The sequence below is a fragment of the Atractosteus spatula genome, chromosome 9, assembly GCF_055471065.1.
Source record: "Atractosteus spatula isolate fAtrSpa1 chromosome 9, fAtrSpa1.hap1, whole genome shotgun sequence".
Classification (NCBI taxonomy): domain Eukaryota; kingdom Metazoa; phylum Chordata; class Actinopteri; order Semionotiformes; family Lepisosteidae; genus Atractosteus; species Atractosteus spatula.
Genome location: NC_142714.1, coordinates 36,893,916 through 37,020,553, shown reverse-complemented (window position 1 = coordinate 37,020,553; position 126,638 = coordinate 36,893,916). Strand labels below are relative to the sequence as shown.

General features: G+C 37.5%; 1 protein-coding gene and 1 long non-coding RNA gene across 4 annotated transcripts; one reads left to right on the top strand and one right to left on the bottom strand.

Moving 5' to 3' along the window:
• Positions 1-7,477: 7,477 nt before the first annotated feature.
• Positions 7,478-89,646, bottom strand: ammecr1 (AMMECR nuclear protein 1). 3 transcript variants are annotated; one of them, XM_088924985.1, is made up of 7 exons: positions 89,075-89,646; positions 53,203-53,313; positions 28,817-28,931; positions 23,484-23,574; positions 22,634-22,673; positions 19,148-19,244; positions 7,478-7,789 (listed from the first exon to the last, which is right to left on the bottom strand). In XM_088924985.1, exons 1-6 carry the CDS (start codon positions 89,512-89,514, stop codon positions 19,193-19,195), a joined length of 849 nt encoding a protein of 282 aa, XP_088781111.1. In that variant the 5' UTR covers positions 89,515-89,646; the 3' UTR covers positions 7,478-7,789; positions 19,148-19,192. The 3 variants fall into 3 exon arrangements, with proteins under 3 accessions (XP_088781111.1, XP_088781110.1, XP_088781112.1); XM_088924984.1 differs by lacking the exon at positions 22,634-22,673 and having other exon boundaries at positions 89,075-89,514; XM_088924986.1 differs by lacking the exons at positions 19,148-19,244; positions 22,634-22,673.
• A 137-nt stretch (positions 89,647-89,783) lies between these two features.
• On the top strand, positions 89,784-95,161 carry LOC148828517 (uncharacterized). Its single transcript, XR_016091535.1, has 2 exons — positions 89,784-89,933; positions 93,454-95,161. It is a non-coding gene; the product is annotated as an uncharacterized LOC148828517 (long non-coding RNA).
• Positions 95,162-126,638: the final 31,477 nt, after the last annotated feature.

Below are 126,638 nucleotides of genomic sequence, written 5' to 3'. Positions count from 1 at the left end.
TTTTCATGTCCCTGGGTAGTACCCTAGTCCTCCACAACTGTTGGAATTGTGTCAGTTTCTTACATATATAATTTCAGTAGAATTGATAACATACAATTAGATCCTGGAGATTCGTTAATCTTGTGCTTATAACACCTCTTACACTTCCACCTCTTGTATGCAAGTACTATTTAATATAGAACTTTGACCTTCAGTAGCCTCAATTCTTAGTTTCATTACTGAAATTATAGTGAAGTTATTCAAACATTATTGAGTTATAATTATATGTCCAATGGTCTGTACCATACTCCTTACACAGCACACTTCATGTTTTTTCTGAAGTCTGACCTCCACAGATTCTGAGACCACTGATTCTGCACCTGCTCCCACCCTACCATCCTTCCAGAACACTGGACAGCAAGTAACTGTCACAGCTGCTGCAATTCCAGTCATAATTTGGAGGGTCTTGATATGGAGGTCAAGAATGATTAAGAAATGTCAGTGAATTCTTGAAAATGTTGAATTTTCATCAATAACGATGGCAATTCATGGCAATGCCAAAGACAGCAAGGAACACAGTGGTGAAAACAGTTGCCAAGGAGATGTAGAAAAGGAAACATTTCAAACAAGAGAGCAAACTTTTAAAGGGAAGAGGTAGACTATTGTTCTGTGCAGTATGTAATGTTCCTCTAGATCATAAGAGAAATGCAAACTGTGTGCTTTGCATGAACATGAGGTTGCAAGGACCTAAATTTGTAGCTGTTAACTGTAAGGAGCAAAGAATAGATGCCATCATAGGACTGAGGTTTACCAACTTAAAGTGGCTCTTGACACTGCTAATATTAGCCTACATGTTCTAAACAACCCAGCTATAAAGAGTTGGCTGGCAAGTTCACTGAAATACAAGTGTCATACTTACAGTAAGTTGAATAATCTCCAAAAACTCTAACTAGTAAATGGTTATTTTAAACACTACAGTTGATTATATCAGTAGTCGAAGTTCTATTGTGTTGCTTAATGTGGTATTTGAACGTTTCTGTACTGACGTAGTAAAACCTACATTACCTGCATACTTTTTCCATCAAAATTGTTTTCTGCAACCTGTCCATAACGTTTACTAAAAATACCCATGACAGAAACACAATCAAAATCAGCTGCTAATGTAGTAGCTTCCATCTTATTGTAGGGATATTCAAAACAAAATGCATCAGACTCAATAACACAAGGCAAGGCGAAGAAAGAAAATGAGACCAGACAGCAGTTTTGTCCTTTTGAGTTTGATTTTTATTTTTTATTGGATAAATGATTTTAAAAGGTAATAACAATAGTGTTTAAAACTACAATATCATCGCCACAGCCATATCTCACATACCCACTTATAATCCATCTAGAGGAGATTTTCTCCATTTTTACCATTTTTTGGAACCTTACTATCATTTTAATTGCCCATTTCAAGTTTATCACACTAATAGCAATTAAATGTGGAAGGAAGGAGGATCTAGTTCTAAAGAAAGGGCCATTATCTTTTTTTTAAACTGTTTCTTTTAAAGTTTTTTTTTTCAAATTGCTAGGAAAAGGAAAAAACAAAACAAAAATTGGGGCCATAGAAGCTACACCAGGCAGCCCTAAAGCCTTCTATATCACTTCAGCATTATAGATCATTCTATTTGCTGGTGATATATTCCAACTAATTGTGTTTACATTTTAGAACATATAAAACCACTAAAATAATTTAGAAACTAGATCCAAAATATTTTGAAAAGAATTAACTTCAATATACAAAAAAGTCATTTTTCTTTTTATATTTTCTTTTTTTTTTACAAAAAGTTCCAAACACAAGTTTATTGTAGTTCTTATTTATTATTTTTTGTATAACTCTATCAGTGCGATTGTATACCAGTGCAGCTACTGGGTCCAGAGTAAAGAAAAAAGGCTTTTTTTTCTTCTTAAACAACAATAAAAATAAGGTTAAATGCATCTTCTTATATAAAGTATCACTGCTGGTCTTTAGGAAAAAACACATTAAGAAACCCATAAATCTAAGAGGCACGCTATGGGGTTTTCTTTAAAAAAAATAGAATAATGAAAAAAAAATGCAACCAGTTTCTCAATATCTGACACCTTATGAGGCATCAGACTTTAAAATGAAAATTCACTTAATTAAGGTTGCTAGCAAAAAACAGTTAGAAATCGTACAAAAAATAGCTTTAAAAACAAAACAAAAAACAAAAAAAGTTTAAACATTTATCCTGCAGGGTGTTTTTGGAAGGACAGGAAGGCAGGCTTTTTTTGTTTTAAAGAGCAGCATTTGAACATGGCTGGAGGCATCTTTGGTTCGGTCTAACACACAAAGGTAATGTATGCCTACATGCTCCAGACAAACTTAAAAGAAGGAAACAGAACAAGAAACTAAACTCTTGTATGCTTTGATTGGAACCCACAAACTTCTACTACCGTATACATTTTTACATATGGTAGATACATTTCTTGTATGTTTTATCCACATTGCATCAGTAATAACTTTTGGTAGGGCATTTTACACGACAATGGTGTTGCACAAAGTACAAAGAAATTAAAACAAATACATAGCTCTATACAACCTGTTCTGATCAACTTTTTTTTACTGAAATCAGATTCTATCATTTTAAAGACAGATCGTAAAATATAGATACTTGACCACTTGACAACCTGGACTTCTTAACACCATGTCAATAATCAACGGTATTCTTAAAGAATATAAGCCAATTATTAATGTTCAAAGAACACAGATCTTCAAATACCCACAAAAATGGGTCCCTCCAGCACAACGAGGAAGCTAGAGACCATGCTAGTAAACCAGTGCTCACAAAGTGCAATCTGAACTGGATCACTATGTTGCTTTTCCCCACGCGATCCTTCAAGTATGAAATTAACATATGCGGAAAACACAGAACGGAGCTAGCTCCTCAGCAGGAACAGGCAAACCAAAAATCTCATTCTTTCTTGTCAATATTCTAGTATTTGTAGGAACTGACAGTATTATGTCTAAGCAGCATCTGTTTGTACGTATGGCATCTCCCACAATATGATGTTTTGGTTTACCATTTCCTACAGAAATACTGTTTTGGGTCCTTCTGCACTTTTCTACATACGTTTTTGCATGGTATCTAGCTTTTAAATGCCACTGATCCTTAAACAAAAAGCTTCTGGGATAAACTTTAGAACTGGACAGATAAGAAAACTGAACCGGGCTTCAGTTTTAAATGAAAGGGCCAGCTTCACTTCAAACATCATGAGGTCCAAGAACTGAATCGATTTTCAAAGACCAGAAGATCGTATCTAAACAATGGTAACAGTTGTTGTAACAATAACGATACAGTACAGTTTTGTCTTCAGAAACTGGAATCAATTTGCTAAAGTGTACTAGTACTGGAAACAAATAAAGGTTTCAAAACACATTCATTTCTGAAAAGTGGGGAAACTTAGTGAGCAGATGGACAGTAACATATTTTTGCCACTGAAGTATCAATATGTGCCCACCAGTCACAATAAATTGATCACATTCACAATGACCTTAAAATATGTTCCAAAACTTAATGTACATAAACTCTCCCTTGACTTGTACACACAATAAATTCTCATACATTTTGGGAAAAAGTAAAAGTGATATTTTATATTAAATCACAGGAAAGCTAGACTTGTCGAAGGACAGAATAGTAGCGTTTCTGGTTTCTTCTAAAACGACATTTTGTGTTAGAGGAGGTTTTAGGTCTGCCCTTATGCGGGAGTCATAAAAACACGGGCGTTCCTCTGAACAACCAGAACAGTCTACAAAGGAGTTATTAAACAGCCCATGAAATGTTTTTTTTTTCCTGTCTGGAAAATCTTTAAAATATTTTTTATATTTTTATCAGTGTATTGTTAAACAGATTTACTGATCGGGGGGGGGGGGCGCATTTACACCATCATGAGTGTCACACGCCAGCTAAAGTGGAAAAAGCAATTAAAGATACTGTGATGCCATCCACAGAAAGGCAGGTTTATTGCACATCAAAGAGGGAGGGAATGATCTTGATGAATGTCATTAATTGTTCCTCCTCCTGTCAGTTTGCACCCAATGCGAGTGATGGAGATTGAGCTCTCTTTACTGTCAACACCACACTGAGCCCAGTGATGCCTGAGAGCTCTACTGACCTTGACTCCAAGTAGGTGCATTTCTAAAGCCATGTGAAACACATCGGTTTTGAGATCCAATGCACATCTTGTGAAACCAAATAAACTTAAATTAAAATTATGGGCTGACGCTTGCACATATTTAACATGAAGAAATACTGAACTGTCCCAACATACGTTTTTTGATGAATCTGCTAAACTGAGAACAGCTGCATTTTAATTGATGTCAAAAGCACACTGAAGCCCTTGAGAGCTGTAATGCATTGAGGGCATCACAGTATGTAAAATATTGCATCTTTTGCTTGTATACATTAATTTAGCACATACATTGTAAAGAAGACTTTAAGGAACAGGAAGGAAACACCTCAAAAATGATATATAAACATAAAAGACAACACAAAATGACTATCTTGTGAGAGATGCTCAAGTGTATGCATACAGTGGTTTCAGCATTTTCTGAACAATCTAAAGCCACTGCACACAAAAAAATAGGAAGCTGTCCTCAGACAACAGTCTGAGAAAAAAGTAACCTCTGTCAGTTCTCAAATCTGGTGATGCTTAAATCCAGGAATGAATGTGCCCCTTGATGCCGCTATGCATGAGAGACAATTAAAAGCTATGCCGTTTTCCCCAAGCCATGGAGGGGAGGATTTGCAGTCCTTGTCCTTTCAAACCTGCAGGATTTTATTTTATCGTTACACTGGTAAGAAACACCTGTAAAACAGATCTGCATATATCAAGGATTATATTTTGATATGATTTGATGAGTCCGCATGACCAGTCATGTGACCCCCCCAACATGAGGTCCATTAGCACCATAATTTTTAGTTCTATAATAATCTCTAGCAGTAGGATGAGCATGCCGAGGCAAAATAGATTTAAATTTTCATTCACATTTTATATATACATACACATATACAATGTAGATATATGCATATATATATGTAATGTCTTATTCAGTAATCTTGTAGACTTGGTTTTGCAGCAGAAAATACCCAGTTTGTGCTCTTTTTCAGAACAAACCAGAAAATACTTGCCTGGGTGCTCTTTAAACTTTATTCTTAAAATATTTTTTAATTGGATTTTAAACAGATCTGACTGATTTGAGGTTTTATTAACTTTATGCATTTAAATAGAGAGCCTACTTGAAGGCCTATGCTTTCATGTTCAAGAGCCCCAAGGCACTATTCTACTGGTTATTTATTAAATCATTCATTAAGGCAACACAACTGAAACAGGTTATTTTCTTAATTTTTGGGGAGCAGTAGGATCGCTGTGGATGGAATACCAAAAGTCCTTAACATTTAAAAAATTTCTCTCAGCAAAGGGGTGTATAAGCCATCTTAAAAGGACCACCGGTTTTAAGGCATGATTTTTTTTTAAAGCCATGAAGATAACGACTTGATTTCTAACCCTCAACCAGCAAAGTCTATAAACGATATTCCAGTTCTAGTTGAGCCTTAATTTGTAATTTTACTATGGCAAAAAAAAGCATGTTCAGGTTCAACATATAGCGAGCAGCAAAATGGACAGTGAACATGACAGGTTCAACCGCAAAGTAATTGTTCCCATTAGTAAACATTCTTTAGCCTTGATTTAAGAGACGGTTTTACAATCTATTACTCTTAAACATTAAGGTTCGGTCCACTTAGGAGACCTTATTCACCCCTTGTTTTCCCTTTCTCCTAACATCACTATCATAAGGACCTTAGCTCCTATATCATATACCACCAGAGTGCTACAACTTATTTTGCTTGCATGGCAGAAAAACAAAAATGCATGATCTTCCTTTTTCTGAAAGCACGACAGACTACATCTTACAAACTTGCAATATGCAGTGGATTTCTAAAAACATGATGGCTGACAAAAAGATGTTAGCACATTAACTACTCAGCAATGGAAAAAACAAATCAGCAGAGAATTTGGGTGATTGTTGTGGCATTCCGCAGAAATCAGTAACTATGAAGAGATGGTTCAAATCTAACAAATGTCGTGCACAAGTTGACAGTGGGTTATGTACCTGATCTTAGTTCCTCTTCAAATAAGGGTTAGCAATATCATTTAAGATCTGGTTTCCTTAGCAGCTGTTCATACCCAATGGATTACCGTATCAATTTTAAAGTTGTTGTGACCTCCAAGGCATACGACATAAAATCCTTGATACTCCAGTAAACGCACCATAAAAACAAAGCTTCTGCCTCACGTCTTTAAAAACTGAACCATTGATCACCCTTAAAAGAAGCATGCATTAGAAAAGAATATGGCTTTTAGTATATTTAAGTTTGTCCCTCTTTTTATACTCAATATCTCGCATTCATTTCCTTCCCTGCTAACTGCACTGCTGAATGATTAGGTGAAAGCCTATAAGGAAACACAGTGGTTATACAATCTTTCACAAGAACCATTACACAACAGGAGTGTTTCCTTTCCGATCGTCTCAGGCAACATTGGTATTCATGTACCCGATTGAAACAACTATGCTTTCTGAGAATAGTGCTATACAAAATATTAAGACACTATTCTTATCTGTCGAATGGAACACCTCTTGATCTGCGTGATGTACAAAAACTTGTGAGAACAAATGATCTTTTTTGAGAAAGAGGAACTCGAGAGATGCAAAATGTGTTTAGAAAAAGTTTTCATCTAACTATTCATGCGAGTTGACCTAGTTATTCTTAAAGTTTCAAAACGTAAGCACATAAAATGTAATTACTGCCTGGGGCATAAAGTTTTATAACAGATGTTATAGGACATTTTGACGATGTCCAAAACCTAATTTAATTTTCTCCTCTCATACTTTTGGCTTTAATTTGTAGTTAGCTTTCAATTTCTGAAACTGAAAGTCAAACACCGATAGATGACTGTGAATTAAAATAAAATTTACCTCAGGTCTAATTTAAACAAACTACAGTCTTGGCTTTCTGTAACAAGCTACCCTGAAAATGACATAGCCTGCTTTCCAACAGTTCAACTTCTACCAAAAACTCATTAAATTCTACACAGCAAATTAAAAAAAAATATTGACCTGTCTTTTGCCAACATCGCATGTAACGGACATCACTCAAGATACACCTTTATCTAAACAGAAATAAAAATCAAATTAAAGTAACGAAGAATCCTCTACATACGCATTTGCAATATTAAGCTTAGCATACACAAACTAAAAGCAAAAAACTTAAGCAACTTAACCCATTATATATTCAACACTTCCTTCCATCCACAGACACAATAACCTGATTAGGAATTTTATTTAAAAAAACAAGAAAACTATTACTTATTAAAAGGGATTATATATGCTGCAAAAACTCTAACTTATAAGAACGAAAAGGGTAGAAATGACATGGGGTTTTTCTTTTTTTTGTCATAGTCAAAAAAATGGTGTTGCCGCCCGTTGCCATGGCGTGGTCCATAGACTGACGCCATGGCAACGGAAACTATCATCATAAAATGGTACAGTAGTAGAGATAACTAGACCAGGAAGGGGCGGGTTCTCCTGGGAAGAGGTCCGCAGAGAGGTCCAGTGACTGGTCATGCGGCTCGGTGTCAGGAATAATGGTTGTATGGTGGGAGAGGGTGCCCGATGCCATTCTGGTAGTGATGGTGCTGGCGGTGGGCGATGTATTCCGCATAGCTCATTGTCATCTTTTCGCTACGATACCTGCAGAAGCAATTACAAGAGAGAAAAGAAAAGGACACTCATTTTCCGAGGCATAACTGCAGAGGAATGTTCTACTCTAAATCCTTAAAGAACTAAACGAGAACAAAAAAGAGATTCTCCCATCCCTCAGGGGAAAAGGCATGTTGAAGCTATCCACACAGTTAAGCTAGAAGGTGAATTTCATTTATTCAGCAGGAAAAGCTTTGCAAGTGCCTTTGAAGAGGAATAGAAAGAAATGTATTAATGCATCCATGCACCAAAGCATAGTGAAAAACAATTTTTCAATTAGCACTAATGTGGAAAACGAGGCTTGGGTCTAATCTTGGAAAAACATTTTTTTTTACAATACGTAACATCACACCTTATAAAACATATTTACTGTTGGCCAAGGTGATAGTTTACTATGGGCAGGATTATCCAGCCAACAACAGGAGGTTTAAGTTAGAGTTAAATGCCCCTTTCAGGAATTCAGGAAACACTGCAAATACAGTTCTTTAATAAAGGAAGTTTTATCTACTGCATACCTAGCAGATCTGTGCTCCTCAGTGTTCTCAAAGCTGTGCTAAGGAAAGCTTAATGTTGAAAAAATGGTGAATAAAAAAAAAGACTGGTCCCTTAAATTGATCAAAGCAGATGGAAGATCCTGTGGATTAGCTATATACCAGCCATCTGCATGTTTAAACACTGCCAGGGCATAAAGAGCTAATTAATTCTGTATACACTGAATTTCGTAAGGGTGAGCATTGAGAGAGTGGTGGGAGACACAGGTTGAAATGGATACAAATTCACTAAATAATCAGTGAACAGTGAATCTTTGGTGAATACTATATTAATTCAGTGACCTGATTCATTGAATAACTAATCACTGTAATACAGTTAACAAATTTGTTAACAAATCGACTTATTCACTTATAGAACTTTGTCTAGATAATGGTAGAGTGAACTAAGCCAGGAAGGAGAGCACACAAAACTGTATTTCATCTTAAGGTGGATAGAAACTTCACATACTCCCCTTACTCAATGTGTTCATGTATGAAAACAGAATAACTTGGCCCATGTTATCTGGTTTTTCAAACTTAAAACTTTGTTAGAACATCCTAGCATAAGGGACACTGAAAAATGTTACGTTGCATGTAAGCCAGAAATGCCCAAATATTTTTTTTGTAAACCTTTTCTTCTAAAAAGGTCAAGTAAAATAACTCTGAACACTAGGCACATACAGGAAATGTAAAAAAATGGAAACTTGGGTAAAAGAGGGGCACCAAGTCTATAGAAAGCAAGAGCTTCCATGCAAGTGTGGCTTATGCGTTAATGAAACTAATAACATCCCAGCCAGCTTAGTATCATGTATAAAAATGCTGGACATGCCTGGGTGTCTATAATTCTGACTAGCACGTCTCTAAGAGGAAGCCTCGGTGACTCGGAACGAAAGGTGATGGTTGATGTGTGTTTTGTGGGAGCTTCAGTATCCAAGACAGCTCCACATGCTGATGTTTCACAAGCAGCAGTGTCTAAGGTGATATCAGCACAAAACTCTCAGAAAGACATTAGCAAAAAAGAACAGTGGGCAGAAGCTCATACTCCAGGATTGTGACATTTGTGCACTAAGTCGAAGTGCAAGACAAATCACATTTTTAACCTGGCTAGACAGTTTTATCAAAAATGGCTGGCTGGGAAATTTAGGGAGTGGGATACTATAACCTGGCTGCAGTGCACAAACCTCTCATCGTACTGGGCAAAGTGTTTCCGAGTTCAGTGGTGCAATACACAGGCAATGGACTACTGAGCAGTGGAGAAAAATAAAAAAGAACTCCACAACCCTGAGTGCTGGGTTGCAATAATGGAAAGTTTCATGTATTACATAACGTTGTGGGCCACATTTTCTTGGTATGGTTTGGGTTCAACCATTCCCTTAAATGGAAAATAGAACCACCAAGTGATCATTTTCTCCCCATGTTACAGCATTACTTTCCTAATAAGAAAGGTGTATTCCAGGATGACACTTATGTTATCCATATATGTAAATAGCAAGACACAATTTTTAACCTCAGACAACCAGGCATAAGTTCACTAACTTTCTCATGATAGAATGGTGCCACATCCCTCCTACAGAATTCCATATGCTGGAAGACTATGTGACGTCAGATACTAGACTGTATTGGCTGATGTGGTGGCCCAACACATTATTTCATTGGTGTTTTAATTTTGTTGTCTACTAATTGTGTATTTGTGAAGGCAGTTCAATATATAAGGCTAACAAGCAGTCCCACTGTACTGCGCTTATTCAAGGGCAAATGTAAGTATAAGCAATTAAAGACCTTAACTAACTTCAATTTAATACGCATTTCCAGACCCATTATGCATGTGACCCCTTTTACACCAGCACATCAAATCCACTATAGCAGAAATGATGGCAAGCTCCAAGATAAAAACATGGACTGCCTGATATACTTGGCTATTGACAGTAAATTGTTGCTGGATAGGTGTTTTTATAAGAGACTGAAGAGATGGAAATCATAAAGTACCAGGTCAGGGGTCTGAGGTGGATGAAGTGTCACAGGATCCACGCACCTGCTCTTCTTTAACAAGCACTGCAAGAACCACAACCATTCAGCATGCTACTGTGCAGAATGCAGCAGAGAACATTTAACCTAGATATGTGAATTTCTGTGTTTTGGTAGCTTTAATGCTTAAGGACAACATTTTGTACTTAAATCAGGGAAATGCGGAGTCAAACAGCAAATTTAATGCATCTTTCCTAACAATGTCTTCAACTCGGCAAATATTCTCATTTGTAAGCAGCCAACCCCACACCTGCTCATCTTGTAAATCTTGCAGTAATCAAAGGCACTAGAACACAATCACACCCATTTATGTACCGAGTCCTGCAATCTCGAAAATAATTTGGTTTTATTACAGAACATCGGGACACTCTCAGGGACTTGTAATGTTTTCAGAGCCCTTTTTTAACTGCAGGGCTAATTCATTTTTTACCATGGAAAGTCTTAGTCCCTTATTTACTACAACGCCTACATAAATGGCACCACAAGTTTGTCACAATTTTCTTTTGAGTGGAAACAAATTACAGTGCAAGATGGAGTAGAATTAGCCTGCGATCCTCTTTGTAGTACTTCACATTTCTATCAAGTGTAATTGTATTTCTGTGTTCCCATACACCTATATATTATATATATCCCATACACCTATATATATTATTTTCAGCATTTATAAATAAGTCAAATACAATCAGCATTAAATGAAATGTTTAACCACAACAAATTCACAAATGTTTTAACCTGAAAAGGATAAAATCTATTTTGTATATTCAACATGGTGGATGAGTTGAAGAGGGGGTGAAAAGTCAGAGGCTAGTAGCATGTACTCACTGTTGGATTTTTGTAGTTCAAGTGCTTTAAATGCACAGTTTGAGCATTCAAGTTTCAATTAAAAATATTCTCTTTAAAAATAGTGTATGCTTTTTTTTAATTCAACAAAATGGGATATTATTGGCGGGGAGTAATAATTTTGCAAGGATCTGAATAAATTTCTTTTGATACAAAAGCCCTCCCTCAGTAAACTGAGGCACACTACAGATCCATCCATCCATCCATTTTCTGTGTCATGCAATTCAGGGTCATGGGGGATAGGGAGCCCATCTCAGCAAGCAATGGGCACAAAGTGGGGTACATACTTGACGGGAAGCCAGTTCACTGCAGGGCACACAAACGCAAACATACACACAGTCATACCAGGCGTAATTTTCCCAGAATCCAGTTCACCTGCCAATATATCTTTGGACTATGGGAGGAAACCAGAGCACCAAAAGGAAATCCATGACAACAGGAGAAGAACATACAAACTCTATGCAGATAGCATGCCAGGTCCGGAAATGAACCCAGGGCCCCATCGCTGTGAGGCAGCAATGCTAACCACTGTGCCACCATGCTGCCCTCCACTACAAATCTGTTGTATAAATAAGGAAGAAATATAGCTCACTGTACTTTCTTATTCGGGTCATTAGGGTCCAACTTAAATCTGCCATGCAAATAATATATACTTCAAAATGCACACATACAGATAACTTTCAAAAACACATAACAGAATAGGAATTCTATTAATTTATTTGATGACTGTAATAAGCATTTAAATGTATTGTTTGACTTTACAAACCTTAAGGGACAACCACTGTGAGCTGCAAGGCTGTGATTGAAAGTAACATGCTACTGCAGAACACTACTTACAGCAGTTAAAACATGGTACTTTCAGGCAGATCATACAAAAATACAGAGCCAGTTGCACTGCTGTGATATATCTGAAATGCAGTACAGCACACAGCAATGTAATGATAGGTGGGTCTATTTGTGAAAGTTTGAGTTAATCATCCAGAGAACATTAGGTCTTGTTTCACATGATGCTTATGCATCGGTATTTGCAGTTTACCTGGTACAACTGTAATGTTGAAAAATAAACCCATTTTTAGAGCATTTACAAACTGAAATGCAGGATGTATCAACTCAAACTTTTTCTTGGCAAGCTCTCTTCCTTTTCTGACCCCAATAACTGAGATAACTTTTTATATCCATATAAACATGTTTCAAAGTTGGCTGCAGATATTCTTGCTTTAAGTTTTAATCATTAAAAACGTATGCAAAACCTACAGGAGAGCATAAGCATTAATACTGACCCTAACATACACAGAAACAACACAAATTCAAGAGTGTTATCTGTAAGAGCAAAGGTAGTTAACAATACTCATCTGTCTGAGTCTATTAGAGGGACTGAATTTATATTACATCTATATTAACTCAGAAGTTTTCAAAATTAAAACGTTAAACTTAATTTTAAAAATTAAGCACATTAAGCAAATGAATTAAGCAGCTTTTAGCTTGTCTGCAGCAACAGCATGACTGACAGCAAACTAAAGTTGTAAATTGTCAGGCAAAGTGTACAAACCTTATAAAGTCAGAGTAAGTAATTTTATTATGGGGAACATTTGGAAAATAAAATATTTCAAGGTAAGCTTATCTTTATTACTTTTATTCATTGGAAAATAAATTAAAGTAACAAGTATTTTCATATAATAAATGGACTAACACTGGCTATATGGTAATGAATGCTATATGGTATCTTACCTAGTAGTATAAGTTTGCAAACCTCCTAACAAGTCTTCAAATTTGATCTGGATCCTAAATGTGTTGATGATTTATCATACAAGTTAACTGGAAAGAAACTAACGTACTTACCAACATTAAAAATGCAACAAATGAGCATTTTGCAGTTGAAGCATTTTTATTACTCCTCAGTTTTACAGTTGTATGCAAATGTTTGGGCACCCCTGGCCAAATTACGTTTTGTTGATTTTCTAAGTGAAAAGAAGTTAACACAACCTCTGCAGCGAACAAACTTAAACTTGACATATTTCTAAAAAAATTGTAATGCACAGTTACTATTTATTTGCTGAATTTAACAGATTGAAAAAAATAAAACAGTAAACGTGGCATGTGCAAAAGTTAAGGGACCCTATCAGTCAGTACTTACTAATATCCCCTCTCGACCCTGCGCTCTGACCCCAAGCTTCTCTCTCCCCGTCTGTGTGCCTGTGTGTCTCATGGAGAGCAAGTTGGGGTATGCGAAAAAAACATATTCCTAATGCATGAAATTGTATATGGCTAATAAAGTGATCTTATCTTATCTATGGCAGATATCACAGCCTCCAAAAGTTTCTTGTAGCCAGCTAACAGTCTTTCTATTCTTGCTTTTCTCACTCTCGTCTTGCATGCACTGCAACGTACCTTTGGTGATTGTAGCCAAATAGTTCAATTTTTATTTAATCAGACCACAGCACTTTGTTCCTCTGGCTTATCTAAGTGTTGTGTTGCATACTTCAGACAATGACTTTTGTGATTAGATTGCAGGTAAGGTTTACTTCTGAGAATTCTTCCATGATCATGTTTGTCCAAGCAATGCTGCACCACTACTCCCGTGCAGCTAAACCTTTCTGCAGGTCCCTTGCAGTGATATGGGGGCTTTGCTTTGCATTCCTGACCAGTGTATGAGCAGTTCTATTGGAGATTTTTCTTGGTCTTCCAGATCTTGTCTTGACTTGTCTAACAGTTCCCCTTAACTTCCATTTCTTAATCACATTTCGGACAGTGGAAATTGCAAGCAGGAAGCATTTTGATATCTTTATCTTTATAGCCTTGCCCTGCTTTGTAAAAGTCAATTATCTTTATTTTCTGATCCTCAGTCAGCTGCTTAGAAGAGCCCATGGTTGTTGAGTATAAGCACAACACCCTGAGAGGTTCAAAGAGTCAGATAATTTATTAAACTCTGGAATTATCATCACCTGACTTAGATTAAGGCCTAACGAGAGTGTATCAACTGAAAGGGAGCACAAACTTTTGCACATGCCACATTTACTGTTTTTTTTTCCAATCTGTTAAATTCAGCCAATAAATAGTAACTGTGCATTAAAATTTGCAGAAATATGTCAAGTTTAAGTTTGTTTGCTGCAGAGGCTGTTAGAAAATCAACAAAACGTAATTTGGCCAGGCGGGCCAAAACGTTTGCATACAACTGTATATATATCAATTTTCTACATATTTCACTTGAAAATAGGTGTTGAGTGGTGTTTGTACCCTAATATGCAAAGTGACGCATTTTCTGGGTAAGAAATTAGGAGTTAATAAGCATTTTATTTAACCCCTCAGCACAACCTCTTAGCCATTTTCATTTTTGTGTAACACTGTTGGTTCTCCTTTGATACCACTTCCTTTTGGTTTACTGTTTCATCATGACTGAAAGTAACACCGACCTCAAAGTGAATTACTTTCATTAGTCATATTTATGGTTTATAATTATGTTTTAATGTTTTAAAGCTTTGGATATAATTAGATTATCACCATTATACCAAAATCAATGTTTTGCTACATTTTAAAAACTGAATTTCACATCAAAAGACTATTTCCAAACATGTGACTATAAATGGACAGCTAATTACATTGTAAAAGTATCATACTATAAAACAACTCACCTTATTATGACAGAAAATTGTGTATTATATAGAGATGTACTTAATTTCTAAAAATAAAGGATAGTTATTTCAATGCATTTTTTCTTTAAACACAAAAGGCTAGTTTTACTAATATTAATTGAAAATATACCCATCATGGATGTATTGAGTTTTGCCTTTATAGCATTTATTTCAGTATCTAAAAATGTACTCTGAACTCTGCAGTAGAGATGGCACTTTGCACCAATAAGCAGGACTTATCAAGGTATGTGAGCTCTAGCAAATTTGAGTAAAAATTGGTCAAGGGAATCTGGGAGCTGATATCGCAGTTCTTCTGTACATTGCCTTCTTTGGTGGCAGCTAATTTTCAAATTTACACAACACTAACTTTTCAAGGCCTCCTTGAAAATGAAAAGGCACACACGTCCAAAGGCACAAAAAAGAATAGGCTGTTCCGCTACAAAGTGTATTTATAGGCATATTCATGAGGTGAGTCATTAAGATTATGTTTTAAATACTTCAACTGACTGAAATCTAATACTTCTGAAAACTTAAAAAGCCCCTTTTGCCCATAATGCCATCTTACTTGGTGGGTAAAGTGCCTTACGATTAGAAGTATTTTAATTTTCTGCTCATCATAGATTTTTATAGAGCTTCACTCCGAGGAAATCATAAAATAGTACCTGTCTTTACTTTAGTAAGAAGTTTGGAACAACGCCAAACATAAAATCTATGTGACAGTATAACAGGAGCAAACTTCATCTAAGACCAAGATAATTTAAGGGATCGCAGAAAATAAGGCTCTATAAATTGCATTCCACGGTGTGTGGATGCATTAGCCAGAGGAAAGAGCATTATTGATCAGACTAATCAACAATGCTGCCAGGCAGTTCACTGAATCAGCTGTCTGACAGGTAGGGCTCATAGATCATTTGATTAGTGATTAACCACCATAGTATTAATTAAAGTGACTAGATTGCGGACTTGAGGAATGTTCTACTTCCACTTTTGAGTTTATTAAATAAATGCTCAAATCATTTTATGTTTCCAGTACACTGGATATGCAGTATTTGCTACAGCATACAGCTCAGAATCTATGCAACAGATTTGTAATGAGCATGTTGTCTGCAGTGGGCTTCTCAGGAAGTCTACCGGTGACAAATGCAAGCCCAGGAAAGCAAGAGCAAATATGAAGTTTAGCATGGCTGAAAGACCGGTGCAGAGAAGGGATCCTTTAGGAACAGATGGGACCTGCACAGAAGGAGAGATTGTACTTGAACCAGAGGAGCACTGATGTATTGGGAAAGTGTAGGTGTAGAATAGCTGAGGAGCATTTAAACTAGGGAACTGAGGTGGGAAGGGAGCTTAAAACAGGCCAGTTCTGAAGGGATCAAAAAAGCCCTGGTCAAGTCCAAGAACAAATTCAGAACAAAACACGCATTCTTAAATGCTTACACTTTAATGCTAGAAGCATAAGAAATTAAATTCAAGAGCCTAAGACTATTGCACTGACTTGGAACTACAACATTACAGGAGGAAGTTAAACATGGTTAAGTGAGGATGAGGACAGAGAAAGAAATCAATGGGTACACACTTTTTGGGAAATAGACAGATGGTGGTGGTGTGGGGCTATACACTGTATATCAAACATCTAAGATCTAACCTACAAGCAACAGAACATGAGTTAGAGGGTACAAGCTCTTTGTAATCTATATGGGCTAAAAAGGGCTTACCAACAGGTGCAGCTATAGACTCATGCAGATCTGGATACAAATAGCTTACTGAATGATGAAATCAGGAAGGTATGTAGCAAAGTTGGTATTAGATTGCTAAGAGATCTCAATTTTCTACACATAAATTGGAATATTGTGATGGGGAATATACACACTAAGATTAATATGGCTGAAATGGTTAATGATTGCTTCTTAAATTAGTGTGTAAAAGCACCAAGTAGGCAAGGTGCTTCTACTGACAATCTTTTTAAACAACCAGGATATAACTGAGGTGATAGATGTAATAGAACAACAGGGAAATTGTGACCATAACAGGTAGCGTTTGAAGAACTTTAAACCTATAAAACAGAAGTCTAAATTAGGGGTTATAATTGCAGAAAAAGCAGACCATAAAGGAAGGAGGCAGACCTTACAAATAGTGAACTGGAAACAGGGAGATAGCAAGTCAACAGAAGAAAGATGGTTATACAGTAGGGTCTCAACATCTGAGAATCTGAGAATTGAACGTGCACGAATTCGCTGAAGTCGTTAACCTCAACTTTCAGCAGTGCAACAGACTAGGATCGTGAGACGAATGTGGCTAGTGAGTGAGCCTTCCCTACCACCACCCATGTACTCACTACTACATCATTATCCCAATGTGGTCTTGTTTTGATAATTTAACGAACGCTCCTGTTTGTGTCGGCAGTGTGGGGTATGACAGGCTGAAGATGACTTTACAGCTTTGTGACAGTTTTATTGCCCATTTCATTACAGTGCAGTGTGATAATCACGCAATAGGAGAAAGTGCAGGATGGACACAGAGGACAGATTCATGTTTATTTTCGCTGATTACTGTAAGTTTGTGATTACTGTTGCTTCTTTTAGTTGATCAAAGATAATTATATTAACTTGAAGCCAATGCATTAGCACTTTAATTACCATATAAAGAAGGACTACTTTTTTAACCATACATACTATACACTTCAAGTACATTATACTTGTTAAGTGTAAAGCAGTCCACATGTCACATGGGTCCTTCTGAGCTGCAGCAAGTTTGACATGAAAGGGATCTAGGTGTTTATGTAGATTCTTTTAGTCCTCATTAGGACAATGGGTGAAAGCAATAAGAAAGCAAACAGAATGTTTTGGTACACAGCAAAACAAGTGAAATTTAACTCCAGGAAAATCATTCTTAAGCTGTACAATGTACTAGTAAGACCTCATCTTTCCCTACGGGATTAATAAAGTATTATCTATCTTGAATACTGTGTTCAATTTTGCTCACCATGCTACAGAAAGATATTATAGCCTTAGAAAGCATTCAAAGAACAGCAACAATAATTATTCCTGTTATCATGGAACTGTTGTATACAGACTGGTGAAGGAGGCCAAGTCCCTTCAGTCTAGAACTTTAGAGACTAAGAGGTGATTTGATTCAATGTCTTAAATACTATGAGTTCAACCCACAGGATCAGAACTAGAAACTTGAGTGGAATTTGTTTTGGATACACAACAGGAAAAACTTTTTTACAAAGTGTGTGGGTGTCTGGATTAGGCTTCCCAGCCAGCTGGTTGAGGCCCAACCTCTTGGGTACAAAATTTCAGATTCAAGTGGCTACAATGTTATACTTAATATAACATTACTACAGTTGGTTAAGGTGATATGCAAGAATGATGCACTTTTTGGACATAAGATCACTGCTGCAGCTGGCATTTCACTTGCTCCTTGAGGTGTGATTAAGCAGAGTACCCTATTTTTGCTTCTTACTTAAGTATTTAGACTGGCTGATTCAGTGGTGAAATCAACAGCACCTGTGACTCCTGAAAGACTGTCCAATAGTAAATCTTAAGGTGTTAGAATGTGATGCGTAATTTAAAATGTTCATGTGGATATAAACTGAAAAGATTACAGGACAGTTAAAAACATGGCAGTCATAATTCCTCCAGTACTGAGCTCTTTGAAAAGCTTATCCTCTCTTCCTGAGAAACCCAGCAAAGGAGCTCCTCAGTTTGTTGTTAATGTGACAAGGCACTGTTGGACAACAGGCCATTCAACTGAAAACAGTCCCTTAATACTCAGAATATGGAACACAACCTCGATACAGGAGTTCTGGTCAATACCTACTTGGTGTGCTCTTTATACCTACCTTCCAACCTTCCATAAAGTAATTTCTATAGCCTGTGGTCTTCATACAAATAAAAATTCCATGCAGCTTGTTTCAATAGTGTTTGGAATAAAATCAATACTGACCAAGAAAAAACAATTGAGGTTCTAGTTTTTCAAATGACAAAACTCCCAGTGTTTAGAAATGCAGCTTTAACAATGTAACCATGTAAAGACACTTATTGTGAAAAATGAAGAAAAAATAATTCAATTTTCAATTGCTTAGGATAATTATCCTGACTAAATTAAAGAACTTCGGTGTTCTTAATTTATGAGGACAGTAGTCTTAGCAAGAGCTAATTTATAAAATTTGTTCTGAATCAAATGTATGCATATTCATTTTGGTACACACAGTACTGCTGGATTCCAATTGTTTTAATGGACATTTAATCAAAATCAATTAAAAATTGGGAATACAGCGGTAGCCTTCTGACTCCTCTACTCTGAATATCGATAGCTTTCCTTACCTGGTCAATTTAATGGTCTTCCTGAAGTCGTTAGTAATGGGAGCTTTATATCCTCCCTTTCTTAGTAAGGAATCTATGGTCTGAATGTGGTCCCATCCTAAAAAATAGAAACATTCATTACCATTAGTGACTTTTAACAGGCACAAATGTCATTCAATCCAAACACCACAGAACCTTTATGATATGATACTGCCTGTGGTGGTGTATGGGACTGGCTGTGGCCTGTAGCTGCTGTGGCAGCAAAGGTTGTGCTGCAACACTGAATGATGAGGCTGTGTTCTCCCAGCTTGACAACAATGTAAACTCTCCTCATTAGTGGAAGCAACCGTCTCATTCAGATTCTGGACAGGAAATATTTTAAACTGTTTAAAAAAGATATACCACGTTCCTTAACCCAGACTTCATCTGACAAAACAGCTTGCTTTAAACAACAAACGTGAACTCAGAGATTTGTGAACCAGAACAATATTTGAAGAAAATATTTCATCAGTGCCGGCCTTAATGAAATTAACAATTCCAGATGAACATTTTAATCTCTTTCTCAGTGCACCAGCTTCATGTCACATCAATTTCACTGTCTCAGACACAACAGGATTATCCATCCATTTTCTAATCGCTTTATCCAATACAGGGTCACAGGGGATCCGGAACCCATCCCGGCAAGCAACAGGTGCAAGGTGGGGTTCACCCTGAACGGGACACAAGTCACAACAGGATTATATATAACAAATTCAGGATATCAAAAAAAGAAGCTTATATTGGAAAAGAAACAGAAACAACAGTATTTTAAAACCTCTCCATTTACTTGTGATAATTGTTAATAAAATCAACTTCAGCATTTCTTCCTTCATACCAGCATGGCAAGGCTGAAGACACTGCACTTTATCTCTGAAACACTGTTAAAGCCATCTGCTATTTTCACACTGCCAATCCCACAGTGCCTACTGCAGTTACCAGAGCATCAGCAGGAGGAGTGATGCAACTCACATTAACAACGCGGCAAGGTTACAGGCAAAAATAGTAGAGTTTACTGCTGCATGGGAGGCAAAAGATACCCAAACCCCCACAATCCCCTCAGAACTTGGCCAACAGATGGCCACTACTAGTGGAATCCCAGTGACAGTGTAGCTTAACAATATCCAGAGAAAACTTTAAGAAGCTTTATTAACCAGTAACACTAATCTTAGAATCACATTAAGTAGTTAGCTGCAGACTCTTGAAAAGCTTCAGGTGGAGCTAAAATAAAAAATAAAATGAAATCTTAAAGAGAAATTGGAATTCAAATAGAAATTTACAATTTCAGGTTAATTACCAGCAACAGACAGCAGCAAAGAGGCACCACAGAATTACAGCAATTGATGAAATGGCTAGAAGATGAATGTTCGCAAGAACAGACTGGCTTTTGGATTATTGTGAATTGTGACAATCTGCAACTGACTGCAGTGCAAACGAGAAGTACATTATGTTCCGGCAATCATAAGGTGATTCAAAAATAACTCGGGAAGAACAAGGTATCAAGACAGCCAATCATAATTTTTTTTTTTATAAAAACAAGATTACAGTTGAAGGGAACAGGAGGAACTTCATATTTGAATTCTAAATGCATCAACAATAAAACAAGGTTTGAAGACCATAAAAAACTAGCATTGCAGAAACATGGCTTGTCAGGAGACTGAGCAAAAGAGGTAGGGAGGACCAGACCTAAATATAATAGTACAACATTTTTCTTTGGGAGCAACTTAATATTTTAAAATAAAACAGAAAAGAGGATGAGGATTAACATAAAAGAGATGAGGGACTGGTGGCTTTTGCACATAACCATCGTTCTAGTCGAGGTACAACCTAGAGCAAAAGTCTCAATGGTTTGAACAGAAAGTGATAATTGATAACATGGGGGATATTAATTTTCATATCCTCAACTGGCAAAGTCTGGGTGAGTTGTGAATTAAAGGTAAAGAAGTGCCCTTTTCTGCTCTGGAATAAAAGAAGACTGAAAGAAATATCTCCGTGTCAAAATGAAAAAAGAATATACTGTACACAACAGTCTCCCCTTTGAGAGAAACATGAATTTGAAATAGGGTCCATTGCTGAAATATTTATGTGAAACTGGTCCTTATTTCAGGCTTCACAAATTTCAGATAAAAAATAGTAAATTCAGTATTATGATTTACAGTGTCTTGCAAAAGTATTCAGACCCTTGACCAATTCTCTCATTTTACTGCATTACAAAGCCTACATTGAAAATTTGTTCTCTGTGACATTTTTATTTCTAAGCACTGAAACTCAAAATTAATTATTTTAATGTGACTGTTTTATGCTAGAAAATATTCTTAAGAAAAACAAAACACTGAAATATGTTGTTTGCATAAGTATTCAATCCCTGTGTTGCAGAAGGTCTAAGTTTACATAGGTTAAAAACAATTGCCCTAACAAGGACACAATTGCCTTACAATTGGCCTCTACCCGTGAATCATTAAAATAACTGCCACATTTTCTGGATAAAAACCCCACAGTTAAGGGATCATTATTCAGGTTGTGAATCTGAAGGACCGCTGTGAAAATGCTACAGAGCATTAAAAAGAAGTTAGAGATAAAGTAAAACAAATGTATAAATTAGGAAAGGGGTACAAAGTGTTTGAGTGCCCTAGTGGGCACTATTGGTTCAATTATCAGAAAGTGGAAACTACATCAAACCACCCAGACACTGCCTAGAAAAGGTCATCCCTCAAAACTCTCAGAGTGAACAAGAAGAAGACTTGTGAGAGAAGCCACAGAGAGTTCAGTAGCTGAGAGTGGAGTAAAGGTGCACCAGTCAGCCATATCAAGAGCTCAACATAACACTGGCCTATATGGGAGGGTGGCAAAATAGAAGCTATTACTAAAAAAGAACCATGTGAAAGCATGTCTGGAGTTTGCCAAAAAGCATGATAGTGACCGAGTTGCAATGTGGGAAACGATTTTGTGGTCAGATGAGACCAAGATAGAGCTTTTTAGCCAAAATTCAAAGCGATATGTGTGGCGCAAATCTAACACTGCCCACACCTAAAAAAACACCATGCCTACAGTACGTTGAAGTATGGTGGTGGTAGCATCATACTATGGGGCTGCTTTTCATCTGCAGGGACTGGGCATCTTGTTAAAATAGAAGGAAGAATGGATGGTGCAAAATACAGGGAAATACTGCAAGAGAACTGATTTCAGTGTGCTAAAAAACTGAAGCTTGGGAGAAAGTTCATCTTTCAGCAGGACAATGATCCCAAACACAAGGCCAAAGTAACACTGGAGTGGCTCAAGAACAAAAAGCTGAATGTCCTACAATGGCCCAGTCAAAGCCCTGATCTCAACCCAACTGAGAATCTGTGGCACTATTTGAAAATTGTGGTACACAAACATCATCCAACTAACCTGAACAACCTGGAGCAAATCTGCCTGGAAGAACGGGCCAAAATCACTCCTGAACAGTGTGCAAAGCTGGTACATACTTACCCCAAAAGACTTAAAGCTGTTATTGCTGCAAAAGGTGGCTCTACAATATATTAAAATGAGGGGATTGAATACTTATGCAAACAGCATATTTCAGTTAATTTTTCTTTATTTTCTAACATAAAACAATGTCACATTAATTTTGAGTTTCAGTGCTTTGGAATACAAATATCACAGAGAATACAATTCCAATGTAGAATTTGTAATTCAGTAAAATGAGAGAATTGGTCAAGGGTCTGAATACTTTTGCAAGGCACTGTATATCACATTGAAGTCTAGGATGTGGACTACTCTGAATGCAAATAATACACTTGGTGCTACAGTGATTGTCAAGAAATAGAAAGATAGTTCTCATCATTAATATCTATAATGTCAGAGAATGGTGAATGTTTCACAGCAACAGACTTGCATGTATAAACAATAGCTATGACAAGCTGTAATATGTAGAGTGTAATACTGAGCTGTAACTCAAAATATGCTTTAGATTCTATAATACAAAATATTACATTTACAGCAAGAAAGATTAAAGAGTGGGGTATTGCAGTTTTCTTTGAAAGTGTAAAGAATAACATGCAAATAACACTCCAGATCACTGGTCAAGCAGGTTTCTCTCAAATATTCAGAAATCAACTGGTTTTAGCAAGAAAATTCTTGCTGTAACCTCCTTTCCTATATAGAAAACTCGATACCTATCTATATTCTGCACATAAGGGGGGTTAACATTAAGTTATGTGCTTTACAATCTGCTCACCCCCAGCCTTATTCCTTTCACACAACATTTTCAAGTCAATTGTTATGATTCTTAAGGGGTAACTGAGAGAAAATGTGAAGTTAAAAAAGGAAAATCTCTGACCTTGCTCCTTTGCAACCTCTGGAAGGTAGGTGGCGGTGCGCTTTGATCCTTTTTCATTGAAAAATTCTATCCTAATTCCATGTACACCCACCTGCAAGAAGTGGGCAGCGTTTTAAATCAAAATTAAACTCACACGTTAAGCCTGTAAAATAAAATATTTGTATTAGAATCTACATTCCAGAAATAAGCCCTGTACAATGCACATTATAGTACAATTAAAAAAAAACTGTCGTCTTCTTATTTAATCACACATTCCTCCAGCAACAGCTGGATCATAAATGAAAAGATTGTCAGGGTCTTTTGAGAGAAACACAGCAGCATTAATGAGCCACATACAAAAGGTAACTTTTGCAATTTACTTAGTAGTGTAGTTAAAGAGACTGTGAGGTTTTTCCAGTAAATTTACACAGACAATTTCTTAACTTGAACTTTAAATGATGCTGGTTTCTAAGGATTCCTTCTGTGATCCTTTCAAAAGACGCTTACAAAAATGGCAGAACTGTAGTCACTTTTAACCATGACCAACTAATCAAATGCCAACAAAGGCTGACATAAAAAATGTACCCACCCTCATCACTATACTGAAAATTATAGCGTTCATTACTTTCTATTACATATCACTTTCAAAGAAACATTTTTGCTGTTTTCACATGTGAATAGTCAGTGTATAATACCCAAGAGAGTCTATTTGCATCCAAAGACTCTGTGTATAAAAAGTATAAATGTATAAATTGTATAAATGTGTAAATTGTATAAATTAATTCATTTGGTTCAGACAGACCTCCACCAAACATTAGCCAAACAGGATAATGGCCTCTATTTAGTGTAAATGTCAGCAGGTGGCATTTATAAGCACATGAACGTAAGTTCTGTCAGAACATTATCATAACGCTTTCCTTCCCACACACACATTATTAATTATAATAAGCTTTTGAAACCAGTCCCCACTTCAGGGCTGAGTAACTGCCATCAAGAATGTAAGCAAGGAAAAACTTAACACTGAATGGAGCCAAAGCAAGGAAAAATCTGGAAATGGCATTCTGGACAGTAAAGCATAAATTTATTTTTTTTCATAAGAGTGTCACTGTGAACAGATGTTAACACTGCCACAGTAATAACAGTAAACGTTTTATTCAACAAATGCTAAATGAAACATTCTAGTGCTGTTGAGCTGAGAGAGACAATATTGCTATAAGATACAACAAAACAAATTTAAGTCTAGCTAATTAAGCTAAATAATTATATTTTTTCTACCCAAGTACAGCAGAGGCACGAAGAAAGAAAATGCATATATTTTAGTCACATTTTTAGATCCCAAGGACCATTTTACAAATGCATCTATCTTAACCTGATTGTTTTGGGGTCTCACTGTAGGAGAGCAACTTAAAAGGGAGGATTCACAGGAAAGAATGCTACATCTGCAACTTCTATACCTCATGAAATAGGCAACTTGCTCAATCAGCTTATTAGCATGTCTCTGGAATATGAGTAGAAATCAATCAAAAAAACAATTTAAAAAACACACAAACTGAAGGGGCAAACATCACACAGAAGGACCTCTAGCCAGAACTGAACTCGGCACCCTAGAGCCCTAACCACCAACCCCCTTTATTCAGCCATTACATGGTGCTGACCAACAATTAAAAATATACATTTAGGCAACATAAACGCAATGTACATTTTGTTAAAATCAATGCACATTTTGTTAAAAACATGACTAATCTTGAAGGGAACACTAAGTAGTTAACGAAACTATAAACTCTCCTCATACAATCTAAGTTACAAAGAATATGTGATGTTACTTTCAGCCCCTGAGCTGAACTGCTACCTCAAATTGCTTCCAGTGGGCACATGAATAATAGAAACCTTCAGCCATGAGGAGCTTTAGTATAACTGCAATTTTTCACATCCTACCTCACAAAGCAATTCCTTAAGGTGGAGTATAAACAGGTTCAGCTTCCAAAAGTAGGGAAAACAAATGATGAAACTGTCAACTGCTAGTGTGATTTATTTTTTCAAAATACATTATTGATGCATTATAAGATACTGGTTAAATTTAGGTTGGTAAGGACACCCCTTGAAGGAAATTCAGAGAGCATACTTTACGGACATTTGCAGACCCTCATACATCACTGAAGTATATTGTTCTCTTTTGCTTTCTGAGAAGCTAGAACTGTGTGAAAACAACTGGTATGCCATCGAGCAGGCTACATTTGAATAAGATATAAAAACGGACAGTGGAACCAGTGACTCTGTCACAACCTGTTGTTGTGTTACAGTGGTAACTGCTATGAAATCTAAGATCTTGCAACCTATTATAATCGCCTGCCAAGGTGAGGTATGTCACATGTCTTTAAATACAATAAACAACTTTATCTTGACTTTTCAACGTAATTATCTGGAGTTATCATTGAAATTGTCATTATCATTAACCTTGTCATTCAAACAATACCGCAATACACAACTAGTGCCTGGATAGGAGCCAAACCTTGGCCCCTGAACCCCCAGAGAATTATTTCTCTCTTCCTTGTCTGATTGTCACACTATTACTGTGTCATACACTAAAATACTTTACATCCACTTATACTCATTTCCTTCTGACTGATTGTACTTTATAACCCCATCTGTGACACTCTGTTGTGAAAGGTGCTTCACAGATTAAAAATAAGAATGAATTTCCAGATTACCTCCTGTGATTATTTTTGATTATGAATAATTCCACTCTAATAGAAGAACATTTCTTTAATTAGTGATGCAGTGCACAGTTTCTGATGCGAGGCCAAGGATTTAGCTACTTGACAAGATGACCATTTTTAACAAACCACGCTAATTTTGTTGGCAGAAACCTGCTATTAGCCCATGCATGAAGCAGCAATATACTTTCTGCATTAAGTCCCAAATACTAGTTCCGTGCTCCGAGTCTAAAGTATGGTAAAATCAACTTGCTTGCATGTGCTATTGGTGCTACAACTCAAAACAATTTTATAAATGTGAACTATTGTTAGACGTTTTATGTGCATATCATTGTTTGAGACCTTTTTTGCTACAGGGTTAACAGCAATATCTCACTGTTGTCGAGATGCACTGTAGTTAGTAATAATAGAAGTACTATAAGTTAGTTCAAGTAGGCAGCTGCGTCAGCATGCATAGGCTGCAAAGGAACAAGTTAAAGGTTTATTCCATGCTGAAAAGAGAAGAAAGGAAACACAACATTTCGGCTGTGGAGCCTTCATCCTCTCCCCACACCCAAAGAAGGCTCCACAGCCAAAACGTTGTGTTCCCTTTCTTGTCTTTTAAAGGTTTATTCCATGCTGAAAAGAGAAGAAAGAAAACACAACGTTTCGGCTGTGGAGCCTTCTTTGGGTGTGGGAAGAGGAAGAACCTGCGAGTCAAGCTGCGAATGGAGAATGAAAATTTCTTTTTAAAAAGTTTCTGCAGACGTTGCATTATGTCACAGATGTGTCAACTTGGAAGAAGGGCTTAGGGCTTAATTCAGCATTTGGGACACGGCCATGATGAGCAGATTCTAAAATGGACAACTAAAGGGACACTAACAAACGACAACAAAAAAAATCATGAATGCTGAAGTCGAATCATTAGTTTTAACTGAATCTATTAATAATATTTGACTGCTCTGTCCTTTTCTTTTGCAATATTTGCAAAATAAACAATCATTAAAACTAGATAATAAACATTTGCATAGGAAGAGCTGGGCTACACAAATTAGTACATTTCAAATATTGTATTCATTCTAATCAACCCATTTTAAAAGGTGGGGTCAAATAGAAAAAGTATCAGCAGCCTGTACAGACATATGTGAATGTGTTTTGTGTATGACCCAAGAGTTTAAAGATTTTTTTTCCCCCAAAGACTGGAGATACTGACTGTAAGGACATATATGGTCAATTCCTAGAGTGTAAGACTAGCACAAATTGCTCACTGCTGCATCATTATGGAGCGTAATGGAGCATTCTTCAAACAATAATGCAAACTACAATAGATTTTGTGTATCACTTTTGACTTTGATTTCCACAAGATAATAATGAGATGTCATAAGTAGCTACACGTCCATGTACCTTGGAGCACAGAGTAACAGAGCTATTCTCTTTGTGTTGAGTGGCTTAAGTTAATAAAAAAGGTATTAGGTGATTCTGAGTTTTCAGTTTGATCTGTGACAAATCAGCATAGTCGGACAATTCTATCATAGAAGGAATGTGTTATAGTAAACAGGCGAACATCCTCCTACTCTTTATTCCATCATATATCCTTCACTTCTTGAGCGTTTTTACTGTAATCTCCCATTTTTAGTGTAAAAATGTTACTTCTCTTAATTTTCCTATGAGGTTTATATCTACGGTGTACACTACATTATTCAACCTTATTCAAAGTTATATTTTTAGTGCATTATATACTAATATTTGCTGAGTTTATTCTCCTCAGCTATACATTATTAATTTTATATGATTTTTCCTACCTTCCTACAGCAACTTTTTTTAAAGCGGTAATGTTGATTTTTGTCCATCCCAAATTGGGACACATGTAATTCTCCATAAGGACCTGAGGTGTGTGCTTGCACCCTGCTGCATTCATTTTTTCATACTTTACTTAACCAGGTAAGCAAACTGAGAACAAATTCTTATTTAGAATGAGGAGCTAAAGTTCCATTTATGCAGAAGGTCAAGTAGTGAAATTATGTGAGGGAAGAAACTGGCTCAAATGTTTAACAGCAGCTTCCCACACAGGATTTGAAATCAGAATCCTCTGGTCACGAGACTTAATAACATCAAAATGTGTGCTCTGTTCTTATTTAATCATAATAACCACAAATCCAAAAAAAAACCTGTGCTTGACCCCACCTTATCCTATGTTTAAAGGAGTAGCCTAACTCATTTGCATTTTCCTGTTATTTTGATTGCACAAAGTGTGCTGTCTGATTCTCTGCTGCTGTATCTGCTTTAATTGCAGCACTGTCTGCCATTCTAATTATCCCAGCAAAACGGCTCAGAAAGCTGATGCAGGGTGAAGAGGGGGGTATTGAAGTCCACTGTTCTCGGCACTGAGCATGGAGGGATGAGCACAGTAAAATTCCCCAACTTATTCCCCACAATCAAGTATAAGAAACCCTTTTACCTGTGGCTGTATTTTCTAGGATGGCATACAGAGGTGAATCGTATCAGAGAAGTACTGACAGCACACTTAAAGAGACAGGGAACACGAATTATCTTGACCAAAAACAAGAAAAGGCGGGTGAATTGAACTGCTCCATTAAATGTAGTGCTTTTATGAAGCTTGGTTTACTGATCTTTCTTCATAGCCTTCTGGTCTCCTCTTACCTCCCAGTCTAGGTAATCACCAACGTCTTCGAAGTTGGTGAGCAGAGACACTGAGCAGAATAGCCGCGGCAGCTCGTCCCTCGTCATCGGGGGAAAGCGGCTGTCTTTAAGGGCACTGTGGACACAGGGAGACAGAACAGCCTGTTCAGAAGCAAAGCTGGCGTGATGTGACCTGCATAGCCCATGAAGAACAGACTCCCGCCAGTTAAAGAAAGAAACGGAGCAGGAAACCCACAGGCCTGGAGGTAACATTCAGATATCTTCATCTTTCAAATGGACACAGAATTTGGTTACTTCTAAGTCTGTCTTCACTGGATAAAAATCTTTTCAATTAACATCAGCTATAATAATGAAAGGAAATGTGTTGTGCTTACAACATCCACTTCTTTTTTTTAAATTGCCTGCCACTTTTTCTGTTGTTGGGGCACACTATAATTAATCTTACTACTGCAGAGCTCCAAGTGGAGAAAGCACTTGTGTAATTGTTTCTGCCAGTCTGCTATCCTCGTGTTGTCAAATGCCTCCAGCACTATGAATTTATGAATCACCTCCGCTGGAGCTTTTTAATTTCCCATGTCAAAGCAAAGGAGAAGACAGGGATAGCAGCCTTTACATATGTCCCACAGTTTCAAACTTTTGTTGTTACTTTGTAAAACCGTGATAAAGGGACTCAACTGAAAGGCGACACAAAGGTGACTTCCCTTTGTACAGCATCTTGTTTTTAATTTCTGCCAAAGTACAATACAACAAAAGTCCATTTTTGTTTTGTGAAGTTTTCATTATTGATAATACATGAAAGCATCTATGGCTGGCGCTGTACCTCTTATAAATATTCTATTCGGTCAGAAATACAGAAGTCACATATTTAAGAGCTCTATGGAATGTCACAAAATAATCCCCACATTTCAATAAAGAAAGGGAACATGGAACTTTGTGATTTCGAGTTCTCTAGCACCCATGGCATGCCTGCCCTTTAAGAAGCAGTTTTATACATTGTCTTTAATTCCATATCTAATCCATAAACACCTTAAGATAAAGCATCCACCAATAGCTTTAATTCTCCTCCCTTTTGTCTGCACAAGCTCACATCCTGACAGCAACCTCCACCAGCAGTATGCTATTTTTACGCTTTTGCATTTTAATGTCAAATCCCCATGCCTCCTAGATTTACCATAATCCACAAGTGATTTGAAGCACGGATAAAAAGCACTGGGGGAATCCGTTTTTCCAGGATAGTCAAGAGCTGCTGCAAAAAGAAAAGCTGTGATCCCTGCAGTAATGCACTCAAGTGAACAGAGCTAAAAAGCATTTTCTCAATTTACGCATGTCAGCAACTAATACATATTGGCATTTCGAAAGCAGCCCTACACGTTTGCAGAGTGAGACGTAGCCCTCAATGTAAGCCACGTGACCCAATTAATCCTTCTTCACCCCACTGTGAAATAAAAATAAAAATAGAAGACCTTCTGGAATCACAATCACATATGTACAGTATGTTTAGCATCCAGAAACCCAGGCTTTCTTTAATAGCACTAATCTGTTTTACCAAGTCAGGACTTGTTGACCATTGTCAAAGACACAATTCTGAGTTTACTGCCAGGTTTTTCACAATTGTACAATAAGAAAAATGGGCACAATAATTTAAAGTAAGTTTAAGCAGTTATATCACAGCAAAAAAGTATCCATGGAGCTCATGTTGATGAGGATATAACACAGTAGGCAGATTCATTTTCTGTTTTATAGGCGTTTGTGTAAAGTGCCCTCGGGCCTGGTTTTAATTGCACAGCATAGCCCTGACCTTTTCCCTACACAAGCACAATGTTAACCCAGGCCAACAGCTTTGCTGCACTGCAGGGATAACTTCACCTGAACTCTCAGAGAATAGCGCTCCACATTACAGGCTTCCAAAACAGCCAGAGCCTGCTCTCAGAAAATGCAGGTTTCCAAAAACATTTAGCAGATAAAGGCCATTTTAAAAATAAATCTTATAGCACAATATACACTGATACGAAATATGAAATTTCATTTTACAGAAATCAGTATTCTAAGCTATAAACTGTATAAAACTGTGGGCAAGATATATAATTAGACTTACAAAACAATATATGCACAATATAACTAATAAAAATGCGAACATTTTAAATTCAAAACTCCAAATGTCTTTTTCACATGCTCACAGTGTGTAGCTCTCACAATGCTTGACTTGATAACGGAGTAAATGATGGCTGTTCTCTTTTTCCTTCAAAACACACAATGTAGAACCACTCGGTATTTTACACACTACAAGGTTCACAGTGTCTTACAGGCTCTGTGCTAAATGCAGGAACAATTGCTTGTTTCTACTGACAGTGCTACAGGCTTGCCTATGCTTGGGGAATTCTGGTCATACAGAGCTAAGGACAGTCCAGGGCTGATCACATGACTGCAGGGTTCAAGCAAGCACCTTTACCATTTGAATCACTCAAAAGCAGCATAAACACAAAACTGCCAAATAAAAAGTCATGTCATCATCTTCATCTCCTAGGTAAAACAGAAAATAGACCCAACTAAAAACATTCAAATTAAATTTAATTTTATCATCTCAACATAGAAATACTGCCCTTTTCACACATTTAAAGGTTCTGACAATAAGATACAATACATAGAGTAAAAAGAGTTTAAATGTAAAATGTTGTGTACTTATACCAGCCAACCTTGATTAATGTCAGCTACACCACACATTCCAACAACACATAAAAGCTTTTCTGGAGCAACCCCATCCTTTCTTATTGCTTTTTTCTCTGGAGCTACTTCTATGTATAATTCATCAGCCATGTTGAAAGCAGTGTTAACGCAGGCAACTATCATGTTTGCAGTGTGGTGTGCAGCACTAAGGCCTGCCTGCAGCTGCCCTGATTGCACCTGGGACATGGGTATTTTTCTTCTGTGAAGATTACAAATAAACAGCAGGCAAAATTGCACTGGAGGGCAAGCTTTGGTAAAATCCTAATGTTGACACTTTTAAATTTGTATAGAGCAGGGAAAATTGGAGCTCAAAAATGAACTTGGGTATGATATGCGGCAGTATCTGTTGCTTTATAATAAAGAAAACCCCCAAGATTTTGGATGGGACTTAATGAAGCACTCATGTCCCTCCACACCCCTCTCTGTGAGCACAAAGGAGCCTGAAGCCTTACAATTTCCAATACCTGTCCTATAAATTTTCAAGAAAAAAGTAACAAACCCTGAATTTCACCTATGGTATAACAGAAGTTTCACAATGGTAAAGGGTCACTGCTCTGAAGAGTTTCATCATTGTGAAGCTGCGCTAGTGCACATGCTATCAATGCAGAAAAGAAAAGAGGATCAGACAGGCCATTAGAAATCCAACAGCAGAGTGCACAGACACTTCCCACTCAGTCTGGCAGCCTCGGAAAATAGCTGAGAGTTTAAACGGGCAGGACCTTTCTGTTTGGGGAAAAAAATGTAAACTCAATAACAAAAATAAAATCCAGAAAAATTGAACGTTTGTGTGGAACAGATAATGCTGGACAGCCATAAATCATGATCAATCACTGCCAGCTACTGGTAAAATTTAAAGCTTAAATAATCAATTAAGCAGCAACTGACTGATTTTAAGACATGACCTGGCTTTGTCAGTGACTTGAAGCAGATGGAAATCTAAAAAGCTAGACACAGGGATGCTGCCTTCAGCAGAGGAGTTCAAGTGAGGAATGATTCTTTGCATGCTTCACATAATCGGGTTTTTTTTCCATTAGGGAGTTAGGAGAAACTTTAATACGTGTTGTGGCAGCCGATCTTTTAAAGCAGTCTACTTTATTCCCGATCTACTTTGAATTTACAAGGGTGTGTTGTCCTCAAAAGTGATCATATTACAGGTATTTGTTAGGAAAAACAATAACCGTCAGTTTCTTACAGCATGAGCAAAGTAAATGAATTTAATTTTCATTATAATTAGTTCAACGTGGTAAATGCGGTATGAGATTTCCTTTAGCAAAATCTCAAAATTAAACTGGAATGTACATACAAGTTCCTAAACTTCGTGCACGTTGATGGAAGTGGGGTCAATGGTCTGATAATCCTGAACCTTGATATGAGTAAAAGCTTCTTACATTAAACAACACCCCAAAGTACTAGTGTGTTCTGGCTCCTCTCAGTGACCTGTTTAATTGCAATACGCACAGAGGCAGAAGGTAGCTTCACTCGGAGGGGAGCTTTCTTAAGCGGCTGCTTGTGTTTCAGCAGTACAGCTGGAGCTGGACCAAGCTGCTTAAATTTTACAGATGAGGCTGCTGTCAGGGCAGACACAACACAGGCCCATTTAGTGATTAACAGGCCCCTCGCCATCCACATTGATATTGTGGTATGAAATTAAATCAAATACTACCCCCAGGGGAAACAAAAAGAAAAAAAAAGACTAAAAAAACAGTCTCAATCCGATTGAAATGTTGCAAATCAAATAAATCAGACTGACATGTTCATCTGAAAACAAACTGAAGCCAACCAATAATCATAAAAAAAACTCTTACTGGTTGATAGCTGTGACTGTACAATAACTCAATGAGGACACAGACACCACCCTTACCAGAGAGGAACAGACAATAACCTAGAGCTAAAGCTTTTCAGTAATTGATTTTAAATTATCTGACCTCATTTTTTTTGCCCCTTTCACCTAGCAACACATATTATATTAACAACATGTCTTTGATTACCCACACGTGTTTTTTTACATGGCAAATATAATTTCCAAGGACATTTAGTGCAAGAATTCTCCTGAACCTTAACAGTTTGTATCATACAGTAAGTATTTTTAGGGCATATTTTCATGTTTCATGTCAAACAAGACAAAATAATGATTGGAGGTTACATTTTTGATCGAAAGCCCAGTCAAATATGGAAACACTCAGAGGGTTATCATAACGGACCTTTTAGACCACATTTTATGGGGAGCATATGGAAGTATGAACTACATTGTACTTAGCAGTTATTTATGTTTGGCAAGGTTTATGTACAACAATGTACAGTACAGATGACTTGATCTACCAATGCAGCTTTAACAAATACTAACTTAATTTTGTGTGGTTATGAAGAAAACATATTGGAATGTAGTTAATGTTTGTCCCTTCCTGACGCAGTTGACTACAATATATTTAAACATATTAATGACTGAGGGTATAAAAGTTATTTTGTTGTAAAGTTTTACACTTATAAAATTAAAGAGGACTTAGATTAATGGAAAGGTAAGATGCACTTAGATTTTAAAGGAAAATAAATTTTAAAAGGAAGTGTTAATGTGAAGGTTATTTTAAGTTTTCCAAGCTTTCATGTGGAGCCATGATAGTTCAGACGGCAGGGGTGTCTAGTTCCTGACTGGAAGGTCCCGAGTTTAATCCCAGGTAGGGGCAAGTGATGTAGCTTGCTCTAATTCCTTTCAGACGGCTCCCAGGTCCACTCAGCCTGCTTTCCAAACGAGTACCGGGGGTTAATCCTTCTGGGGGGTAATAGGCCAGCTGGAGTGTGATGCTGACCACATCACCTCCACCTCCAGGTTCAGATGGTTAAGAAAAATGGTGGCCCTTGCCCCCCATTTCCCATGGGCCTTTGTGGGCCTGAAAAAGGGGACCTAACCTACCTGAGCTTTCACACCCCTGTTGCCTTACACTGAACATTTAAGTTAAATGACTCACATTGCTCAGTGGGGATTAAATCTTATTAGAAGTTACCCCTTATTAGCACAAGTTAATACACTGCATGTCACGTCAGTTTTAAAAATTACACAGTACATGCTGTATCTTGGTCTTATTTACTTATCTTCGTTATTTACCAATCTTAGTTATTTACATTCCGTTCCACTGAAGTGAAATATTTGACACTGCATATTTGACTGATAAGGATTTATTCCAATACAATAGAGCAAAACATACAGAAACCAGGCTTCTCACAAGCTTTTATCACAATGGAAACTCTCAAAAGGAGCATAATGCAAAAGCCACCATAAGCATTCGAGAATTGATCATTTGTAATGGCAAGCATATGAACAAGTAGCACTGAAAAACACCACCACCTGCTGGTAGACCAAGGAAGCTGTAAGCTGTGAAAATGTGGGAGCTACTGTACAGTACCATGCCAGGCGAAAAGGCAAGTTTCCAAAGTAGTGCTTCTAAAATAACATGTCGCTGCCCTTTAACAGGCACTGAACAGGGTGGGTACACATTCATACACCATGCCATGGATTGTTCCTCTGAAAATTAGGACAAAAAAGATTTACACATAGTCACTATACTGTTATTACATATGTAAATGTAGGAAAATGCACAGAGCTGAAGATACAACTTGCAGGTTTAGGTTAATCTCAGTGTGCATTGCAGAATTTGATTAGAACAGACAGAAGAATTACCAGACAGAAGAACTGGAACCTTGACCTGAATTACATCAATCAGGCACCTAATTCATAAGGATTCAAGTCTATTCCAAATGCAAAGCCAGCCAGGATAAGGATCGTATCTGAAGTGAAACAAAAGCAATTTTGTTCTTTAGTCACACAGGTTAGCTTTTTATACATGAAAGAAAATGAAATACTGTAAGCTAACATAAAGCAAAGCCTTTACTCTCACAATATTTTATTCAATTTTCAATGTTTTCTTCACTGCTTGGCCATTCAGTTTAAGGTAACATGTTCTACCAAAATGCACTGTTAATCAGGTGAAAATTAATTCTTTGTTCACTATTCAAGAAAAGCAAGCATTTAAAAAATAAAAAAATGAATAACATATGGTAGATAGTGAGGTGTAATATTTAATTGCAATTTGAATGTACAGAATAGTTCTATAGAAAACGGAAAACTGACCTTAACATGCGAACTGTAATAAAATAAATCCCAAAGGTTTCAGAGAAAAATGAAGCAACAAATAGCATATCAGTTAAATAGCCATGAATTCTAACAGATGTAGCATTTTCTGCAGTACAGAAATGAAAAAAAAATGTGGAAGTTCATTACTTATAAGGGACATCACATTGATAATCTTATCTACTGTTCTGTAATTAGCAATGAGCATTACACTCACACTATTACAGTGAGTTAGTCAAACCTCAATCTACTACTGACGTCAGAGAGTCTGCATTATAAAATATTTACTTATACAAACCAGATCTTTATTACAGTTTTTACATCCAGCAAACAAACCAGACCCAATCATTAGTCTTTTAGACCATTCAATTCACAAAGAAGGGATAGGAGATTATCTATACAGAAACACAAGAACATAAGGAGAAATCTAGTGTGAAATAAAAAAGCAAAACTTAGGTGTAGATATTCTACATTGTTCAAATATTACTTCTTGGGTCCCCATATAAAGTGGAAACCTCGAGTAAAATTCAAATGAAAATGCTACCAGATACAGCTTGTAACATACAGATTGGGTTATTGCCTAATAATAATAAAGGCATTATTGGCATGTTAGAAAACATTTCAAAAAGGAAACAGTACCAGTGTCAATCTTCGCAGTGCAGCCTTTGGAGCCTGAAAAGGTGGGTTCTGTATGTATCACAGCTTAAGTCACAGATTTATGCCTAGTGCTACTTCCACGGTCACACCACATTTGGGCAGTTGGGCAGATAACATCACAAACAATCTCGTAAGTTAAAAAATACAAGACACTACACCACATTTCTAAAAGTAATCACAGGTGTTACATCCTTCACTATTAAATAACTCGTTTTAACAAGAGGGAGGCGCACGCAGAAGTGCACTACAAATGAAGAGGTGAATAAAATCTGTAATTCAATGTAAAATATCTAAAAAATACATCAATACAGGATCTTGTCATGTTAGAATGCAAACAGCATTAATTTAGTAAAGATTGTTTTTTAATACAGTATTTTACAGCACAACATTCTATAGAGTGTATCATTAAAGCAGTTCATTTTCATGCACGCACACAGACGGCAAGCTGAGTTTATTTAACATTGTAACTAATAATCTATCAAACAGCATAACAATTAAAGTCTCAAATCAAATTCAAAACAAAACCATGTAATTACTTCCATATACTGTTTGAGTATTGGAATATATCACCATCCATAATAGGCTGGCACACCAGAGTTGGCACATGAGTATATTTTGCTTGGCACGTGCTACCCTTTTCGGAGGCTCTCAAACAGATGAAGCAATTTCTTACTTCTCCACTTGATCTGCTGCGTAGTTGAGCTGCTGGCATAGAATGGCAGCCACGCATCATTCTTTCATCCTGTGGGATGAAAAGCAGCTAGAGAAACGCAATGAATTATTAATCATATCTAGTATGTTTGGACCAGCTCACTTCTTATTTATATCGCACAGATGAGAATCTTAACAGTACTGACAAAGAAATGTAAAAAGTGTTAGTCTGAAATCACTAAATCCTATATATTTAAATTCCTATATATATCTCAGGAACAATAAAACCCTGATCTAACACCTAACAGGAGCAAATTATATTCTAATGTTTGTTTCCCATTAAAAGGGAAAACAATGAGGAAACTATGTAACGTACATACAACCTACAGTACAATTCACATATGCTGCAACATGCATACACTGCAACATACACCTATACTGCATCACAATCCCACAACCACAAATTAGCAGTATGAGGAAAACCCGCGAGATAACTGCACAGGTTTTCCTGTCTATCTGCATACCATTTTGATCTGGACTACGCCTCTGTGAATTTGGGGATAGCTCTGAACAGCCCGGCTTTCTATAATATACAGGGCACGCAATGGTATTACAAATGCTCCGACAACTGTCACTGAAAATTTCTACATAGTCTCAAAAGTGGAACACGTTTTATTCAGTAGCAATGCAAGAAGTGTGCGACCAACCGTCCGGGCAAGTGCAAGTTTTACATTTAATCATATTTCAGAAAATGTATTGTTTTACGACAAGCAGTTCTCTCTCCACGTTAAAATTACACAATGTGTACATTAAGGAGGTAAGAGTATATGCATAGACCTAAATAACGAAAACAGATTTGTTGGAAGTTGCTTACCTGCTTACCACTGCTAATCTTCAAAATGGAATAGGATGGGAGAAGATTATTATTCATAGGTTCTTACTGGGTGGTGCAGGGCCAGCTGTGCGTTTATATATATAAATAATATATGTTCAAATATACATTAGACCAGGCCCTGGCCCTGCATTTGCCAGCCTGGGACTGAAAAGGTGACCTAAACTTAGACCTAAAGTGATGCCTTCGTCGTCCTCAAACTATACTGTGTACAAAACTATATGAAACACCCACAGTGGAAAACTTTTAACAGCAGTAATACTCATGGAATGCCCTACAAATAGTTCTGTAGTTCACCTTTATTTTTTAATTATGATGGAACAGTCTAAGGTGGCAGTGGTTACCGTAGCAGGTGGGCTCTGAATACAACTGTGGACCTGGGCTGCTGTCTGGGTGGACTTTGTATGTTCTCCCCGTGTTCGTGTGGGTTTCCCCTGGGTGCTCTGGTTTCCACCCACAGTCCAAAGACACACTGGTGGGTTAATTGGCTTCTGGGAAAATCAGCCCTGGTGTGCGTCTGTGTGAGCTTCTGTAGTTTGCTGGGATAGGCTCCGGCTACCTTGTGACTCTGAATTGGAAGAAGCAGCTGAAAAATGGATGGATGGATGGATGGATAAAACAGTCTAATCCAGTATATAATTAAGAGATAATTCCCATTGGCCTGATGCAATGCAAGTATCGTCATACAAATTACACCGAACCAATCACTATGCAGCAAGCTAACAGAAAGCTTTTGCAACACCGATGGCAAAACATTCCATAACTTGCAGGTATCTTAGCACTGCCTGAAATAGGTGTAGTACCCAGTCTGTAGGATTAATTATGCAGTTTGGTCTCAGGATTTCAACAAATGATCCACATTAGTCTCAAGTCGTTTTGTACACAAAGGAAAGCAAAACCTATTTTCTGGAGAAAATAACTACAATTCGTATCATGAAACATTAAATGCTTTTATTGGAAAACTACATTCTGCTTTTACGAACCATTTGAAAAAAAATGACAATAGCTAACTTACATGGCCCTGTTATACCACTGATATACCTTTGCAGTGTCATTCTTTCTAGAAAAGATTTGTGTATTACAAAACTAATTTCTAAGTGAACCTCACCTGCCCCACTTGCTGCTTTAAATTTCTGCTTTCATCTCTTAACTCGAGACATTCAGTCAGTGCTGTTTTGTTCCATGGTTACTGCACAGATAACCATCTAATAATAAACAGGGTGCAGGGTTGCTGAAAACAATTTGTAATTGCTGTAAAGGAAATGTAGTATACAGTGCCTCACAGCTGTTCACATAACCTCCAAAAAGGACAGCACTGAGGTCATTCCAGGAAAAATCTGACATCACTGGATCTGAAGCTTGCTTGACCATTTCTCCGAGCTATTATGTACAGCACAATGAAGAAGACTGCAGTGGTGAATCTGTGATGGTCTACTTGATCACGGGACCTATCAGAAAACCTTTATAGTAATCAATATATTTGAAAAGTTGAGTTTTCTGAAGAGTATACAGTCAAGAAACAATAAAAAGCGATTCAGATACCAGAATTGCAATGAGCACTTAGTCTTGCCATGGAGCTTGCAGGAAAGGGGAATAATGTATCAAAATCAGTTCTTTTGTAATTATCAGCATAAGACTACACATCGGCAGTAAATGGCACTGTCACATTAAAAAGACTGCTTTCTTTAACGTGAAAAAGTGGATGGCAAAATGATTAATAAGGAGTAAATCTGAGCAGCAAGAAATGGCGTAGGAGTCTGAGGCAGAGAAAATCTAATCAAACAGGAAACACGATCATCTGCAAACTAAAACCTCCCATGTTCCCATTAGTGAAGTGTGGCGTCTTCTCCCTTGGTATCTTAGTATGTTTTTTTTTTAACAATTTCTTGTGCTCTCCCGTTTGGTAATTCTTAAAAGCAAAAATTGGATTCTGAACATCTGGATAGTCATGAATTCCACCACCAATCCCTCTTGAATCAAAGGAATGTTACTAAATTGGTTTATGAAATAGCTTTAGCTACTGACTGAACAATCTATTGACCAATTTCAGAAGGCAGCAGGTAGGAATTAATAGCGCAACAGCGTAGTTTTAATTGCAGTCACAAAGTGGAGGCTTAAACTGTGATAAGAACAAAAAATGTTATTCAATAGAATCATTAACCTGCAGCTTGGCACAAAGAAAACACGAAAAATATGACAAACTCATGATGCACTCACGACAAACTCACTGAAAAAACACTATAATGCATTCTGTAAAATCTTACATATTATATCATTAATGCTGTTTAGAACATTTCAAATTCTATTTAATAGACCCTCAAATTCGAACACCAGGTGTTCAATGGATTAATGGAGATCACCGATACTAACATTTTACCCTGTTACTGCGCTATATATGTGCAATATATGCACTTTTCAAAGTCACCTGTACAATCCACAGAGGAACCATCATGACAGATTGATACAACTCTCACTGATAACACGTTCACAGATCCCTGGCAAGACACTGGGCTGCTGCCACTACACTGCAAGCTGAGGATGCTCCCAGTACTGAGCATTCAAAAAAGAGAAACACATGCATAGTCAGACAATGGCATAGCCCAGACCAGACATGAACCAGCAACATTTGCTATAAATCTCTGAATGACTACCATCCTGGCTGAATTACTACGGAGCCAGCTTGGTATAAATTGTGTTTCAAGCCCTGTCAATGGGTTTGCATCTTGTCCTCCCTTTTTTACCTTGTAACAGTGAAAAGATCTTTTTCTCTCTCTGCCTGTCAGACAGAATGGCAAATGCAAGACTGCACTCGTTAAATTTCCAATGTCATTTCCCAACTGTCTGAAAGTCATGGAGTAAAGCAATTGTAACAGAAATATTGATGCTAGAAATCTAAATTTATAAGTATTCTGGTGATGCCACAAACTATTGACAATCCCATGATTCAAGCAATTTAGTACTTTCCCTGCTTCAGTGAGTCAAACGTAGTAGGTTCAATACGCAAAACCCATACGCTCTTAAGATTGTCATAGAATATTTATACAAGACAATGATTAAATCAAAGTCAAAATGTGCATTATTATGCATGTACAATACAAAATCAGGTTAAAAAAAACAGGTCATTTTAGGCTATCAAGCACAACTGGAGACCTGACAGCTTGACACAGACCTGATAGAATTTAAAGAAAACAAAAGGGTTGATGTACATCTGACAATGTGCTCAGGCTCATCACAAAAGAGTACAGGCAATCAAAAGACCTTCTGATTATCTAGCCCAGGAGTAAAGGAAGCCATATTAAACAAATGTGCGCTACCATGAGAGAACCAGAATTCTGCAGCCACTTCTTGAGCAGGAGAAAGTAGTCAATTGTTCACAGAGAGAGCAGAAAACTAAAAGGCTGATAAACTCGGTTGGATTCCTGCTGAAGGACAGCCTTGCGTCACAGCAGGATTCTCACTCCTCTGTCCTTGCTGCGCCAGGCTCCCTTAAAACAAGCAGCAAACCGGATGAGCACAATGGAGCTGACAGCTGCTGTTTGGAAAGAGGGCAGAAACTCCCTCCACATCACAGTGCATCGTCACTGATCCAATTCAGATGCTCCAGAGCTTCTCTGAGCTCCCCAGACCCAAAATGAACCACTTGAGTGCATGATGGTCCAGCTGGTGTGTTTTTCTGAAAGTGTGGAGCGTGGAATTAAAGTTAATGGCTTTGTAATTTGTAAATGTGCTAAGGAACAAATAAGCTTTAGGCAGTTGTTTACTGATTAAATAAAGAGGTGCGAAATTAAGTGAATAGGTAGCTTTTAATCAACTGAACAGGATGGAATCAAATAACTGAAAAAAAGTCTCTCTCAATAGCCACTCTCCTAACAAAAAGAGAAAAGAGACCAATGTTTTTAAAGGGAAACCCTAACACTACTGCAAGCCATACCTACTATAAGTCTTAATAAAGATCTCATTTAAGACACTAAGATTCCATCCATTAATCCATTATAATTTAAAATCCACTAGCTAAACACTGAGAAAATCATGTTCTAAAGCATAGGTTTAGGTAATTCAAGCACCTTTTATTAGATTTTTTTTATTTTTTCTATCATGTCTTTGGTTAAAAGCAATACTAAAATAATAAGGTTAACAGAACATGGGAAGTAAGAAGGAAGCTCCTCACCCTGATAGCATCACACATCTTAGATACATTTAGAGACAAAAATGAGGAACCCAGCACTGCACAGGTTAATTGACAATATCAAGAGACTATAAAAAATCAGCCACCAGATACGTTTTTCTGACAATCAGCTGTCCATGTCAAGGCCTGGCCTTCCATCCACGTAAAGGGTCACTCACAAGTTGGTTGCAGACATCGCAGAAGTGATAATGAAACCTTTAATTGGATTTTCTACTCATTTGCTTGCTTGTCTTTCCCCGACTTCTCCTTTTGCAGCAAATAAGCTGATTAAAGCTTAGCTAGATCCCCATCGGTTCTAGCACTTAAGCACAATATGCCTGGACAATGAACTACTGAAAGAAGTGCTCAAAGACTGACACCAACTTATTGGAAAAGTGCAGGAAGCCAAACTGAACCTGCATTCAACACCAAAGAACTTGTTTACCAAAAGCTTGAGGACAACTTTTCATGATTTTTTGCACGTTCTGTTTTAAACAGGTTTAAACTCAGAAGCTCAAGGGTGTGGGTGGCACGGTGATTTTCTAACCACTTTTTCTAACACGGGAAGAACATGCAAACTCCACCCAGACAGTCCCCAGGATTCAGAATTTACCCCCAAGGCCCCCTTATTTTTTCATTCATTATATCGCATTTTTTTTTGCAAAATAACCTACGCTAGCTTCTACATCTGTATATCAATGCTTATAGGTTTCTCTTTTCTGAGGCTTGAGTTTTGAATAGTTTACTGCAAAGAGCAGAATGCAGTGACGTTAACAGAAAGTCTATTAATTTCCAAACTGACATGAACCTAGGAGAATTAAATTAAACAAGGAAGTATTTTTAATTTCCTGAAGAATCAGGAAACCCATACACTAGTATTCTACTGATATTAGAATATAAAAACATACGAAAGGTCACAAAGGAGAGGTCTGGTTCTTGTTCATCTGGTTGGATTCTGAAATCATACAACCAGTCACATTGTTTACTAAAGGATCAACACAGTGTAAGCTCCACAAACATGGTAAGGAACTTTGCTCTAGAAACGCATGACTGTGTAAAGAAATACTTCCTGTTTCCTTCCTTGAATGTGCATAAACTTCATTTCTACTTGTATTCCCAGGTGTTTGTATTGTTGCTTTTCTGGACTAAATCCCCATGACTAATTTAATATTCCCATCTCCAGTATACAAACGATAATATTCTGTCAACATGTCCAAAAGACTGGGAATCAGTCTTGTTTCCAAAGCAATATCCTCCTTGTTGCATGGTGACCCAAACTGAATAGCATTCCAAATTATGCCTAACCAGTGTGTTGCTAGGAGACATGGCATACTTTTAGGCATCATTGCCAAATCAAAAAAGTTTCTAAAGACACACTCGACTGCAATACATGCATTCTAATAGAAAATAGTATAACCTCACTCTTAAATACTACTTAAGAAAAAAAAACATCACAAAGAACAAAAGAATATTTAGCTTTCTTTGCAATAAGCCCTTCTCAAAACTGATTTTCTTCAAATTTTTGTTTGAAGAAAATAAATGTATAGTCATGCACAAGTACCATACCAATTACTAACCTGTTACACTACGCAAGTTTTGATAAAGTTTCCAATGCAGTACTTTGAGAGACTTAGTAAATGGCAAACACAATTCAAATTAAATCTTCAATTACTAATCAACAGACTTCAGATCAGCTGACATACAAACTCTGCAGAACTATTTTCAGAACTGTGTGAACCTCAGAGTCCCTTATCTACTTCAAAAGACCAAAATATTTGCTTTATGAAAACACAGGCCCTTATCCAACAGAAAGGCCTGGAGGTTTTGGCCGAGAAGAAATTCCTCCTCATAGACTCAACTCTCTGCTCGTGACTGTAAGGAGCTTTCAAAATAAAGCACCCCTGAAAAACATCTGTAGGCACTATATTTAAGAGCATTACTCTCCCCTAAAAGCTTTAAATAGCATAGTCTCATGAGCTCAACTCCATGCAAACTAAGAATTAACATTGTTTTAAGTATAAAAATGGTTTGGTATGATATGAATGTTAAGAACAACGCTCACAAAATACAAAAAGTATAGCTATTTTTCATTCCATAACCAAATTGAGAAAACATGCCTTCTTCACATGTTATTCCCATAATTCCATTTGTGACAACATAAATACCAGAAATATTTAGGCAATTTGGTCAAAATAAAAATGTATACTGGAGAATAAATGAACAACAAAAGCAGTGCAGGCCATAAACTCAACCTAAGCCAATAGGTTTTATTAATAGAGATGACCAGTAATATTAAATTCATAATATTGTTTCTGAATGACAAAAAATGCCATCTGAAAAAAGAGCTTTACCAGTTTTCATACATGACCTACCCTGAAGCCTTGGTGTAGAATTATCCTAGCAACAGAGCCAGCCAATGGAAGGTGAGAGAAAGCCTGAACCTGGAGCCAATCAAAAGTGTCCTGTGTAGCAGCGTGTAACAGCTCCTGCTCCACTGAACAGGCAGTCACAATATTTTTTCCCCGTCCACCTGGCTTGAGCACACCCTCTTGAATATTTGATAAATGGGGCCCTGAAGAAGGAGCTTAAATCTTACATGACCTCAAATGACTAAATGTAAAAAGAAATGGGAGAGGCATACAGAACAAAGTCTGTTCAGATGATAATGCTAATATGTATTCAGATAATGCTTAAAACTAAAAACAACTAAAAACACCCCTATAAAAATAGCCAAGAAGTAACATTAATACTTCAAGCAGTTTGGCAAATGAAAAGAATATTTACTGTTTCAATTACTATTTGCATTCTCTCCTTGTATACATTTGGCATACTACCCACAAACACTTTTTTACCCACAAACCCATTTTAGGTAAGATTTTCAGGTTAACCAAAATTTAGCATTTTTGTACTCTTCTTAGGCCAATACCACTTCATCGTCAACATTAATTCTGTTTTCCACTTGTGGCCTTTGCACGATATTTCAGTTTCATTTGAAAAAACATGACATGTTGTACTTCTGCTTATTTGTAAAGAATGGGTTTCACAACACTGTCTCAGTGCGATTCACTTAACTTTGAATAAGTCTCCCATGGATTCTATCAGCCTTTCTTCATGCTCACTGGTCTGACTCTTGTTATATGAAGATTCACACTATAAATACACTTATTAGTGATTTGTCATAATGAAGCCAAATTAAATTTTGGCAGCACGATTTTGCCTTGTCATAAACTTAAAACTACTAACTCTTAATTTAGGGCTCTTAAACCTAAAGATCCCAAAACTATGAAACTGAAGAGGTGGTAAAGTTATAAATAATCTGACAGTATGTATACGTTTTAATGCCACAGACCGTACTAAAAAAAAACCTTAACCAAGAGAAAAACATCTGTTACTTCAAAAAAGGTCTGATGTATTATTGCACATTATTTTCACTTCTCTTATTGCACAGTAATAAAAATGCCCAAGGAATAAGGAACATTCCCAGAAGATAATGTGATGTGTTTAAATATGCTACTTTCAGGTTCCCACAGGAAAAAATACTCAGTGGAACCAATAGTTGATTAGACAGAACTGTGTCCCTAAGGAGACACAGGCCCTTTCATACTAGCAACACATACATAATTTCCACTTTTTGGTACATATTTTTTAATGCATCTTTTTAAAACATTATAAAAAACAACATACAACACTGCAAAAATAATCATACAAAAAAGGGGGAGGACAGAACAATACCTGAAGGTGAGAAAGCATCTATTTACACCCTCATAGTTTTTGCACTAGCAAAAGGTATTTCACTTCCTCACAACTGTGTTTCAATTAACTCTTGCATATTTTTTAAAGACAGTGGTACTATTCTGCTAAAGGCACCAACACTAACAAAGCTCAAAAAAGTTGTCAAACTGATCATATATGCAACCATTTAAGTTACAGTGCTGAGTCTACTAGTGAATTTTGTATTAGCAGATTAAATGAATTCACTACATCTTACATCTCCCAACTAAGGAACTCCCAACTTTATAAAAACACCTCTAAAATCCATGGTCACTGCTGACCACCTTCACACACTATTATGGAGTCCTGAATCACACAAAGCAAAGAATCTTACTGATGAATTCATTCATTTTAGATTCTGTTTCGGAGGTTTGGTTGTTTATAGCTTATATTTAAAATCAAATGTTAAACTTATTACTAAAATTTAGGATAACAAGAAATGTACTAAACTGATATCAGAAATACAACCAAAAACTTGGAAAAAACTGCAAGCATGTAAAATCCCAGTGTGAAGGGATGTCATGGAAAGAACAAAACTAGAATTATTCCTACCACTCTTAGAACTAAAACACTTTTTTAAACACCAGGATTAAACATTTAAGGAAAAAAATAGATGTCTGCCCTGTTTTCACACGCATTCATCTTTTTAGTACGTATATTATACCCTTGAAGGTTGGCGTTAATCTGCTAAACAGCAAGTAGAAGAGGTGCTGGCGTTAAGTGGGACATTTTGTCAAGCACCTGATCAACTAGTGAATGTGTATAGAGTATTGCATGCCATACTTATACATGTGAAGTGCAGCTCTGAGGCAAGGCTTGTAAGGAAACCTGCTCAGTGTCGTTAATCATTGCAGCGGTTCCAAGACGGTAGCTGGAATTTTGAAAACAAAATGGCGGTCAGACAGCCATTATGATCAAGCAGGAGTACCATTTCACCATTTGAGCACTGTCTTGTCACTAAAATGATAACTACCAAGTTAAGAGTTAATAGGCCAAGGAGTCCTTGAAAACAAGCAGATTGAGTAACATCTCACCAAGTATTTGCTGACCTGGTGTGGGCGGTAAAAATTATCACCACAGTGGGTGAACTGCAAATGAGAAGCAGGTTCTGATGTTCATCAAACCTGCTAAGTCTTATGTCAATCAGTCCAGTGGTTGCCAAGACAGTGGCCACTCTGTCTGATAAGGAAATGGCGGCCACCTGGTCATCTTGGTATACACAGAAAGAGCTGAATGTGTTAATGGTACTCCATCCAGTGAAATACTAACAATATTTGGAGCTAATGGAGCAAATAATGTTGAAAGAACGGATACCCTGTTTTCACAAACTATCCTTGGCTTGCAGTAGACTTCAGTTCCAGAAACTGTTCCACAACTTGAGTTTTACTTGATCAATATGCACATTTACCATTTAATATTTGGATGGTAATAGAGTCATATTCTATTCTCTGAATAAATCCAATTCTGCAAAAAATAAAACTCAAAATTATTTATGACTTAAACTGAACTAAAAACTCACAGATTAAATCTTATTTAATGAAACTCTACACAGCTTTGAGTAACAGTAGGTGAAACTGAAATTTTAATTTATGGTGGTTTGTCTTTTAAATTTTGCACACTTAGTATTCATGTTAAGTAACCCAGGGAGTGCCAGTATGTTCATCCTGGTGGTGCAAGTATCGACACTATAAAGTGTTGTATTATTTTGCCAAACATTTTTTAGCAGCCATGCTTTTGACAGGGTTTAAGGCATTCTTGGGGTTGGAAAATTATATTTCACAAAGTTTTAGGTTTTGATGCCTGCTTCCATTTAATCGGTGCAGCAGTTCATAAGAACCCAATTTAGGTTGATGTCACAAATTTAATGGCTTGTCTGTCCCAATACACTCGTCTTGTATGAAGCACCGAGCACAGTTGGCCTCTTAACTAAAGTCTACTTTTAAAAGTGGGAAGAAGATAAAATTTCCTTAGGATTGCAAAAAGGCCTCCAGTAACTGTCTGGAAGCCAAATAAAACCTAGTGTGTGAAAGTTGATTAGAGATCTGAACAATTCTAAACAAAACTCAACAGCATCTGTTGTTATTCATTTGCATACTAATAGGAAATACAAACCCTAGGCCAGTACATTACTGAATGATGTACATCTGATTCACATAATGCCATCTCTCTACTACTTTCTACAGTGATCCTAAACACTGGAGCTCCCCAAGGCTGCTGCCTCAGTCCTAGGCTGTACTACGTGTTCACCTATGACTGTACAGTTACTTACAGCAGCCGCCACATTATTAAGTTTGCAGATGATACCACAATTGTAGGGCTCATCAGAAAATAAGAAAATAAGAAAAAAAAGTCCTCATACAGAAGTGAGGGGGAGCATCTTATAAGATGATGCCTTGAAAACAATCTGGCCCTGAATGTCAACAAGACCAAAAGACTCATTGTGGACTTCAGGAGACCCAGAGGGAGTCACGCCTCTATCACCGTCGGTGGCACAGCAGTGGAAACTGTCAGCTGCTTCAGGTTCCTCGGCCTGCAGCTCTCCACCGACTTGGTCTCACAACACTGTAGCCCATCTGAAAAAGGCACAACAGAGCCTCCACTTTCTGTGGTGCTTAAAGAAATGCAGTATGGGGAAGCTGAACTATAGAAAAGTGTCCTCACCAGTGATATCATTGTGTGGTACAGCAATACAACCATGCATGACACACTACAAAGGGTTGCAGCAATGGCGCAGAAGATTATAGGATGAGATTTACCATCAGTCAGTGAGATTCACAGCATCCGCAATAAAGCCCAATCCATCATTCAGGATCCCCAACCATCCCGGCCACAAACTGTTCTCCCCTCTGTGCTCTGGCAAGTGGTACCGCACAGACCACTAGATTTAAGAACAGCTTCTATCCTACTGCAGTATGCATCCTCAGCAGCTAACTGCAATGCCTCAGACTCAATGCACATCTGTACTATGCACGTTTTGCATGGTCTACCAAATTTATTGTTCTGTTATTATTTCTGTTTGTAATGTACTGCCTATATTGGGTGGTGTTGTCTGTTGTACAGTGTCACCTCGGACTGTGTATGTCCTGAGAGATCAGTGCGAATAAGAATTCCAAAATACATGTACTGTACATGAGGCAAAAAACTCCTGTCCTCTTCTTCAGTCAAAACTCACGAGCACCTTTGACCCTTGCATTGAAAATCCCTTGTGCTGATAACGTTTCCATTGTCAGCGTGTTCCATGCAGACAGGTTTCTAACAGTCAGGGTTGGGTCTCAGCCACCCCCTCCCCCTCCCCCTCCCCAGTTCTGTGGAGTTCTGCAGTGTTGGGAGCAGGCCAGTTGGTGTTCCATATGCAGTACAGCCAGATGTAGCAAGCAAATCAACAGTTACATTTACATGCTGTCAAACGACTAGGGGGCACAGCAAAGAAAGTTCAAAATGCCTTGCATAAAACCATACTAAAGATGCATCATGACTCCTTTTGCTTATTCTCCCTTTACAAAACTAACTTTGCTTAAATCCAGAATTGCATTTTCCAGTGTCTGACTGTAATGCTCTAGCCTAAAAATAACATTTATACAAGGAAAGCTCAAAAAGAAAAGCACAAGACTCACAAGCTCCAACAGAACAGATGTCCAAAGTAATTTGTGAGTGAAAGGATGTTCTGCTAGAAGGCACATATTTAAAGCTGCCTGGGGTGTTTTTTAAATACACATATATAAAGGGAAAAAAATCAAGGCAGAGTTGGAATAGCCTTTGTTGGTCTCACTGCTATTGAACATGACAGTCTGATGAGTATTTAAAATGACAAAGAAGCAGCCTTCTGTTGACACAACACTCGCAGGCCCCATTTAATGTTATTCCAAGGCTTCCCTAAAAACATTAACACTGCAGCTGATCCAGAGAAAAATGAGAGAGAAAAATGTTCCTCATCAGGAGGAGCTGGGTGCCACAGATCTTCAACTCGGAATGACCTGGATTGTGTTATCATAAACCACAGATGGAATAAGGCAGGTAATGAATAGAGTTTATTTGGCATTTAGGTGTCTAGGGCTGTTAAAGGAAGAAAAACAAGTGTTAAAACTAATACCACAAATCTATAGAAGGATGACATTTTATTGAATGAAATAGGTACTACCAACCAAGGAAATTTAGATGACCTGAATGGTCTCTTCGCACTTCTTCTGTTCTTATCATCAGGGGTGTCAACTTCAGGTTTTATTGCTCTAATGACACGATCTGAGGAATCCATCCACCAATTACTGTATCTATTTTACCTGATACAGTGTTGCTGGGGAGATAGAGCCTATTTTGGCAAGCCATGCGCACAAAGCATGATATGCCCTGGATGGGATGCCAGTGCATCACAGGGCACATACAGACACAAACACACATACACCAGCACCAACTTCCCAGAAGCCAATTAACCTACCAGTATGTCTTTGGACTGTGTGAGAAAACTGAAGCACCTGGAGGAAACCCATATGAACAAGGGGAGAACATACAAACTCCATATAGATAGTACCCAAGGAATTGAAGCTCCAGCGTTTCGAGGTAGCAATCCTAATCACTGCACCACCATGGTGAGATATTCATGCAAAAATACAAGCTATAGAAATTGTTAAATTAAAACCTGGACATATTTTTCTTTGACAAAGTAAACTGTTAGGGGCCAATCAATTTGGTTGCTATCACAGGCATCACTAAAACCCCTCTAGTTGACTGTGCTGTAAGACAAATATTTAACATACTTCTGATTGAGTTGGCTCTGGGGCTTTTCAGTTACCTCAAAACGCACAGTCAGTTCTCTTCATTTGAATTATTTTTCATTATCAAGTCTCAGTTCTACTCTCTTAATTTGCACAGCTCCTATCCATTATCTGTTAATCATGACAGGATTATTTTGCTTTCCGATTTCAGTCTGCTAAGTGATACTAAATTATTTACACTGATGATGCATTTTTAAAACTACTGAACTCCCCTGAGTTTGCCTAGTACATTATAGAGTAAAAGCATAATCAAGGTTATATGGCAAATTTAGTTGTTTTGGTTAATTTTCTATTACAATTCTTGCTGCTTCAGGTGAAACAAGATCCAAAAACGCAACTCCCTCTATGGGAAAATTGCCATTAATGTAATGGTGATATTATTCAAAGAATTTTGTAGCTCATGCCTCAGTTGAATCTAGACTGGTCTACTGCAATGCTTTGTCTTCTGATCTTGGAAATCAAATCCTGTCATTGAATCAAGCCATGGCTTGTGAAGAAAGCAGCTGCTGGAGTCCACACAAGGAAAAGGGCACATTATTCCTGTGCTGGCGTAACTACATTGACATCCAGAGCTTTAAAGGTGGGGCACTGCCAAATTCACTGCTAGGCAAAATGGGGGCATGGACTATGAAATGTTTTTTACAGCATTGAAATCCAGTGAATTTGTTTGGTACATTTCATATTTTTATACAATTATGAGATTTCATTTTAAGAAAAGTTTAAACTAATACCCACCCCACCACGCACTATTTGGTTTTGGTATTATGCAGGAGGGAAATCTCAATCTATTTGTAAGGTAGAGATCTTAATTGTCTGCAAATGTCAATCAAAACAATCTGAATGTTCAAAACAGATCAGTTACAATTATACAATTATATTGATTACTACAGAGAACAATGTAAAAGAATTTGGAAGACGAATACTACATGTTGATCGTGATATACTTTTTCACAAATCCAAAATGTATCTTCTATGTGCCTGAAACATGACGAAGACGTTAGTTGGGTGCGGTCAGGTAATTCCATTGAACTTCAATGATGCAAACAGAACTATGCTTGGATACGGGTAAGATATTGTTAAGTGTGTAACAGCTGGAGCGTAAATATTTCCAGCTTCAAAGCAAAACGGGATGTTTGCTGAGATGTAGGGGGTTCAGATTCTGTGATCAAAGCAATAGCAAAGTTTACTTGGTTTACCTTAGCTAAATTCTGGATAAATAATTATCAATTAACAGTCCAGAAAGGCATCATAAAGACAGAAAATACAGATCACAAGAGAGGGAGACAGGAGAATAAAACTTAAAGCACATACCAGGTAATTGTTCTAGATCACCCAAGACCCAATTGGAGCAAAGCATTTGAATCTTGATAAGAGAACTTGCTATTCTGTACTTTTTAGGGAACTTGAGTTACTTGATTTCCTGAGTAAAGAATCCCTCGGTTAAAACAGCCTCTCCTGCTGAGCGGTTGCATTTTTAAAACAGGGAGATTTAAAAGATTTGACTATAGTTTGTGTTCTGTTTAGAAGGCGGTTTATCTTTTATAAGCATTGTGACTTAAATATTTGGTAACACTGGGATTTTTCTGGGTGGTTAGGACCTGAGGCCTCTGGAATGTCTTGTCTGTACATACTGTACATAGGAAAACTTGTGTTGTATGTTTATGTTAAGTATGTGTGTTATGTAGTATTTGTATTGTCACTGTTAATAAATATTTGTTCAACCAAGTATGCCTGAATTATTACTCTTTTCACCACAAATGTGCCAGAAAATAAAGAATCAATGTGCTTCTAACTCTATCAGCCACTCAGGTATATTATTGGAGAAATCCTTACAAGTTGGGGGTTATGCTTTTTTTTAGTTATTGACTAACCCGCTTGGTCAATTCCTGTTATTCGTCATTTGTAACAATATGATGGCAGAAACGATTCAACACATTTGTACCAGACTGCGTTTTGGAAATGAAGACTGTGATCTATTCAACACACATTTTTGAATACTGCTGTGTATTGATGACAATCAAACAGGAACTTAATGATGGACTTTTTTTCACTGGTCATCACAAGTTTTTTGCATTTATTCTTCAAAATTTAGGCTCATATTTTGTTACAACACCTTGAAATTTCAGACTCAAATGTCGTAAACCGTGAAATTCAGATGCTTTGAAATGCCGTGACTGTGAGATTTGTTTTTTCATGGTTGCAATTAGTGTTTACTACACCTCCTAAAAATTAAAACAAATACATTTGTTGAAAAGTGCTTCAAGCAGTTTAAGGACAAAGTGCAGACAGTTTATACCCTATCAGCCTACCATAAAACCTTAAATTCACATCCTTTGAAAAACTAATTTCAAAGTTAACATCAGGGAATAAAGGCATTTTAAAAGAGTTTCAAGTTTTCACACAGAATAGAAGATCCTTAAAAAAAGAAATATCAACCTCAGTTCCCTAAGACAGATGCCCAGATGTAACAGAACTATCTCCATAATCTAGGCTATACCATTTTCATTTATGCAGAAGGGAGTCTTGTTTCATTTTGATGCTTTAACAGAGACCAAATTGAGTAAAAATAAATAAATATACAAAATAAACAATTAAGTAAGACAAAGCTGAAAATTTATGTTCAAGACAACTCACCTGGTAAGAGTGTACTCCCTGAGTCCTGAATGCAGATTCATGGCAGAAAATGTACCTATACAACCCCTCAACCGCTTGTCCCGTCCAATTTTCCATGTGACGAACAGCGGGCTGTAAAAGAAAAAAAAGACATACGATCACTTCATAACTTTGGAAGTAGCTGGAAACAGTAAACTTATTGTGAGAGCACAGTCCCGGTAGAGACCACATTCCCCAGATTCCTCTGGGGGAATGAGTTGCTGTCCTGTCACCTGACCAGTTTCAGGAAGCCAACTGATCAGGTGACTGCTTAAAAATAGGAAGAGCATGGTTCCAAGGTCAGTTAATGGATATCTGCTGCCTGAAAGCCAGAGGGCAGGACAGCTCTGTGTGTTGTTTACAGGAGAAAGAAGAGCTGACCATAGACCAATGGGTTTGTGAGTTTCTGGGAAAAGAACTTGTGTGGCTTTTGTGATCATTTTGTGAAATATGAATAGTCTCAGAGAGACTAGGTTTGCTTGGAGGCTGATAAGCAGGGTAGCTGTTTGGCTATGACAGAAAAGATAAGAGCTCAGGCTTTTGTTTTGGTTTATTTGATTGTGCCATTTGGGATTTTGCCCTACACAATAAAAAGAAACAGGTGTTTTGAACCACACAGCTATGTTTTGGTGCGTTTCTTGGCCTAGACCTGCCTATTTTTAAAGATCCAATTATGATACGCCCAAGGGTATGTCACAATATGTAAATGCAAATGAGACATTAATAACATAATACACTAAATTTGCAACATTTCACATTTTTGCTTTCCCAATACAAATAAGAACGGGACAACAATTTCTTACTATCAATGTCACTCCACTAAAGCTACTGTTGTGTAAGCTTAAAAAAGTATAAGGCAATAATATGCTCATATGTGGATTTTTGCATAACATTCTCAGTAAAAGAAAACAGTATATTCGTTTAAGCACAAAGCAGATTCAAATAGATCTAGATGTCTGTTCCACTGCATGCACACATGAACGTAAACAAGGAAATTCCTTGCACAAACAAAACTAGGTTAAAAATAAGCTTACTAAAAAATGTAAAAGTTGGCAATACAATATATTCTAAAACTACAATAAATTACCAGCTTGATGTTTTGGGCTTAAAAATGATGCGTATATAGAAAAACAACCTCATTTTATTAGCTATTTAATTTCAGCTCTGGCCTTTAAAACATCACTAGTGTTAAAAAAAACATGTTATCAGTCACTCACTAACAGTACATTCTAATTTTGTATGAGAAATCTATTTCTATAAGTATCAACAGCTGAAACTTCTAGCTATTCTGCTCTAAAATCAGAATCTACATGTGGTAGTTTTTTTAGTTAATCACAAGGTGCAATGAAAATCCAAATACCTGTCAGAACTTTGAGTCGATTCTAGAGATTCACGGTATTATATATACACACAGGGTATACAACATCATGCCTGCTTTTTGCTTAGAACGGATGTTATATGCGGAGTGGGGCTTTATAAAGGCTCATCTTTAACACTCCCAAGAAAGATTCAGATTTTAATGACTAAATCTGTTCTGCAGTATGCAAACATGCACCTGGTTTTCTTGTTTCATACAGAAAACCTAAGGTTTTTCCATTTTACAAAAACTGAAATCTAAAACCTGTGCACATAAAAAGAGGAACCAAGATGCAACTAAGTGAAAAACAGTTCACGTGACTTTGGGCACAACTTAGCATTTCATTTTAATGTTGAATGCAGAAAAAAATTAAGTCTTTTGAATACAAAGGAAATGCAAGAGTTTTCATGGAAACAGTTTCAAGCTCTTGGCAATTCCACTTTTGTATTTGCACTCATTCTTATATTTTAAATGTTTGTATTAAAATCCTTATTATTAGTATAAAACTATTTATATAAACTACATTATAAAAATTAAAAGACCTAGTTAAACAGTCTCAAATATTCAACTAGGTGTGGTTGTAGGTTACCAACTTAGTGATTCAGCTTAAACAACCCGCTCGAAATCTGAAATTTGACCAAACCTGGCTTCAACAAAAAATCCCATTTAACTGAAATTAGGGGCAAAGGTTTTTTTTAGTTGTATGGTACAATCAGAATAAGGTTTACCAAGACTCCAGTGTAAATTCATATCAATTGTTTAGTGTCCCTATAAAAACAATTTTCTCAGTTTGTCACTTGAAATTGGTTAATGGCCTGAAAAGCTTTACAGACACCTGCAACATTGCTAGGGAGAGAAATCCATCAATCATGCAATTCAGTTGTTAATACAACACAAAACCCAATACAATCATCTATTTAGAATAAGACCTCTGATTTTCTCGTTTTACTGGATTTTGCAGAGGAGCATGAAGCATAAAATACACTATAACTATTTACAGTGGGTACTACAACTGACTCACCTGATTGGCTTAAAACACCTGCTTTTTCATTATGAGATGTCCATTTCATTAAAACTTATAGAAGTGTAAAAGTTAAATGCTCAAATTGGCAGTTTTTGCAGGAGGGCTATTGGCCAGTTTAACAGCAATAGACTGACACTCCTTTCCTCATTAACTGATCGGTAATTAGGCTTAATTACTTAATTAGGCTGCCATTCCACACTAGAGTTAAAAAAAAGAAACTATACAAAAACAACCAGACTTTTTTTCCAATTTAGAAATGATCTACTCACACAATTGCCCATTATGAAATGAATCATGTCTGACTAATCTTTTGTATTTAGTTGTACTAGTCAAAAATAAAAAAAACACTTTAAAAAGCTAATTTGAATGATTTGCTTTCAGCTTGGATTTTCATTGCTTTTTCTGTCTAGACTAGCTAACTCTGTGATATAGCATATTCCTATGAAACCTTTTAATCAAATCTGAAATCAATTTAAAAACATCATGCAAGATGTTCAAGTAAGTAAATCAAGTAAGAGTCTGGGTAATATACCTAGATGACAATACAAAAACTGAGAGTTGAATATATATAGAAAACAATCAGAACAATTTAGTATTTAGTTGTGGGTACAGTACAAGCATTTTAACTATCAGGAGTTCATGAATAAAAATAAGAATTTTCCGCACTATTATTTGCTGTTATTACTTGAAAGACAAACTTTCAAAAGTAATAAAAAACTTAATTATAAAGAGAAACAGGTCAGGATGGCCACAGTGCACAAGCTGTGGGCTTGAACAATCTTTCCAGTCACTTCTTGTGTAACGGCGATGTACCACATGATGCATGAAGTCACCTCAGTTTAATCTGAGCGGGAAAGAAATCTCTCCTAATCCAGCACAACTCCACAAGATTACACGGTGATGTGCTTGAGCTGCTCACACGTCTTTATTTATTTTTTATTTTAAAGACACTTTACTTGCAGAGAAAAAAGTCTAAAAAAGTGGAGACTGGTGTTGTTGCGTAAACAAGCATTACCAGTCAATCGTGCTATTGTCCTCTTCGTCTGTGGAACAAAGAAAGGCAAAAAGGGCTTCTGTTGCGACCAAGTGCCCCACATGAAACCTGTTTGCCTGCAAAGCAAATGACTCGTCATGATCTCATACTGGTCATTATGTGCTCAGTAGATATATTTGGATGTCATTGTCTTTAGTCATCTTGCATTGTTTAGTAACTGGAGCATACAGTGTACATTTCCAGTAGCATCCGAATTAAACCTCACAGTTATTTCTGTGGGGCAGAATGGTGGCACAATGGTTAACATTGCTGCCTCACAGCACCAGGGCCCTGGGTTCAATTACTGGGCTGCTGTCTGCGTGGGGTTTGTTTGTTCTCCTCATGTGTGTGTGTGGGTTTCCCCCAGCTACTCTGGTTTCCTCCCATAGTCCTAAGACTTGCTGGTGTGTTAACTGGCTTCTGAGAAAACTGGCCCTGGTGAAAGTATGTGCGTGTCTGCCTTGTGATGGACTGGCTTCCTGTCCAGGGTGTATCCCACCTTGCGCCCACAGCTTGCTGGGTTAGACTCTGGCTCCTCTTGCAAGCCCACAACTGGATAAGTGGTTTAAAAAATGGACAGGAATTATTTCTGTGGGCTAATGTCTCTGGGCTCAGCGCAATGAGCACATTTCAGAAATGGCATCGTCCCCTTTTGAAATAGACGCTGTAAAACTCTGCCGTGGCAGAGTGGTGTGGTGCTGTACACGTACAGAGCCTGAGACTGACCAGGATCAAATTCAAAGAGTGGCAGAGAGAGCAGCAGTATTGTTTAGTCTTGTAGAGTTGTAGGGTGTACTCCTACCTTGCATCCTTTACTTCTGGAATGGGCTAAACGTGGCTGTGACTCTTACCAGAAATAAGCATCTTACTGAAAATGGATGGAATTAGGCCTTTAACAAAAGTATTCTCCAGATGGAATGCTTTTTTGATGGTTTTACATCAGTGCCCTCCAGAATTACTGGCACCCTTGGTAAGGATGAGCAAAAAAGGCTATAAAAAGTGTCTTTGTTGTTTATCAGCTTGATCTTACACTGAAAATGAGAGAAATCTAACCTTTCAGTGAGGTAAAATGATTCCCCCAAAAAATCTTTATAACAAAAATAACATTTTTTCTCAAAAACACGTGTCACAATTATTGGCAGCCCTAGAAATTTCTATGAATAAATCAAACTTACATATATTCCCATTCATATTTGACCTTTTTTAAGCATGCCTGAGTCTTTAGGAACTCTTAAGTGGTCATCCGTGACTTCCTATTTCACTGGGGTATAAATATGAAGTGACACAGGCCAAACACCTTTAGTCATCCATCAACATGGGGAAGATCAGAGAATACACAAATGAAATGAGACAAAAGGTTGTTGACCTTCATAAATCAGGCAACGGCTATATAAAATAGCTTCACACCTGAAAATATCCATCTCCACTATTAGGGCAATAATTATGAAGTTTCAAACAACTGGTGCTGTGATGAACCTGCCTGGAAGAGGACGCAAGTGTATTTTGCCCCCACGCACAGTGAGGAGGATGGTTCGAGAGCAAAACTTCACAGTTGGACAACTGCAGGATTTGGCTGCATTCTGGGGTCACCAAGTCTCCAAAACTACAATTAGACACCACCTCCATGCCAACAAACTAATTGAAAGGCTTGCTAGAAGAAAGCCTCTGCTGTCGTCAAACCACAAACGTAAGCACCTGGAATTCGCTAAACATCACTGGAACTTTGATTGGAACAGGGTTCTATGGTCAGATGAGAAAAAATATAGCTTTTTGGCAACAAACACCAGAGGTAGGTTTGGTGTAAAAAGAATCAAGGTCATGCAGAAAATAACCTAATCCCCACTGTGATGTATAGTAGCGGATCTGTGATGTTGTGGGGCTGTTTTTCTTCCAAAGGCCCTGGGAATCTTGTTAGGATATTTGGCATCATGGACTTCATCAAATACCAGGAGATTTTAGATCAAAATCTATCTGCCTCAGCCAGGAACCTAAGACTGGGTCGTGGTTGGATCTTCCAGCAAGACAATGATCTAAAGCACACCTCCAAATCCAACAAAAATGGTTCACTGACCACAGAATCAAGCTTGTGCCCTGACCTAAACCCCATTGAAAACCTGTGGGGTGAGCTGAAAGGAGAGTCCACAAGCAAGGACCAAGGACTCTGAAGGATCTGGAGAGATTTTGTATGGAGGAATGTTCTCGGATCCCTTTATATGTGTTCTCCCACCTCCCACCTTATAATCCAGCATTATAAGAGAAGACTCAGTGCTGTTAACTTGGAAAAGGGAGGGTGCACAAAGTACTAAATGCAGGGGTGCCAATAATTGTAAATTATTTTTTTTCATTGAATAATTTTACCTCACCTAAAGGTTAGGTTTCTCTCATTTTTTCATAGCCTTTTTTTGCTCATCTTTACCAAGGGTGCCAGTAATTCTAGAGGGCACTGTAAGAGACACAGCATCTATATCTTCTTGCAGTGACAGTAACTGGTATGATATTTGCTTGTCTTATTATTATTTGCAATTCATATGCTAGGAAAGGAAACAGCTGAAGTACATTAAATAGCAGGTGAAGTTGTCAGGCTTAAGGGATCAGATTCACTGTGGCAGAAAGTGTAAGAGATAGCACATACCGTTCTTTCTGTAACAAAGGTAAAATACAGTACTAAACTACTGCTTAAAGTTTCCAAGAGAGGAGGCCAGTCACATTTTATGGGAGGAAAACATTTCACCCAACTGGAATGTACACTTATAAACATATATTTGTGTTTTAGGTTGGCTTTATGCTGCCTCAGGGCCACCTTTTCATTCTGGGAGTGTACACACTTAAGAAAAGCCTGAATTTTTTGGCTCAATTTTTTGACTCAGACCCAGGGATGATGACTGAAGGACCCAAGGCCAGCCTAATGGCAAAGCATTTAAAAAGCAGGCAAATAAAATCAGACAATAGACAGACAAAAGTCTAAGCAGCAGTACTATAATAGCAACAATGTTTCAATTAATAAAATGTCCATTTTATAGACAAGTCTATTACTTCTTTCAGTCATGTCATTGACTGAATATTTTAGTGGTGACATGATTATTTTTCTGAAAAGCATATTGAGCCTATGCCATTTATAAACTGTTGTGCAAACAGAATGTGTAAAATGGGCACAGATGTGAATTAATTCAAATTATCATATTTCCTGCTGGTGATGGGTCTGAATCTCAGATTGTAGAAAAAATAATTTCATCTGGAACGCAACAGATTTGAACAGGTTTGGGTATGTTTTGAGGGATATGAAAGTTTTAAAGAAAAAGGAAACCACAATTATCTTAACTGCCAAAGCATGTAAATAAAAGAGCTGTCTGGTTTAAGTAGTATTACTACTGCGACGATATGGAATAGAATATTATTCTCAAATGTCACAAGCTTCCATTTCTGAAAAGCAGTTTTATAAAAATTAGGTTGGCTTTTCAGTCACGATTTTTAAGGCCTTAGGCTGCTATAAATCTCACGTGTGAATGGAGGAGAGAGGCAGCAACAAAAAAGGCTGACCTACATTTGATTCGACTAAGGGCTGGGCCCTGGGCTGGCCTAATAAGTGTGAAAGGGACCCAAGTGTAACGATGAGAGAGCCACACAAAAAGATGACGCCAAGTTAATCATCCTCTTCCACTCCCTCTTCCACCATCAAGAAAATCCAGTTCATCTACAGGATGTACAGCTCTCCTAAGCGTATAACGCAAGCTGATTTACCCTCATCTCCAGTCAAAATGAAAGGATTTTCTTTACAAACTTACTATCAAATCTCAGTCAAAGAGGCGAAAAACTAGTGATCTGAGATGCTAATTTTATGATGAATAAAATGGGGTGAGATCATTTGGAAAAATAGGCACCAGTAGAAAAACTATCTTGACTAAACGCACTATCTTGTATTAGTAAACAGGGAATGAAGATAGTGTTAGTGAAGAAAGTGTTAACACCTTGCTGCAGTCAAAGACTATGTTCAATAAATGGGACTGAAGCTCTGCACTGTTTAATAAATGATATTTAGCACGGAAAAAGACTTTCACAGTGAAAGTAGGCAAAAATGTCTGGAAATTCCCTGCTGTCTTCACTATCTCAAGAATATTTGCCAGTTACCGCTTGCAAGTGTGAGTCACAAACACATGGCCCCTGACTCACAGGGAGATCTTCCATACAGTCTGCTGACCTGTTCTTCCATGCAGCTGCAAAAAGGAGTGGAAAGAGAACCCTGCTGAAGTCGATATTCATCATTAGCATTTCTAATCATATCCCTATGATATAGGCAAAGGAAAAAGAATTTAAATTAGTGGACGTACGAAGTAATCACTTTCAAGTCAATACTCATCATTAGCATATCTAATAATATCCCTATGATATAAGCAAAGGAAAAAGAAAATTTAAATTAGTGGACGTGAGTTGAAAGTGATAACTTTGTACGTCTACTTATTTAAATCTAAATATTGAATCCAGATCCCACTACAAGTGTTTACCAAGACTGTTTTCAAGGCATGGCCAAATAAAGCAAAACTGTAAGTTCTTTCAGTGCTTTTAGTATGCTTTTCAGGAAAGAACAATGGGTACACTGTTCTTTAAAACTCATTTTCAAAATTCAGTTAGCTTTCCTTGCTTGAATGATTGGAATGAGACTCCAATAGGTGATGTTGATATGACTATCTAAGCATCTACACTTGCAAAAGTCAATCTATGCAGCTTAAAAGCCTGTAAGTCTTTCAATGCCTTAATATGAACATCAATACACAAAGGGTTATTTCTGTAACAAAATTAGAAAATGCTCACATTTTTTGCTCATTCTGGAAGCCTTGAGGAGTGACAAAGACAGCTGAAGAATGGCATTATGTAGCTGCCAGCTGAGGTGAGAGAGATGGACATATGGGCTTTGCTGTTTTTATATAACCACAGGGGATGCCATTTTTAAACAGGGTTTGGCAAGCAACCATGTGTCTCAATCCTGTATCAGTATACGCTTCCAAACAAACCATAAGGATCAAAGGATGCCACCTCTTTCTTTCCAACAGAGTTATTCTGTGAGACCATCTGGAATGGAATTCCTAGACCTGCACCTACATGGACAGCTGAAAGCACGTACTGTTCGCCAGCCCAAAGTAACGCACACTGTAATGACATTCGTTACAACTCCCATCCCATTCCAGTGTTACTCCCTAATAGTTTGGTCTTTTAGGCATAAAAAAGGCAGGTAATTCTGTCAAACCTGTACTGTATAGGAGCAAATGCAGTTTGACTTATTAAAAGGCAGGCTAACATGGAAATTGAATGAACTGCTAATCTGGATCAATCTTAAAAGGCCTGCCATTAATAAATGCAGACCGGTCTTCTGCCAATGTAAGTCATACATACTACATTAAATACATTAAATGTATGTATTCTTAACATTATGTTGATTCTATGCATTTCATCATAGTTAAAATGATCCCACTGTTAACTCGTGTTTATTCACACCTTTTTTTGCCTGTGCTTTTACAATAATAATTAAAGAAAAAATTGCTAGCATGCTCCCCTGACAGCAATTTCAGACTATTATTAAAATTATTACCATCATTAGGTAATCCCCTCTGGAGAGAAACCTAGCATGAAAATCATCGTCTTCTACTTTAGGTGGCACTCAGTTAATATCATTCTTCTTAGTGAGCACCCTAAATAAACACTGCTTGCAATCAATAAAAAAGGCCAAGATACCACAGCATTATACATAGGATGAAAACGAACACTTTACATTAAATGTTAGCTTAGACAATCCCAATCAAGAATGTCAGCAAATCTGGAGTGCAATTCTCTCACCATAAGAAATTTGGGAAACATCTAAGAAAACCCAAGTAAGTGGACTACAACTTCCAACCCAATTCCCCAATAAGGTAAAACAGGACACTGTGCTATAGGAATTAATCCAATGGAATCAAAACAAGGTGCTGCTGACTCGCCCACTAAAGATCCCAGGGTTTTCATCAGAGACCATAACATCATAAGAGCACACAATGATCTCCAGTAGCAGATGAAGTGGGCCCTCTCTTATACGTGGAGTGCTTTGGTATGACCTGGGATGAAAAGCACAATAAAAAGGCAAATCATTTCATAAAATGTTTTGGCTTTACTGCCCTAGCACTCCTCAGAATTCTCATACAACGTCCTTGGGTGGCCTCAAACAACTTGCATATCACAGGACTGAAAATGGATTTCCTGTGACAATAAAGGAGGCTGTCGCATTAATCAGCACACCAGAAATGCAATCTCTAAACATTTCACTGCTTTCAACAGAATTTAAATACTTTCATGGTAGACTTTTCACTTGGCTTTTCTCTACAATGCCGTTTCATCTGTCTCGTTAAACATTTCACTTAAGAAAATCACATCACTACACCGAAAACACTTTAATGGAATGCTGAGAATTAATATAAAGTTCAGCCAAGGATATGTAATTTGAAACTACTGAAGGCATTTTTATTTCCAGAAGTTATCCATCAAATTTTCTAACCACTTACAGGGTCACAAGGGAGCCGGAGCCTAACCTGGCAAGCAATGGGCACAAGGCACGATACACCCTGGGCAGGATGGCAGTCCATCATATAGTACACACAAACACAGATACAAACATCCACAGACTCACACCAGCACCACACCAGACATACTGTTTTTTCCAGAAACCAGTATGTCTTTGGACTGTGCGATGAAACCAGAGCAACCAGAAAGAAAAACATGAGAATGAAGACATGCAAACTCCACACAGACAGTAACCCAGGAATTGAACCCAGGGTCCCAGTGCTGTGAGATAGTAACGCCAATCAGTGTGCCACTGTACCACCCCCAGGAGTTATCATGTTAGACTTTTTTCTTTCTGGAAAAAAACAGCAACAGTATTTCTCCTTCTTTCTAGACTTTTTATAACACCCTTTCAGAGCTCTGCTGGGTACATTTACAGTTAATAAAAAAACTGTTTCTCTTAATGTAATAATAATATACTTATAATAATCATAGTCTTGTTTGCGCATTATCTACCTATAGATTCACAAACATAAACAGAAGATTATCTGACAGAATGCCGCTATGATATGTGAAAGAACTTAATATTTTAGGATGTTTAAAATTTCACAGTAAAACTAATCCACATTTATACTGAACAGGCATTCATCATTGTACATTTATGCAATTATGTTTGTATCCAATTACAAATACCTTGGCTGCATTAAAAGGATAATTACTAAAAGCTAATGTGAGTGGTTGAAAATTAAACCAAACTGTGGCTGAAGAGCTCCCACAGTGCAGAGTACTCCTGGAACTCATTAATTCAGTGAGAACAGCCTTCTCCCCCTCGAAGAGCTCTGTGAATGAGCAGGTACACTGGACAGACTTCAGCAATGTTAGTCCAATCCAACAGCACATTACATGCTCAAAGAATCAAAGTTGGTGAATTACGTAAACATTAAAAAATAAAGGAACATTGACAATCACTGACTCCTATGGGCTGTGGGATGGACATTGGTTTCTATGAAGTGACAAGGTGAATAATTAAACATATAATGGTGATCTATGAGAGGAAACCAATTCAACCACTTATTGATAGATGCCAGAGCATAATCTTCAACAACATGGCTTGACTGTTTTAGACTCCCATAATCCTGTGGGAGCTCTTATCTCAAAAGAATTATTGTACATGTCAGGGAAAAACAAATTAGCTAAGATCCATGGCACAACTACATAAAACGCGTTTAGGTTACTTTAATCTCAATGATCAATTCAAAAGTAAGCTATCTGGATGCATTTATAACTTGCACACGATTCTGAGAAGGGTATGGTTACCATACAGATGGATAAAGCTATTATTGAAAAGTATACTTAAAGGCGATTGGTAATTTAGGGAAGACAATCAGAAAAATGTAAAAAAAAATGACAGTGTACAGTGTAAACAAAATCAAAAGGCAATGCTGCCTTGTTTCCAGCAGAAAAAAAAGGTGTCTTCATATCAGTGTTGCAATTCTTAAATGTGCTAAACTGTATTTGGAACTGTTGTTGTAACAGCTGTGACAGTACGTGTGACAGTCAAGTGTGATTTTACCTTTTATCAAAACTTTACTTTCAGAATAAGAGGTTTGATTTCAATATTTGGAATTACCACAAGTCCAGTAATTCAGTATATGTGCCAATCGTCCGTTTGTAAGGTATTAAAAGTATTAAGAGTCAGAGTTGTAAGATCCTTTAAACAGAAAACCTCTTCAGTTTGAAAGCAGCTGACAGTTAAAGCATTCATCTTCTACACATCGCTGAAAAGCAGGTCAGGTTTAGAAAATACCAGGTGTTGGCAGAAAACCACCTTGCTAAATGCACAGTTCTAAGGCAAAGAGGAAAATGTTTTTTGTGTGCAACTAAGACTATCTAGTATCAATGTTAATATAAGGATCACTAAGATACTTCGGCTATAACATGAATGACACCTTCAATTAAAATGGAAATCATAGAAAATGTGACCTTGTAATAAAGTGATAAAATAATTGCAAAATTTAAAAGCATTGCTAAAAAGGGGACAATGAACCTGAAGTGAAAGAGCACCACATAAACAATATTAATGGTTTCAATGTAATTTTGGGATAAAAAAGATTTTCAATTTCATTTATGCTTTGCTGTACAGTGTGTAAAATTAAACAGCTTTTTTACAATCAAACTGAACAAATTAATAAGTCTGCATTGTTTAGATTGCTGTTAATGACTAAACAAAGTAATCTACCTGAAATTATTTTACAACTAAAACATCTGCATCTCTCTTTTGAAAATTCCACTATGTCCAATTATTATATTGTTTTATCAGAGGTGAAAACTAGAAACTGCAATATAGAAAATGAAAACCATGAGTACAAAATAATACTAAGTAAAGCGGTTTTTCATTAATTTAAGAAATTATCAACATGTAATTAAGTGACGACGGACAGGACCTAATCCTATTAACTCAGAAGAAATTGTCAAGTCCTCCGAGTATGTCATTCAGAATCTCTCATCAGGTACATCATGAGGTACCCACTGCCTGATGATGTACCAATGTAATGAATTACAAAAGATGTAAACATTTTTAAACTGAATATTTTTAATCAAAATTAAATGATCAGTCTGCAAAATTTTAAAGGCAAAAAGTTACGTCACCAAAAAATTAAAAGAAAAATCTAAAAACTCAAATGCTAATTACTTTGGTATTCACTACGGCAAACCTAACTTAACTCACATGCACAGAAGGTAAGTCACAATTAATTGAATGGCTTCTGTCTGTATGTATGTGTAAATAGTGGTGCGCATGATTTCAGAATAAATACACTTAGGGTGAATTTAAGCAAAGATTCACCCATCAAGACAAAGAGGCTGTTGAAACAATTAACGGAAAAAGGAGTAGACTGACAAAGATCAGGAGAAGGGTATAAAATAATTCAAATACACTTAATATCCTTTTGAGCATGGTGAAATCAATCATTAAGACATGGAAGGTGAACTGTCCATTTTTTTGTGATCAAACTGGCCCACCAAACTGAGCAGCAGAGCAAAGGGGAAACTGGTTAGGGTTGTTACTGTAAGGTTAGCAGGGACTTTCAAAGAGCTCCAAGGCTGAAGGGCTCAGATGGGTAAAAATGGCCATGGGGCAACAATATCCCAGTCAAATACTAAAGCTTACCTCTATGGCAGGCCTATCTCAAATCCTACATGCAGTTTACAACAAAACACGTACATAATACTACAGAACCTTGCGTACCTTAGAAAAAGGTAATGTTGGAATTGTATGGTGTCAATCCAAAGTGTTACACCTGGTGCAAACCCAACACAACATCACACACACACAGACACACACACACAACACTAGACCTACTGTCAAGCATGGTAATAGCAGCATTATGTTATAGGGCTGTTTGTCATCATTGGGGAATAGGAATATTTTCAAGGACAAGGGAAAAATCAGATGGAGCTAAGTACAGGCAAGTCTGAGAGGAAATCCTGCTTCAGTTTACTAAAGACCTAAAGCTAAAAACAAACTTCACCTCACAGCAAGACAATGCCCCAGAATACAAGGCCAGAGCTACAATAATCATTAGCCAGAGCTCCAATTAGGACAATAAGAAAGCAATTGTCTCTAAGTGGCCCAGTCGCTATGGCTTGAATCCCATAGAACAGTGGTTCTCAAACTGTGGTACGCGTACCGGCAGTGGCACGCGGAGTGCCGCCAGGTGGTACGCCAAATGACCCTGGAACTGTGTCGTGTGCGCTGAAAAATCGGGACGGGTTTTCATATTTTGTATTTTGTATTTTAAACGTGTCGAATACGCAGCCTACGTACTGCGATACAGTGCGTGCTAATACTTCAGTGGACACAAGAGATACTCTGTAATTCTATACCACTCTATAGGAATGCGTGCTACGGATGCAAGTGACCAATTGTATTTTAAAAAAGCTACTGTATCTCCAGCAAATAGGGAGGAAGGAGAATGTGCGTGATTTTGGAAAAATGCCAAGTTGTAAACAGAGGAATGCATAGAAATACGTGCTACGAACGCTGGTAATCTTGTGAGCACAGGAAAGCGTGATAGATAACAGAAAAATATTTAAGAACTGTTCTAAGTTAATTTGAGAAAAATACACCGAGTGTCTCTGTGTTTCGCTCCCATGCGCATGAAATAAAAACTTTAAATAAATCCGGAAATAAAAACGGAAACGCGGAAAAATGCAAGCTTGCAGATTGCTAAAGCAGGTAAGCCACACTATTTTTGAAGAACCGTATTTCCCGTTGGCAAAAGAGCTGACACGTATTATGTGTGGAGAAAAAGCTGCTAAACAGCCCGACCTGCTGCCCCCTTCCCCCTGAAAGACACAGTCACTCATAGAATTATTGAAATGAAGGATTATATCAAAAGTACACTGATAGAGCGCGTCAAGATGAGCAGATGTTTTTCACTGCAATTAGATGAGTCTGTAGTCGATTTGGCCAATTTGCTCGTTTACGTTAGATACGAGTTTGAGGGTACGTCCCATGAGGACTTTCCGTTTTGTAAGCCGCTACCAACAGGAACTACAGGAGAGCACATATTTCAGCTTCTGAATGAATTTATTGAAGAGAATGGCATCGACTGGATAAAATGTGTCGGAGTTTGTACAGACGGTGCTAGAGCAATGACAAGCCGACATAACGGTGTAGTTACACGAATTAGAGAGGTTGCTTCAGAAATTAATGGATGCATTGCAACATCCACCGCGAGACCTTTGCCGTCAAGAAAATGCCTGACGATTTAAAATCTGTTAGACTGTTGTGAATTGTATCAAGCCTCGAAAAATTAATTCACATCTGCTTTGCTCGACTAAACAGGCTCAACCCTCTCACTGAAATGGTGCTTTTTTATTAGTTGTTGTTAGTTTTTTTTCTGTAAAACACTTTGAAAAGCCACCTTTAAAGGCGCTATATGAAATAAAGTTTATTATTATAATATTTATTATATGTATGGGTGAGTGTGTGTGCACGCACGCTCATGTTGGTCATTGAGAATTTCTGGGGTTCCTATGAGATGATGACTTCTAGGTGGTACTTGGATGCTTTGGTTGGATTAGGGGTGGTACTTGGTCCAAAAAGTTTGAGAACCACTGCCATAGAATATTTGTGATAAGACTGAAAAAATTGCGTCACCCAAGTTGGTTGACACATCTAAAAAGACTTACAACTATATAATTGTTGCTAAAGATAATTCTACCAAGGACTGACTTACAGGAATGTTTCTGGTTGTGTCAGGCTTGTATCCTCTGTTGCTACCATCTTTCAGTGCGCTCATTTGCTGTGAACATTCACCGAAGCACAGTGTTTTGTCTTGAAATATTTACACCATCCAACATTCTATGTGTGGTCTCAGTCCTGTTCCACATTGCTTCACATTTCTTTTCTCTTACAAGTGCGTTACAGGGAATAATTTCCACTGTGTGTTGGCTGTGCTACCTTTTAGTCAAGGATGAAAAGTGTTCTAGAGATGTGAAAAGCAAGCTAACACTAAGAAAAAAGGTATGTGTAGTTCTGTTATGTTTTGCAATGCTCTTTGAATTAGTTTAAATTACTTTACCAAATACTGTAAAAATATTGTAACAGCTGAATTGTGTATTATTACAGTATGAGAGCCAACATATGAGTGTTTTGAGACTTATGTAAATTTCAGATTACATATGGTCGTGCCAATAAATATTATTGATCATGTGATAAAATACTTAAATCTTGACTAACCATTGAATGCCAGTTAGAAAAACTTGCACTATATTTTATTATTAGGCATTCTGAAGTGATTCATGAATACACATTTAAATCCTACTGTATTTTGTATTGAACATGTTCTTCATTACAATACAAATCCACATTTGACAAGATACTTGTAATGCAAAGCATTAAGAAAAGTGGGTCATATGATATTCTGAAATGCTTTTAGCTAACATCAGCATAAAATGAGAACACAATGTAAATTATTCTGCTGAAGTTAAGACTATTCAGCAGAGGCTAACCTTATCTAGCAGACGCCTTCTTTTCTTTATCTTCTTAGAAAAATGTCTCTGCTGTCAGTCACACCACGCAATTTCTCCCAGGTTCATAGCATGCCAGGATACATGAGGGACAGAGGAAGGCAGACAAAATAAGAAATAAGAAAAACTCATCTAAATGTCAGCAAGGTTGCAAGTTCTCCTGTACTAAATCTTGGGAAGTTTAAAAATCAGGATTACACTAACCACGTTTTGGAATTCATAATATTCTGCATTTATGAGTAACAAGAAAAGACATCCTAAAGGAAAAAGAAAACGTATCTGATAGAAGGTTATGTCCGAAAAAGAAATATGTATCCTACTATACTAAACAGACTTAGTTCAAATCCATCTGCAGCCAGGAATACCTTAGGAAAATATGACAATGCAACAAAGACTGTGTTTGTGCACTGGAACTGAAACATTATCAGTGAACACCAGATCACTGGTCTGCCCTACAACTGACATTAGAGCCCCACTGTGTTGTAGAACCACAGTGCAATTAAATGCTGCAGATTTTGACAATACACACTCGTGTTCCACCAGAGCACTAGTGCAATTTGACCCTATCTGATTTGACTAGGTTTGATTTTCACTCACATTTCCTGCAATCGGGAATTTTCTCTCAACCGTAGATCCAGGGCATTGCACCAAAAGGATCAAAGGATTAAGTTTTGTCATCATAACTGCCCAAAATCCCACCCAATATCAAGTGCTCTGGAATGAAATAATTCCACATCTATGACCTCTTGCTCTTCACTTACAACCAGATATTAAATATAAAACCTTCTTTCAAATCAACATTTTGCATTTTGGGACACAATTACTTTCATAGATATTTAAAAGAAAATATGAAAATGTCTTCTTTATTTATACCACAATCCACATTTTTATAAATAGGTTTAACTCTATGTAGCTCACAAGGGTGTTCAATGAATTATTTTATTACAAATGAATGGCTTAAATTTAATTTCAGAAATCCCAAACTGCCCGAACTGTTCTAGGTTAATTTGAGAAAAATACACAGAGCGTCTCTGTTTCACTTCCATGCGCATGAAATAAAAACTTCTTTTAACTTCTGAGACGGACTCCTGAAATGGAAATGGGGAAAAATGCAAGCTTGCAGATTGCTAAAGCAGGTAAGCCATATATTATTTTTGAAGAACCTTGTTTACCGTTGGCAAAAGAGCTGACACCTATTATGTGTGGGAAAAAAAGCTCGACCTGCTGCCCCCTCCGAAAGACACAGTCACTCATAGAATTATTGAAATGGCGGATGATGTCAAAAGTACGCTGACAGAGCGCGTTAAGATGAGCAGATGCTTTTCACTGCAATTAGATGAGTCTGTAAATGTTGTTGATTTGGCCAATTTGCTTGTTTACGTTAGATGTGAGTTTGAGGGTATGTCCCATGAGGACTTTCTGTTCTGTAAGCCGCTACCAACAGGAACTACAGGAGAGCACATATTTAAGCTTCTTAATGAATTTATCAAAGAGAATGGCATACAGATGGTGCTAGAGCAATGACAAGCCGACACAGCGGTGTAGTTGCATGCATTAGAGATCTTGGTCTAGATATGAAGTGGACGCACTACAGCATCCACCGCAAGGCCTTGGCCGTCAAGAAAATCCGTTAGACTCTGCTGTGAATTGTATCAAGACTCAATCAATGAATTCGTATGTGCTTTGCTCGACTAAACAGGCTCACCCCTCTCACTGAAATGGTGCTTTTTTATTGTTTATTTTCAACTGTTGTTGTTCCTGTTGTCATTCTGTAAAGCGCTTTGAGAAGCCACCTTTAGAGGCGCTATATCAAATAAAATGATTATTTTAATATTTATTATATGAGTACGTGAGTGTGTGCGCGCACACGTGCTCACATTTATTATGTGTACGTGAGTGTGTGCGCACAGACGTGCTCATGTGCTCATTGAGATTTTCTGGGGTTCCTATGAGAAGATGACTTGTAGGTGGTACTTGCATGCTTTGGTTTGATCAGGGATGGTACTTGGTCCTAAAAGTTTGAAAACCACTGCTGTAGATAATGTAGATAAATGTGGGAGAATGGGATCCTGCTACACAATGAGGCAATAAATCCAGGCTTCAGCATTTATATCTTGCTTAATCATTTCTGACAACCCATTCAAGAAAACCTGACAGGCCCAATCTTTTAATGGGTAACTGAATTCCAGAATCAAGGCAAAAAACACAGAGGATTTATGCTGTTGCTTTCTCAGTGTGACCTTGCTGATGTCATAGCCTGCTTGCACAAAGTCCTTAAGTTGACATGATAAACATCTGGTTTGACAGCTATCCCTAACCCTGTGGTTATGTTTATGTTTTCCTATACATTATTCAATGCAAAAACTTCTGGCAAAACACTATATATTTGCATTGTTTGAAAGACAGTGTAATTTTTTTCAAGCAAGGCCAAGTGGTAAATAATGAAATGAACAGTGCCTCATGCATTATGGGAGAAAGAAAAAAATCATAACTTCAAAACCTTATAAACACGCAACTAAGTTTAAAACTGTACATATATTAATCATCTCAGCGCACTATCTTGTCCTTTTTGAAATTACCAGTAGGAATGGCCATAAGCACCACTTTAAATGGTTGTCAAAACTATTATTTTTACCTCAATTATCACCAAGACCACATGAACTACCCTTCTGTTACTCACTGAGCTTAAATGTATCCATACCAAATTATTTTCCATGTGAACTAATAAACAGGACCTGCTAGTACAGGATGTCCAACAGGATGTGATACATTACTGCAGCAAAGTGTTTCCCATTATACACACATAAGTCAGTGGATCTGTATCTAAAAGTTTGCACGTAAATGTTTTTTTTGTATGTAGCTCACTGATTGTGAGGATACAAAATTACATGGGCACTGTGAAGTGTAACACCACATAACTACACTCCAAAAAAACAGATGTTTTTTTTATTAATTAAATCCCAAACTTTGCCTTCAAACCTAAATTGTTGCAGTAGAGTACAGCAACATAAAAAGGGAAAGAAAGTGTTCTGTCACTTAGGTTAAATACAATTTGGTCTCAAGCAAAGAAATAGGCAGCAGTTGCAAAAGAGATATAAAGTCAACACTTACGTGAACTATGACATTAGAAAATACGTGTTTTCAAAAGATGGTGACAAAAGTCTACGTTCAAATATCAGATTACCAAATATGTTCTGCGTTGTACATGATGCTCTTCATCACTTGTCCTGATTGCATCAGGATATTCTATCAGGTGCAAAGGGATTGCAAAATATTTTTAAAAACCTGCATGAGTTTGTTTTCAATAGTTTTCACTTAATTTTGAGTCCAGATTTTGATGGACGACAATTTATCACTTTTGTTCAGTTTAGAGCTTATGTACAATAAAGGGCTTCATTAATGAAAAGACTGTTAAGTAAACTGCATCTTTCCAGAACTCCACAGAGGTCGACTGTAATTAATGTGGCTGCAAGGTCCTCCACTACAGTGGTTCTCAACCCTGATTCTGGAGTACTCTTGTCTTTTGTGGTTTTCATTCCAAATGAGTGCTTAATCAATTGGGCTAATTAATTTCAAGATGATTATTAAGACTCTTGGATGGATTTAGTAATTAACCCTCAGCCAGTTTCTGGGTTTCACACCTACCGTTGTTGAGGTGTGTGGAATAAGTGGGCCTCTAAAGAACAGCTTTCCTAGTATTTTATATAAAGTCATTCTCACCTCTGGATATCATTAATTGGTTGCCAATTAAGAACTGTTTAGACAGAAATAAAGCTGCAACCAGATACTACGGTTTGATACAGAATGAGCCGTGTTTGATAAATCTTACTCCTGCAAACCAAAAGGTGAGTACATGGACTTAAACAGGCTTAAAAAAAGTGTTAAAAAGATTTCAGTGTTCTGTCCACACAAGAAAATTTAAGTATCAGGATCAATTAGCCTCACTGATTACAAACTCAGTTGGAATTAAAACCAGAAGACACGGGGAACAAAACTGAGAAAAGTATTAGATATTAATTCCAATACTTTACTCTTTTAAAAGCCTTGATTCAATGTACTAATTTTCCAATATACTCTGACTTGACTGACAACTTCTCCATATGAGAAAGCTGCAGGCTTAACCTTGCATAGAGGAAATAAACATTAGAAAATAATTACCACTTTAAAGTTTAACTGCTGTTTATAATGCAAATAACCCGACTGAAATATGTTCCTTGATCGCTGCTGTCCATACTGCTAACTGGTCTTTTCAAGAGACCTTGAAACCTTGTGGACCTTGTTGTCAGAGGCTTTGTAAGAAATCTGAAGTATTCTGAAATCAGGAAAGCCTCTATGGGTAAACCTACAGCTGCCCTCTTTCACTATTCTGTGTAGTATTCTATAAATAGCCAGCTAATTCAAGAAAGCCCCATGTGTGTAAGCTGAGAGACAGCCACCATGTGACCTGGTATCAGCCAATAACCTCACTCGTCTTCTTCCAGTTATTAAAAGGAAGAGGCAGCTCTAGCAGCCACAACACAATTCTATTGTTGCAAAAGGCAGAAAACTGTCTGTTTGTCTGAACGGACAGTCTGCTTCCTAACAGGATGAAATCATTAGTTTAATTTCACCCCAGCTCACTGCCTGCCGTCTTCCTTAAGATATGGCCTGCTACTTCACTTTATCAATCTGAAACAAATTAACTCACATCTACAACAAACAATTTTGAGAACAGGGCTTTAGGCTTAAACACACAGAGCAACCTCCGTTGTTCAATATGTGCTTCAGAACAGACCAGCTTAAAGAAAAGTCACCCCATGAAAGCAAATTAAAAAAGCTAGTTAAATTTTATATTACTGGGATACAGTAGTGTCTTACAATTATAAAACTAGAGTCACTGCAGGCTAATTGAGAAGAAGCTATTCTACAATTAAAATATTCGTAAAAACAAATCAATAAAACCTGTTCAGTGAAGCCAGCAACCTTCCAATGCTGCCTGAATGCAGAAGAATGTTAGCAGAAGAAAATGTACAAAAACCAGAGTCAACCAACATTTGATATTCCCCTCGAGAACCATTTTCTACATAAATATGAAAAATGTGCTAGACTAGAAAGAGGTTTCCTTGTTTCATCATCTGGGGCTTTATTGCAAACTGTTAGCCTCTTGGTAGAATACAAAACAGGTCAAATTAAAAGGCCACACCCAAGTACAGACTGAAAACAACAGTACTATACACTTTCAAGAGCCCCCCTTTGAATACCAGAAACAAAACCCTCACGTTCAGTGACAATAAAACCTTCTAAATTAGCTTAGGTCTCTCATTAAGCATCTTATTTGGAAAAATAAGTAAAATCACAAATCCTAGAACATTATTTCTCAGCGGGCAGAACAGAGGTGTGGCAGTTAGTTGTACTGCCTCACTGCTCTTGGATCCCAGATTCAGTTTCACACAGGGGCATGAAGTTGGCCTGTGCTCCATATGCACCTGTTTTCTCCAGGGGCTACTTTCTCTTGGTTTCCTCCCACCTCCCAAAGATGTGCTAGCTACATTTGATGTGCAATTCTAAACTGTCCCTTACTCCACGGCCCTGCGATGGAGAAAGTACAAAAGCACATAAATGGTCATGGAAATGCTTATGTCATAACTTGTACATTAAATTGTTTATATTGCTTTCATACGCAGAAAAGCTCATTTTCATCCTTTAGGGCTATGTTACAAAAGGGACCGAAGCTACGTCAGCTTCTGTCTTCAACAGCACACTGTGGGCATTTGGAAGCTTGTGACGTAAGTGAATACAAGAACTCCCTCTACAACAAACTGATAGGCTAGAAAAAACAGCTCCTCCTGACAGAGCTTTTCACAGATCACACTAACATGACTCTTGATGACAGCAAATCTGTTCGTCTGCCAGGAAACTGCGGTTCAACTTGCCCTCCTCCTCCCCCAGAAACTAATGTGCCAGTATTATTCAAACAAAAGATCCCCATATCTTGGGACCAATCCATAGAATATCCCGGTCTCCCAAGCACTTTGGGCAAAAGCTCCCCCTGAGAGCTTTCCATCACATCCGACTTAAGATCAGCTTTCAAGATAAAGATATTCACTATGTTCGCTTTCAAATCTCTTAACTACAAAAACAGATTTTTTTCTACAGTATCAAGGCAGTAAAAAAAAGTCACCCCATCTGTATGCATGTATGCATACAATGCGTATATATTTACATACATTCCCTCATGTACACCTCATGTAGCAGGTGAAGAAACAGCCTTGGCAGTGGTCTGACTGAGCTGGGAGTTCATACTTTCTAAAGGTTGTGCTGGAAACCCAAAAGCAACAGATGAATTAAATCTCCATAAACCCACTGGCAGAAATACAGAAAGGAAATTAAATCAATGACTTGTGTTCAGATTTTTAACTCGAGTGACACCAAAACCTGGGAACAGCCAGACCTCAGAAATCAAATATTTATCATTTGATTGATGTTTTTGTCCAAAGCAAGTTATATTTATACCCTTTTAGATAGCTGAGCATTTTACTGGAGCACTCTGAGTGAAGTACATTTCTCAAGGGTACCATAGTGTCCGACCCTAGAAATGAACCCACAAAGTTTCAGTGTCAGGTTCAGAAACTTTACCGCAGCTCCACACTGCTACTGTTCCCTAACACTATTGTTTTAATTATAACTGGAAAATAACAATCCAAGTTGTCATAGTATCTAAGGGAGCTGAGAGCTACTTACTGAAGGCTGGGTCATTCACAGTGAGTTAACTCCTGAAAACTGAGAACACAATCACACCTGAAGAGGTGCAGGTAAGGCACACTTGTACACTAGCAAAATGAATAAAGTGTACTTCTGTTAAAAGGAGGAAAACGCACTGTTCCATAACCATATGGTAATATACTGAAAGGCAAATGCTGACACCACAGGGTCATAAAGGCTGTCTTACGTTTGTCAGAAACAGCTGACAAACCTGTTTTATAAAAGAGCCTGTTTAAGCCAGGGATAAAGGGAATGAATGCAGAGTTACCAACTCACCACTCTTAAGTACACCCACTGTTTTCTGATGGCAAAAAAACATCTGTGACCATTCAAAACATGCTATTTAAATGCACTATTTGTGTACATAATTTGTTGTACCATGTCTAAATTTAAAACCTTACTAAAAGCATTTGGATGAAAAACAGTTATGTCTCAATGCATAGGTGTTGTAAACTCAGAAATCAGCATGTGTGATCACCATGTGATCAGATTTGTTGCTTCCACATCACATTTAGGCTGGTTTAACAGAGTAGTGACCTATTGAACTATACCCAATTGTCTCAAAACCTGATGTTTTCCATCAGAAGCACTCGACCTCCCACAGTTAAAAGACTGTAGGCTAAGTGTGTGCGTGTAGGCTAAGAAAAGGAGTATTTTTGTGCCTTTCAAGTGATTAGAAGTCTACAAATTACAACCTTAGTGCACCCCTTTATAATTTCACTAGCCCAGCTCGAATGAAAGGGTGCTGGGAGCCACTTAAGTCACCTTCATGCAAGAATCCACCAGCTGATCACTGTGTGGTGACCAAAACTAGAAAAAGACTGAGCACATAGCAGGTAATCAAATTAACATCAAGACTTGTAAATATCACAGCAGGGCTAATAATTGAGCGTATGAAGCTAAAAATGCTCTGTACATGTTAACCCTTCACCCAAGTCCAATTAGAGCAAGGCAATCGTTGTGTCAAGTTCACACTTTACCAGCCTGCTGCAGAGGTAGAAGATCAACTGGTTTTGGATTCAAGATTATCCTTTGTCTGAGACAGGATCACATCTCTTATCATTCTTTACCTGTGTGTTAAACTGATGTTAGTCAGTGAAGTCTCCTGAATTCTGAATCTACTAGCTGAAACAGAAGAGCAGCAATTCTGATGAATTGTTTTAAAATATACAAGCCAGGAGTTTGAATCGAAACTGGAACAAATTTAGAACCGATCTAAATTAATAAATTACAGTCTGTAATGAAACCAATTAAATACTGATGAATTGTCATTTCTTTTGCTTTTTTTTACCTCAAATATCTGGCTCATTAATATAAATATTTAATACAATTTTCAAATGTACAATAACTTGAAAAAGCTACTTTCTATGCTCCTTAAAATGAAAAAGAACAGCCCAATAATCTAATGCAATTCAATACAATTACTTTTCCAGAAAGGTGACAGGGAACCACTGCATGGGATTCAGAGAAACTTACAACCCAAGCAGACAGACCTCTCTGTCCCTCCCAACTACTAAAATAAACGCCACTCTGCAAATGTCACATTATTACAACTTATTTTAGCAGTTACTATGACAGCATATAGACTTAAAGCTTAGTTATTTGATACAGGGACAGGCCTATATTACAAATAAATAACAATAATGTGGCAGCTATCGCATCTAGCTAGGATTATGGGAGGAAACTGGAGGACACGGAGAAAACGTATGCGAACATGAGGAGAACATACAAACTCCAAGCATACAGCACTCGAGGTTTGGAACTGAATACAGGGACCCAGAGCTGGAAGGCAGCAATGCTAATCACTGCCCCCATGTGCCGCTCAAAAGGCAAACGAAGCATCTTAAAATGAGATTAATTGGCTTCTGGTAAGTTTGGCCCTGGTGTGATTGTGACTGACGTCCCATCCAAGGTGTACCTTGCTTTGCTCTTGTTGCTTCTCAGGATAGGCTCCGCCACCCCCTATTGGAAGTGTTTAGAAAACGGATGGACGGATCTAGCTAGGAAAGCTAAAAGCACCGTGTCAATTCAAGTGCCCACCTTCTGGGGATACAAGCTGGATCCAACAACAATATAGTTGTTCAAATAAAAATCTTCAATATGTTACCGACTTAAGTATCTAGCAATTTGTATCTAGTAATAAGCTTTAACAGTACATTTGGCAAATCATAGAGTTATAGCCCTAGGAAGATAAATTAATGTGCTTTACTCTTTTTAAAGAAATATTTTATTTTATAACCTAAGTATAAGTAACTCTACATTTTTCTTGAAAAAACCCAATGCTTTTTTGCAATTACATTTTAATTTGACTGCTATATAAAATATGTATTCTATTTTATTGTTTATATATAAACATCTTGAAATCTGAACTATTTGATTTAATTTCAATGTTAAAACCTTTTAGTAAAGATGATAAAATGTATATTTTGGCCTATTAAAAGTTTTTGGATTTTAAAAAAGTATTTCCTAAAATAACATTTCTGTATGTTATTGTATGAGCTGGTCTGTAAAGTGTTGCGAAATGCAGAGCCAATGGTGAAAATTTTGTTAACAGAACTGGAAAATCATCATTCTTGTTGTAGATGCGTGAACATGACACAACTGAACAGCCTGGCAGTGATGATAAAGTCCGTCAGTCCAACTGACTATTCGGAGTGATATTTGTGCATGTTTTCAGAGTGTTGGGAAATGTTTTGTTTTAAGAATTCACCATTATCTTTATTTACATAATTACATACACAAACCAGGGCAGAAGAAAGTTAGAGTGGAAAACTAAAAAACGTTTTTACACATGTAGCACACATCTAGAATGCTTCCTAAAAATGCCCTTCCTCCTTCCCTAAACACATTTTCCAACTTGGGGAATGAATTTTCAAGAACCACTGTGTTCCGCGATGATACCAAAGGATACCTGTAGCTTAAAAAAAAAACTACAAAGCGTAATCCTTCCAGCGGGTTTTCAGTCACTAGCAGAAACAGTCATGTAAGTGTGTTTGTTTACTGTTGCTCACTATAATCTCATTGTAGTTCAAGAGCTCCAGGCTCCCAAACTAATCCTTAGAAGGCCCCACATTTAAAGGCAAATTTAGAAGGTGACTCAAGACAGTCAAGTGCTTCAGTACCCAAGAAGCCAATTACTTCTGGCGCGCAACAACTGGATTCGTTTGAGAATTCATTATACATATAGGTGCTTGGTGACGCAGTCCAATACTTTTCATAAGCTAGTATCCTAAATTAAATTTATAGTGATCAAACACACCGAGCTATAATAGTTCAAAAACAAAGAAAGTACCAGGTGCAGATACAGTTGTATTATTTAAACATATATTGAACAAGTGTGACTAAACTTCAGAAAAAAATCTATAGGGAATTCTACTATTTAATTACTAAAGCATCCACAAAGGAACATTTTGCTGGTGTAGGCATTTTCAATAAGGAACCAGATGTTATCAAAGAATGTGTGCATCCCAAGCATTTAATTAAAACAACAAGCAGGCTAATGTTTCAAAACCAATGCTTTTTAATAAAACAGATGCATCACTTTATTGAAAATAATCCAACAAATCTAGCCATACTGAATTAATATAAATATCCATTACAAATACAATTAAAAAAAAATAATTTCTGTACAATAAGACCGTCTCTGGTAAAACCGATTTTTAAAACAAAAAATGAATCAATATATTTAGATTATTTCGATTACCATTTATGAGACTCAAATCCATTCAGACTTATGAGGCGCTTAATTTTTAACCCACCAGATCACATTTGAGATTTACAGTAGCCTAGTACCTTCAAACATTAGGCTAAAAAGTGTTTTAATTTCAGAAATGAAAACTTGTGGTGCAAATGTGATTGTCATATGATTATATTTCACATAGTAACAGTCTTTACTACTTAATAGTACTTGAAGTGTACATGTGGCTTGTCACATTCTCAATTTTGTTTTGGTTTTCTTGTTTAAAATGTTTTAATGCCAATATGCATCACTTAAAACATACCAAAACCTACTTAAATCTGTTAAGTGCCACAAGAAATTGAATGCTAGATAAAGCTTTTCTTTTATTCAGGAATCAGACCTATCACCAACATAAATGACATGAATTTAAATGAATTCACATCTGTGCGCATTTGACCCATTTTTAATGCAACGCTGACTATTAATGCGTAAGGCTAAATTTGCTTACTACAAAGCTCTACATTACATTACATACCGTAGGTCTACAGCCTTTTTTGAGCATCAAAGGATTTTTGTAAGTCTTATGATAATACGTCTTCTAAAGGGACAATACCTACTTTGTCCTACATTCATAAATGTGTGCAATTACTTCCAATTAACTAGAAATTCAGGCAGCCAAACGTTGCAAGCAGAGTCATTGTGGATAACTGTCAGCAACATACAAGGATAATACACAGGAACACAACAGGAAAGCTTTTGATTCTTCTGCAATACAGTTTCCATCCTCCACCAGCAGTACATGAAAATGAGTTTTAAATCTAATTCTGCAATAAAATGTACTGTGTAACAAACACTGTAAACTATTTCCAACTGTCTTTCAAGTTTCATACTGTTTAACAAAATGTACTAAGAACTTGTACAATCCTTAAAAGCTAATTATTGTTACTGCTACAGATTTGTAGCAGATGGCTGTTTCATTATTTTTATTAAAAAAGACACTGAACTTGTCGGCTTTCAGCAATGGGTCTGATCCAAGTGCAACAGTGCCCATGTTTCCATGTTCTGCTCCCTGGAAAGTCCAGAAATGGTTTCTGACCTTTATGTTCACACCGTCTACAGGATATGAAAAGTTGGTCCAAAACCAACTGTGTGTTTACATATACCCTGGGCTGGCCCTGGAAATACCAACCCTGAGTCAAAAAGGTGAATTAATTCAGATCAACCCAGGGCCACCTTTTCATTCTGAGAGTGTTCAGACAAGGAAAAACTCCTTGAGACAGTAAGGCAGCTAAAACAGAAGTCTCAAAAGGGTCAAAATCATGACACTTAAAACTTGAAGAGATTCCCTAAAGCTGTGCCTGGGAATATTTGGCACGAAGGCTAAACCTCTGTTCTGTTAACCTTTCATCATGAAAACCTGTCGCACAGTTTCAGAAGAAACAGGATTTGGGGTTTCCTTAATCCCATCTGATTCAAACTGTTTCAACAGGAAAGACTGGAGATTAAGAAGAAATGATAATAATAAAGCAGGGATTTCGGTTGTGCAAATTGTGTTTCAGCTGGTTGCACAGCATTTCCTAATATTACGCAAAAAATAAAGAACTGCACTTTAACTCATTAAGCAATAAATACTTCCATGTTAAGTGTTAAGTACAATGCTGTGGTAATTGTATAAAGCAGATGACCATAAAGAATGACTCAGGGTGCAAGCAAATTTGAATAAATTCAAAATTATCAAAGTACAGTGCCTTGCAAAAGTACCTACCCCATCCAAACACATCAGATTTTTAATTAGAAATGACATACACGTTTTTTTAAATAAATATATTTAATGAGAACTTGAATACTCAAGATGAACATTTGGATGGGTAAAAGAAGAAAAATGTCAACACCAACAGCAATGAAAAATCAAAAACTAGAATATGTTGATTATATGAGGATTTACCCATGTTGCAAACCTAAATTAGTTACACAGTTGAATATTGTGTTCAATACCGGTAGTACAGAATAAATACCAGTCTCTTTAAGGTCCTTCATTAACCTTCTCTGGCTATTACCATTAGGGTTCAAATCTCAATTCTATTAAGAACTGGAATAACATTCACACACTTCTACTCCACACCCTATAACCCATCCCAACCTAAATGTGTGGAATACACTCTTTCTGCTGCCCACAGAGGCCCAGTAGTTATTTGGTGGGGGGTTTCTAATATCTGGGCCAGTCTGAGATGGAAATAATATTTATTCTCAGATTATTTTAATTAAAAGTGATACTTTTGTTTGCTACAATAATGCATGCCAAAGGAAAAAAAGGAATTGCATATATTCTTTGGGGCTGGCATGTTATCTACATTACATATTTCACAATACTTTCCATAAAGGAAGTAGCGCCAAGCAATACTTAGCCTTGAATGGAGTGTGTTGTTACTGCCCTTCTTTGTTTCTTGTATTGGTTTCTTCCAGATTGGCAATAACCAAAGAGGACAGTTATCTGTTGCTCACACGCTGACTCAGTAATGCCCAGCCGTTGACGTTCTGACCTTGACACAAGCTGGTAGCTATGAGAGGCTCCTTGTGCTAGCCCTGACCTGCTTTGACACAGCCCAGCAAATGCAGGCCAGGGGGCCTTGAACTCACATAGCTTGACTAAAAATAATTTATTAGGAAATGAAACAAAGAGCAAATGTTAATGTTTCCTTAAAGAGTGTTAAATCTATTAGGAAAGATGTGGCTTTATTTGCAACAGTCACAGGTATGAAAAAGCCAATAAATGAAATAAATAAATGGATACAGCATTGAAATTGTAGATGTTTAAAAATAATATACACTGTAAAAGAAAAAGCTCAGTCCCCCATATATTTCTTTTATGAGTCACACACTGAAGTTTCCAGTTAGCCCATAAGTCCCTGTATCCATTATGCCAGAACATGTACATATAATCCTGACAAAGCTAGCAGCATTTAGATTTTCATACAGTGATCGCTTCTTTTTCTAATTTAGTAAGGTGATCACAGTCTCGGTGTCTGCCAAAAGAAAAAAACAATTAACAACCTATAAATCTGATACCGCCAGTACTTGTATTAACATGATTCATAACCTTAGTTATGAAGATGAAGGATGAACTTGAGAAAGTAAAGAGGTAGCTGAGAAAACACTGTCAATAGATCATGCAGATCTAAAACCATCTCCGGAAGAATAGATTTTCCACTTCTGACATACCAATGATCAGTCCTGAAACCTGCCACAAAAAAAAAATTACTAACGGCATCATGATGTATTGCGCGTCTCATCATCCGGAGACACTGACCACAGTCACAGGTTGTGTGGCAGGTTGCCCTCTAGATGAATGACACCTCCAAGCGCAAAATACATCAGGGTCTTCACTCTGCTAGGATGTGAGAAAGGGTGCACCTGTTCTGGCAAACTGCTGCTGCAGAAAAACAAAAAAAGGTACAGGATTCAGCCACCTATCTGAAAATCACTGCAAATGAGCAGGAGCTAAAAAATGTTGCTGCCAGGGATATAATGTGGCTGCCTGTCTTTTACATTGCTACACAGCTATTCTACACTGGTATACTGTTAAATTATTCATCTGTGATTAATTGAACAACTCTGGACCTGGATGCAACAAAGCCCTACACCTACACTACACCTAGATTCGGGGGAGGACAGGGTGATAAAATGTTGCCATCAGTAAGAAAACCTTGTTAGTAAAGAAAAATGTTTGCCTTTTCAGAGGTCTGAAATACATATAATCTTAACTCTTAAAATTGTATATCTATGAGGAATAAAAGACTAAAAAATACTTTACATGACAAGTCCTTTCTACTAAAAAGAAATATATTTATAATTAATTGCTTATAACAGAACTCCAAACCCATAAGAGCTAAAATAAAGTTCACTATATAGAACAGAATATCACATTATACACTGTATGGTGACTCAAATGTAGCACTTCATCCTTGGTGCTTTATTACTATAGTGCTGGATGAACAGTCTTAGCAAACCTTCTTAGCTCTGAACTGTACATGGGCTTTTACAGTCTGTCTTCACAGAACTGTTGTCTCCTTAGAACTGAGTATCTTCTGCACAACAGCAGAAGGCTCTAATGTTTACACAGCCTGGGCTGTGGAGATGAGTTTCAGTCTATAAGGCTCATTCAGCTTCTTGACCTCTCAGGGCGTGACCTTCTCTGTTTACCACCTCGAGGAAGAGGGTGCGACAGCTATATGTCAGAAAGAGCCGACAAATGGAAGTGTGTACATAATACACTGAATGCATAATGGAAAAAGTAACCATGAATAACTAAAGAGGGAAAAATAATTACAGATACTGATGGGAACTGCGCCAAACTATTGATGGTTGCAGAGAGCGTATTCAAACGCCTGCTGAAGCACAAACAAGAAGACCAGCACACCGATGGAAAACAATGGGCTTGTTGTGGTGACCATGTTGCTGATACACTTTTTCAGGGTTGCAGTTTAACATCACTCGGGAGTTTTACCATTTTCATTCTGGCAGTCCCATCTAATGAAGTACTGACTTATCCGCCATTAGTTTCAGGAAAAAAAACAGTGAGAACAAATCTGAACTTAGACAAGAAATCTACCCTAGATTGAATGTACTATTCAAGTGGAAATCGGTTTCTTGACTTCCATGCGGGTCAGGTGATTAAAGTCCAGACACAAATCAAAGACATGCCAGGACTGTGCCTTGGCTGGGTTTGGGTATTCAATGGCCACCATGCTACTGTAGGAAAACTTCACTATCTTTACAGACCATTTTATTCATTTGTAGTACTACTCCTTTTGAGGCTTGAAGGTAATAGAACCCAAGCTAAAATACCACAGCAGTGGAATTGGGAACTGTTGTCTTAAAATATCCACAATATTACTGTCCTAAAGGCATCACTATTGTGAAATATAAAGCTAAAATACCATAGCAGTGGAACTGGGAACCCACAACATAACTGTTCTAAAGGCATCACTATTGTGCAATATAATGAGCAATCATGCATACAAGGTAGGAAAGGAAGAAAAAAGATCACATCAATGACATACTGCAATAATATATGAACAATTTATGTCATGTATTTTGCAAACCGCTTTATACCAGTGTCGCTGGAAGCCGGAGCCTACCTTGCAAGCAACAAGCGCAAGGCAGGGTACACCCTGGATGGGGTACCAGTCCATCGCAGGGCAAGTGCAAGCCAATCATACATGGGGACAATTTGGAGGCCACAGTAAAGGCCGTGGGGGCAAATTTGGCCCGGACACCAGCATAACTCCCTACTCTTATCGAGAAATGCCCGGGGATCTTTAAAGACCACTAAAAGTCAGGACCTCGGTTTAACGTCTCATCAGAAAGACGGCACCCACTACAGTATAGTGTCCCCGCCACTGTACTGGGGCATTAGGACCCACACAGACCGCAGGGTGGGCACCTCCCACTGGTAAGAACAATTTATTTACAAAAAAATTACTTTCCACAAGCAGAGTTATGGTACTGCTTTAAAATGCTAAAAACCTTTACAAAACCCATCTGGATAGGCGTGGTGTAAGCTCTTCCATAACAAAAAAGCACTTCAAGAAATTTCCATGGTGCAAAGCAACATCAGGTTGCGCACACAATTCTGTCTTTTGCTATATTTGGTTTGACTTAAATCAGTTCGGCAAATCAAAAAGTAGTCATCAGTAATCAAATATCTGTGATCAACGGGACTTATCCGAAAAACTCTAGTTCCATGACAAAAAATACTCAGTCTTGTTTATGTTGTAATATCTTGGATCTAATGAGCCCTTTCCAAACGTTAGCAAGTATAAAGATGGAGGCTTTACACACTGGCTCATTACACTCAAAGATTTACTGTTGTATCAAAACCAGACCAAGCAATCTGACGTAATGCTTTTCAGCGCCATTAGGGTATATGATGTCATTATTTTCTTTAGAAAACAGTTAGAAGTTTACGACAGCCGAAACTAATTTTGATTGTCGGGGAAACCTAATACAAAAAAGCAAAATTAGGAACAAAATTTGGCATTGCTATTCTTTCCTAACTTTTAATTTCATTTGTACAATAAAAAATAATGAGTCCTAACCTCATTCTTTACACTTTCAAGAACAATATTTTAACATTAAAACAAGATTTTAATTTTTTTATTTTTAGGACTGATAGATCATGTGATTCATAATTTTTCTACCTGACAAAAAGATCAGATACTTAGATAATCATTTTATTTAGCAATCATACTGTACTTCATGACAATCCATCCCAACCTCGTCATTGTCTTTTTTCCTTAAATGATAGAAGCGAGTCCATTTTTATTAAAGTTATTTGACAGACATCTTAATGAACACATTTTATAACCTCTCCAGACTATTCTTAATGAAGCCATACGCAGCAAGCACACTCTTGATCCTTTCAAAGAGCAGAAGAAACAAAATACCATACCCATTTAACACTATTGCACAAGTTATACTAAATATTATTAAGGAATTAATAACATGACCCCAGTGTTTTATACATACAATCGTGTCTTTCATTCATATTTTGAAAAACAACTGAACAACATGGGATATGCTGGGTATCTTTAGAGAATGACAGTGAAATGTTAAGAGTTTTCCTTTTTTGTATAAAGGACTGGGTACACATCAAACTATTACAAACACAAGAGAAAAGATTTCAACCATCAGTTAACCACATTTCATTTCTAGTGGGAAGAAAAATACATTCGTGCACCTCCCAGACTGGATTGAGGTTTCTTTTCTTTGATAAATATTTCCTAAATCCACATAAAGCATTCAATTCGTTTTGGGGTATTGCAACACTGTAACGAGTAAAAAGTTGATAACTTGTGGTATCTAATGACACTGTCCCATAATGCCCCAATGTGTGACATCAGAGGTTCACAATGCAGGTGAAGGTCTGGATTTAGTCACCATGGCAGTTGTCAGCAATACTGGGTGACCCAATGAGATAGGTGGGACTCAACAATACTTTCTTCTCTTTGGGGACACTCCACCCAAGTGCTAATGTTAAAAACGAACAAATTATATCGCTTCAAGTTCAAACCTACTCCTTCCTGCTTTCATTCAGACTACATTTGTTTACTTTTAACTAATGTTAAATGAAAGCCTTTCAGCATGTACTAAAATTACCCCACAATGAAAATATATTTAGGCCTATTAAATTAAAGTGAGAATTTCCTTAAAATAAAAAACCTTCTAGTGAAAAAAAATCAATACTGTAGTAGAGAAAAAATATCAGGTCAAAACAATTATTTTATTAATCCTGCCCTGTCTTTCTTCTCTCCATTTTCATGAGCGGTTTATTAATGTTGTGTGTTTAACATTTTTGTAGGATAAAGATTTAAAGACCAAGTTTATAGTGCAACACTAAAGATTTAACCACAATGTAATCAAGCAAATCATTTTAATACTCTACTACTGGACATCATAATCTCCCCTGAGATTTGATGCAGCCATTTAATTAACCTTTGCATAAGGCTTTGAACACATAAATAAAGGACTCACACAGGGCACAAGACTGCTTCTGTAACAAGTATCTCTTGAAGGTTTTCCATTTGTCTCAGGAATATAGAATCCAGAAATTCTGCAAGCCACCCACTCAAGTAATACAAATTGTAATTTGGGTATTTTAACTGTCCAAAGCTTCATATACAATATGTATGTCTAACACTGTATGTACACACAGTATATATGACCAGTACATTACAAAACATGCACATCAGAGCTTGCTTTTGTGGGAATTGTGGGAAAAAAAGATAAATACTAAGCCACTCAAAGATAATAAACACACCTTAGTTCCGTACAAGAGGTTCAGAGGTAAGCTATTTTATGTGCAAAATAAATGAAATGTAATTCAATAACAATAGCAGTAGCACAACAAGGTCAAACAAAGACTGTATAACCCTATATCATTTCTGAAAAGATCTTCCTTCAAACTACGCTATGTTATTTTCTAGATTTTCAGTACAAGAACAGTGGAAGAAATTTACGAACAGGAAAGGTTTGGCTGGTAAATAAAACAGTGTTAACGAAAAAAAAACCGTCGAAAAATTAGACAAAGAACCAGCAGCGGACTTCCTTCAATTATGAAGCTATGACTGTATGGAGTGTCCTGTATGTAGACGTATACAATACCGTTCCGAACAAAGAAAGTGTGTTTAAGCTGCTGTCTTAACTTTAAATTATTTTAAAATGCGTTTTTCCCCCCATCTAATAGTACACCGTGGAACTCTTAAAAACTAAAACCAACACACTCTCCCACAAAGCCAAAGACAAAAACCGAAGACCTTAATTACCCTCCGACCTAAAGAAAGTGATAGTAGTATATCCTCATAGGCCTATATCAGCCATATTTATGTTCACACACAAAGCAGCGCACGGTATACTTCAACAAGCAGGACTGTTACACTTAAAGATGTACGATCAACCAGGGATATACGCCTGTTTGCCTGTGTTGGGGGACGAGGGGTGTCACTTCGTCATTCATTATTAAAAACCCAGGATTGACACAGGAAGATCCGTAAGAGACTCAATACTATTCCAATACTCCCTTCTTGGTTTACACAGGCTACAATTTTCCAAAGGTTCATTTACAACAAACAAGGAAGATCCTTGCCTAAACTGAATATGCTACTGACTTTTTTTTTTACTCCTTTTCAACAAAACCTAGTTGCATATTTATACGTAAAGTACATTAAAATGTCATTAGCAATTCGGTAAGGTTTCACAACCATTTGTTCACAGACGATGAAGGACCCATCATTGTACTAAAACACCCCAGGCTCTGCAGCAGACACCGAGTTGTACCTTAACTTGAAATTTTCATTTCACACATTTTTAAAAGAAAGGTATTTTCGCACACCTCGAGGTTGGACTACACAACCTGCGGTAAGTTACTACTTCAGCAATACTAGCCATCGAAACAATTAAAACCAATTCCCACAATTATCGCAGCAAAGGTGTCAAGCTTCTTAATTCTCGGTCGAAATTAAAAATCAGGAGCGCCCGAGAGACACCTGGAGAACCTCGCTTTGCACACCAGCTCTCTCGACGCAAGTTTATAGATGTTTCTCTTCCATGTTCAAAACCGGTCGGCACTTTAAAAATAAATGAGTGAACTACTCGGTTTTGAACAGCAGACGGAGAATAGCCCCAGTTAACATAACGTGTCCGTGAATCACTGCCTTGTCCTTTACCTCACACTGACCAAGAGCTGAACAAAAAAACTTTTGGAAATTACTCCGAGAATGAGATCTCCAACTGCTGGACAGGCACGCGTGCGAGGAAGCATACTACTACCACACTAACCACGATACTTCAGTCAGTTTAAGATAACACAGTTTCGTGTTGTGAGTGTAGAAATGAGGTTAATCAAAGCGAAAGGACGAACACATCAGGAAATAACAAATGCATGCTCGCAGCTGGGGTACTCACTAAGGGTCGTTTGTAAACCTGGGTGTCCGGGGAGGCTGGTATCCGTATAGATGACAATAAAGCACGTCGAAGCAGAAGCAACACATCTCCGCCGAAACAACCATCTTCCTGCTGCTGCCAGAGCCGGGTCCGGGGCTGAGGTTCGGGGAGAGGCCGGTGGTGTTATAGCCTCCCGGAGTTGGGGACAGCGCGCTGCTGTTACTGCCACTGCTACCCCCGGGACCCCCCAGGCCGTTCACACGATTCACACTCCCGGCCGCCACCGCCGAGGAAGAGCCGATTCCCAAGTCCGAGCCGCAATGTCCAGTCCCAGCTCCCCCGCTCCCCGCCCCGCCGGGACCCCCCGACCCGGGGGACCCCGACAGCTTCTGCTTCTTCACCCCGCAGCACCCGGCCGCCATCTTGGAACAATCTGCTCCGACACACCGCTTCCGACCCATCGCCGTCACCGCGGGAGGGGCGGGGGGAAACGCCGACCAGACGTAGAAATCCCACTGCGTTAACACGTAAGACGGACAATGCTCCACCTTCTCTCTTTTTCCAAATTTAATACCCAGCGTAGACTACGTTAAATTTTCAACTCCCAAACAAGGGGGAGGGAGGGGGACGCAAGGAAAAAAGAGGAGGGGGAAGACTGCAATGTCACCCGATCCTTTTTCTCTTTTTTTAAAGTGACGTACCTTACGGAGAATCCTTACGCTGTTTTCTTAAGAGAGTCTTCTGCCCACCGGACTGTTGCAAATCCACTCCTTCCACCGGACCCAGATAATTCGACAATGTGCAGGCCCCAGTGTTTTGGACAATAAAAAAAAGATGAACGACCGCGTTAAGAACACACTGCCCTGCTTCCACGAACCGGGTAGATGCAGACCATATGGCACTCGCTACGATATCTGCTTAAAAGGACAGCAGCTAGGTGGTTTGGTAGAGAGGAATACTGCACTGTCAGCACAGAGGCAGCGATCCTGTTTTTGTGTGGGAGTGGGGCGACTGAGCGCGCAGGACCCACACGTTTCAGCATGAATAACAAGTAAGGCTCCGGATGAGATAGCTACCGCACACCCGTTGTTCACTTGCATCCGAACTTCTTTATATTTTCACGAGTTCAGGTCCAAGACCCACTTGATGCGAAGTCCAAGCGGTCTAAAATATGCAGTTTATTTTCACAGCATCTGCAACGTGCTTGTCATTGTTTTTAAAAAATGTAGCTGCAGCTGGATTCCACCTGCTTTTCTCAGTGCTCTGGACGTGGTTAGCGTTTTTTATTAAAATACCACGGCGTACAAAGCAGACTTGGAAGTTTACTGTAGCCCTGTGGGAAGGATGTCATCAGTTTATTCTGAGTCATTTTTGCACGACATCCTAGTCCGCAAGGCAGAAGTCCAGCTCTTTCCACCCTATCTCCTCATCCGGCTGGCAGGTCTGGATGCTGCCCGTTTCAACTGCAGTAGAAATGTATCGTCCGACCATCCGAAACCTCTCGCACCTTTTTCTTACTGGTTCCACATACACAAAAAAATACTATTCAGGACGTATTTTGCGATTAATTCCTACGCATAGTACGTAAATTCTCTCGGGTCATCAAATCTCTGAACCCTGCGCGCTATCTGCGTACAAAGAACAAGAGAAAAAAACTCCATGCAGTAGTATACGCTTAAATTGACAGCGCTGGCTGCGTAGAGAAGACCATTTTTATATCCCTTTATTAAGATCGGAAGCACCCTCTGATGATTCTGTTCCAGTCCAAATCCTAAAAGAAAGAGAAACAACGAAATATGAGCAATCAACGTAGAGATATTCGGCTGCCCCTGGTTTAATGAATTCTGTTTTCTGTATTGAGATGAGTCTGTAGGTAGAGCCAAAGCAATTCCCCAAGCCTAAATAACCCACAAAAGAGTAACGGAGGCCGTTTTAATGTGGTATGTCATCCTCTGAGATTACAAAGCACGGCTTTAAAGCTACAGTGCATCGCACGGCTCTTCGGGATGTCTAGTTTTTCACGCCTATACAAACAAATCAATGAAAATTGGAGTATGCCTTAAGGGCACTCCGCCGGGAAAATGCTGTATAATTAAAGATTTCAAAGCGAACTCTTCTACAACAAACACCCTCCTCCCCCCCCCCAAAAAAAAAGATTTTCAAGTACTGCATTTGCAGCATTTCTGAAATCACTACATTTCGTTATAAGCTGATCCCGAGTCCATAAACAAGGCATGTCATTTATTTGATTACAATGTTACTCAAAGTGATGTCCTCGGTCTACTCCTCTGGACTATTCTCCAATTGCCATTTCTACCAATTAATTTGCTATATCCTATCAAAGGCATCTGTAATTTCTGCAACAAGTTCCCAACAACTTGATCATTACAAACCCCATGACACTTCGTAAGAGTAGGGGTGTTGTTAATCCTGGTCTCCCCGTTAAAATTGAAATCTAAGCTTGCACAGTCTAGGCTACCTATAAAATCCAATTCAGTATGTGCAGTAATGCTTGACTCTACCTGACTTGCTGTGTATTGGGCTTTTGTGGCGCATCACCGATATGGTTGCTGCGCTTTAGTGGACGATGAAGTGAGTCCCCCTCCTAAATGAAAGCGTTTTGGGATGAAAGACTACCAACATTAACATATGAAGTGTAACCAATTGTGTGTAACTTCCATAACTATTGTTTTGAGAAAGGTACGCCAAGCGAAAGTGCGTGGAATGTTAGTAACTCCTGGGAAGTCATTCTCTTAACACCCCAACGCCTCTTAAAAAGTTCAGTTCCGGATTTCAACAAATGATTTTTTCACATAATGGCAATTATTAGAAAACAATTCTTGAAACCAGATTTTCAGAGGAACTTTGTAACTCATTATTTAGGTTATTCGAGCTCCCAAAAGAAATGACTGCAATTAGTTAAATATGATATTAAAAAAAACTGAGACTTGTTGATGACAGATTGAGTTTAAAACCAAAACTTTTTTGTAAAAAAACACTATTCTCTTAAAACGACTTAAAGGTATTTAAATGACCTGGGAATTGAGGTACATCTGAATTACCTGATTTTTTTGTGATTGTTCTTTGTGTACTAGTGTTCTAGTGATCTAGAGTCATTTGAGAGCAGTGTTTATTTGGTGTGATTGGGAGTGGGCCCTGCCTAGCAGGACATACTCTTGCAAGGTAGTGTTGGTGGTAGGGGTGTCTTGCTAGCAACAAATGCAAACATAGTAGAGAAACCTTGCAAGAAATAAGGGCAAAAGCAGTAATTGCATCACCAAGTAATGACAAACCTATGTGACTACTGTAAAAGCAGTAATTGGTGTCAGGAAGGAAGACAACTGTGGTGGTAGTATTGCCTGAGGCCCTAGTCTGCCAGCTCCCAGTGTGTAGAACAGAAACAGCAAAAGGACCTCCAGACTATGGCCTGGCCACCTGGAGCACCTGCAGGGTAGCAGTGGGTGCCAGCGCCCCCTTAAGGAAATCCAAGCTCGCCAGGCATCCTTGCTTATGCCAGCCACCTAAAGTGACAGTGGCATCAGCAGCAGCAACAAATGTAAGTGCAGGCTAGTAAGAGCCCGGGATGATCTGAGTGTCAGTTTCCCTGTGGTGGACAAAGCCATTTAGCCGCTTCATGCCACCAGCATTAAGATCTCTAACCTCAATGAGCTGAGTGAGCCTCCACTGCCAACAAGCCAAATTCCTGAGCCAAATCCCTGCATCTGATGGAATCGGGCCATCCACAGAGAAATGTGTTGATTCTTTTGACAGATCTGCACCTTGGGAGCCTTTCTGGGTGCAGTATAAACTGGTGGTGAAGACTAAGGCATGCAGATTGTCTCTCAGCTTTGGGCAGGACTACATGGGCCAGAAAGTTCTTCTAAATCAAGAGGGGTAACATTTGATTTACATTTAAGGATCAGAATCTCTATACTCCCACTAGCACTGATTCAGGAATGTAGGCCCCTAATGCTTTGTCGTCAACAGGACTGGGGACGGAAAACCCCAGGATCATTTGTTGCTGATTTTGTGGTATCTGCCAAGGCAAAGTTACTCTGAAATTCCTCTAATCACCTGTTAACCTTTGCCCCCACGTCCTCTTCTCAGACTGTACAAACTAGGGTCAAGGCCTGGAGCAGGCTTTTCAGATCAAGGCTAGTTATTTACACAGAGGCCTCTATGATAAAGTACGGGGACAGTCAAGACAACAAATTCTGTGTGAAGAATTGTGCCACTTCCAGGTAGTTCTTTTCAGCCCAACAACCCCTGCAACATGAGGCTGTGCAAGTGTCATTTGTAGGATGGACTGGTAAGGGAAAAAAACTCTTCATATCCTGTGTAATCAGGGGAAAGCCCTGCAAGGAGTTTTTTTTTTTTACATCATTTCCTCTGTTTTCCAGATCCACCCAAGGATTGCACCAGCAGTAGAGAGGAACAATCGTAAGCCCTGGGCAGACATGGGAAAGAATAAGGATGTGGACAGGACAGCTGCTACAACCTACAATGGGCAGGGAACCCTTGACATTCCAGTCTGGGGTGTAATATTCAGCTTGCATTATGGTTGACAAGGATGTATCCTCAGCCATTTACTCACAGCAGGGGAGAAAGAGATTGGCCTGTATCTGTTTCAGGTGTTTCAGATTAACCTACAGTATTTGGGCAATTTGTGTAATGCCTTGGCCACCTTTGAGAGACTACTTACCCCAGTCGGTCATCTGCTTCATATGTCTAGACAACTTTTAATGGTGCTGTAGTGAACCTACAGCTGGTGTTTCACCATATACTGGTGGCTGGATTGAAACTATTCCTAGAGAAGTGTAACCCCTTCCAATGTGAAGGGTGGTTCCTGCCTGGGGCACATAATGGGACCAGAAAGAGTGTCCATGGGCCCAGATAAAGTTGCTGCAGTACAGTCTTGGTTGTTCCCTACTAAGACCAAAATAGTGCAGAACTTACTGTGACACGTGTCCCATTACCTGTAGTCTGTTGAGTTGGTGACTGTCTCTGGTTCACAACAAAGGGGGCCTTCTTAGAGTGGATGGAACAACCATTTGTGTATGTGGAAATTAGGGGGGTTGATAGTACAGTTAGACTAATTAGAGAACAAGGTATACTCTATTATAGTTATGCACTAAGTTAGCTTTTTTTCAGCTGAACTTAGCTGTGTAGCCCTGTTCCATAACAGAGTGTCTCCTGTGGTGAGACCCTATTAGAGGGGATGTTCACCTGGCTTGGTGTACGGGAGGAACTCTGCCGCGACCAGAAGTGATGAGCTTGAGGAGAAAAACATGGGTTCTTAACACCCCAAAAACAAAGAGGGGTTGGAAGAGAACCCCAAGGACATGGGGTCAACCCCTTCTGTGCCCCAGCATAAAAGTGGGTCCTGACGACTGCTGAATCATGTGGCCTTTTTCAGCATTTACTGGTAAAGTCAAAATGGATCTGGTAGGGATGCCAGAACCCTGTCCTGGGGCTGTGTACCTCCATATGCTACCCTGAGGAGCATGAGGTGATATTTGGTTAAGAGCATCATGAGTGATTGTTTCCCCAGTGTTGATAACTTGCTGTTCTTTGTGTGGTAGTGTTCATGAAAATATTGGCACGTGTCTAAGAGCCCTTTTGAGACAGGATGTGGGTGAATAAACTACAGGTAGTAAGGAGGACCACTACAGCACCAGGATGTACTGTATGAGCCAGCAGTGGGTGCTGTCTGATCCTTTTGTGAGCCTCAGAACTAGCACAGAGCCTTTGCAAAATAAAGTGTGAGAGCAAATACAGTTATTCAGCAGCTTCTTTTTTCTTAACCTAGGTTAAGTGCTACAGCCGGTGTCAGGATGCAGGAGGTGAAGTGAGGCAGCAGCTTTGCCTGGCAAACAGTGCAGGAGAGATGTCTGGGAGCAGCATGAAGAGTATCAGGGGCCTGCAGAAGTCAGGTGCTAGAGCTCACATCCACATGTTGGGGGATAGACAGCAGAGGCTTTTTTCTAATATTCTGTTTCTTCAGAACCTATATGAGCGCATGCAAGTTCTAATATGCTTGATTCATTTAATGTTTTTGTCTAATTTTTCCAAACAACAGGAGCAAAATTAAAAATACATGTGCAGTTTTCCAACTCCCCTGTGCTGTTTGAAACACTATTCATGCAACACGTAGAAATTAATGGCTGGGTTAATTTAACATTCACTGCTGTGCTGTTGTGTTTTTATTTTTTGCATAACCTATATAATTGTTGTTTAAGTGATATACTGTACAGATGCTGTTAAGTCAACAAATATGAACAACAGATCTGCTCCATTTAACATCCATGAGGCATTGAAGAGCATATATCTGATTTAAAGTAAGTGTAAAACTCAGCTGCTCTGTGGCAAAAGCTTTTATATAAACAAGCCAGTGTTCTGAAGCACCAAAATAAGGATGCAGACTGATTTTATTTTAATTTCTTACTAATTCCAACTGTGTACAATTTTTTTAGTTTATGATACTATTTCTTCCATGTAAAAAAGGAAGTACTGCATATAATCTTCTGTTATGTTTTTTTATATTCACAGCTAAATGTTTAGCACCCTATATTTGAATGCACTGTATCATTCAGTTGAATAAGCATTGTTTATTTAGGTGTATTTATCAGTAAAAGCTTTTTAAAGATTTTGACCAGTAATTCATCTTATTGAGTCTCTGGTCAGCTAATTTCATATAGGGAGTACTAATTTCATATTGGGAGCACTTGTGTTTAAATTTGCAACATGAATGCATAAACATGGATCCAGGGCAGTGATTTCCCACTCCTGGTCTTGGAGGAACACTGTGTCTACACGTTTTCATTACAGCTGAGTTCTACATCTCCAGTGCTCATTGATTACTTAATTGACTTTCTTGCCTGCTTAGAATTTTGTTTCTCTGTTCAGTTCTGAGTGTCAAAAATACCCTACTTCAAGGATACCGTTTTCAACAACTTCTGCATATAGATCTTTTCTCAACTTCCTTGCCCTTATTTGTGCTTATACTGTTCTTATTAAGTGTTCAATCGATGATGAACAGACAAGGGTGCAGAAGACCCTATATCAGACACATTGCAAGGAGCGTGTTTTCCTTCTGCAGAGGTCCAGTAAGTTACATTTCAGACAAGACACTTGAATCTTACCAAGATGCTATTTGATCTTTTAAGAGCTGAAAGCAAATGTACAACTAAGCCCCACGTGGAAAACTGAAAGCATTTAGCCAGTAATTACAAACTCAGCTGGAACGAAAACCAGAAGACATTGTTCCTCCGGGACCAGAGTTCGGAACCACTGATGTAAGGCAGAAGTAATCAACTTTGGCACTATCATCCCATTCCATTGCCAGTCTTGTCCAGCTAATCCTTATTTATCAAAGTGATCTTCAGCACCTGAGTTCATTAGGCAATTAAGCATAAGGTCAGTTGATTTACTGGAAAAAAGAAACACCTGGAATGGAAGTACCAAGGATTTCTATCCTATTCTAGAGTAATGAATCTAAACATATGCAAAAGTCAGCAAAAAATCCCAGATAAAGCCTGCTTAACAAACACGTCTCATTCCTGAAACCAGAAATCTTTATCAGACTGCGTCCTATAGAGGGCTATTTATAATTTCCACAAAAAACTCCTGTCAAACTTTTTACAAATACTGTCCTATAGCAAACTGGATGTATTCTGATAAGATTCTGTTCTATTACAATGTAGCAGAGCATTAAATAGAATCCCAAAATCTAAACAAAACAAAACAGTTTATCATTGCTTCTGTAAAGCAAATATTTTGTTGCTTTTTCTTTGGGGTCTAATAAGAAACTACAAATCACATACTGAGTTTTGCTCCAGTCCGCAAATAGAGGCTTTTATGTAAAATACAGAATAATGCCTTCACAACCAAAGTGCTGCAGAGGCTGTCAGCACCTGAGCAATAGCTCAGTCCAAGGATACATTAAAGGCACTTAGTATTCTTCCCCTGTGAATTAACCACCACTTGCCATCTTATCTGAATGTGCAGATATCTCATGCAGTAAGAATACTAACAGGCTTCAGTGACGTGTGTGCAATACAGAAAAAAAGTTATTAATTTCTGTATAACTTTACAAAATGGGGTGATGCTAGGGTTGCAACCTCTTCATGCCTCTAACTATAAAATATTCCTATAAGAAAAATATTCTACTCTGACTTGTGTTATGTAGAAAAGTAAAAAAAAAAATCACAGAATTATTTTTATTGAACCAATTCCTAATCCAGTAGATGTTAAACCAGAATAATTTTACAAGGGCATCAAAACTAAAACTGTGGTAGTTTATGGTAGGGATTTCAGTACACAAAACACAAAACTGTTTACTAGCCAGGCCGAAGTTCAAAATCAGTCAAAGTATTTAAAACGTGCACTTCATTGAAAAACAACAAAAGAAGGAAAAAAATATCTGTACCTACCTCAATAACACTAGGCACCAAAGTAAATACAATACTAAATACTATATAATGTTCCATTTTCAAGATTTAAAATTTTGGCAAGGATCAGACTTTGTCACTTATTTTGTTAAAACAGTGGTGTTTTTCTTCTGAGTGCTAAAATGTCTTGTTATTGGAAGAGATGTCTCTTTCAAAATGCCAACCTGAACTTTCTTTTCTTTATTTTTACATGCTTAAGTACAGAAACAGAAAAAAACACACCACTACATATGCACAGTTAAAGAAATATTTACCCGGTTTCTAACTGATTCTTCCAATTCAGGGTCGCAGGTGAGCTGGAGCCTATCCCAGCAAGCAACAGGCACAAGGCAGGATACACCCTGGGATGCCAGTATATCACAGAACAGACACACACTCACACCTAGGGCCAATGTCTCCTGAAGTCAATTTACTGTACCTACCAGTGTGTCTTTGGACTATGGGAGGAAACCCATACAAACACAGGGAGAACATACAAACCTCACACAGATAGCACCCTAAGTCCATTATTAAACCCAGGGCTCAATTTGTAAGAGCTGAAAGGCAGCAATGTTAACCTCTGTACCACCAATCTACCCTTAAAAAACATACAGGCACACATGCCAAATTAAGTGAAATACAGTAATACAAAGTTTAAAATGCAAGGATTAGGAAAAACAGAAGGGAATGTTGGCTGTCAAGGCATACAGCCCTGAAAAATTATTAGGTAAAGGTTGGCTTTCAAAGTAGGAAAGGAAGGGCTATTGTGCAGCACAAAATCTTGAGACCATCTTGAATGTATCAAATTTACTACAATTTGTAATCATGCAAAATATCTCTAATTCTATTGAGTACCAAAACTCAATATATCTACTGTACATATATCTACTGTACACACTTTATTCAGGAAGCCTTCTGGCTTGGAGAAGGAACAAATTCGTAATTTCAGGTAGAAATCTGATTTAAGAACACTCTGGGCTGACTTTAAATCGAGTCAGTGGGATATTCAGGAGACTGAATGGACAATTTGGATACCTTACTGTACCTTATTGTACAAGTAATTCACAAATACCAAAAAAAAGCCATGTAGTTGGCATGTTAAAATAGTTACATGTAGCTACTTTATATATTTATATAAAGAGTAACGTTAATATAGCACTATAGTTTCTTAGTTATGCAAACATTGTAAAAAACAATGATAAAAGAGATCTTTCAAGAATTTCAGATAATTTCTGTTTCAAATGTAGAAGAAAGTGTCTCTCAGATATAGATAAGGAATGGTGATGCAGAGTGAATGTTTCTTGAACTGAACTGAAGGGAATGTTATATGAAGGAGTTAGTGGTGAACTGAGAAAGATGTAGAGAGGTACATACATATAAACTACAGCAAGAATGGAAACTGACAGGTGGCTATTTCAATAATTAGTCACATGAGGAATCTCCACTTTGGGTGGCATGGCTGTGGGCACTTTCATACATAAAGGAATTTAAAGGTCCAAGAACCTAATGCGTATGCTTTACTTTTCCCGTAAAGTATAAAGCCAATTCTGGATTTTTAGAATGAATTATCCAAAACAAGAACTGTACAGAACATAGAGTATCGTGATCATATTCATATTTTAATATATATCATATCATTTGATATTTTGCTCCTGCTTATAACTTAGACTAACAGCTAATGTTACTGACCCTGTACAAAAAGATAAAACCAAGACCTTTAATTCAAACCCACACTGCCCCTAAACAGCCTAAACATTGTGATGATAATGCTTGTATAGCCACCCTCATGTGACAACTCAAAAACTGAATTGCATCAATCACCAATATAAGCAAACAGAGGTGAACTACATGTATATCCTACGGCTGTAGTATATAATTCTTCAGAAAGGCTTTAACATCATTTTTATCTGTCTGCTCCTTGCATCTTCTACTACATTTCCAGTCCTTTGTGTTTCTTTGTGCCAATTTAGTTATCTCTAATTTAGTAATTTAGTTAGTTTTCATTTATCTGTTTTTAACCTTTCCTATAAAGTGCTATAGGCACTACATAAAATAATGCTTATTCTTTCTTATTCTTATTTTTATTCTTGATGGTCTTCACTACAGTACATACAAATTAACTAGTGCTTCCAGCCAACTCCATAGCAGCCTCTTGTGGTGGCTCTATTGTCAATGCATTCCAGACAGCCACAAGACACCACATTAGCTCCTTCTGTTTATGCTAATGAAGCCAATATGTAACTTTTTTAATATTGCTGGCCAGTAGCCATAAAAGAAATAAGGAAAGGTCATGCCAACTAGATGTTTAGGTTTTGGGCATTACCAGTAAGAGGATTTCTCCCATTCCTCATAAGTGAAAACATGAGTATTATAAGTATTGTGAGAAAGATGGAAATATATTGGAAAATATATATATGCATTTTGAAAATATGATAATTTTAACCAAATTAACATAACCAGCAAGTGAGAGAGAAAGAGAAGATCTATATACAGACTACTGTTTAACACTGTATGTTCTAGTTAGGGGGACTACACAAAATGTGCCAGATGTAAATGGGTGAAAAGTTTGAGGTGTTAGTTTCTAAAATGAAGCTGTACATCAAGGATCAAGGAAGGAGGATGATGTAGGTCAGCTGAAATGTCAGCTCAGTTTCTGAGTTTGCATGTCCTCTCTCTCTGCTCAAGCCTTGATTTACATATCCTTTGTGATTTGTAATCACATTTGAAGTCCAGCTACCTTCTTCAGGAGTCACTTATGCATTTATATCCTTTTTAAAAGATAATGCCCAAAACTGGACTCTGTGATCCAGGTGCAGTCATCTAAGAATTTCATATACTGTACCTCCTGTTCATATTTGACAGAGTGATGACAGAGCAAGAAGGCATGTGCCTTGCTGTCTTATTTAGGATACTTTGATATTAATTGCAAGGTGCATCTACTTTTACCATATGTTAACGCTGGAAAAACATCTTTGATATGGAAATTTAATAACTTAAAAAGCATCCTTTTGAAGCACAAATGGGACCAGACATCATTTCAGTACGTCTTCAGTGTGTTGTATCCCAATCACTTTAGCAATAGTACTTCTGAACACACAATTGAATTAAGCATGTGGAGGTGTTCATTTGTTGGTAACCATGCTCCAGCCCTCCACATTGAGAAACACACAACTGTAAAATTAACATTTAAATATTTCATATTGAAACACTTCAGAAAGCCAGAACAATTTAACAACTTAATTGCACAACACTAAACTACAACAAATTAATCTGTTGGAATGATATTATGAGAAGTTGTAACTGTAGAGCTCACATCCTCTTTTTATGCTCCTTTGTAACTGGAATGTTTTACAGCAAGAGTGATACAAAATGTGTACTTTTACGTTTATATGCAAAAGGGTGACATATGTCTGGTTAATTGGTTAGCACTGCATTCATAATTACGTTTGCCAGTCTTAGTCATATGAAAGTTGAGACTGAAAATGAAATGGCACACTTTATGGAAAGGTTGCTGGCTGGAATACTGCAATGTGAAGTCACTGGTGAGTTCACAGTCCGTCCATTCAGTATCGCTAGTCTCCAACAGAGTTCCTGCTGGAAAGTACCCAGCAGAAATTAAATGATCTAGCACTGTGAACAACAAATTCAGAGATATCACAAGAGGGGTTAACTCTACATACTACATACGGACCACCTCAGCCACAATTGCACAAATGGGTATACTGAAAGAGCCATAAAACAATGACTCACAAACCTGATTGTAGCCCTCAGTTGCCTTGATAATAGAAGGGATATGGTTTGCACCTTTTGGCCTTATGAAAACAGTTTGTGGATCAACACAGATGACAGCCGCTGTGTTCTAATGAATCCCCATGTGATTTAGTGATGGTTAAGTGAGTGTCTACAACAGAAGTTTACTTAAGATTTATGTGAGGCAACCACCTGTTGTTACAGCAGGACCAACATGTTCACAATCCGTTAATGTTTCAATATGATAAAGCTTCTACCCACACAGCAACAGCAATATGAGCCCATTTAAGACACACATTATGCCCTGCCCTGCTGTATACTTTGCACAGCTGAACACCCCTAGATAGATATTTCCACTGCCAAATAACTGCTTATTTGTCTGTTTGTTTTTACATGCAATGGAGGAAAGTCCCTGTGGTCTGTGTACAATGTCTGTCGGTCTGAGCTATTCCATTTGGATGTCTGTGTATCAGATGTGGGCTCCTTTGGCATTGGTTACTACCATAGGGGTACATGACTTGAATGCACCAGGAACCCCATATTATTTCTGAACTTTCTTTCCACAATGACATCACAGCCAAAAAAGACAGATAATTAACATTTATCACATCTGGTGAGGGCAGCACGGTGATGCAGTGGTTACCATTGCTGCCTTACAGTACTGGGACCCTGGGCTCAGTTCCTGGGGTGCTATCTACAATGACTTTGTATGTTCTCCTCATGTTCAGTGTCCATGTGGGTTTCCTCTGGGTTCTCTGGTTTCCTCCCACAGTCCAATGTCATACTGGTAGGTTAAGTGACTTCTGGGAAAATTGGCCCTGGTGTGACTGTGTGTGTTTGGGTCTGTGCGTGCCCTGCGATGGACTGGCATCCTGTCCAGAGTGCATCCCGTCTTGCGCCCGTTGCTTGCTGGCTCCCTTGCAGCCCTGTACTGGATGAAGCAGTTAGAAAATGGAAAGACGTAAGGACATGTAACGTTTATATTGAATATTAATTGGCTTTTCTTAAGTGTATCAGTATATATAGCATAGTTCCATGCTTACAGTACATGTTTTGTAATCAAAATTAGATAAGAAAACTGCTCGTGATATTTTTTTCATGAATATGTGACAGTATCTGATGTACATCATCATACCTCTAGGTTCACTGTGTATTAAAGACAACAAAAGTGTTCTATTATCTTTAAAGCAATCATTCCATTTGCCAGTAATTGTATGCCAGTAGTCAAGGTAGAACAAAGCATTACAACTAAAAGAGGTTCATGTCTTCTACAAAAATGAGGCATGTAGCTGAAATGAGATGTAAACTCTTGAAACACCATACCTAACAGCAGTAATCTGACAAACATTGGAACAGCTGCTTAGTCTGTGAATGCTGAGGCCTTTAACTCTGTTTTCTCATCCTCCTTCAAATCTAGCATGATAAGTCAGTGAAAACCCATACATTAGACAAAGCATCAAAGTAAATTTTCCTTTACACTGGTAAGTACAATCTTATGCGATGAAACACAATTAAATACAAAATACAATTAAAGGTCAACTTGTTTAGAAACCACAAAATGAATGTAAATATTCATTTTGCTTTTTCAAATTCAAAATATTCTTAATCAAGAACTGTACAATAGCAAACGTGTGATTAACCTGAGTAGATCTGTATAAAAAAGAAACAAAATTAAACCCTAAGCTGAACACACCAAATCTCACTGAAATTCAGACAGGAAAGTTATTCATGTTCTGTATAATTATAGCCTTTCCAAAAGCCAGAAATCAGAGAAGAATGGCTAGCTTTTTCTAAGAAATCCTGACTGCACCACATATAGCCAAAGTCTTCAGAAAATATACAGAAATATCGCAGGATATTAACCTTTTTAAAGGTTTTAATACTCTATAGCTTTGACCTGGAATTTGTACTATTCACAATCATGACTTATTGTGACTGCATTTGACTTATGGCAACATTATTTCATGAATACTGCAAAATATAGTAAAAAAATTGTGTTGCCAAGTGTTGAAAGTGAATTCACAGATGAAACACACTAAACAGCAACTCTTTTAGTTTTAAAAATAGGTAAAATACCTGGTTTGAGGATTATATATATTTTATATAAGTTTCCTGCTTTACTAACGGGCATCTGAGCCATAAACCGAGCCTATCAATTAGCAAGACAAAATGGCTATCTGACATATCTTCAAAGAACATGATTGTTTTTCAAACACTATTGTAGATACAATATTTTAAAAGTGTTATTTATTATTAATAGTTAATTGGTAGGTTCTGCTTTATGAATTGAGAGAGACTGCAGATCTGAGTGATTAACTCAAAATAATTAATTGTATAGAACATTCTTAAGGCTTAAAGAGAGTTTTTTTGTCAGCAACATTTCCCTGAGGTATAATAAACCAAAAACATTCTAGTCTCCAAATCAGTTTATTCTGGCACTCCCAGTATTCGACGACACAAATCCTCCTGTGATAACTGCTTTAAATGTATGCTTTCACTCTGTACCCTATTTACTAAACCACAGAGTATATCTCATTGTCAGTTAGAGCTCTTTGCTTGTGTAACAGCTCCTTTCTAGAGCCAGTGAACTTGTATTTGATCCACTAACTCAATCACTGATTCTATATTCTAGGTTCTATACATGGGCTCTGCACAAATAGAACTGTTTTCGTATTCCAGTGTTCCTTAGGTAGCTTGGTGTATTCTGTTATCAAATACTCTAATACAGAAATAGAATAAACCTTAAGCTAAAGATGTTTGATAACTCTCAAACATTCCAAAAATACAGTATATAAAAAATATATACTGCAACCCACTTCTTGATTCACCATAACCAATCCAGACCAATACATGACCAATAGCCTTAAGGTGTCAACTTCATTACACTATATATACACTGAATCAGAACTGAAAATAACCTGCTTAACACACATAACCTAACCTTTAGCCTAAAGGTTAATCTAATTCCATTATTTTAATCTAGTTTAAACTAATTCCATCATTTGATGGAGGTAAAACAACAACAGAAAAGAAATTACTCTTCATGCAAATGATCTCATTTCTCAGTAGAGTCAGACGGAAACCAGTACTGGATCACTGGGAAATGAACAACAGAGGTCAGCTAGAGTAGGAGAGACTGAGAACTGGAGTCGTGTAATTGGTTGAGTACCACAGGGATCTGTATTAGGAGCACTGTTTTTCATATAATATAAATTTTGGTATAGTTTTTAAACTAGTTCAAATAAATTATTTATTTGTTATGAATAGAGAAGACTATGAGAGAACCAGATCAAAGCATTCAAGATCCTCAAAGGTATTGACAAAGTCAATTCTATAAACTTCATCAGAACTGTGAAATATGAACTAGACGACAGCAGTGGAAGCTAAGGAAGAAGAGTGCATTAAAACTGAAAAAAGGAAGTAAAGGTGTGTGGGAGTATGTCCAACCATGCTGCTGAAGCTGATAGCTTTCTTCAGAATAATGCTGGATTAGAGTGTTTGCTTAATACTGGAAAAAATTGCATATTTCCATTTGTAACCATTCTTATGTTCTTACCTTCAACACATCGCTTTGGTGTGGCTACCTTAGTAAATATATTGTTGTACTCTGAAGCACTATTGCTTCCACTTTCTGACTGACTTGGAATAATTAATGCTCAAAAGCCCAAATTGGTGCCTTGTGTTATATACAGTATATGACATATAGAAAAACAGGTGCTCATAATGCAGTATCAGTCTGCAGTACAGTTTTCATTGTATTCAGCATACTGCACTACTTGGACATAATATATTGCATACACCGTGGACACATAGCAGCTCTATTCATATTGAGTTTTATTCAATTTCTATTACATTATTATCTATTATCATGTAACCTTATTTTCGTAACTTTTAATTTTGCGATTTTTGTGATTCTTGTGATTTTTGTGAGCTCGCAGAAAACACATTTCATTGCCAGCAACTACTGCTGCACACTGTATTGTTGTGCATTTGATAAATAAACTTTGATTTGATTTTGATTTGATATCTGCAGATGTTTCAGTTATTTTTTAAATCTTGTTCACTCACCCACTTGAGAAACTCTCCTTAGCTTCCCAGCCTTTTGCCTTAAATTTCACTAGAGGAATATTTATGTTCGTATCAAAGACCCCATGACAACAATGAGTTGAAAACATTAGGAGACACAGGCAAACCATAGATCAGTTAACAATACTAAACATCTATCTTTGCTTAAGGCGATGAATTCCCTGGAAAAAAGTCTTTCAAATGAACAAAGGCTATGGGTGTCCTGGGTGAGCAGACAAATTTATGCAAGTGCTGTACTCTCAGATGGTCTGAACTTACTTTCCAATAATACAGGCTTGAGAAAAACTAATGAAATATGACCACACACAGACAAAGTGTGACAGGAGTAAAGGCTGTGCGTTTCACACCACTTCGTTGTGCCTTGTGTAGAGCATGCAAAAATGAATGAAGCATGAAGGCACTAAGATTAATGCAGAAGGATTTGTTAGGAAGCCTAAAAGTCATTGAATTAAAAGAAAGGTATTTGACCCATTTTACCTTCACAGTATTAAAAAATATGTTTACTTTGACTTTGGCAAGAGACATAATTTCCACAATGTGATCCATTCCAGTGCCACGGCAAGACACAGAAAAAATCCTTTTAACAAGCTTCACTTGTTAAAGTGAAGTCTTCCTAAATGAAATGACACTTCATTTTATATATCCATGCATGACAGATCATTCCGTAGTATTGAATAAGTATTCTCCTTTTTTATTAATGTGAGAAGCCCATTCTAAAATGCAGTATACTAATCCACTGCTATCGTTTATATAAAACAAATTTACACTTATAATAATTAATAAGTCTAAACCTATTTTCTAGTCTCCTCTACTTTAGAATGTGTCACACTCTCTTACCTGGCAATTTTCAAAAGTAAGGCACATCTCATAGTATGATTATGAAAATCTTATTTTTAGAACTTATTCAACAAAAATGTGGATTGTGGATGAGCACAACTGCCAGTAAAAGGATTTAAATGTTTTTGTTAATTTCTTCACAGATCAATTTGTAGATATTCAAGTCAAAATTTGCCATAAAGCCATGTGTTTCTAGCAAGACAGTTCTATTATCTAGCCCTATAATTAAAATCACACAAGCATGCTTCGTGGCATCTTTATAACTGCACACCCAAGTCCTTTGTTTTGTCTCAATCATTGTTGGTTAAGGGCTTCATTAAATGCCCAGTTATATAAATCAGTAAAATTGATTGAGAAATCAGAAAAATTCTTAGAAGAAGAAATGTTTTCAAGTATTTGTATATGCTGATGAGTGCAAAGATCATAATTAGTATTCACCAGCTTAAGGTTTAACATAGAGGGGACTATGAAACTGACCATTACTTATATATTACAGTATTAATATGGAGGTTTTTATAAAATATATAGGGAAATGGATATTTTTCTATATTATCTTGTCACATTAAACCAAGTTAATGATGTGTTTCAAAGATTCTAATGCAGATTTTCATGTTGAAATCTACGGTATTTTATTTAACAAAATAGATTCTTGTACTTATTAAAAGTGAATAGTTTAGGGAATAAATTCACAGTGTATGTGCAAATACTTTAAGGTTTTTTATAATCAAACTTCCACTTCTTTCTTTGAATAGACAATTTCAGCTTTGACTGTTCTGCTTTTTTTACATTAGTTATGGACTAGCATAAAATGTTGGCACTACACCTAATTTACCTCAGACAGTAACAGAAAAATACACATTAAGAGAATTTGCTCATACTGTATATACAGTACAATGCATCTTGTACTGAAGTGCCACGAAGTCTTCTCTGCAATAGTCCCTTCTGAGATTCCAGCACAATACAAAGATTTTTGCCTTAACAAAAGAAAATAAGAAAGGTTAAAAAACAAGAATTGACAATTCAACCCACCTTGCCTGTTTGAATGATAACAACGTATTGATTAGATGATCTCACTAAGAAGAAGCTCAGGAATTCAACTGCAATTATCTTTGCAAACCTTTACCGGATCCAGAGTTTATCTTTCCGCAGTGCTCTAGCATCTTCAAAAGAGGACAGAGGAGGACATTGTTCCAATGAAAGGGAGAAAATCAAAATGCAAGGTTCGCATTTTCTCTAAAAGACCTAGATTTATACTGTGGGCACTGTTTCTTGGGATGGCAAAATACTGTGCCCACTCATAGTAATTTAATTAAAAAAAAACATTTGCTCACCATTTGATATTTGAACAGAAATTAAATTAGAAAAATGAGTTGATTAAGAATCTGTTCAAAAAGATGTAACAATATTAGAATGTTTGTAGAAGAGAGGAAATCCTTTGCTTCATCTAGATTGCTTGTTTTTCAGCAGCCCACAGACTGAAAGTCCCCTTGTAGTCTTTACTGTTCAAGACTGAAAGCATTTGGTTTTTAATGTCTGCCAGAATAGAATGTTCTCTTGAGACCAGGAATGTGGTGCTCCTCTCTGGACCAGTCTTTTTAATAATATGGTGATCAAAAGTTAACAGTACAACGGAAATTCTACAGTATTTCTAATCATTCTATTTTGGTCTATAAACTTTACTAGTTTACAGAATTAAGATAATTGCTATAAAATAAAAAGATCAGTGGTCCTAATATAGATCCCTGCAGCTCACCCCAAATGCAGAATTAATTAAGCACAGCCTTTTCTAAATCCATTTACTATCCTCTAGAATATAATTGCCATACAAATCTCTAGTTTGTTTGTGATTGTTCTTTTTACCTGCAATGGAAATGATTTCTCATGATTTTAATTAATGGAATAACAACAAAGGATGTGACCATATCTCAAATGAGTAATGCTTTTCTCTGATCTGTATTTCTGTTCATATTTTTCTGTGAAGAACCAACAGCAATGGCTCTACCACAGAACATTCCGCTCTTTTAATGTGTATAGCTCAATGATGACTTTATTCTGTAGAACTTTGATTGAATATGTTCTAATATTTTACTGTGATAGAGTGGACTGAGCATTGAAGGAAGCCAGTACAATTATCAGTGCACAACAGCTACTGTACAGCTGGCAGACCTCTATACCAAACAAACAGGGCGGTAGGCCAATATAATTATTGACTGTCATGACCACCTCCTGCACAGTGAATTTGAGCTCTTTCTATCAGGGCATCGATTTAGACTACCTACATTTAAGTGCAATAGAACCAAGTTATTCCTTATTCCCAAGGCTATTAACCTGCCTAATTAGGACAACTAATTGTTATACTTTATTTATCCCATTTTATACCCACTTCATCCAATTCTGGTTCACAGGGAAGCAAGCTACGGGCACAAGGCAGGATACACTCTGGACAGAACTCCAGTCAGTCATTTATTTATTTTTTATTTTTTAATTTATTTTTTATTTATATATTTTATTTATTTTTTATCTACTGTGTATCACAAACATACACAGTAATGATCCAATTACTTTATTTGTTTTTCTAAATTGTGAGGATTACTTAAAGCTGCTAACTTTTTTTTTCATCTCATGCACGTATGTTTCTCATTTGTAAATGGATTCATATTGTGTTAAATGCTTTACTGTATATACTGTATTGTGGTATGTCTTTTATCTGCCTGCAAAGGAAGTTATCCAATTGGGATAATAAAGGAATTCATTAATTTTGTTTAGTACCTACAGTATGTTTAAAATATTTGATTAAATCTATTAGACTTGAGTGGAAAATTACTTTTGGCCAATACTATATGAATTACTTTTGAGTGGAGATTTATCATACATGTTATTTCTGAACTCACTGTTAAAAAGGAGTCATCCGTACCTTTCTGCCTGCACACCACGAATTTGTGTTAGGAGGGCTTGTGTTGGTTCAGGTAAACCTGGACTGACTGCAAAAGAGAGACACCAGTGACTTGCTAGATGCATTGGAGCAATCTTGTTTGTAATAGTTATATTGCTCTTCTAATTGCTACAAAGTCTGGTGTAGGCACTATAGAACTGACAGTGTACATTTAAGAGAAAAGCTTGGTCAGTTTTCACATTTACAGTTCCAGTAAAACAATAGTAGTGAATGGAAAAGCCAAGTTAACAAATACCAATTATGTTGGGTATATGGGCATATAGAACAATGAGGAATAAGTACAATTTGTTGATGAGAAGATTCTCTGTTGGATAAGACATATGTCTCACAGCTCTAAGTAACAAAGACACAGGACACCATTATCCTTAAAATAAACAACAGGCATCTTAATAGAGTCAGGTTAAAGGCCCCAGTCATTCACAAAACAGAGCTAAACAAACAGCTTCCAGTTATTAAATTAAAAAAGCATTTCAGTCTCTGTCAGTGTTTTCAAAAGCATAGAATTCAAGCACAGAATTTTCTTAATCACCAAGAACCTCCTCTTTGTTCAGCCATGAAGAACCCTGGTTTGTTTTCACTGCATTAATGGAAGTTGTTTTCACCTCTGAATCTTTCATTGCAAATCTCTCAAGAGCCACAACAATTTAAATGCAAGTACTGTGCCGTCCTTGGTTAATATTTCTGCTCATACTGTTTCATATCCTCATGAAAAAAAGATTATATTCATCATTCATTGTCAAAAAAGTATTAATTCAGCCACAAGATACCAATATACTCAGCTTTTATTTTGTTTTGTTTCAGTATTTAATTTTTGACAGCATATGACTTCATTCAGTTACTGTATATCTAAGGATGGAGTAAACATGCACTCTCAAATCTGCTCAGTTAGAGATGATCTGAAATTTCCCTTGTCACATATCATAAGGGTTTTATTAGTGATCAATTGCTTCACTCTTTGTCAAAATGAGATGAATATTGTATGGTTCAAGATCCATTATACCTTTAGGACATGTAATAAGCAGTGGTACTTTAATTCACATGAAATAATTTATAGTTTTCTGGAACCCACCGTACTTTCTATAAATACCTACAGGCATACAGTTTTTAGGGGTAATGTATTGACTTTGCATGAATTTTTAATGGTACAAGAAAAAATGTAGAATTCTAAATTGCAACCCTGTTCTCCAATATGATTCACCTCTTGGAACCTATTAAATTTGTGCCAATATCATATTCCCACACTGCTGTGAAAATATGTTTTATCAGCAGACTTTCCACTCTGTAGCTCCAGTTTATATGAAGGCTGCTAAATTAGAAATTTTAGGAAGCAGAAATTGATGGCTTAGTCTGTAGCAAAATTAGCAAGATGCCATGTCTATAGATTGAGTCAGACTTGAACAATATTTTATTTTATTAACCAAAATATGTCTTTGGTCGCTCAGTTCATCTTTAAATAAGAATATAGCAGACATTATTTTAAAATAAACTATTTCTCCAGGGAATTTACTAAAATGATGTTTAAAAGAAAGTTAACATCACATATCTATATGGGTATTCCAAATATGCACTGGTTGTTGTGTTTAAATAAGAGTGTACTGTGAGTTTTATGAAACCGTTTCTTATACTTTCTAAAAAATAAATCTGATTTCCTTTGCAGCAAACATAAATGTGCTCCTTTTCTTCTTTTGGAATATCAAGGCTGCATTGGACAAATTTTTATGTTAAATAAATTAATACTATTAATAATAAATTAAAGAATTATGGCATATTAAAATGACCACTCTCCAAATCAGTGCAAAAGTCCAATTTGCCTAAGTACTGTACTTAAACGCTGCTGCTGTCAAAACTGACAACTAATAAATGCTTCAGAAAGGAAAATGAAAATTTTCTGAATAAATGAATAAAATATAAAAATGAAAAAATGGCTGAACAATAGCAAGATTCCATGTCATTAACTATTCTGTGTCCCACTGTTCTGCTAATTTAAATTATGTATAAGCCTGTCATTCTTTGTCTCTTTAATAATCAGCATTACCATGGTTACATTACAGTATTGCCATCATTTCATGTAAAAAGTTTTTTTAGGACAGCAGGTGCGGTTTTGACATTTTTCATGAAATCCAATAATCAAATTGGAATTCTTTTCAACTATTTGTACTGTATATTTTCTGTCCATTACGGGCTTTTTCCACAAACATTTTATTGTAGAAAGTACTATCTTGCAGTCGTGTTCATTATTTCATGCAAATATTGGAATACATTGCAATAATTCTGGATAAATCTTACACAGATATGTTCACACACAAAAAACCACATATATTGTATGACTGTATACTGTTATAATAAATCATAGAAGTAGCTACTCAGTTTTATTTTAATGGAACCCATAAGACTGAATGATTAAAGCACTTTGAATTTGCAAATCCTGCATGGAAAATAGAGGCTCAACTGCAGAGACAACACATTATTGGTTGGAATGGTAGAGGGTTCTCATCTGATGTCATAGAACAGTGATACCTAATATGTATCACTTTCAATCCACTCCATACACTCTTACAACAACTAGATCTTTTCTTCCTGAATCCATAATTAGCAGGTTCAATATAACAATCAAGGTTCTGGTCATGTTAATGCTACAGAAACTAGTACACACTTTGTTTCCACCCTCTGGTTTGAATACAGACTAATGGAGCAGGTTGCGAAGTCTGTATGTTAAGTAACCCTGCTCTTTCATGTTTATAGGGTGCAAGAGCTGTAAGAGGTTCTCTGCTTAATCATGTGGTCTTGTCTGAAAGATGTGTGTCTGTGTCCTTCCCCATTTCCACAATTTAGACTATTCTCTCCACACTATTCTCTCCGCAGTGTGAAAATCCTCAGGGACAAAAGAGGGTCTTTGCTGATCAGCTGAGATTATATCACATTCAGCATGTTTCCTCACATTCAGCATCACATTCTGCATGTTTCAGCATGATATAACCTGAAAAGTGGCTGGTGATTGATTTGAATTGGGTGCTGATGTGGATTACTTTGGCATCTATCTTTATGAAAACTTCTGTAGAGCTCCAAAAGTGTTTCTATTTATCCCAATTAATAATGTAACTAGTTTTGAGCCCAGAAATTCACGAGTTTCATTCATTAGTTGCTTTTATATCCTTAGTGCTTTCCTCCGCACAAGTTGTGCTATAAACTGTCACCACATCCAGTCTTGTCAGCAAAGGAGAAGCCTACACATTATAGAAACAGGCACTCTGTCATGAAGCGTTATGTATTATTAAAGTTAAAACTGCTAGAAATTAAATCAAATTGTTCCATGGACATATTATAAATTATTATATAGGACAACACTATAATCAAAATATGAGTACAAAAAACAAGAATAAAATATATCCTTGCAAAATCAACCACAGGGCTTCCTTCACAATACTTATGTTATTTTGAAGGTTAGTTGTGATTACTTCATACTGTATTTACTCAAAACCAAACCATACCTAATACAGTTAAACCTAGTCTAGTTTGTGTTATATTAGTGCAATACTTACTCTATATCCCATAACATGACATTCCTGGTAGTGTTATGTCATTCTATAGCACTATAATTTTAAAACATCTAATCAATCCACTTAAGTTTAAACCAACACAAAAGGAAAAACAGTAATTGTTCAATCAAATAATCTCAGGGGCATAAAATTAACATGTTTTATGGAGTTTGGTGTTATTAAAATCTTAACAAATCGTTTTTAAAATAGCATTATTTATCATTTATTTTCTGAAAATATGTTTTCATTAAAATTGTTTCAACAGTGATCGTGTAACGTTCTAAACTAGCAATGGTATGAAAACAAAACAGCCATGAATAATTCAATTATCAAATATCTGGAGTCCTAACCCTTTCATACTCCCTGCCATGCTACAAATGACAACCATACATAATTTAAACGCGCCACAGAACTTCTTTAATGCACAGGAATGACAGTATGACTAATGTCAGGAACAGCCAGGTCCCTGAAAATTGCTCAGTTTCTGCAACACCTATCCACCCACCTCCACCACTTTATTCCTGCTAGTAATTCTGCTATGCGGTTAGATCTGTCTTCTTTCCTGCATGTTTGATCTTCATTAATAACTTGTCTTATAACATCTACCATATCTCTATGTATAGTATTTATATACTGTATGTATTCTGTATACGTATTCTTCAAGTGACTGTATATTAATAGAACACGGCAAAGAAACAAATAAAAATGTTATAAACTTTTATATCACATAGCATATATACATCTGTTGATATGTATGTATGAATATCTTATTTTTACATCCAGGCCAAAGCTCGAAAATAATCGAGGAACTGCAGAAGGCAACAAAGGTGCACATTAAAGTGAAAATACTAAATTCGTATTTTAAGCATTGAAAGAACCCCAAATTGAAGTTTATAGTCACAGTCCGCAGTGGTATTCATTCAACTTAAGCATTCTTATTTGAAGGGTCCTCAAATCAAATGTAGTTTTAAAAAAGTCTCAAATGAATTAAATATATACATATTATATTATTGAATTTTAATGATTTCTTCAAAAATGTTTATTTTATGTAAGTTTATCGTCTTTGTCTGGTCACCCGTGAGAATTTCCCGATGGTTTTTCAGTCTTACTCTACAAGGTGAACAGCGAATGGAGAGATCAACGCCCAAAACATTTAATATATGTTATATAAATAAATAACTGGAGGAGTCCGTTTTCGCAGCAGGGTTATGCTTTATTAGAATTTGAACCTGTAAGCATCCCAATTACTAATCCAACAATTCAATTCCGTTTACATTTAAGATACAAGTAGGAGAGCCAATTTACAAGCATTTAGGCTTAGCAAAAACCATATTAGCCACTGTCACTGTATCGCAAACGATGCTTAGTGTGCAATTGCGACTGACCATAGACCCGCAATCTAAAAAAAACTAGCTACTGCAGTTCTTGCCAAATAGATTGACATTAGAAAATGGCTATTACATGTATTTAGGTGTACGTAATGTCCATAGGCGAACAACGAATTTAATACCATAGTCTAAAATTACCGGTAAATATACTGCTGTAACAAAATCCAAATCAATTAAGCCCTTTTATAGGTTGCGCTTTACTAGAGATGAGAAAATGGAGAGCCGAGGCAGCCTGCCATGCCAGCAATGTTAAATCACGAAGCAAATGGACACGTAAATATTCCAACATTTTAGCAAAGCTTAGTACAAGCAATGCAAAGCGAAGCGAAGTGTCCATGTCCTTACCGTGTGAGGCTGGCAGGCAATCCCTGTTTGCGTACCCTCCGTCCGGCTACAAACTCTCCGAGGGGCCGGAGGTAGTGGGCAAAATGTCCTTTGATGTGGGATCAAACCGCGAAAACAAACCGACAAAATAAAATACAAACGGGGAGATTTAATCGAGACTGGACATGTTTTTTAGTGAACATTCCCCCTGCGTAATGTCTCCTCCGCAATAGAGAAAAATGTCACCCAAAATAGCCCAGGCTGCCAACGGCTTGCTGAAACCTGAGAAAGAAATGCTGAATTTAAAGATGTGGGTCGCTATGGATCTCTGATGAAAAGTGAGCAATAACTGGCATGGACCATGAGCTAACACCACGTGCCCCCGAACAATTCAACAGTCTTCCAAGTGTGTCATGACCTTCTGTCGCCCAATTAACTCTTTGATGCTGAAGAAATAAGAATAATAACATTTTTTATTATTGTTGTTGTTATTATTATTATACAATTCAGTGTATAGCAGTTACTGTATCAGTTTATCTACAGTATATCTTAACATTTTTAATTCCCTCAAAAAAAGAATTGGTTAAAGAGTGAGAATTCCATACTGAAATGTAAGCAGCAAGGAGATACCAAGTCCAGATGTGTACTTGAAGCTTCTAGTTAACATTCACATAGGAGTAATCAGTTTTGCAACTGGGGGCTAAAGTGTATGCTTTTCAATCACACCAGGTAAACTCATACGCTCATATGGATCCTCTCTATTTACTGTACATTCTAAACACATTGTCACTGATCATAGACATACTGTATTATTTCCTCCTCTTGGGAAAAGAGGAGGCACACAGTTGAGACGATTATGGATTTTCAGACATACCTGTACATTAGTTGTAGGGATATAGGGGATATTGTGTTGAACTGTGTGGTCGATTAATAAGATGCTTCAAGAGAAAAAAGTACAAAAAGGTCGTCATTTTTTTGTCCACTTTGTCATTCTTAATCTACACATTGTAAGAATCCCAACATAGTTGGATTGATGGATATTTGCATCAAACATCACACCTACTCATCATGCTTCTCAGGCAGTTTAGAGAAAACACGGGCCAATACTTTCAGGGGTGTCCTGCAATCTGATGGGAAGTGAATAATTCTAAGCAGGTTAAGCAGGTGTGAGCCTGGCCAGTACCTGGAAGGGAAACATCCTGGAAAAAACTAAGGTTGCTGCTAGAAGAGGTGTTAGTGGGGCTAGCAGGGGACGTTCACCCTATGGCTAGCAGGGGGCGTTTGCCCTGTGGTCCATGTGGGTCCTAATGCCCCAGTATAGTGATGGGGACACTATACTATAAACAGTCTCCGTCCTTCGGATGAGATGAAAAACCGAGGTCCTGACTCTCCGTGGTCATTAAAAATCCCAGGGCGTTACTTGAAAAGACTAGGGTTGTAACCCCGGCATCCTTGTCAAGGATGTCAGAAGGGACGAACCGTGGAATGACAGGAGAGCGAAAAGACCCTATGTGTAGCGGCGTGATGGGGGATAGCCCGGGCTCAGCTGTTCAGGGAATGCCGTATAGAAACCTATGCCCTCAGGTAGCGGACCTGGGGCGACCTGGTGCTAGGCGGGTCTCAGGAAATCCGAACGTCAATGCTGAGCGAAGGCAGACTGAAAGACCCGGAAATATATAGCCCCAGAGAGAGAGAAACATCGAAGGACAGCAAAGAACTGGAAATGAGAGACAGGACAGAGAAGGAGCGCCTTCTGGCTGCAGAGGATGTGACAATCCTGGCCAAATTTCCCATTGGCCCTTACCAATCATGGCCTCCTAATAATCCCCATCTATGAATTGGCTTCATTACTCTGCTCTCCTGCCCACTGATAGCTGATGTGTGGTGAGCGTTCTGGCGCACTATGGCTGCCATCGCATCATCCAGGTGGATGCTGCACAATGGTGGTGGTGGAGGGGAGTCCCCATTACCTGTAAAGCACTTTGAGTGGAGTGTCCAGAAAAGTGCTATATAAGTGTAAGCAATTATTATTATAAAAGAGTCACAACTCTTAAAACAGGGAGGTGATATCTTGCCTTCTGACTGGCAGGAAAATGCCAGAGCATCCTGTTGTAAGAGTTCAGTGTCTAGACACAGTCCATCTGCAGCTATCCAGAAATGAGGAGCTGCGGAACTGTACTGGGTGCCAGCCAAGGTTGTGCCACACTGTGCCTGATAGATCAATGCCGCACATCATCTGCAAAATGAGCTCGGTGGCTTGAAGAGATAGTGGGCCAGTTCAATGAAGATTTATCTTTTCTGTGCGTGTGAAACCTGTTTCCCCCATGATATGAAACTGGCAGCAGGAGTCAAGTTTATTTTATGTTCCCGAGTGAAATTTTTTTCAGCCACGAAATGCCAACAACTTAATAAATTATGAAGCCTGCAATGTTAATGTTTGTTAATGTACTGTATATGAGACTATAATGTAATGTAAGTTAGTGTAATGTATGTTAATGTATATCGGGCTATAAGGTACAGATTTCATTTAGAATTTAGAGCAAATACAGATCTAAACTAAACAAAATATTTTGCTTTGTACTCATGGGAGTTTTTGTACATAATTAATAATCTATAAAATACTAAGTACAGCTCACAGTATTGACAGATATTTTTTTAAAGTATTTCATCTGAATGACTTCTGATTCTTGACTGGTTTAACATAGTCGGCTTTAACGCTTTGTCAAAGAGTATAAATATGGTCTACTAAAAGGACGCTTTTTAAAAAACACTTTTTTCACTGATCACTTTTCCAACAGTGTTCTAGTTTTAGAACAGAATTACATTAGAAAATAAAAAGAAAATGACTATACCTGAAGAAGGATCCATTAGACACAGACATAAGACAAATCAATGGTGATTCTTATACTGTTGTATGGTTAATAATTTCCCAATCATAACATTGGTTACTTTAAAAACTGAAATTTGGGCAAAAATGAAATACAGGCCTGTTGTGCATTGAAAGATTGATTATCACTGAGGGCCCAAGCTATTTTTTAAATTGTTTTTTCCCTTGTAAACACCAAGAATTAGGAAGCCATCAATACAGTTTATTGATGGCTGCTGATTTTTGCTAATGACTTTTCAGTATTTTGTTTTCATGGTTTTGGGCAAACAGCAAAAAATAATGTTTTGCAATAAAAGGTAATTGTTACTTCATTAATATTTTGCAGAATTTCTTTAGTTGCTTGTTCTCCTTCCATTAAGTATATTGCCTTGTTTTGTAACGAGTTCCTGTTAGGTTCTGCCCAGTTTAGTGTAACCATGGTTACAAAATCAATCAGGAGAAAGAGGTTGAATTCAGAAGCAATGTTCAGTGCAACAGAGGCTGATTGCACGATATGTTATTTTTTTATCTCGGGGGTGGGGGCAGGAAATATGATAATACTCACATCCTTTTTTAAAAGAAAAGAATGACTTCAGCAGAACCCATGGCTGTGTGGGTTTTCTCTAGGTACTCCAGTTTCCTCCCACAGTTCAAAAACATTTGTGTTTCTAAATTGTCCCCTGTATGTTTGTCTGTGTACTTGCAATGGGTTGGTGTCCCATCCATTGTCTATCCTGCCTTATGACCATGGATTGATGGCTTGGGTTCTAATGCCCCATTATCCTATATTCGGACATTTTGGGGTTTAAAATGAATAAATACTTCATGTTTGTTTTGTTGTTCTTTATTTTTATAAGGGTAGCTTTGTGCATTATAGAGAAAATATGAGTGATTGATACTGTTGCAGCTAATGAGTTTTTTCTGTGTATAGTTCTACTATAGCTTGTACAAGAGGAATGGACACCTTCATTGCTCTTTAAGAAATCAGCTTTCCTTTGAAAAGTGCACTTTTTCTCAAAATGTCAACAGCAGAGTTACAGTAGAATCAACTGGGGAGGTGATGTAACTCTTAATAGTAAAACTGTTAAGTTTCCAGCTCATCAAAGAGGTTGCTGCTGTACAGAAAACTGGAGATACCCCAGTTTAAACACACCCAATCTCACTGTTGTGGTCAGTTCTGCTATCTGGAAAACAGCTGGCTAATGAAAAGTCTCAGGCTTGATTAGTCCATATCTAGACTATAGGGCTCAACATGCAGTCTAAATAAACACGTTTGTTGTCCAAGCTACTGGTGAGTTATTTGAATTGTGTTTTTTAGAAAATGTTGTCCTGCTATCCAGTTTTCAAAGCTAAGAGAATCATTTGATCATGTTTAGTTTATGTTTTTGACAACACAAAGTCCTGGCTTTCAGGAAGTAGATAGTAGATGGTTTTTAACTTTTTTCAAAAGTAAAACTTTCAAAATTCCTTTAGCCAGGCTGTGAATAACTGAATGCATGTGATACCAGGAAAATGTAGTCTATTATATACAAAGAAGCCGGTAGAAACTATTATTAGTAGGCAAAAACACTGTAATTGTATGACATATTCTGAACACTGTACTGTATATTCTTTCTTGCCAAGTACAGATACTTCAGAAGTGAAGGCCAGATATCCAACAGAATTGCAGAAGAAGGAATTATTGGGGAGCAACTAAGAGAGTGAATACATTGTAAACTAGGTAATAAATCGCTGGAGTCCTAGGAAACCTAACAAAAAAAACAATGAATTCTATTGTTTTAAATGCCATGTCACGCATAAAGGTTAGATCATCGAAGAGTCCTGATTCCTGGAAAACAGAGCACACTATTAATCGGATTTCTTAATTAACCTACTCAAGGTTTCTTACCGTTCCTATAAATCATGGAAATCTGTGTGTGCTGACTTACAAATCATTTGCTTTTTTCCACAAAGATAATCGATGTGTTTGCTCTTGGAGGAATACTTTCTTGTGAAAGCCAGATAGAAATAAAACAACACTGTCATTGGTTGGGCCAGTTGATTGGTTCAGCATACAGATTGTTTTAAAACAAATTATAAAGCAGGTTCAAATAAATCAATTGAAAAAAAAAACTTTGATCACTGTTAATGCCTTAAGGAGCAACCTCTGCCCTTTTACAAACTACAGCAACAACAGATTCTTGATAAAACTACTGTATAGTGAGAAAGCAGCTCAGCTCGTAAGTCAAGGATTCTACTGCACTTGATAACTTAATTCTGCAAACAATGTTCATTGACTGGAGGACTTTTTAAAAAGCACAAGCATTGTCCTTTCAGAATTTCTTGGTTTGTCTTGGAGACATTTTGTTCCAAAGTATATACCATTTCCATTTTTATGACAGAAATAAATGGAATCAACATTTTTAAATCCAAAAATCTGACTCTCTGTGGTTTTCATCCGTATTGTTTTATTATTACAGGAAAATGCAAATTATCCACCGGAAGAGAAGGGCTCAAAGTTGATCTCTTAAATTTCCTATAAAAAATCTAATTATCCATATCAGATACATTTACTGCTTTCTCTCCCCCTTCAGTTATTTATGGCTGTTTTTTGTCTTTCCCATGTACGTGTGCTCCACGCATGTTGGAATTCAGCAAAGCTACAGGCAGTTCATAGATGACACACTTCGATCCTTAACTGATGCTAACTGCCATTTTAATGAGCTAATGCAAATGCTCTGTTCAAGGGACAGCCTACACGAAGAAGCTCATTCCCATTCAATGCACCTGAAACTGAGATGTAATTCATTAAACTAAATTAGTTATGATTTAGAAGTGACATTAAATTCTCAAATGGAAACGTTGACTGTTTTTTGAGCAGCATTATATTTCTTTTATTTCTTTCATAATTATTTTTGTAAGCTTAGTATATTTTAAAACAAAAGACTAACAAAACAGGAATATTGCAATTTAATTATTAACGTAGTGTTTTCAAGAAAAGGAAACCAATTATTTCTCAAGGCTTTAGTTATCATAATAGTTAATTCTGATTTGATCAAATTCCTATTTCTTTTCCAAAACATTAAATACAACTCATAATAATTTCATTGGAATCTACTGTATGGATTTCTAAGTTTTTGTATGAAGTACGTAGTATTTGGTATCTTCCATCCATCCATTTTCTAACCACTTCTTCCAATTCAGAGTCGCAGGAGTGCTGGAACCTAACTCAGCAAGCAATGGGTGCAAAGCAGTGTAGACCCTGGACAGGACGCCAGTCCATCACAGGGTAGACATACACAAAAGCAGACACACACATACAGTACACTCACACTAAGGGACATTCTTTCTAGAAGCTAATTAACATACCAGCCTGTTTTTGAACTGTGGAAGGAGAACACAGCACCTGGAGGAAACCCACACAAACATGGGGAAAACATACAAACAGGGCCACAGCACTGCAAGACAGCCATGCTAACCTCTGCGCCACCATGCCTATTATATGAAAAAGAAATGTACTTCTGCTGAAGACTGCTAAAAAGCCATCAAAACAGAATGCTGATTTTATCTTTTCTGCAGTAGTAATAGCTCACATAATGAAGTCTGCTATAATGACAGCTATTTGTGAGTCTGTGACAAAATCAATACTGACAACCTTTTAGAAATCCCAGGTTTTGTCTGACACTAAAGCCAAATACTGTTATTTAAGTAAGTAGGTCCCTTTTCAGGCCATAAAGGCCCATGGGAAATGGGGGGCAAGGGCCACCATTTCTCTTTGACCATCCAACACCAGAGGTGGAGGCAATGTGGTCAGCATCACACTGAAGCCAGCCTATTACCCCCAGAAGGATTAACCCTCAGTACTCATTTGGAAAGCAGGCTGAGTGGACCTGGAAGCCATCTGGAAGGAATTAGAGCAAGCTACATTTCTTGCCCCTACCTGGGATTGAACCCAGGACCTTCCAGTCAGGAGCTAGACACCCTTGCCGTCCAAGCTACCACAGCTTCGCTGTTATTTAAGTAATGTAATTTAATTAATCAATGATACTGTGAGAGCCAGGATCAGATCTTGTCTTCTTGGAGCAATCTCCTACTGCAGTTTCAGATGCAGTTCGCTGGTGCTAGCAAAACTGGTTGTTGTTCCAGTACAGATCAAGAAGTGCCAGAGCAAGTGTAGGACTTTAAAGTAAGATAAAGGGTCCTGTGATCTTGACTGTGGTTTTTGAACCTTTCATTTCCTTGGTCTTGACACTGGCTTAAAGGATGTTATCTCTTTTCAAAGTAATTCTCAGCCTCAGTTTCATTACACAGGAGAATTTAAAAAAATCTTAAAAACAAGAATAAAAGGATAACCAGAGCCAGCATGAAATGATATTAGATAACTGATGCCAGTCGAAGCCATAACATGAGAACAACTGTCTTTTGTATTAAGACAGTTCCAGTCAAGTAAAAACAGATAACCAAACACGTGCAAGCAATGGCTTTGGGCATCCAAGTCATATTTCCACTGTGCCCATGTTAGTTGGACAACTACCTCTCCATAGCTATACCCAATATGCAACACAAAGAAGCCAGAGAGGACAGCACAGAGGCACAGTAACCCACCAGGAACCACCAAGCCTTGTTGTCCCCTGAAACAAGGTCGGAGGAACTCCATAGCAAGAGGTTATATAATGAAAGGCTTGCTGGAATTTCTATGTGAAGCCTTCTCATGATGCTGAGGTCAAGTGGAAGGTTACTTAACACCACTGCCACTTGAACCACATCACAAAAGTTCACTGAGATTTAGGATTGTCAAAAGGTTTCATTGCACAAAATATACTGTATGTCCTAAACATTGTCATCCAGTTGAGGGGTAGGAGTGTACTCTTGCATGACAGTTGCTTTGTTCACTTGCATTGGTTTAAATGGCATTTCACGATAGCCACTATCAACTGAAAACAGAGAAGCAGGAAATGAGAAATCACTGTGTTATTATCCCTCTTCTTCAACAAATGGGTGGGAAGATAAGCTAGCTTTTGTCTTGAGTAAACTATTTTGCATTGGAAGACAGCATGGAATTTTAAGCCTGAAACAATAAGGAGAGTAAGTCTTTATAATTAATAATTAATAATAATTGCTTACACTTATATAGCACTTTTCTGGAAACTCCACTCAAAGCACCTTACAGGTAATAGGGACTCCCCTCCACCACCACCAATGTGCAGTATCCACCTGGATGATGCGACAGCAGCCATAGTGTACCCAAACACTATTATCAACTATCAGTGGGGAGGAGAACAGAGTAATGAAGCCAATTCATAGATTGGGATTATTAGGAGACCATGATTGGTAAGGGCCAATGGGAAATTTGGACAGAACACCAGGGTTACACCCCTACTCTTTTTGAGAAACACCCTGGGATTTTTAAAGACCACAGAGAGTCACAACCTTGGTTTTACATCTCATCCAAAGGACAGCAGCTTTTTACAGTATAGTGTCCCCATCACTATACTGGGGTATTAGGACCCACACAGACTGCAGGGTGAGCACCCCCTGCTGGCCCCACTAACACCTCTTTCAGAGACAACCTTAGTTTTTCCCAGGAGGTCTCCCATCCAGGTACTGACCAGGCTCACACCTGCTTAGCTGAGTTGCAGGGTGATATGGCTTTATGACTCTGAAGTTTTAATTAAGGCCTCCTTTCTGATACACTTTTCAACTAGACTTGTGAGTTGACAGCTTGTAAAGTCAGAAAAATACTGCTTTATGGTTTAACATTTGAAATTTAAAGAAATTCAAATAAGTAGCTTCTGGATTTTGTCATCTCCGGACCAGATCAGATTTCACCTTCCTTTCATAACTGTGGTCTGCTTTTATGTTTTACTTTCTCATATAATTTTTTTGGGGAGGCTGGTGGCTGTAAATGTCTCTTTTCTCTATGCTTTCACTGAGAACGGCAACCAAAGCCAAGTTTTAGGGAACAGATTTTTATATTTTCTTGCTAAATGAAAATGTATACATATTCTATTTGCTTTATCCAGTACAGTGTCATGGGAGCCTATCCCAGCAGGTAACGGGCACAAGGCAGGATACTCTCTGAATGGGACACCTGTCCGTCAGAGGGCATACACAGATACAAACACACACACTTACACCAGGGCCACTTTTCCCCAAAGTAAATCATTCTACCAGTATGTCCTTGGACTGCAGGAGGAAACCAAAAGAAATCCAGAGTAAACCCACATAAACAGGAGAGAACATGAAAACTCCTCACAGATAGAGCTGCAGGAATTTAACCCCGGGTCCCAGCACTGCAAGGCAGCAAAGCTAACCACTGTATCACCATGGCAACCCCTGCTAAAAACAAATTGTCTCCTAAATTCATTGTTAGAGTTTGTTTTTTCTCTGCTTTTTTGGATGGTCAATGGGTCCCCTTGTGATAAACCCAAATGTTCTAAACCTGTCTTGCATGTTTGCTACTTTGTATGTTCTTAGTTCTTTAAAAAAGCTTGTGCTATACCCACCACAGAAATCTTGCATACAGTATTTGAATGTCTCAGGCAACAAAAAATACAGAATACTGCAATCTTCCCCTTAAAGACAAACATTCATGATAACAATGGCTACTCATTAAACATTCTTTTTTTTCTAATGAAAATTAAAGAACACTAAAAATAACTAATACTTTGTTAGTGGATTTTCTTGGAAGCTCATAAAAATCTTCTGAGGGAACAGTCAAAACAATGTCCACTTCTACTACAGGTTGCAAAATGGCATCTTATTCTGCATATGGTTAACACGTAACAGCTGCAGGCAGGACTTTATGAACCGAAACTCATCATCACAATTTCTGCAACAATGATTCCTTCATGTTGTGCATGATCTCAGCAGTGCACCACAGAGGATTTTCCATTAGTCCTCGATCCCAATAGCAAGAGCAACACATGATCCTTTTTTAACATTCATCTTCATTAAGATACCAGTGGCAATAGGACACATTTCCAAAGAAATTTAGAACTACATGAAGTCAGTTTAGAAGAAAACTATCTGATGGGCATTTGTTAGGAAAGCTTGAGTACATCTGTTTGTGGGAGTGGGTTATTGGTCAAGCTTACTTTGAAGGTGGGATTTCGTCTGCAAGAAAACCTGTTGGGGATGTTTTTAACAGTTATATTTTCCATTATAAGGTTGTGCCTCTTCATTTAGTCTTGATAACAGAACAAACTATCTGTCTGGTCAACAGCTCAGACAGATATGGAATGTGTACGATGTAATATGATGGGCCTCTGTGAGTAACATGAATAGCTGGAACAGAATGAGACAAGCGTTTAACATTTGCAGTCGAACCCTATGCTATTTTCTAGCATGATTGCTTTCAGCTGAGGTTGTGAAGTGTTTATGGTCGAGTGGTATTTCACAGCATGTTCCACTGGTTCTATCTATAGAATAGAGACATCCCTGAGGACTGTTTTGGCCAGTGAAGGTGACAGAAGTCTGTCTCACACTTCTCAAGCCAGTCATGCATTGTCAATCACAAGAGAGTCCATTCATTTAATTGAGGTAACAGAAAACGTTATATTCAACAGCTTGTGCTATTACAAAAGATTGTGGTTTTAAACTTTCTTCCTGCATAAAAGACAGAAGAAAGGATGCCTGTGTGGAGGGATGAAAGCTAGCATGTACACTCTGCAACCTGAAGACTTTAAATGTGTTGGACACCTTATAGTGATAAAGAATCTGTGTGGCAAACAGAAGTGAGATATCTAGTACCAGCCATTTCCCTTTTCTCCAACTCTGTAACATTAAGTGTTATTAAGAAGTTTAGAATTGCATTTGGCTTTAATGTGTCTTTACCTTACCCACAATTATGTAGTAGTCCTTTATTAGACTAATCAAGAAAGGAATGAAAAGTAATTAAATGAAATGAAAGTTATTACATCAAAATTATTTAAGTTACCAAGCAGCAGATAATTCAGTACTGAAAATTTCAGCTGTGCAGCATTCTTGAAGTGTGTGATTTTTTTAAATGGACACTAATATATGCAGAGATGGAAAGAGAAAAAAAGTGACAATGGCAGGTCAAACGAAAAGCACAAACAATTATAGCAGCATCCACAAGAATAGGCAAAGAAAGCTTAAATTGATTTATTGCTATTTGTGAAAACATCACAATGTGCATAAGCAGGTGATAATAGCCCATGTGCCTTTCTCTGAAAAGGTAAAATTGAAACCTCAAGATAATGATATATTTAAGCCTTATAATATATTTCCCTTCATTTCATCAACACCAATAGCATGGTAAATGTTTATTTAATGAGTTTTCCAGCAGGTTTAAAAGCAAGTCATTAGCGACATTCTGACTTTTTTATAACAATACATATACGTGCATTTGTATTCCTACAACTTAACTACAGCTAATAGATACCTCAAACATCCATCCATCAATTTCCTAACCACTTCATCCAATTTGGGGTTGCTGGGGAGCCATATCCTGCCTATCTTGGCAAGCGACAGACAGGGCACACCCTAGACGAGATGCCAGTCTATCACAGGGCAGACACGGATATGTACACACTCACACCAGTGTGTGGAATACAAACCTCTTAATAACTTAATTGAAAACATATATACTTTAGACTTGAGTTTTACATCTTATTATACTATTTTTTCCAGATCATTACTCATTAGAATTAAGCCTCAGAATTCACCTAGTTTGTGAAATATGGTGTAAGCATATTTTACAAAATGACTTTTTATTTACCCCTACTTACTCATTCATACCTTTTCTTTCTCTTTTTTTCCCCAACTCCACCTCTTTTCCTGATATATATGTTCTCTCCCTCTCACCCTACTCACATGAAGGCTTGTTAACATAAATGTTGGGTGTTTTGCTCTTTTTACTTTACAGGGTAGAATTAACATCTAGCTCTTCCTTTCCAGTTTCTACAAAATGTTTAAGACAGATTGAAAAGGAATCAAGACACTATTATTAACATTTTGTATTGCTGCCTTTTAGCCTGCTCTTAACAGATCTCAGAAGCTAAGCAAGGCTGTCATTGGTCAGAACTGGGATGAGAGACTTCCAAGGAAATCTTCCAAGAACTGCTGGTGTCACTCTTTGCTCTGAACAGGCTTCCTAAAGGAATACTCCATTATGGGTGATCAGGGACACTGTACTGTAGAAACTGCTGAATGTTAAACCAAGGTCCTCACTACTTATTTGATCACTCAAGATTTTAAAGAGTAGGGCTGTTAATCCCAAGGACCTTACTAAAGTCCTCTCTGGGCTTGTACAATCTGGCTTTTCTATTTTTCTACCTAATTTCAATTGGTGAAGTAATTTCTCTCTTCTCTTTTCTGGCTGAACTATGATGTAGTGGCAGTGCTGACACGTACAGTAACGGCTGCCATGAATCTTCCAGCTGGGTACTGTACTTCAGTGGTTGTTGAAGTAC

Coding starts and splice junctions, on each gene's coding strand:
- ammecr1 (XM_088924984.1), bottom strand. CDS start 89,514: ATGGGTCGGAAGCGGTGTGTCGGAGCAGATTGTTCCAAGATGGCGGCC. Junction 53,314..89,074: donor AGGTTTACAAACGACCCTTA/GTGAGTACCCCA, acceptor TTTCTTTTACAG/CCCGCTGTTCGTCACATGGA. Junction 19,245..23,483: donor AGAGGTTGCAAAGGAGCAAG/GTCAGAGATTTT, acceptor TCTATTTTTTAG/GATGGGACCACATTCAGACC.